The following is a 139,487-nucleotide window of genomic DNA, read 5'->3' as shown; positions in this document are numbered from 1 at the left end:
GAAAAAATTTCGCCAGAGTTTCGTCAACAAAACGGGTACAAAACCAGTAACCAAAGTGACTGCACGCTCAAAATCATGAGCAACCAAAGCGCATCAAACTGCACTCCAAATACATGCACCAATCTCCACACTTTGCATACATCACTGTAAAAAAAAACATGCTCGAGACATACATTGCCGAGCTCAAACTGAAATCACATGAGTCTCTCTGAGCATCAAACCACATGAGACATACATCGTATCCTCCCACCTGTGAGAGCAAACTTGCAGCCAATACCACTCTCACATCCGAGAGCAAACCATGTGTGGAATCCTCGACACACAATAAACATGTGCTGCAACAAAAATTTTAGAGGTCAAAATCAGTCCAAATGGACATCACTATTGCGTCCGGAGCATGCCAAAATCCCAGGTTACACCCTAACCTTGCATAAATGGCATTCGGTATGCAAAAGTTATGCAAAAAACACTGTTTTGGAGCTCGAAAAATAACCTGCGAAAATGAAAATTTGCATTCTTCCTGCAAGTATGGCTGCAAAAAAGCCTACACACTTGCAATACACCCTTCTCTCAAGCTTGAGAATGTCCCTCAAGCTTCCATAAGCACAGATCTGGTGGTTGCTCACCGATCTCAAGCTTCCACCGAAAGCGAGCTCACCATAGTCAAAAGCTCACTTCTCTGTAGCACTCCATCTGTCGCGAAGCCAAAGCTCTGATACCAATTATGAGTGCACGAATGCGGTGCATGTGTGGAGATTGAGAAGGGGAGAGAGAGAGAGAGAGTACAGAGGATGTGGGTGGAGCTCCCAAATCGCATTGTATGAACGCAATGTGAGAATGAGTGAGAACTCCTTATTCTTTGTATGTATAAAGAATAAGGATATAAATGTGAGCAGTCGGACACTGGTCGGCGGACACGGGCAAATCACGGTGAGGCACACCACCTTTACCTAACAGGAAATAGCATAACAAAATTATTGCATCACTATTTCACATCATGGATAGAACTCCTATGCATACTCTTTAATCTCTTCAACACTTTTGAAGCTTTCTTGAGGGACACTTGTCAAACATGGAAAATTGAACAACCTTCATCCATATGGATACTAAGGCCTTTAGGAGGCCAACAAAAACACATAGAGGGGCCTTTAAGCTACTTTATTCCAAGGATATATCAATAGCAATTGAATAAGAAGAGTCTTGAGGTGTTTTACCTTTTGAAAAAAAAGCATAGAGTTAAAAATTGTCATTCAGCCTATCAATTTATGTAACTTGATCTATAAATTAACTTAGTAAAATTAAGCTATAAGTTTTAAATATAGTTTAAACATTTATGACATAGTCAATTTATTTGTGCAACTATTGAGTTTTGTTACCAAAAAAGTAAGAAGATTTAAATGATTAATTTTACGAGCATGATATAGAATATATAAACACACACAGTAAGTCATCAAGTTATGCCTCAAGAGTTCACAAAAATGAAGACATAGCGAGTTTTCTATTGTTTTTAAAACCTTCATTCTATTATTTTAATTTTTTGTAAGGTTAGTATAGCTTTTTGCTAATGTCAAAATGGTATATGTTTGATTATAGACCTTTGAAAATTCTAAATAAACAAAATTTTCTTTATATAAGTAAAAATACATTAATAAACTGTTAAATCTTCTTATTTAAAAAGAGGTTCTTGAATTAAAAGTATATTCTTGTACCACTTATGGTGAAGATCATAACACAATTTTTCACAAAGGTTTTTTTTGCAAGCATTGTGATTTTATTACTTGTTTTCAATCATTATTGTTTATTTTTTGGAATATTGTCTATGTAGTTCATTCTTACACTCTTTTTCAAGTGATATTTTATTGTGACAACAAATGTTTTAAAATGTTGGTGTCACTTTCTAGTTTTCTCTCTTACAAAAAAGGGTGAAAGAATCACGGTGGCTTTCTAAAATAATTAGAACGTGATAAAATCATTAGGTTGAGTTTAAGTAGAATCAGTGTTCAAGAAAGGATTACCTCAGCTTAGCCTTGAGCCGGTTTAAAATGGAGACTAGTTGGTTGTAAACCATGGTAAAGGGAAGAAAAACTGGTGAAATACATAAGAAAATAGTTCAAAAATCTTGCAAATTTTAAATTTATGCTAGTATTTTTGGTTCGCTTCTTTGTGGGAAGGAAACTCGGCCGACGACCGCTTAATAAAAGAAATTTTTCTAAATATTTACTGGAATTAAGTTATAGAATGTAAGAAAAGTCAAGCCATGTGAGGTTGTGAAATGAAATGTGAAATTAAAAAACTCATAAATATATATGCGGTGTGTATCCATAGGATTTACTAGTGAAGTTTCACTTTAACATTATAAAGCAATAGAATGCAAGAAAAGTAAAGACATATGAAATGAATGTGAAATAAAAAGATGCATTTACTATTTTAAAATTGAAATAACATTTAATGCAAGTCTCAATCATCACTTAAAACAATGAAAGGATGCCTAACCCAACTCAACTATAAGCCTTCTTTTAGAAAGCCAAAAAAGAGAACTTTCACTTTTGTTGGCACTGCCTTACAAAGGAAGAGTGTAGAAAGAGTGTAGAGAGAGTTTAGTGTTGAGTTGGGTTAGGTATACTTTCATTGTTTTCAGTGCCATGATGGAGACTCACCTTAAATGTTATTTCTATTTTAAAATATTAAATGAATCTTCATCTTACACGGCTTGACTTCACTTGCATACTATTCTTTTAGAATGCTAAAGTGAAGCTTCACCTTGCATAATTCTAGTAAATTCTATACATATACATATATACACATATATATATATATATATTTATTTTATACACACACACCCTAAATGAGCAAATCATGGGAAAGAGAAAAAAAAATGGCGAAATATGTGAGAACTTTATTTCAAAATTCTTGCAAATTCAAAATTTTGACTATTATTTCCGGTTTACTTCTTTGTAAGGCGGAAACCCAGTCCCTTAATAAAAGAGATATTCCTGAATAATGATTTACCTTATATAATTCTAGTTAAACTCAACCTAATGATTTTATCATTTTCTTGTTATTTTAGAAAGCCACCGTGACCCTTTCACTTGTTATAAGTACATTTTATTTTTCTCCCTCCCTCTCTCTCTCTCTCTCTCTCTCTCATCCATAAGGAGTGTGAGAGTGCCAGTGTACGCTTTATTTATATTTGTTGGCACTGCCAGAGGCATGTGTTAATGCATCGTTTTGACTTTTTATGGAGAATGTGGCAGGAGATCTTGGGAGGCTTTTGAAAATTTCTTTTATTAAGAGTTCAAAGAAGGGAAAATTTGATTCGTGCTATGATTCCAAAAGTCCAATGTTGAAGAGCGTGATGATTTTTTTTTTTTTGCACGCTATTGAGCACAAGGTGAAGTGCGCTCCGATCGGTTGGCTCACTAGCTGGCATGGCATACACTTTTTTGTTGGCCGCTTGCCTAGAAAGTCCACAATCTACCTCTTCCAATGAGCCAACGCAAAATTGGCCGAGCCAATGAATGCATTGCAATGTAGTTCCCGTTGGTCGTGATCTAGTTCTCTCGCCAACAATGGTGTGTTTTCTCCCTCATGTTGTCCAGCTGGGCTATCCATGTGCTTAATCACCTCGAGTTCAGCTAACCAGCAGGTGGCTTCATCAGCTTGCGAATCCAATGAACTTCCTCTCCATGTACCAAGAGGGCATCCACATACGCCTGATAAGTTGGAGGCGTTTGTGTGGCACACTACATTCAAAGCGGGCCTGATATGAGTGTCACAGTCATATAGGCTTCACAATAGCCGATTTGCTGCTTTAGTGTTCTCCAAATGATCGTTGTTGATTGTACATTGGGCCCACGATAAGTTGGAACAACAAGCGTGAAACTGGGAGCTGTCCATGAAGGAGGTGCATCATAGCCGCCTCCTCCTTTCACCACGAGGTGGTTTTATCAAGCCTATGTGAAGGCCGTCTAGTCATTAATGTGCTCTCTCTCTCTCTCTCTCTCTCTCTCTCTCTCTCTCTCTCTCTCTTAGTTCACTCGTCCTGTGGAAGTCTTTGGGAAAGAAATTTTAGAGTGGAAGTCTTTGGGAAAGTCTCGAGAGTGCACTCGTCCTCGTCTGAGCCTCTCTCTCTCTCTCTCTCTCCTCGTCCAGTGGAAGTCTTTAGAGTGCACTCGTCCAGTGGCTCAAAGAAATTCACGGGCCACCTTGCAGAGTCAGTGCAAGACACGAAGCTTACTGTCGAGCCTTCGTGGCACTAGCTCGAGAAACACTCCAGCCTGTGTTACTGAGCTTCAGCGCAAGTACTCCTCCCACAGTGCACGCAACCTATTTTGTCTGTAACCCTAGATCCCTCCATTCTCTTCGTGCTCACCCACCTGCAACTTAATGCCAAAGACAACTTGTTGCCCGCGCGCACCATCCTAGACTGCCGTTCTAAAGTCCAATTCTTGCTCCTCGCGCCTCTTACAAGTTCACATGCCATTCGCTGCCCCTTTCTCTTCCATGCAAGCAGACCCCCCAGTCTCTCCTATTTGTCATGGCGGACTGCATCCCCTCCGATGGTGACTTGATTCTGGCCGGACGTGACGACCGTTATGGTGGCTTCATCGTTGACTCTACCAGCTTGCCCTCCGATCCCTCCACCTTTCTTGAGAACCTCCGCCACTCTCTTTTGCAATGGAAATCTCAGGTGCAGAGAGAGAGAGAGAGAGGGAGAGAGAGAGTCCCTGACGTTCATCACAACTTAACAGAGTCTTTGGGAGAAAAATTGAACATTTATTGCTATACTAGAAACTAAATGAATTGGATTATCTGTCAGCAAAGAGGTTTTGTTACGGCTCCATTCCTCTCATAGAGATTGCAAGGACAACCTTAATTATGGTTTGAGTGCTGATTGCTTGACTCAATGTGTCAGTATGCTGTGTCATACATTGGCTGTTACAATTTTTCGTTTTTTCAGTGACAAGTACAAGTAGGAATGCCCTTAGCACAAGTAGGAATGCCCTGAGGATCATGGGGTCTAGCACTGCCGCTCCGGGTGCATGGAAAAGATTGCAGCGGGTGTTGAAGGGCCATCGTGTGCCTGACTGGCTGCCCGTCCTGCCGCACACCTCCCCATCCTCTGCTCGCGGCTGGCTGCCAAAAATGCTGGACTCGGAAGCTGCCAAAAAACGCTAGGCTGCCTTCCCTTCTGCCTATTGGCTGCCGGCTGCACCCTAGGGAGGGTGCCCCCTACTGGGGCTAATCTGCACACCCCTCCCCCCAATGCCCATATAGAGAAGACTCCTCCCCCCCACCCCAATGTCCATATAGAGGGCCGAACCCAGCCCTCCAGCTCCACGACCCTACAATAAAGGGGGGAAAATAGGAGGGGAATGGGAAAAGGGTGGCACCAGATGCCAAGGGGAAAAATGGGGAGATTGGGATAAAATATCCTAGGCCTCCAGAAGCCTATATGGCCATAGAACAAAGCCAAAACCCGAGCTAAACATGGCTAGGCACAACCCGACGTGAGAAAACAACCTCACACTAGCGGGGTACAGCCACAACACAGCCCTCACTTCCTAACCCCTGTCCGTGGGAGAAACTGGGACCGGCTGTATGAATCCAGACAGATGCCCGAACTGTAACAAACCAGGTATTGAAGAAAGAGAATGGAGTTTGTAGGGACGATATTGCGACCTGCATGTCAACCTTACATCGTTCACAGATGTCAATTGGAAGAGGAGAGCACCCCAATTTTCCATTCAAGATTAGGTCTGAAGTGTCCTCATTGTGAATGGGTATATAGAATCTAGACTTATTACCGACATAGATATGTCTGGGACGCCTCTTGAGCACTGCACAGGAGTCTTGTTAGTCACCTCCCAAGTGAACAAAGGCCAGAGCTCTATCGAGGACACACTAGCTGCTTAGAACTCTTCGCAATAGTGGCCTTTCTCGCCACAATTGTTGCAGCGTCAACAAGCCTTCAAGACCTTTCTTTTGGCTTCTGCTGTTCATTTGAGGGTCTAGTATTATGACAAAAGCCTTCCCGTGTCAGCTTCTTGTTTCTCTATGGCTTTTTGTTAGTGGCCATTGCGGCCAAAGCCTTGGTGTTGCTCAAGTCAATGGCTCCATAGGTTGTCCAAAACCATAGGTGCAATCCTTCCAACCGATGTTGTTAAGGAGTAATAGGATGAAGGGTATGTGGTCATGGTCTCGAAGCTAATGAACTTCCAAGGTCTCAAAGCTAATGAACTTCCAATCAAAGTGCTTGCATCTTGTCAATATGTTCCCACAGTGATAAGGGTTTTGTGGGATTTAGGTTCTTTGATTGCACCTCAAGAAGAGATTCTCGTCATGGATGATACATGCTCGTAGACGCCAAGTGGTCTCTAGTCTTCTTTGCATTGGCTGCATCTTCACATGTTTGAGCACTTGTGGTGTATAGTTTAAAGTGATGTACTGAACAAGGACATGATTGCTCCCATAGAGCACCCTTGTCATTCGTATCTGGATTCACTATCTCCTTCATGACAAAATCACTGAGACCATAAGAGTAAAACAGTGCCATCATTATTTTTCTCCACGTGCCTTAGTTGTTTCCAACCAACTGATGGTCTATAGGAATGTCAAAAGACTCGGAATCTTGAAGTTTGCCAATGGTAGCACAAGAGTTATTTATTTATTTTGATTTTTTCACTTCTTTTCTATACATATTTGTAGTTGACGTACTAGAAGTTGTGGGTCATGCCAATGGAGTCTTTGTTGCATGTGTGAGATAGTGGGCTAGTATATGTTATGATGCTTTTTATGTCTTAATGGTATCTCACTTGAATCCAGCATCCCACTCTATTCTGAATATGGATGGATGACATTGAGCTTGAGGGTTTGAACTTTGTGATAAGCTTTTTCACACCATGTGCAAATAGACTCAAAAAAGCACCTGCAAGTGTTGTTAAAAAGCCGGGCGCCCAAAAAGTGGGTGAACAGCTACTCACATCTGCTCGCATGATTTCTAACAAAACGGCATGCATGTGGTTAGATAGACTCGCTTTTTGAGAAACTACATGGGATTTTTTTGGAGAGTCTTTCAATTTTAGGGCCTGAAAAAGGAATGCGCTTCATTGTTTTCTTGTTTTTTTTTCTTTTTCAGTCAAAGAAAGGAATCTGGTTGAAGTTACCGATCGAGAATGTGGATCTTGTTCCCCTTGCTGTTAAGGTACAAGGATAATTTGACCTTAACTTTTAGGTTTACAACTCAGTGTCAGTTTTCTGTGGGTTAAATCTCTCAAGGTTTGGTTTAAACTTTTTGCAAAGCACATGTTCATTTTTAAAAAAATGTATTCACCTATATTCTCCTTTAAGGAAATCACATGCCTGTTATATTCTACGTAGCTGCCAGACTAAGAGTCCAAAGTAGGTGGCAAAACGATTTGACAAAAGTCTTTTGTTTTAATAAGTGAAGCTATAGTTTCTCTTATGGCGGAAAAATAATCATTTGCTAATAGTCAAGATTGTGTGATTAGTTGCAGTGTCTGAAGAAACATATTTTAGAAGATCATCGGAAGGAGAATCAAATGTTATGATAGTAGATTGCATTTACTCCTTGTTTTCATATAATGTGTGGCATGCATCAGACTCTACGTTACATGACTTGTATTTTTGAATCCAATATTCCTGCATAGTCGTTGAAAGCAGTACAATACAGGTTCTCCTTATAATGTGGTATTTACAGTATGCATGGCTGAATAGTCATATTTCCAGTGAATTTTAGCACCTCAGTCCTAGCAATCACTCAAAAACTACAAAAGCCATTGAAGGACCTCAACTTGCAGTCTGCTAACAAATTTGTGCTTCTGTTATCTCTGTGGGGGTGGAGCAGGGCATAACATAGGGTGGCTGGTTGAACTTGAGCTCTCATGTTGCTTGCTGAAGGCCGGCTTGAAAATGGTCTCTTTACCAAAGTTTTTTTCCAATTGAAGGGGCCTGATGGATCTACTCATTTGCCATTAGACACCTGGAGCATGTGAGTATTGCTGTGGTTGTAGCGTTTTGCTTGCCAAGCTTAGAAGGTGATTGTTTGTGGGTACAAGTGGCATGGACGAAACTACGGAGAGTGTTCCTAGCTAGGACTTAGGTGGTGAACTTGACCTATGTATACATTTGTGAAAATTTTGAAACTTCTGAAGGACATGAAAATCTGAAGAGGGAGAGTAATTGATTTTTTATCACATCCGAAATGCATTTGGCACGAGGGTTTATGATTGGTGTGACATGTTTTAGGAGGGCTTCTGCTATCACCATGCTGAGAAAGATTATCTAATGCTGACCCTTTGGATTGCTGAAACCCCTTCTACTCTTCCTTCCAATGCATCTCATCAAGTTGGTGTTGGAGCTATGGTCATAAATGATGAGAACAAGGTATTTGTTTTGTTTTGTTCCATATTGATGCAATGTTTTAAGATGTAACTGTTTTTATGTTGGTAGGTTCTAGTAGTACAAGAACAGACCGGTCCTACTAAAGGCTCTGGTGTTTGGAAGATGCCTACAGGTGCAGTTCTCCAGGTATGAGGTCACCTTAAGGTTGATTATCATTTTTATTTTTATTTTTTTTTGTGAAATTCTCATATTCTAGAAGGGCATTAGCAGGTGTGAAAAGAAGAAAGGTTGCTTTCAAGGGATAGGTAGCACTGATTACCATGAAAGAGCCACATGCATGGGTTCCCTTTTTGTCTTCATGTTGTTTTGTTTCGTACCTCGCACGTCAGGAAGAAACTGAGGACAAGGGAGAGCTAGGTCAGTATGCAACTCAAGCCCAAAAGAACAGGCAGCTAGAGCTAGTCCAATATATTGTAGAATGCTGCGAGCATAACAGTTTGTAATTTCTAGGTTTTCCTTTGTGGAAATGTGTTTGTCTATGAGCCTTGTGCCTTGTGGGATTCAGGCTTGATTTGTATGTCCTTCAAGTGGCTACAATTCTAGAGCCACCTTGTGGGGTTTATGCTTGATACAATGTGCCGAGCTACGTTTGTGGGTTTAGGCCCAGTGTATTGGTGCCTTAGTAGCCTTGTCAAAACTAAAGGGAACTCTTTTATTTCGGATTAACAGGGCAATATTTCTTTAAACTGCAGGGAGAAGATATTAAAGATGCAGTGCAACGTGAGGTCAAAGAGGAGACTGGGGTAAGAGTTTACTCTTTTGCTTCGTACGGTCCTGTTTTTCTTTGAACAGTTTACAGCTGACCCAAGCAAACAAATTGGTACTAATCCATCAAGCGGTTTTAAAGAGGCCTTAATACCTTGGCTCTAACTTTCTATTGGGTCAGTGTCTAGAGTCTTAAGACATCTGTTTTTACTATCAGTATAGCAAAATATCCCTCTTTAAATTTCATGGGTTGTCTTGACATGAGACACGTGCCTTTTCAAGTTGTTATTTGGCTTTTTCCAGAGTAATTTCAGTACGATGTAGAGCTTCATTAGAAATACTAGAGAAAGTAGGTGAAAATGCCTATGAGTGTGAAATGGTGATTTACCCATGGGTGAATGAGGAGTGTTACTGCATGCAAAAAAAGCTAGCCATAAGAGAGGCTACACGAGAATTGAATTCGTTCTGTGCCTTCATGCTTCTGCAGGTCGATGCAGAGCTCGTTGAAATTCTTGGAGTGAGGTGCTTGTCTTGACCTTCTTTTTTCCTTTCTCATGGTTGCATCTGTATTAAATTGCCCCAGGCAGCTGAAACTCATTAGCTTGTTCGAGTAGGCAAGCACATGATGTCTCGTTTGGGAAGTCGGATCTTTTCTTTCTATGTTTGCTGCGTCCGCTACCATCCGATATCAGTGTTGAAGAAAGTGAGATAGCGGCTGCTGAGGTATTTGGTTGTACTTGTTTTCTTGAGAAAAGGCATTGGTTTATCATGGAAATTGCATGCTATTTTTGGTGGTATGTTAATTTTCAGTGGATATCTTTGGATGACTATCGATCGCAAGAGTTTAACACCAAGAGTAGCCTTCTTACAAGGATTGCAGACATGGTAGCTGCCTCATTGAAAGGAGAATACAAAGGGTTTGGTGCAGAAGCTCTGAGTTTTGGTTTCAGGAACAGTGGATCGTACTTCTATCATAACATCAATGACATTAACAGCTACTTGGAGCAAAAAAAAAGCACCAGTTGAGTATACAAGACTTCGATGGACATGGAAACAGCTTATTATTGACATATTTTGGTATGAAGACTTATGTTCATTTTGTGAATATTTTGTACTAGGAATTCTGTGTGTGTTAGAGCATGGAAGCAAATGAGTCGTAAGCTTGTGAGGTTTGTCTGGTTCTGGGTGGGCATATGGCCTCCCATTAACCGGAAACCAGCCAATACTAGTTCATGGCATGTGACTCTCCTGTTTTCTTGTTTGATCAACACAATTTGCTGTAAACTTTTTCTCCTACCCAAGAAAACAGCAGTTACAAGTTACAAGTTTGACATGGGTTCACTAATTGGAGCGTTTGTAGGGCGACAATCTTTGGGAGTGCTCTTAGCGCTTGGTATCGTTAGAATTTTGATTTGGGCTCATTTTGACTCAGGTCCTCCGTTTCCTCCGCTAGTACTATTGTGGAGGCAATTGCGCTTTTGTGCAGTTTTTTTGAGAGCGGAAATGGCTGTAAAGCATGCACTTTTTCGCCTTTTGTAGGTTGTGCTAAAGAGGAACCAGTTTAGTATTTCATTTCTACATAGATCCACTTGGTTCTCCATTTTGGAAAATGTACATTAGGGAAATAGCAAACGTTTTCCATGTACACACAGGTTGAAAATTCTTTACTATACACCCTCTTTTGCGTGTCAACAAAAGGTGTTTAATACCTCCCAGTAAGATACAACACTTGGAGCAACATGATTACAAAAGCCTGAAGTGAAGGGTGATGCATGATTACAATCAATAATGAAACTTGAAGAGAGTTAGAGACGATCATTGCCACTTGTTCCTCTACTTGGGCAGTATCGAAATTGAGACCATTACTCATAAGGAGAGGTGTAGTATTTAAACACCAGAGAGCTCTTATGGATGAGAATTTAGGCAGTAAGGAGGTATGCTTGCCCAAAAACCACCCCATGGCTATTTAGCAATCAAGGCAATAAGCCAAACCCAAGGTAGCAACCAAGTTAACAAGGAAGGCAATAAGCAGGTATGTTTACCTAAAAATAGAAAGTATCATTTTTTTTCGAAACTAATAAAGAGCATTGTATGCATCGCATGTTCATAGAGTCAAGTCTCGAAATCAGTGTCATCAATTTTATATGCATAGTATTCAGATCTTATATTTGGAAACTTCAAATGCTACCAGTAATTGACAATGAGCTGAAAAACACCCTGCAACTTTTTGCATGTGATGACCACCATTGACAGCAACCAAACTTGAATGTACCGGACACAACAATTTCACTCATTAATGCTCTGCTAACCAATATATTAATAGAAGATTTTTAAGCAAATTGTAATAAAGCCCTACTCTAGGGGGTGAGCTTACCAACTCCAGAGTACAATTTTGCTATTAGTGCTCTTATCCAGTGGGTATACAAGTACACCTAGTATTTGTGTATATGAGTGAGCCAGAAGTCACCTAGTATAACTAGAAAGTTATGTGATTATTGCATTAAAAGGATCAAATCAAAGCCATAGAGTACATGTTTAAGCAACAATTATAAAATTCACCAGAAGGGTAGTAATTAAAGCCATAAAGTACATGTTAGAACAATTGCTGGTTACAACATCATGGAAGAGTAGGTCACAAGAAATTTTGACTGAGTTCATAGGCTCACTCATGTAATTGTTTATTTGAATGAAGCAAAACAAATTTGTTCTTTAGGGATAAAAATATCAAGTCAGTTTCTAGGGCAAGCATGTGCTTGTTCCAATGTACACTTTTCTGTGTAAAGCATTCCCAATCATAGCCTACTTATGAGGGGTAGGATACTTAAACAATATAGAGAGCTCTTATGGATCATAGTTAGGCAATAAGTAGGTAGACTTGCCCAAAGGTATGTTTTCCAATCAAGGCAATAAGAAAAAATTAAGTAACCAAGTTAACTATCAAGGCAACAAGCAGATATGCCTACCACAAAAAGTGTTCTGCCGAATAGTAAAGAGGATTGAACGCATCGAATGTTCATACAATCAACCCTACAAACCATTGCCACTAACTTAATATGTACAGTATTGTGATCTTGGGTTTCAAAATTTGAAATGCTACTAGTAAGTGTTAATAAACTATCCACCAAAACACGATGTAATCAACTATCACGCCATTAATTGTCACAAAATTAGTTTTGGTCCTACTACACTATAATGAGTTGAAAGATTGACGCAACATGCTACACTTCATGCCCACAACATTGCAAATTGACTTGATTAAGCGCAAGAGAACATCGTCAATGTTAAAAAGGTGTCAATTGTTGAATATTTTACCAATACATTGCAGTAAACAAGAAGCATATGCAATAAACATAAATTAAAAAGCATAGAAGTTTTTCTACCTAAAGAAGCTTATCATTATAGAAATCCCATTTTATTTTTTATTAATTGACATGTTGTCAAGGTAACGACGTACACTTCGCAAACAAGTTTTCCTCGATTGGTTCCTAACAAAAGAAAGGAATCTTTGTTCTTTTTATGGTCATTGTTGCATTGTTGTGTGAAACATTAGAACAATTTTACAAGCTCTCCATAATACAAGGCTAGATAAAACATTGTCAAAATTTCAAATAGTGCATCATAAGCTAAGATAACTAGAAACAATATAGTATGATACAAGAAAGCTTAAAATCCTTACAACTAAGTAAAGCAATATTTGACAAATGAAAAACGCCAAAAATTGAAGCAAAATTCCAAAAAATGAAGTAGCAACTAATGACTTCAAAGGAATAGAGGGGTCTAGCTCCATAGAGCAATTACATAATAAAACCAAAAGGTAAAAATTACCATTACAATCACAAAAGTTGTTCTACTTATTTTAAAGAGAAAGATGATCAATCACGAAATAAACTAGTTTCCTTTTTGAAACAAGGTGAAGGGTCAAGTTGGCATTATAAAATAGCTAAGATGAAAAGGACCCAATTTTCAAACTAAAAAATTCCAATCATACATACTATGCTTCCCATGCAAATTCCAAATGCATGGCTAACTCTTTTCTTCACTAGACCGCCTGCTACACTTGCTGAGATTTGGAAATTTGAGAGTGTTAATGTCAAATCCTTTGTCTTCTTCATCATGCTCCTCTTGTTTCTCTTGTTAGGGATCTTGTTTGTGGCATCAAAGATGTTACCATCCATGTCCTTGTAAGTAATGTTGTATTCAAAGGTTATGGAGAGTCATGTCTACTCTTGGTCTTGAGAATCCTTGCATACTTTGCACGATTGAATATGATACATCCAAAAAGCGTCCTTCTGCCTTTCGAGATTTCACTAGTCTCTTTTGCTTTTGCTTTTTCTTTTTGCATAAAAAGGTTGCATTTATAAGGAAAAATGTTGATTGTAAAAGCTAAAAATTTAAATGTCTCTCCTTTTCATTAGTTATTTGAAGTATATTATAGAGAACCAATGAGTATTAGAATGTAAAACATAAAAGATTGGTAAAAGTCAAAATTATTTGCTTATACCGATAAAAATTTAAGATTTGATATGTCAACAAAATGTCAAAACCTAAAATATGCAAAACTCTCTCTCTCTCTCTCTCTCTCTCTCTCTCTCTCTCTCTCTCTCTCTCTCTCTCTCTCCCTCTCTCCCCGTCTCTGGGAGTAGTTTCGTACGACATTAAAATTCTCTTTCTTCTTCTCTCTCTTTCTCTCTCCCCCCCCCCCCCCCCCCACCCACCCACACACAGAGCTTAAAACACACCACGAGATATAAATGATGAGAAAAAAGAGGGTGTATATCAGTAAAAGTGTAGGAATTTGACCTTTATCCTATATGAAACACTGAAATTATAATAATCATCAATGAAATTGGGCATGACATAGAATTAAACCAAATCCACAATACATGGAGAAATAGCATGAAAGAGGAAACCAAATTCACAATATATTGACAAATCCCATCATAAAGAAACAAGAGGTGATACATCAAATTAATCATTCTTCTTTTAACTCACATTAGCAACTCATCATGATTTTTCTCTTAGCTAAATAAATTTACCCCTCTACATAGTGCCTTCTGTGGGGGGACCAAAAAGAATATTTGATATTAGTATATGAAGTCTATTACAATGCATTTTTGTGGTTTGTGGTAAGCTAGAAAACTCAATTTTTGTACTCTAAATTATGTAAAGTGTCAACCTCTTGGTCTATTATCAAAACTAAGGTGGCGGAGAATATCTAGGCATTTACAAAGTCCAAGCCAATATCCCACACATGTGAGATCACGACTAGAGTATAATTTTTGTAATTTTTATAAAAAGATTCTTTTGGGGAGAGAGAGAGAGAGGCTTCAGGAATTTTTCCTTTTGCTGTGGATGATTGCTCACCGATTGCCTAGTTGGGACTCGGGTGGGCAATGCTTTACATGATTAGACGGTTTGGCAAGCATTATCGAATCTCCCCCCTTTATCAGGTGGACGACGTGGATCTTCTTTTTGAGGGAGCTTGGATACAAGCAAGCAACCTTGGATATGCTACCAAACACTAGTCATGCTTTTGTGTTGCATCAACTCTAAAGATTGTTTTTGCCAAGGTGTGTGCTATTTCTCCATGATGATATACAAGGCTTATAAATGTACGTGTGTTCCTAATGGAGAGCCTTCCTCATCAATAGATAGGATGAATTGAAAATGGTCAAAGAACATACTCTTGGTAGCCAATGGGACACATTAGCAAGCTCCTCCAAGATGGTGAACAAGCTCCATCAATCTTTTTTTGCAGTGGTAGCCCTGCACTACCACGTTTTTCACCTTGGCAGAGGGATACCGTGATATACTCTATTTGCATGGCTCATCTTACACAAGTCCTATTGTGGCCATCGTTATCTTTGTATCTTTGTGCGTTCTTGTAAGCTTTTGTACCACTCCCTGAGAGGAGGCTCCATTAAGCATCGTCACATTGTTCCTATGTGGCCATCGTTATCTTTGTATCTTTGTGCGTTCTTGTAAGCTTTTGTACCACTCCCTGAGAGGAGGCTCCATTAAGCATCGTCACATTGTTCCTATGTGGGTAATGAGACAATTTTTTTCTTTGTGTGTGTGTGTGTGTGTGTGTGTGTGTGTGTGTGTGTGTGTGTGTGTGAGAGAGAGAGAGAGAGAGAGAGAGAGAACCCATCACTTGTTTTTCTTTGAATTCCTTCACTTCCTCAAGAGGGTTACTTGTGAGATATATTAGTAGGAGGTGAGGCCATCTTGTTAGGTTGGTTAATCATTTCAATGGGAACCTATATAATTTTATGGGTTACATAACACAATATTCATGTTATGATGGATAACAAGATTAAGATTTTAAAGAAGAGGTATGGGCCCTATGCCTAGTAGGGTTGACTTCCAAAACCTCATTGCAACACGAGGCATGAAAGTTAAGAGTAATGAAATCTTCTAGTTGAAGGAAGCTATTCAGGCTACTGCTGTTTGGAAAATTGATAGTATAAATGTTTTCGAGGAAAAATTTACAAAAAATCAATATGTCTTGTTTTTAGAGTACAAAAGCACGCTAAGTGGCAATGAAGGAAAGGTGTTGAAACATTTTTCTCCTTGTGGTGGCAAGTTTGTGAGACACACATACAGTACCAAACACACACAAATATGTGGAGGGGGGGAGAGTTTTCTTAGATTTTTTTCTTAAATCTCATCATGGCCGATTTTCTTTTCTATGTCAACTGCTACAATGAAACCAAGGTTTTCCGCATATGTATATAAAATGTTTTGTAGATAAATAATTTAATGGTTTCTTAAACATGTTGGTACTTGAAATGCACATAGAGAAATGCCCTCTTGCTCCAATTTCAAGCAACATATATTCCTTACACAAGTTGAAGTAGTGCATACCAAATGGTCTTCCCGGCCTCTCAACTACAACCCCTAGTCTCATCATCATGTGCTCTTGCCATGGGTCCACCTGCCCCACAAAGGTTAAAATGGTGAAATCGTCTCTTGCTGACATACCTCCCATGATATTACCAAAATACTTTATTGTCTGGTCTCAAAGGGTTAGTACTCATAGAATTTAGCAACAAATGGCACAGCCTGCCATAGCAATTGCTACAATGGCTATACCTATACAGATGCACCATGGCTAAGGTGGACTATTACAATGTTGCACACTCAAAATTTATAGGTTTAGTCTCGAAAGAAGCATTCTGAAAGTGCGTGCGATGGACGAATAATTCCAATTATATGGGATGGAAAGAAGATGGTTTTTCAAAAACAAATAAGCACTTAGCAGGTAGTATTTTGGGTGCATGTAGACCTCAATATAAACTTGAGATTTTTTTATTGAGCATTTTCTTAGATCAAATGCACACTAAGAGATCACAACATTGTGAACAGAAACCTTCCCTATCAAATTGTTCATGCCACCTTTTGCCTCACATATATCATAAATGAATTACCGAGCATTATATCAAGCTCCAAGAGACTTAGCCAAGGTTATCTCCTTAAGGTCATTGCATCTGGAGAAATGCCCTCGTGTTGCATATCTTTGTTTCTAAAGACACTTTGGCGTACCACTTTTGGGCATATGTTCAAATGAAAGCTTTCTAGGAGACACCATCGTTAGAAAAGGCCTTTCTAAGGAAGTCATGCCTTCTAAACAGCACCATAACTGTACTCATAAATCATACTTGATGAAAATATGAGATCATGGGTATACTACCCATCTCAATGGATATAATCATATAGTCTTTGAGGATGCACATTACATTATAAGGAGGAACAACCTCACAATGCAATCTCAAATATTTAGAGCATGTTAGTCTTTCACATTTCAGCATGTTATGCACAAAGCCAAAAGAGAAGAGAAGAGAGAGAGAGAGAGAGAGCAGAAGAAGAAGAAGAGAATTATCGTAGGAAACTATCCCAAGAGACCTTAAAGATTTATCCGACGAGGAGAGTTGGTCCTATTATTCAAGTGGGAAATGGCATAATCAATCTGGGTGATAGAAAGGTTATACCATTTTCCTCCTCTTATTAGCACACACCCACACACCCGAGAAGAAGAGAATTCTAAAAGAGAGAGAGAGAGAGAGATTGCAGACTACATATTCAAGAAAATTTGAACATTTGTTTGGGGTATGGTCCTTTGACTAAACCTTATAAATACGATGTCCTTTGACTAAATCTTATAAATAGCAAGCAAGTGGATACGGTCAATAGAGTAAGGAACAATGTGACTCGAGAGGAAGATGAAGAGGAGACAGTGGATTGATTCACCAGCATCTAAATTCAACACGTAGCTCGAAGAGATTGTGTGTGTGTGTTTTGTGGGGGGGGGGGGGGGGGGGGGGGGGGGGGGGGGGCTAATGTTACGATTGGCTTGGAATATGCAAAATACACCCAACAAGATGTGCTTGTTATGCAAGTTGATATTTATAAGGCTTTTGACACTGTGCAGATGAGTTGTCTAGGGTTCGGTCCTAAATTGGCCAATGTAGTTTACTTCTTGTATGCTGGCACTACGACTTCAAGAATCCTAGAAGGTGAGGAATCTTGGCCTCTTGGCCTCTTGGCTATTCGGTTAGGCAAGGCGAGGAATCTTCTCTTCTTAGCCTCTAGGGTTCGGTCCTAAATTGGCCAATGTAGTTTATTTCTTGTATGCTCGCACTACGTCTTCAGAGATCCTAGAAGGTGAGGAATCTTGGTCTCTTGGCTATTCGGTTAGGCAAGATTGCCCCCTTATTGCTTTGTTTTATGATATTGCCACTCACCCCCTATTGATATATCTAAATCATTTGATCTCTGATGATCATATTCATGGTTTGTATCTACCCTCAAGTCGTACATTTGTTGGGCAGGTTTATGCGGATGACTAATTGTTTATGCCTTGCAACTAGCAAGTTGATGTCCAAGTGATTATGGAAGTTGGTCACATCATCGCACAGATACATCAGCTTTTAGACATCTTGTACAGCCAAACATGCAAATGTACTCCATAACAGCCCATTGAATTGAGCAACAAGGCCTTTTCATATTGTTGTTTGTGCTTCCGAACTCCCATGATAACTACCCTCATCTCATGTTCTCAATTTGGCCATTGACTCTGATGCTTTTGTTAAGTTTGCATTTGCGGGCCAGAAGAATGTTACATCCGCAGACATCACGATGGGCGCTTGAGCAGTGTCCAGCAAGTGTAAACCAGGCCCTTAGATTAGGGGGGCTATGAAGTACTATAAATAGGACTTCCCAGTAATCAAGGTTATGGAATCTATCCAATGTAACAATTATGCTCAATTGCCTCACTACCAAAAAAAACTACCACAAGATCTGACAGGGGCGCGTTACTCAGGCCTGCACTCCACAGAGTTTCAATTAAGTTTAGTATCTACTACCTCAGACTTGCATACAGACCGATCATCGGGTAAAAATTACACCTTGTAGTGAACGACAAAATAGTTATGGCTCAAAAAAAGATGCACTGAGTTCCTCTTCTCCCTTTCATGCGATACAAGCACGCCTCTGCTTCAGCTGGGATGCGAAAACGATAACGGGAAATTTAAAACTGTTCTACCTGCAAAACTGTGGTCAGCTCAAGACCGCCAGAACCCAAAAAAGCTCTTTTTCTTGTCTTCTTTCTTCAAGTGTGCTTCCAAAGAAGGGAAAACAATTGCATTGATAGCAGTATCAAGAACAATAGGCTTGCACGCAACAGCTTGAAATGCTGGAGGAAGCTGTAGGATGCGTGGAGGCTCCTTGTAACCAGGCAAAGCTACCATTGCCTCATAGTTATCTGCTCGATCTATAAGAAAACCAGTCTTCTGGAAATACCAAAGAGTATTCTAATCAGAAAAAACATATCAATGGCCAAGCAATTCAACAAATATTTCTGCTGGGAAAATACAAACCTTAGTTTTTAGATCATCGAAAGAAATCTTTGAAATGCCATTCTGCAAACTCCGTTCCGTTTTTGATGCCTCGGAAATCCCCAAAGCATGCACAAGACAACTTTGAATTTTGGACTCCCGCGAGAGTCTTTCTAACTCCTCCATGGCATCCTGGTGTTCAAATAATGCCTTCCCATTCACCCCACAAATTGTCACAATACAGTAACAAAAAAATTTAACATTTAGGCTGCAGTAAGCATCTTCTCATCATGAGGTTGAAGACATATCAAAACTTCAAAGAATGCTTATGCCAGAACAAAGATGAAAGAAGATTATGAAAACGATGCTCTTTAAAGTTCTCCAGGAAGACCAAATTGATATGTCCAAAGCATCTTGAGCTCAACGCGCGCGTGAGAGAGAGAGAGAGAGAGAGAGAGAGCTAGGTCTATCAGCGTGACAAAGATCTGCTGCACTCTCTGCCTCTCCTTCATGCGCTGCTGGCCACTGCCCTCGTCTATCTTCTTCGCCGCCAGCGCCCTCTTGGGTCGGATCTGCTGCTGCACGTGGACCAGGTTCAACTGTATACAATATATATATATATAAATATATATATAGCTAGATGAATCCACAAATAGCCCAAATTCACCTATGAAGGAAAGTGCAGGCTCCAGATGGCTCTCAAAATGCTGGATGTAGGGGAGGACGATGAGCCCAGAATGTGGGCACATCAAGCCTTCCACATGGTCCAAAGTGTGATGTTGAATATCGTGGTGAAAACTGTCTTGTTGGCAGAAATTCAACTAATGACCTGCATCGGGGGTCATCTGTAGAGTGCCCGGTCTATATCCCAAGGGAGTTATCAAGATGACCAGATTTGTTGGCAAGCCCTGAACAAGGTGTGTAGCCCTGGAAATTGCAAAAGCCATGCAACTGCCCCCCACGTCATGAACCCATCATGGATGCCCACTCTAATCAAAAAACAACAAACTGCCATCCACACTGGCTGCGCATATGGACAAACCTAGAAACAGTGCCTCAAAGACTCAGGCTTTGAAGTACATCTCTGACAAGTCAGATCATGACCAATGATTGCCGACAAAGTACCAATAAGCAATCCTGCCTGTGGTATCGACCAATGATTGCCGACCAAGTACCAATAAGCAATCCTGCCTGTGGTATCATCCACACGAAAAAACATATCCTGAGGCTGATCCAAAGGATCCAGATGCATGACTGAAACTGTCTCTGGAAAGCGTGAAGGATACGCTGGTCCTACCATACCTCTGACTGGCGTGGACGGTGAGGCGGCTGTCGCCTCCCAAGGGAGATAGAGTACTCAAAAAAGGATAGCCGGCTCCATCGTCGCTCAACAAAGGCCACTGCCACTCACCAGAACCCCAATCCAATTGAACACTTAAGTGGCTTTCCCTGCCAAATCCACTCTCCAAAGTGGTGCCTCCTCAGAAATCAAAACACTGTCTAACACATGACCTCCTCTAGAAAGAGCCTACCACTCTTAACACGCTGCCAATGGACAGTCAACTCCTCATCAGGCGGAACCTCATCCTGAAACTCTGATGTGACGTCCACGATGGCCAGTTTCAGCAATGCTAGAGACGAGAGCCCCCCTGCTGACAACAATTTGAGGATCGAAGTACGCTCACCATCCGTGATGCAAAGGTAAAAGAGTGTCCTCCAATGATGGCGAGCCTATCGGGTGGAATAGCCTCATCAATTTCTCTCATATCGGTAGCAACCCCTATGCCGATTCCGTAGGTTGCTCCAATCACCTGTGCACCAACCAAGGAAGCAGCTGACCAATGGTGTAAAGAGCGTGTTGGCAAATCATTCCATACAGCTAAGTCAATGTGTGTCCTCTCGCCTAGCTGACGGCCTTCTGAATCTATCACGTATGCATTCCATACTAGTGGCTACCTCGCCACCTCCTCATGGTGGGTGGCAAATCAAAGCAAGATGTAATTCCTTCCAAATTCGCAGCAAGCAACGCATAAATGATGACAAATGGGATGCATCCAAAAGTGCATCTATGAAGATGAATCTGATGATCGGGTGCCAAACACCATTAGTATCTAGAGGTCCAAAATGAGGAGCAGAATGTGACAAAGCATGGTGCAGGAACTGTTTCCAAGGCTCTCGCCCCGGAAACAATCCGCGTACTATGAACTTCGCAAGCAATGCCTTGCTCTGCATCTCTAATCAATAATCCCCAATTCCCCCTCCTCTCTAGGCAAAGTGACTGTGTCCCAATGGACTCGTGGTCAAGTGTGAGTAGGGCCACTGGCTAGTAAAAGGTACCAAGAGCATCCTGTAGATTGTCCAAGGTGGGTGTGTCATATTGTACAAAGAGCATAGTGTCATCTGCATATTCCTGATCCAACAAATCTGGCGAGTCTGCTAAAGGAGTAGTAAGACCTCTCATGTCACGTGCGCACTGCACTTGCACCACGTGGACAAGCGACTGCTACAGTCTAGCAGGACATGCATGTTCACGCAGGTCGTAGTTGCATACCCTCTCTTGCCCAGTACAAGTCATTTCAACATATAGGCGTGTGAACAGTCCCTTAAGCTCCTATTATTAATGACTTTTTCTAGCATTATTTGGAGATCGTGGAGGCTAAAAGCATTCTGCTCGACCCAGCATCAAGTGGCTATATAAGTGACCCTAGGGGTTTCACTCATAAGGCAAGTCACTACCCAGTAGTAGAAGACCAAGCACCATCAGCCTTCAGAATTTTCAAGCTCCAGCCTAGCGTTTCCTTCACCATTTTTAGTACCAAGTACCAGCGTTTTCAGCCATCTTCATCAGCGTTTTCGGCACCACACTACCAACGTTTCAGCCTTATCGCATCCAGTTGCAGATTTCAGCACGCATGCATTAGCGTTTTCAGAATTCAGCTCTTAGCCTCTCAAGTACCAATTATCCACCGTAGTACACCTCAGCATCTACAGCAGTACCCATCAATAACTCAGCAGTACCAAGCATCTCTAGCAAGTACTCATCAACATCTCAGCATCTAGGATCATTGTATAAGCATTGTGCAAGTAATAAAGCAAGTACTTGCTCTGGCAATAGAGCAAGGGGGGCCTCTCCAAGAGACTTACAAGGGATGCTAAAAGCAGAGCCCCAAAAGCTTCAAAATCAAACGCAATAGTTCCCAAAAGCAGTTATTCCCAAAAGCTTCAAAATCAGCCAGTGCAGTTTACGAAAATCCGTACAATTGCCACGTGTCATGTCAGCGCTTTTTCTGCGGCAAATCCCGGAAATCCGTACGGATGGCCACGTCAGCCTGTCAACGTATTATGCGGGGATCTCTGTATTGTCTGCCATGTGTCACTGTCTAGGGACCAGCCACGTCATCAGTTTGTGACATACCCCCCTCTTGAAAGAATTGTAATCGTGCTCGATTATGCCTGCACAAACAGACAAAGGCCATAAACTGTCTTAGTAGACACTGACTGTTAGTACCACCGCACTAGGCACAACACATCTAGCACATGTACCAATCGACAGTCACATCATCGGACATCTCTTGACATCACACGACATCACATGACAAATCACATTCAAATTCATTCCAAATCTCAGACCATGATTAATCGGCAACATATTTAGTAATCGCATCTAGATCTAATCGGGACCTCACAGATGCCCGATTAACCAATCCTTATTGCAATCATGTCTATAGAGATTTATGAGACCGAAATGTTGTTGTCATTTTGTCTTTCAGTTCCTGCACTCAAACAAGTCAAGTACAAATCAATCAGTATCATTTTCGGGAATTCCACTTTATAAAATCATACAGCAGAATACTGTCAGCCGAGCAATATCCCTGAAACCCAAAGGGACACCAGTGACTCTATATCAAAAATCCGGGCAATCTATTGGCAACCTGTGCTTTATGCCTGTCAAACTTGACCTTTAGGCATACCAAGCAACTGTGTACAAAATCGTCCACATCCTTCTTGAGTCTCGGCCAAAAGAAGTATCGCTCCACACCTTTCAAGGAGCTATCAACGCCGCGGTGACCCGTAAATGGTGGACAGTGGCATTCCGTTAGAACCTTTTCCCTCAACGGCTGTGTAATACACAACATCGTTTTCTTCATCAAGTAGCCATCCCGTATGGAATATCCCGCTACTACCTCCCCATTCTGTATTCGATTGAATACAGTAGAAAAATCTGGATCTATGGCGTACTGATCGACCATGTCCTCGAAGCTTCTATGATGAATCGCGGAAATAGCCAAGACCAACTGCTTCCGGGACAAAGCATCTACCACCAAGTTCTTTTGTCCCTGTACTTGGACAATCTGGAAGTGAAACTATGGCAAAATGTTAGCCCACCGCATCTGCTTTTCCGAAAGCTGCTTCTGTGACAAGTAGTAGTGTAAACTCTGATGATCAGTAAAGACCGTAAAATCGGCTCCGAGTAGGTAATGTCGCCACTAAGTAAGAGCATGGATAACCACCAAAAGCTCTTTCTCATAAATCGGTGCTGTCAATTCCGGCCTTGAAAACAATTTGCTCTCATAGGCAATGACATGGCCTTCTTGCATTAAGACCACACTCAGACTACGACCACAAGCATCACAATATATTTCGAATGACTTTTGCAAATCCGGCAAAGTCAAAACTGGTCCCGTAGTCAATTTCTCTTTAAAGTGTGAAAGGAAGTCACCTCTGTGGGTCCCCACGAGAAAGGACTCCTTTTTGTGTCCAAGATATGCAAAGGGGAAGCAACCTCTGCAAACTTTCTAATGAACCGCCGATAGTAAGAACATAAGCCCAAAAAGCTTCTAATTTCATGGACATTCTTCAAATCGGGCCAATCACGTATAGTCTCAATCTTGGCCGGGTCCATCTGTACTCCTGCTGCTGAGACGATGTGTCCCAAAGAGTATCTACGGTAAGAAAAATTCTTGGCATTGATTACTAACTTGTGATCTCGCAATGCCTGAAAGACCTGTAGTAGATGGTGTCTATGTTCTGCCTCATCCTTGGTGAAGACTATAATGTCATCAAAGAAAGTGCCAACAAAAGATATGTACTCTCTGAAAATCCTATCCATCATTCGGTTAAAAGTCGTTGGAGCATTGGTAAGGCCAAAAGGCATCACCAAAAATTCATATAAATCGAAGCTCGTCCGAAAAGCTGTCTTGTAGACATCTCCCGGCGTGATTTGGATCTGATGATATCCGCTTTTCAAATCGATCCTATTGAAACAAGAGGATCCCTGTAATCTGTCAAGAATATCATCGATCCTCGGAATCGGAAACCTGTTCTTGATGGTGATTTTATTGAGAGCTCTATAATTAATGCACATTCTCCAAGATACGTCTTTCTTTAAAACCAACAACACCGGAGAGCAGTAGGGTGAAGTAGTCAGCCGGATAAGACCCTTTTCCAAGAGGTCTTTCACTTGGTTCATGATCTCTTCATTCTAAGCTCCACTCACTCGGTAAGGTGGCCGGTTCGGTGGTGTGCTTCCATGTATCATATCAATAGTATGATCCTCAGGACGAGATGGTGGCAACTTGCTGGCAGGCCCTCAAAAAAGCAATTGGCATGAGCATGGAGAAAATCTTGGCGCTCTTTATCTAGGTCAAATCATATTCAACCTTCAATCATCATTTAGTTCTCTCCAAAAATATTGAGTAAATAAACTGAATTTCATCAAGTACAATATCTTTGCCCTTCATTTTGTCAAAGTCGCTTTCTCAGCCCAATAGTCGACCACGGCGTTGTTCTTGTGGTACCAAAAGATTTCTCGGAGGACATCACAACCTTCCTAAGTGCATTACGTAGAAGTCCTCGTGCCCTAAATACCCCTAACGTTGCAAACGAAGTTTGCCAATGATCGGTGTAATGGCAACATCCCGTCTGGGTACCGCTAGAACTGCCTCCACCTGCGGCCTCAGCCTGTTGGGCGTAATTCCAAGTCGAGCCACCAATTCAAGTGAAAAAAGTTGGCCTTGGCTCCTCCATCAAAGAAAATGAGGGCTTCCTAATCTTTCCCTTTGCCCTAAGTGCGGCAAAGTTTTGTACTTTCGTTCATCTAATTTGGTTCGGGCCCCACGCAATGTGGTACCAGTTCTATTTTCATCTGCCTTTTCTGCCACGTTCCTCTACTGCTCTAGAACTGGCCTGTCTTCAATCTGTTCTTGCTGTGCCTTTTTGGGGCACTTTGCGGAGATGTGTCCAAATTCCCCGCAACCAAAACACTTCCACTCTTTGAGATAGATAGCCCTTTCTATAGGAGTCAATTGGGGACATGTATCTTTCTTTTCTTTGTCCTGGGAACTCTCTCTCCTTCGACTTTCATTGTGAAAGGTCTGTTGGGTTCTCTGAGTCAAGATCTCATCAGTGGGGTCAGTCAAATTGCCCCAATGTATCGCAAAACCCCGTTTTGCATGACCCATCACTTCTTGAATAGAATTTGACTTTTGTTCCAAGCAGTAGTCTTGGATCTCTGTAGGAAGTCCGCAGCAAAACCGCTCAATCTGTTCTTTAAACGAGACCTTCTTAAATGAAGAGGCTGGTAGAAAAGAGCTCCAAAATCTCTCGCAATAAGCATCCAGAGAATCTCCCTTGGTCATTCGAAGATGATTCCAAGTTGTTCGTATATCTCATTCGTACTCCCGAGTCAGCCAAGAAGAAAATCAAGAGCCTTTGAATTTCAACCATGTAACTGGAGCTTCCTTCCTTAGAAAAAGAGTGGACCACTATATTCGAGCATCTCGGAACCCAAAAAAGGATTCAAATTTAATCGACTCTCCACCTTCGTTAAATTCTTTTGTTTTCTTGCTCTTGTCTTCGAGGAAGTCATATTGGTTGGCTCTGTAGAAGTGCTTCTTTTCAAAAGTGCTAGTCCATGTCTTTCTACGAGTACAGGTTCCGCTTTTCTGCACTCGTCTATCTTTTCGGCTTTCCTCCCTACCTGAGAGGAGAAGCGATGGCCACACGCCGTAAATCTTATCAATCGGGTAATTCTTCAGATGTTTCGCCAATCTCGGGTCCCTGGAGTACTTAATCAATCTGTTCACACCTATGTCAATCTGCAGTTGACGTTTGTACTCCTTTCTGGCAAACTTGTCCAAAAAAATTTGCCCAAATCTTCATTCTTTTCTTCAATTCCCGCGCCGGATTTTCAACTTTTCTTTGCCTTCCCACTGAGAGGTGTCATCTCTGTCAGATTCTTCACGAAAACCCATGTGTAATCTGGGATTCTTTATGGCTTTATGCCCTGTAAGACAGAGCGATGAAGACGGGAGCGCGCCTGATGCGCGATGTATCAAGGGTGGGAGTGGCTAATAAGTCCGGGGTTGGGACACAAAGATTCTTTCCCAACAGCTGTGTGCGCTGCAAAAAGGATCGGATCCTCCGTAGAAGAAGAATCTTTCTGTCCTCTGCTACCACTGTAACAAACTTGGACACCCCAAGTCAAGATTCTACCGCGACACAGCAGAGATTCACTTTAAAACAGTTCACAATGGCCTAGCGTAGTTCCGTGCCAAGAGGTATTGGCCCCAAAGACTCGCGCCCCTTTCGGTATTTCTTTTTATATTAATCTTTGAGCAAAGTACAACTCCCGAGGGTGCTCGCTCTGAGACTCTACGTCCAAATGCTCTACAGAGTGAGCCCTCCTTGGGTTCATTATAAAGGTTACTAGGGATGCTAAAAGCAGAGCCCCAAAAGCTTCAAAATCAAAAGCAATAGTTCCCAAAAGTAGTTATTCCCAAAAGCTTCAAAATTAGTCAGCGCAGTTTATGGAAATCCGTACAACTGCCACGTGTCATGTTAGTGCTTTTTCGCCGCAAATCTCGGAAATCCGTACAGTTAGGCACGTCAGTCTGTCAGCGTATTATGCGGGGATCTCTGTACTGTCTACCACGTGTCACTGTCCAGGGACCAGCCACGTCATCAGTTTGTGACATTGATTGCTAATATATGTTACAATGATCATAATCTGTATCTCGGACCCTCCACGGAAATATAATTGATCAATGACTAATGTCTTTGTGCAAGTGTTGGATGTGGGCAGTCTACTGCATGGGTGCATAGAGTCAGTGTCTACCAAGCTAGTTTTTGGCCTTTGTCTGTTTTGCAAACATAATCGAGGGCGATTACAGTTCTTTTAAGAGGAGGTTAACTGTTACAAGCTTGGACACTCCAAGCATATCAGCACACAATCAAAAGCTGCAAATAGCTTGAACAAAGAGAGAGAGAGAGAGAGTCGCACCAAACAGCAGAGTTTCGTTCCTAGATGCACTTGCCCCAAAGACTGGCGCCCCTTTTAGTATTTCTTTATTGATTACCGATCACAAAAGTACAACTCCCGAGGGCACAACACTCCAAGACTCTGCGTTCGGATGGGCCCCAAGGATCCTTATAAACAGTACAAGGGTTGCCCAAAAGCAGAGCCCCAAAAGCATCAGGTTTCAAAAGAACTCGTACCCAAAAGCTGGCACCTAACTTGCCTTCAGTACGCAGCTACCACATCATCACACTTCCGCAATTTGTGGCCAATCTGCCACATCATCAAGATTTGCGCAAATTTCACTACAGATTGCCACCTCAACATCCTACGCAATTTTAGGGGGATCTCTAAGTTAAAGGATTTTAGGCCCCTCGGCCACAATCCTGTAAGTTGGTAGGGGTTAGGTTTTTAAAACCCTAACCCCCCTAGGCCCTTCGTCTCTATGTACTGCCACGTCACAAACTTGTGACAAAATTCCTTAAAACGAAATGATTTATGTACTCTTGCAAATGCGTGTTTGTTTGTTTGAGTAAATGTGAGTCTAAATGTCTACAGTATTTTACCTTGATTCACCAATAAGGTCATATGAATCTTGAGTGACGGGATTTAGTGCATCAAGACAACCAGTAGAGATCAATGCGCTCTGGATGTGATTGCTAAATAAGTTATAATAATCGCAATTCGTGTCTAAGATCTCGATAGGGATAGTATGTGGATGTGCTTGTTCAATGACCGGGGTTCTTTGTGCTAGTGCATGGTTTGAGTAGTCAAATTGCATGTATGCATAGAGTCAATGTCTACTGAGCTGCTTTGTTGTTTACTGTCCGTTTTGTAGACATAATCGAAACCGAAGGGGGAGGTATGTCACAAAGTCATGATGTGGCTTATCTACGAACTAACAGAGAGACATGGTGTGAGGAAGCCACCAAACAATAATGATGTGGTGTTCGGACAGTAGGCCTATAAATGTTGTCACAAAACACCTCATGTTTTTCGAGCGTTGAGGTGGTGGTTGACTTTTTGGAAGTGTTGACACGCCGATTTTTTTGGGTTTTATGTTTAGTTAAAAAGCTTTTTGGGCGCCAACTTTTGTATCAGTTGCTTTTGGGTCCCACTGCCTTTACAAGTGATCCTTGGGAGCCGCCCACACTCATAGATCAGTGCATGGTTTCACAGTTGCAGTGTGGACTCCCTGGCAACTGTACCCTGTCACTTATTTATATAAAAATGAAGTAGCAAAAGGGGCCCCGAACTTAGGGGCCAATGCATCTGAATAGAGAACTCCACTCTGATTCGACTTGTCTTGAAGTTAAAGTGCTATCAGTTTTCAGGTTCCAATGTGTAAATGCTATCGATTCATCATGTTGCCAGTGCCTTGCCGGTTACAGTTGTCCCGCTAGATTGAAGATGCTTATGCAAGGTTTCTTGTTCCTTGTCCTAGATGGTTAAAGATGCTTAAGTAAGGTTCTCTCTAGGACATTTCGAAAGATCTTTGGTACAAGCTGCTCTGCATAGTGTGCATGAAAGATTCCGATTTATGCTATCCCTATGGTTACCCTCCTATTAGTTAAAGAGCCTTAGCAGGTCGCCTTCTTCAAAGTGTTGCATTGCTTGGGAGAAGTTTCCACGCAGATTTATGTGGTTCCCCTCTGAATCTTCGACTCCTCGTTAGCTATTTTGGCCCCATTTACGTATATCTTGCCCCTTGTCCGCAATCTTGGTTCTGTTCCTCAGCTTTGTTTCCCCTAAAGATCTTGAGGGGCTTTTTCACCTATGGTTGCATCTTGTGCTTGGCTTTGGTCATATTTTGTAATTGGAAATTGCCTTTATGTAATACGAAGGGTACAAGCCCGAGAGAGAGAGAGAGAGAGAGAGAGAGAGAGAAGAAGAAGAAGAAGAAGAAGAAGAGAGTTTTACGTCGTAGGAAACTATCCCAAGAGACCTTAAAGATCTAGCCGACAAGGAGAGTTGAACTCAAGACCTGTTATTCAAGAGGGAAATGGCATAACCAATCTACCACACTTGGGTGATAGAAAGGTTGTACCATTTTCCTCTTTTTATTTGCACGCACACACACCCCCACAGAGATGAAATGAAATGATATATTAACGTCTGCAAGAGGCAAAAATGACCTATGAGACCAATCCGTTACAAACTGGTGAATCTCATACCATGTCTGGGTACAAAAAAGAGAGATACAAAAAAGATATACTAAGATGAATTTAGCAGTGCTACTAGCTGGAAAGGTGGGGGGGTATGTGTGATCATTGATACCATGGGTGCCCAAAATAAAAGGGTGATAAAATGGGTGATGAATCCATCCTCATTTGCACTCTGGATGTCCAGACAATAAGGCTCGAATCCTTTGCTCTAGTCTCCATCGATGTTGTGAAGCTCCTCTCTTAAGTCGTGGGCGTCTCGATCTCCCTAGCTCCAATGCTCGATCAATGAGAGTACCCGCAGGGGTGAGCATGAGTTGAGCTTTGCAGTGGTGGCTGCTCCTCTATCTGTCTGGTGTCTGGTGTGAAGAAACCAATAATCTGTCTCTAGGATTGTCTCTCTCCAGATCTCCTCAGTAAATTGTCTCTCTGTCCGTGTAACTCAAGTAGATATAGTCCAAGACATCTCTCGTCCTGATAGCTCATGACTCTGGAGAAAGGTCCGAAGCCTTCTCTAAATAGAGAGTGGAAACGACCCCATATCTCGTAATACACTGTGCACTCACATATATAATTCATCTCCGCCTCTAGCTCTGTATGGCATAGGCGGTGTATCCTATTGGCTGCTGGTATCCCTCTGCACCTACAAGTCTCGAGCTCAAGCTAGTGTGAAGATGTCCGCATCTGACCAATGGCACACAATAACACATGAGAAAGATGTATATCCATATAGCTGGGTCGAATCACAAACCCATCCCCTATGAGTTGGAGAAGATGCTCTCTATAGAAAGCCATCTTCGTGCCCAACTCCTGTGTCGCCTCTATCCATGTCCTCCTGGTGTCCACCTAGGTCAGGTCCTGGCAAATGAGTCTAGTAATTTCCAGCCGTGTAAGAGACAGCTATGGTGCATCAAGAATGTACTGGAAGGGAGGTAATTCGTCCATGCTAAATCCATGTATCTAGAACCATGATGACATTTGCATAGTTACCCGGAATGAGAATGGGGAACGGGAACGGGAATGGGAGGGTCCGGAACGGGACGGGAATGGGGAGGAGGAGGGGGGGGTGGGAACGGGAACGGGGCCGGAAAGGTCGACTAGAGTAAGGCTTGAATTACCTCCATTCAGCTTAGTCCCAAATAAACTCCAAAAAAACCCCAAAACTGCCCCCGAATCTGCCCTCAAACTGCACCAAATATGTCCTCCGAACAACCCCAAATCTGCCCCCAAATGCCTACTTTCACCCGTTCCACCTCGCTCCCCCCGTTCCGGAACACCGTTCCAGTTACACTGTCACAAACAGGAGCGCATAACAATATAAAATACATTCGGATAAATAGGATTTATCACTTATTACTGAAGCTAGAGGATATAGAGAGAAATAGACTAGGATTTATCACTTATTACTGAAGCCAGAGGATATAGAGAGATAGAGAGTGAGAGGATCGACTCAGTACTTAGGACCAAAAGATGGGCTGGTCCCTCCCCCGTAATAGTATCTTTATTACTGAGGAGAAGTCTATACAAGCACTTGAACCGAACGTATTACCACGTTCGTTGTAGAATAAGACTTGATGGTTCCCGGAAGCCTCGGCTTCCTATTCCTAGGGCAAAACCCTATTCCAAGGAACTTCCATTCCTTATTCCAAATCCTCGAGAATCAAGGTTCTCGCCTCTGGATCTCACCTTCCAGACTCAGAGCATGGCATCCCTGCAACTCTTTTCCGACTCCTCTTCTTGCAGAACAACTCTGCTTTCCCGGACGCAAAGTCCTTACTTGGGAATCTCAACTCCCGGATCACAACTCGAGAGACTACGTCTCTCCAATCCGTGGATCTACTTCCCAAACTCCGGTACGAAACCACTGGGCTAATCTGGCTCTAGTTCCTTAGAGCGCTTTTCTCCTGCAGAGGCTCATGCCTTCCTTCGCTCCTACTCCCTCACTAAGAGGAAGTACACCTGCAAACAAATACTTAAAGATCATAACATGAAAATCGTTACCTTCAAAGTCTCGATACTCGAAACGCAACTCGGTTCTCGAAAAGCAATTCCCCGAAAGAGATCTCTACATAAATCCTCTCTTCCAATCCTACACACAAAAGAGGTGTGTACTCGGGTTCCTTCTCGTAAATCAGCCCTGTCTACAACGTTTATGGGCTGAAAACAGAGAAAAACAACAGCTTGTCGCGATGGAAACACGCTCCGTAGGCACTTCTTCGCGAGGGAACTCGCACACTAGGTCCTGGCGACATCGGGTACACTTGGGACAGTAATGGGCATCACCGGCAAACGTCTTCTTTGCGGGTGAACTCTGCAACAGCATCTCCTTCTTGCAAAAACTGATCCTCCCCCCTCGGAGTGAGGGCATGTGATGCTTTTATATCTCCTGACCACGGCACGAATAGCAACTCGCGTAGAGATCGCGGACATTTTTTTTTTCCCCTTTGTGCGTTGCTCTGCCAGAAAAAGAGAGAGAGAAAACGCTCGCTGATCTGTTGCCTTATTTATCAGATGGCTGCCCACTTATGAAGTGGGCGGCCGGCATATTTTAAAAATAGTTTGAATCTGCCCAAAAACTCAATAAAACCTTATAAGTTAAAAACAATACTTTCACAGCACTTCCCAAGCATCCCTGGATGCAATCACATGCACAGTTGCAATGCAGACATAGACTTCTTCGCGGGAAAGCATCTGCTTTTTCGAAAAGCAATCCCGCTTTCTCAAAAAACTTTTTCCTCAAAGTTTCCTCTGAATCCATCTTCATTCAAGTGCTTGCTTTTCCTTGTGCACAATTCTAACACAGTTCGGAATTTCCTCTTGACTATGGATATTCCTATTCCGATGCACCCGTCACCCACCTTGTGACGCATCAAGAATACCCATCACCTAGTCCTTTCCTACCGAACTTACGGTACAATCTCCTTCGCGATGCTCTATGTCACCCATCCTATGACGCATCAGAGATGTCCGTTCCCGGATGGTCGGATACTTCTTCCCGATGCACCCTGTCACCCATCCGATGTGACGCATCAGAAGTACCCGTTCCTGGTGGCCTTACAGATATTCCCGTTCTCAGTGCTCCTGTCATTACTCTAAATGACGCACTAGGAATACTCTGTACTCGGATGTCTCGAGTGAGAAAAACCCTCTCATTTAAAATTCCAATAATTCATTTAGAATTATTCTTCTTGGTGTTCCAAGCGAGAAAACCCTCTCACTTATAAATCCAATAATTCATTTAGAATTATTTTCCTGTCAGATAAAGCCAATTTAGCAACATCCCTCTCACTTATAAACAATTGTCCTCAACTATAGAGGTCCAACTGAACTGCCGGGCAGAAACCGAAAAAATCCAAAATCTTGCTCAATGGTGAGTTGAGCTGGTCCTTTCTCAAAAGAGAACTTAAAAATTAAATTAAACAAAAATTTAAGAATTCAATACTTACCTTACCGGTTCATGTCCTTCCTCGAGTACGTCGAGGATATCCTTCACCAATCATCAAACTTACGAGCCATGTAAGAACTCGTCATTCGTGTCTTTCCGAGAATCTGTTAACTCAATTCCACCTTGTCCATCCAGAGAAGAATAATCCTCCTAGAAATCAATCTAGGTCTTTGCCCTTGCGCATAACCTTGCACTATTAGTCCTGAGGATATTAAACCTCTTGTGTCCTCTCGCATAGGGCATGTCGAGAGCATTAAGCTCATGTGAATCTTCCTGTGGCAGACAAAGTGTGCCATCTTACCAAAGTAAGGTCTTATTCCGGAGCCTTTGCTTTGGGTAGGCAAATTGTTTTAATCCAAAGTTTCCTTATCCGAGACTCTGTTAACTTGATTCCGTCTTCTCAAATTCGAGAAGAATAATCTTCCTAGAAATCAATCTAGGTATCTGTCCTTGCGCATAATCCTGCACTGTTAGTTCAGAGGATATTAAACCTCTTGTGTCCTCACACATAGGGAATGCCCAAGTCATAGAGCATTAAGCTCGATGTCTTTCTTTCACAATTTGCGATCACCTTAAAGAAGGTTCTTGTTCAGGGCCATCGCTCAACATAGGCGGACGGTTCCAATTTGAAGATTCCTTGTGCATGGCGGCACTTCCTTCCAATTTTTTTCTCCTGCGAGTTATTGCCACCAGCAGTGTTTTCTAGACGCCCATTAGAGTCTCTTACTTACAAAATCATAAAAAATGATTCACCTTGCGAGCATCAATGACGACTTGCAAAATCTCAAGCAGACAAGATTCTAGCCATAGCATTTTTTGAACGTACATTCAAACCTGGTTCACAATAGAGCAAACCCTCTTTGATTCTCAGGGATGTTCTCCCATATGTAATTCTTACCATTTTGAAACAGCTGGCGAACTATATTCTTACGAACATAATAGTTCGAATTTATTCCAACAGCGTGTAAATGCTACTTGACCTGCTCATGGAGAAACATATACCGCAACCAAAAGTTGCTACTGTAATGGTAAAAGCACATAGCATACTCAATGATCAACGACCATCAGAAAACCTCTTCTCCGTAGAGAAACTCAAATTCCTTCTACCGAACACATCTCAAATAGAGATTCTCGTGTCGGAATATCCTTGCGCACAAAAAGGCGCTCAAGAGAGTATAACAAACTCTCGTCCAGTTCCTTGGCATAGGTCTGCATCTTCGTGTGTTATCCATGTACTCAAAAGTATACATAATTCTTAAGCGGCGTTAGAGTTTCGGTGAACTTACCTTCCCTTCGTAAGATCCTTAGAGCGAAGACGCTCAACTTGACGATCCCTTGGCTCAATCTTAGAGCAAAACCCGCTCATCAAATAATCTAGGATTTCAATCCTTGGATTCCTCGAGCACAGGCCGTGGTCATCGCTTGTTCCTTCCCTCATAAAGAGAGTGTTCATTCACTTGTGCGAAAAGCACTACCATATCTTCCCTTACCGGGTAGGGGGTGTGGGCTTAAAGAGTATTCAAGCTTAATGAAAGCTTTTCTTTGTTGGAAAGCTCAGAATGGTTCCTTCATAATTTCCTACCTGCAATAGAAGGTAATCTGTTCGAGAATTACCAAATACCAGATCAATAGTTGACCTTCCGGCTAGTTAAGCAAACCAATTCATCTCAGAAAACAATGTTTCAATTTGATCCTGCTCTCATAAACACTCGAGAGTGAGTAGTCCCGGTTAGACATAACCATACCTCGTGCAAAAGAGCAAACAAGTATAATGCACTTTATGATTTCCGCAAAGATGTAACTTTGATCGAAAACCTGCCCTCCCACTTAAAGTTCGAGGGTCTTCTATTCAAGAACTCAGGAGTTAGATTGAATTCCCTTACTCCAAACTTTCTGTGTTCAATGGTTCTCGTCCCACTACGGGGATTGGATTCTATGTACACTAAGGTGTACACTTTCAGCTTTTATTGCTGACTCTACCATCTGCTGCAAAGTATTTTGCAGATGCGTCTACAAAATTCGGGCAAAAGTTCTTTGTTGAATTTCTTCATCTTTCCTCCCTCAGAGAGGGTCGAGAGTGGAGCTACCTTGGCAAGAGTGAACCACTACTTGCTTTGACTCACTCGTGTTCCTATTGGGCAAACCGATTCCAATCTTCTTGGATGCCTTACTCAAAGCATAGAGGAAAAAAATTTGTCGAAAAATTCAGCCTTGAATTAAATCCAAGTCTTGTTGTAAGTTCCTTGCAGAGCCTTGGTATACCACCAAGTACTTGCAATCCCCTTGAGGTGTTTGGTCACATGCCTCACCTTCGACGCTTCTCAGAAATTGCTGTTTGCAAAGGCAACTTCATACTGTCGAATGATAGCGATAGCTTTCGGGACATCTTCCCTTCCGTCAAAAGTATCAAACTTGACCGGAGGGTTTTGAGGTCTAAAGACCTTCATATCCTTCCCGAAATGACGGGATTTCTTGGCTATGGTTCTGGATTGATGTTCACGGATATCTTCTGGGTTCTGAAGTATCTCGAGCATTCCGCTCCTCAGATTCTCTAGGTTCTTGAGCATCATGCTCTTGTCACCTTTGCAGAGAATCCCAAGTCTTGTGTCGACTTCTTACAAAGAGAAAAATTTTCACACCTCTGCGAGCTTTTTCCTACAGGGCTTAGGGTTCTGCCTGCTTACTTCTCTCTTGGCTTGTCATGACTTCTTCCCGTATCTTCCCAGAGTCGTCCTCCTTTACACAGAAAGAGAGGAGACCATGCTCTGATACCACTGTCACAAACGGGAGCACATAGCAATATAAAATACATTCGGATAAATAGGATTTATCACTTATTACTGAAGCCAAAGGATATAGAGAGAAATAGATAGATAGATAGAGAGAGAGAGAGAGAGAGAGAGAGAGAGAGAGAGAGAGAGGATCGACACAATACTGGGGACCAGAAGATGGGATGGTCCCCCCCCCCCCGTAATAGTATCTTTATTACGGAGGAGAAGTCTATACAAGCACTTGAACCGAACGTATTACCATGTTCGTTCTAGAATAAGACTTGATGGTTCACGAAAGCCTCGGCTTCCTATTCCTAGGGCAAAACCCTATTCCAAGGAACTTCCGTTCCTTATTCCAAATCCTTGAGAATCAAGGTTCTCGCCTCTGGATCTCACCTTCCAGACTCAAGGCATGGCATCCCTGCAACTCTTTTCTAGCTCTATTTCCAAAGTCCTCTCTATTTCCAGAGTCCTCTTCTCGCAGAACAACTCTGCTTTCCCAGACGCAAAGTCCTTACTTGGGAATCTCAACTCCCGGATCACAACTCGAGAGACTACCTCTCTCCCATCCGTGGATCTACTTCCCAAACTCCGGTACGAAACCCCTGGGGTGATCTGGCTCTAAATCCTCAGAGCGCTTTTCTCCTGCAGAGGCTCATGCCTTCCTCTGCTCCTACTCCCTCACTAAGAGGAAGTACACCTGCAAACAAATACTTAAAGATCATAACATGAAAATCGTTACCTTCAAAGTCTCGACACTCGAAATGCAACTCAGTTCTCGAAAAGCAATTCCCCAGAAGAGATCTCTACATAGAAAATCCTCTCTTCCAATCCTACACACAAAAGAGGTGTGTACTCGGGTTCCTTCTCGTAAATCAGCCCCGTCTACAACGTTTATGGGCTGAAAACAGAGAAAAACAACAGCTTGTCGTGATGGAAACACGCTCCGTAGGCACTTCTTTGCGAGGGAACTCGCGCACTAGGTCCTGGCGACATCGGGTACACTTGGGGCAGTCATGGGCATCACCGGCAAACGTCTTCTTTGCAGGTGAACTCTGCAACAGCATCTCCTTCTTGCAGAAACTGATCCTCCCCCCTGGGAGTGAGGGCATGTGACGCTTTTATATCTCCTGACCACGGCACGAATAGCAGCTCGCGTAGAGATCGCGATCGTTTTTTTTTTTTCCTTTGTGCGCTGCTCTGCCAGAAAAAGAGAGAGAAATGCTGGCTGATCTGTTGCCTTATTTATCAGATGGCTGCCCACTTATTAAGTGGACGGTCGGCATATTTTAAAAATAGTCTGAATCTGCCCAAAAACTCAATAAAACCTTATAAGTTAGAAACAATGTTTTCACAGCAGTTCCCAGGCATCCCTGGATGCAATCACATGCACAGTTGCAATGCAGACATAGACTTCCTCGCGGGAAAGCATCTGCTTTCCCGAAAAGCAATCCCGCTTTCTCAAAAAAGCATCTGTTTTTCCTCAAAGTTTCCTTTGAATCCATCTTCATTCAAGTGCTTGCTTTTCCTTGTGCACAATTCTAACACAGTTCGGAATTTCCTCCTGACTATGGATATTCCCTTTCCGATGCACCCGTCACCCACCTTGTGACGCATCAAGAATACCCATCACCTAGTCCTTTCCTACCGAACCTTACGGTACAATCTCCTTCGCGATGCTCTATGTCACCCATCCTATGACGCATCAGAGATGTCCATTCCCGGATGGTCGGATACTTCTTCCCAATGCACCCTGTCACCCATCCGATGTGACGCATCAAAAGTACCCGTTCCTGGTGGCCTTATAGATATTCCCGTTCTCAGTGCTCCTGTCATTACTCTGAATGACGCACTAGGAATACTCTGAACTCGGATGTCTCCAGTGAGAAAAACCCTCTCATTTAAAATTCCAATAATTCATTTAGAATTATTTTTCTTGGTGTTCCAAGCGAGAAAACCCTCTCACTTATAAATCCAATAATTCATTTGGAATTATTTTCCTGACAGATAAAGCCAATTTAGCAACATACACCCCATTTGGGAACGGTGTTCCGTTCTTGACTCCGTTTTGGGAACGAGACTCATCCGTAACGCCGTTTCGAAACGTTCCGAGGTGCGTTCCGCCCGTTCCGTGTTACACTGGACATTTATGCATACGAGTATGATGTGTCCACCTGTAAAGCTAAATGTCTAGAGGACTCAAGGGGCAGTCTGGAATATTTCTCTTTGGTAGTATCCCATAAGCCAGAGAGAGAATGTTATAAATGAAATATTATATTAACGTCTTCTAAGGCCATATTGACCTATGAAACCACACACACAGAGAGAGAGAGAGAGAGAGAGAGAGAGAGAGAGAGAGAGAGAGAGAGAGAGAGAGAGAGAATGAAATGAAATGAGATGTCATATTATCGTCTTCAAAAGGCCAAAATGACCTATAGACCAAAAAGTTACAACGCAGTGAATCTGATACGATGTCTGAGTACCAAACATAAAAAGGTACTGAAAAAAGGGGTACTATAGAATCCTAAACTGCTAGATGTGAACTAAGCAGCTAGCTCGAACTGTGTAGGATGGAACTGTGTAGGATATGAGTAGGGGGGTGAAAATAGTGAATGAGGGATAATACAACATAATGTGAGAGCTGATACAAAGGTTGGTACAAGATGAGCAGGGTGTACAATCCTCAAAAGAGATAAATCACAAGAGATCCATCATCGGTTGCTGAAGCCGAAGCCTGGCAGATCTCATCAATCTCCTCCATGGTCAATAGTCTGACCGGCGGGCGTTGTGCATGTCCGGCCAAAGTGATACAAATCCTCTGATGAGATGAGCAGGGTGTACAATCCTCAAAAGAGATAAATCACAAGAGATCCATCATCGGTTGCTGAAGCCGAAGCTTGGCAGATCTCATCAATCTCCTCCATGGTCAGTAGTCTGACCGGCGGGCGTTGTGCATGTCCGGCCAAAGTGATACAAATCCTCTGATGCAGTCTCCATCAATGCTGTGTAGTACATGGGCGTCTGGAACTCCCTAGTTCGATCGCGTGCACGCATGTGAGAGAGAGAGAGAGAGAGAGAGAGAGAGAGAGAGAGAGAGAGAGAGAGAGAGGAGGGGGGTATTAACATCTAGAGGCCAAAATCAACCTATGAGACAAACGGAAGTACATGAGCAGCACTCATAAACTACTCTCGCAGCCCTCTTGTAAACAAGGACATGCTGAGCCTGCCTGTCTCTATTTTATTGTCTCTGTCTCTGCCGCTGTTGTCCACCACTCCTAGTAGACTCCCCCTCTCCATCTGGTGCTAAACTGAACAATGCTGAGAGTGGCGAGGATATGAGAACTGAGCTCTACTCTGACAAAATTGTTTCTATGCCCAAACCTTAGGACAATCTTTGACAAGATGTCCCATCATATGACATTTAAGGCACTGGTTTGGTCAACCGGTGACCATCATCCTCGGAGAATGGATAACCCCCTCCCACTAAAAATCTAGACTCTGGAAACTCCATGGAGTGGGGCCATCGCCACCTTGTGATAGATGCCCTCAGCTAAAAGGGAGTGCCAAAAGAAGAAGCCATCTGCTTGATGACACTCAACACTCTAAACTGTGTCAAGAGCTCTAGAAAAGCCACTTTCACTGGATACCTGGGAATCTGATACAACGCTTATAAAAACCCACCTTATAGTGTATTTGTGCCAGCCACGGTTTGAAAAAACCCGCTCAGGAATTCGAGCTTGAGCTCGCTGCTGCTGCCTTCGCCCCATCCCCTGTGCACGCTCCTGCACCCCCCCTCCCTCCCCCCCCCGCCCCGCCACCCACCCCTTTTCTTAGCTCGCAGGAGTCCGCCCTTGCAGCCTTCTGGGAGCTTCGCGTCACTTTCGTCTTCCTCGACTCAGCAGCAAGACACAGAATGGCGGCTTCTGCTCCACCTCAGAGGGACTCCACTAAAGCCCCCTCGCTCGACACCGCGGAGCCGACCCTTCGACTTGCTCTTTCGCCAGAAGTGCAAGCGAGCTTGATGGCCGAAGTGGAGCGCTTGCAAGCCACTTTGGTTATTTGTAAGATCATTGGCACTCGACCCAGTCGGGGCGAGGTTCGGGAATTACTACACGCCCGTCTTCTCTCCGATGTGGGCAAGATCACCGATGTCCAAATCTCGAGAGAGGGTACCACCAGGTAGAGTTCGAGTCTGCAGATATGACGGCCAAGGTGATTTCGATGAGCCCACTCGGCATCCTAGCAGCTCGAGCTTACTTCCGACGTTGGACTCACGGTTTTGACCCTACTACAGATGTGCTCGAGGAGGAGGCAGACTTGCCGATTTCAGTCTGTTTCCCAGGCTTGAGGCGAGAGTACCTCCCCCTCCTACCCAGGATTGGTTCCAAGTTCGGGACAGTTTTGGAGTCTCCACGCACTGCAGCTTCAGTTGTGGCCAAGGCCACAGGTTTACCTACTGTGCGGGTTCTTGTTCATGTACGCACTCCCTCCCCAAGGTGGTACTGCTGCCTAGGGTGAGTGGGAGATGGATCAGACAGAGTGTGGAGTATTCGGTCTCCCAAACCAGTGTTTCATTTGCAGACAGATGGCCATTTGGCAAAGGCCTGTCCTCGCAAGAGACCCCGACCCACAGCGCATGCGCAGCCTCCCAAGGCTGAGCATGCCAAGCAGCCAAATACACAGGACGCACAAGCTGGTACATCGACAAAGACCAGTGATCAGACAGCTGACGATTGGCAGCAGGTGCCTGGCCGCCGCCGACAGGGGAGGGCTCACCCCACTGCTCCCCTTGGTGGCCGACCTTCTGCAGCTCAACAACACTGGGCTCCTCCTCCACCACCGCCTCCTCCTCTCTCAGACGCCCTCGCTCCGCCGCCCCCCCCCCCCCCCCCCCCCCCCCCCCCCCCAACACACTACAGCTTCACTCGGTTTCTGGGTGACTCTTCTCCTGACTTGGAGGAGGCCAGCTTTCGAGTCAACATCCTCTTTCTTGCAGCTAGAGGAATTGACGCCCTGGACACAGCGGTGGGTTTCTCCTTTCCGCTGTGTGGTAGGGATCACACACAGTGGACCCAGCACACAGTTCTTGACTGGCTCCAGATTTAGGCTACTGAGTTCTCACACCACACAAGGGACTTAGTGGTTACAGATCTGGTGCAGACACTTTGGCCTCTTGCCAAGTTCAGTGTGACGCCTCCAGATGCAGCGGGTTAGAGGCACATTGTGGTGCATTTGTTTGCTGACACTCAGTGCCCTCCTTGTTATGTATTTGTGCATGAGGATTCTTGGACAGAGGATGTAGCCCTTCGGGCTGCACGCTCGGCTTGGACTTGGGCGGGACAGTCACTTCTTGCACGCTTGTCTAGAGGTCGTTCGGATGCGGATTACTCCCCATCCAAACCGGCCTCAAAGATAGCGAGGTTGGCTGTTGCGACAGCATTTGTTTTCTCTCACCGACTCCATGAGGATCGTCTCATGGAATGTGCAGGGATTAGGAGGGCCCCAGTTTCAGTGTCAGAGGGGTCGGCTGCGTTAGGAGCTGCAGAGATGCCTTGTGGGTGGTGAGATTGACATTCTTATGCTACAGGAGCATCATCTTTGTGAGAGCCGCATTCGGCGATGTGGTCAGATTTTGCGTGGTCGCTATGAGACGTTTTGATCAGCTGCTTTTGGACCTGGAGGCATCCACGGTGGGGTATGTATGACCATTGCGTACTCTTTGCAGCAACACGCCATTGTGGGTAGAGAGATTATTGTGTCAGGCAGGGCTCAGTGGATTACTATGCAGGTTCAGGGTTGGCTCATGGGCTTCCTGAACATCTACGCGCCTAATGTGGCGAGCGCACGTGCAGAGTTTTGGGCTCACATTGTAGAGTCTCTGCATGGTGCATTGGGGGAGACTTCAACATGTTGGAGGACCCAGCTGAAAGGATTGGAGGTAGCCATACTACTGTGCATGGAGATGAGTTGGCAGCTTGGGAGAGGTTATGTATGACTCTGCGGGTTTCAGATGTGTGGCAGCATTCTAGCTTTGTGAGGCCACCCGACAACCTGGCCTTCTCTCGTTCGGACCGTAGAGTAGGAGGAGTGAATCTGTTTCGGATAGATCGCTTCTACACTAGTGATCACTTCTATGACTTGGGTGGGACTGTTGGCATTTTGGCTGGGACTTCCTTTTCGAACCATGCACCAGTGATCCTCACAGTGACTGATAGGCAAGAGGAGGGGAAGCACGATGCTATGCATCCCTGAGAGGGTCTTGCTGGACTCTGCGCTCAAAGAGCGAGTGGAGGCTCTTCGGACAAAGAGCTTAGACATGCAGGATTCTCCTGCTGACTGAGTGGCCTCAGGACTTGTTCAGCTTAGTCAACTCTTTCTTCAGGAGTCTTCGGCTCGCCTGGCCGCAGTGAGAGAGGAGGAGCGGCGTCTCCGACGGGGCGTTGCTTCCCTGCAGAGGATGCAGGAGCAGCATCTAGACAGTCCTTGGTTGGAGGAGCAGTTGGAGTAGGCTCGCCAGAAGCTCGTCAACACAGAGAAGAGGTGCCATGAGTTTGCTTTCCATCGACAGGCATCTCAGTGGATCCACGTGGGTGACAGAGTGACAGGCGCTTTCTTTGAGGTAGTGGGACCCCGGCATACGCATGCCAAGGGCAGTCAGTTGAGGAGGCGGGTCTGTTGCGTTAGAGCCAGAGGATATGCGTGCAATTGCTACTAACTGAGCGCCAAGAGAGCAAGTGTGGGCACAGATGCCTTGTCTTGTGACTGAGGAGATGCGCCAGAGACTTGAGCTTTCTCTTCAGCTAGAGGAGCTACACGCGGCTCTTAGCACACTCCCCCTTGGTAGCTTACCTGGTGAGGATGGTTTGACTCCTAGCTTTTTCTTGGAGTTTTGGGACTTGCTTGGCTCAGATCTCTGCAGCGCTTTTCAGTACATCCTGCACACAAGAGAGATGCCTGACAGCATGAGTGAGGGCCTGATTTACCTCATTCCCAAGAAGGGTGGCTCCTTGGATGAGATTCGACAGTGGCGACCCATCACCATCCTCAACTCATCCTACAGAATTCTTGCCAAGGCTCTGAGTTTGAGGATTCAGCCACTTCTAGAGAGCATTATACACATACAGGTTTTGTCAAGGAGCGTAGTATCCTTGACAACATCTTTACTTTTTGGGAGGCCTCTGCCCTCGCGCGGCTCCGTGGTGAGGATCTGGTGATACTTCTGCTCGATTTTGAGAAGGCCTACGATAGAGTTGAGTGGGATTTTTTGGAGGGCATTCTACGCAGGATGAGCTTCTAAGATGCTTGGATCAGAGGTGTGTCAGCTCTGTATAGACGGGCCCACAGTCAGGTTCTTTATCAGGAGGTAGAAGTAATCGTTTCATGCTTACAGATTCGGTCAGATAGTGTTGCCCTCTTGCCCCCCTCTTCCTATTCTATGCTGAGGCAATGAGCAGGTTTTTGATTTCACAACAGGTTGGCTTACGTGGCTTAGCGCTCCCTATTCGGAGAGATGAGCTACTGGATGCTGAGTTTGCAGATGACTCAGCCTTGTACTTAGATGGCCAGGAGACCAACCTTCACATGTGTGAGAAGTCTCTTGAGACCTTTTGTTGTGCATCAGGCGCACTGATCAACTGGAGAAAGACAGTGGCTTTCTCGGTTGGTAGTGCTCCCACGCCTGATTGGATGCCAGGTGAGGGTTTCAGATGGATTCCCCCAGGGACTACAGTTCGATACTTGGGCTGTCAGGTTGGCTTGGACTTGTCTCCCGAGCAGCAGATTGCTCCCCTCCTCCTGTCCATCAGGAGGAAGTTGTTACATTGGAGATCTGCACGACTTTCTCTGACAGGCAGAGTTGTAGTGGCCAACCAGGTGTTGTTGGCTACTATGTGGTACATCACTTCTTGTTGGATCTTTTCGAGTTCTTGCATCAGCCAGGTAGAGAGGCTGATCAAGAACTTCCTTTGGTCAAGGTGTGACACTCAGATAGCCCGGGCCAAAGTGGCAGGGCAGGTCATCATTCTTCCTTGTTCTCAGGGAGGGTTAGGGATCATAGACCCAGCACAGCAGAGCAAAGCCCTTCTAGAGAAGTTCATCGTCAGAGGACTTCTTCCAGGAGAGGAGCCCTGGAAGGAGTTCTTGCTTCAGCGGCTTAAGTGCTAGAGTGCCTCAGGCTGGAGGCCCCTGGCAACCTTCGACCAGATGGATTTTCACAGAGATGCGCAGAGTTGGCTTGAGCAGGAGACTGGAGGACTACTTCGCTGTGAGTCTGCTCCGATCCTAGGAGTAGCTGCGAAGAGGCTTGGAGCAGCATCAACCTACTTGCACAGAGGAGCACTTGAGACAGCCCCTTGTTTGGAACCCCATGGTTAGCACTCAGAGAGGCCACTTGGTTGGTAGTAGGCCTCATGTTTCCTGGGGTTCCATGGCAAAGGGTCCAGCACACACTCTAGGTGATTGGCTACAGTTTTCAGGCTTGTCAAAGGAGCTTCAAGGCATCCAGCTACAGGGCATGAGAGGGGTGCAGAGCATGTGTCGGGACATCTTTGAGGTAGTACCAGCTGAGTGGCTCACACCTCTCAAGTCAGCAACGCCCAGATGGATGGGGGCCTTCACACGAATGGAGGTTCTCATCTCAATTCGGGCTTGCTCAGAGACTGTACCCTCCCTGCTTTTCGAGCTACAGGGTGGGAGACGCTTACACCGAGTTGCAACAGAGGCCCCACAAGTGGCAGAGTGCTGTTTTCAGAGGATCCGAGTGGTGAGCATCTGCGGGAGGACTTGCATCATAAATCCTGACCCAGCAGCTCTTGCGACTGGCCACTGGAGACTGTGGGCTTGGGAGAGTTGTCCACTGGCACGAGTACAGTGGGATCCTAGAGAGTGGTTTTGGAGGGACCCTTTCTCCTCAGCAGACCATCCAGGTGTCCCTTTCTTTCAGTTTACTGTTCGACTGGGATGACACATATTGGCAGCGCAGAGAGAGGCTCGTCCTGCTACAACACGTCATTGGCAGGAGGAGGGTCTCACAGTTGAGTTCTTGGCAGCTTTTTGGGAGAGGTTGTGGGACTCCAGACAGCCGAGGCGAGTCACTTTGTTCCAGTGGCTGGTTGCACACCGAGCTACAGCAGTTGGGAGCTGGCTTGTACATAGTGGTCTCTCGGCAGCATGTGCAGCTTGTGACCATCTTGTGGAGAGTCAACATCACTGTCGTTGGGACTGTCCTTTGGCACAACAGGTTTGGCTTTGTGTTCTTCAGCTGATGCCAGCTCTTTCCACTGCTCGGCAGTACACTTGGGGGGCAGCTACTTGGTCCACTCTCACGGGCCCGGCACTTCAGTTTGAGCTATCCTCCACCAGCGGGATGATAGTGATGCAGGGGGGCCAACCTACACTCCAGCCTGCTACAGAGCTTACGCTACAGGAGTGGTGCAGTGAGAAAGAGGAGTGTTGGGAGCTCATCTGTGGCCTAACGCTCTGGTTCATCTGGCGGGCCCGCTGCTTCCGCATCTTCGAGGCTCGCCTTGTACCACCAACAGAGACTATTCGGAATCTTTGGCTAGAGCTGATCCATACTCTCAGAGGACAGTTCGAGAGACTCCAGGGCAGCTCCGATCGCATGCGGGAGCGCAGAGAGGCTTTCCTTCAACTCTGGCGCCCTCGGCCTTTCTTCACCATGTTCCAGGGTGTGCTCAGATGGCACTACTGACCACCTATGTGGCTTTTCCCTCCTCCCATCTCTTGATTTAGCCTCATTGTACATATGTTGTTTTTCCATTGGGAGAGTCTCCCCGTCATGATTGTTGTAGCCCTCTCTTGTAGAGGTGGTTGTAGCCCTATGGGTAGTTTCATTAACTAATAGAAGGATCTTTTGTTAGGAAATAAGACGTAGCTAAATAGATAATTGAGTAGATTACTTAATGGAGAGAGACAGATTTACATACACGAGATTATAGAGTAAAGAGAGAGAGAGAGAGAGAGTACACACGATATACGTGGTTCACCCAATGTGAGCTACGTCCACGGGAAAGCGGCCACTCAATGGCTTTAGTACTTCAAAACAAGTAGTTTACAAAGGGATTATACCCTTAATGGAGCTCCCGCCTTGCTTCACTCTCACCACCTCACACTCACCTTGTTGCATCAACTTCACACTATAAAATGTGTGTAGAAATGGCCTCCTTTTATAGGCCAAAAGGGCTGCCCTCTCTCATGAGAGGCAGCCATGTGTAGCCGCCCTTGTGTAGATAAGTCCAAATCGGACCCTCCAATCCGCCCATGTGTGGCCGCCCTTGAGAAGACAAGTCCGCTTTTGAATTCGGCCACCGGCCATTGACTTCTGACCACCGGCCACCGGCCATTGACTATCGGCCACCGGCCAACCGACGGTTGTTTTCCGACCACTTTCCGGCCGCCGGCTGGCCATAATATTCCGGTGAAAAGGAATATTCCGGAGAGAGGGGAAAAAAAGTCTCGAGGACGGAAGCCCCCGAGGCCCCTAAAGTTGCCCCTGATTTTTTGCCATGAAAATTTTGGTTTCCGGCAAGTGATTTTCCTTCACGCACGATGGCTTCTCCTCATAATGGGGGCCTTACAAATGTGCGCTTTTACCATAGAAAATTACAAGGGTAAATCAGGCTCTATACTTAACAATCTCCCACTTGGAGACTGATCTCCAAACCAAACCTGTGACTGCTTTCCATTCTGGCTTCTTATTCTTGAATGCCGATTGAAGATGAGCAAAAGCTCAACTTCTCCTTGTTGACCACCTTTGTAAACATGTCTGCAGGATTTTCACTTGTATGCACCTTTCCTAGCTTTAGCTGTCCCTCTTCCAAAAGAGTGCGTATGAAGTGATATCTCACCTCAATGTGCTTTGTCCTTGAATGAAAGGTTGAGTTCTTCGCAAAATGGATAGCGCTTTGGCTATCATTGTACAAGACACAATTGTCTTGTTTGAATCCAAGCTCTTCTAAGAATCTGTGAAGCCACAGAATTTCTTTGCTTGCCTCCCTCATTGCTACATACTCTGCTTCCGTGGTAGAAAGTGAAACCACTTTCTGTAGCTTTGAAGCCCAGCTTACTGTTGTGCCTCCAACCGTGAACACATAGCCAGTAGTGCTCCTTCGAGTATCTTTGTCACCTACCATATCTGCAACAACATACCCTTCTAGAAAAATATCAGTTCCTCCAAAACACACAGCATTTGTTGTTGTCCCTTTTAGATACCTACGTATCCACTTCACAGCTTGCCAATGCTCTTTACCTGGGTTGTCCATGAACCTACTCACAACTCCCACTGCATGTGCAATGTCTGGCATTGTCCAGACCATAGCATACATTAGAGAACCTACCGCTGCAGCATATGGAACTTTAGACATATAGGCCATCTCCTATTGTGTCTTTGGACACATATCCTTCGTTAGTTTAAAATGACCAGCCAAAGGTGTAGAAACTGGTTTTGCATTTGGCATTGCAAACCTTTCTAGTATCTTCTTGATGTAATCTGCTTGAGATAGCTTTATTGTCTTCTTCGTCCTGTCCCTTGATATTTTCATACCAAGTATCCTCTTTGCAGTACCTAAATCTTTCATTGAAATAGCTCCTCTTTTAGGTCTTTGATGTCCTGCATGTTAGCACTTGCAATCAACATGTCATCAACATACAACATTAGGATGATGAATTTCCCATCTCCCAAATTCTTCGTATAGACGCAGTGATCCGAGTTGCATCTTATGAATCCATGATCCGACATCCATCGATCAAACTTCAAGTACCATTGTCTTGATGCTTGCTTTAAACCATACAAGCTCTTTTTTAATCTGCAAACCATTTTCTCCTTACCTTTTACTTCATACCCCTTTGGTTGAAGCATGTAGATTTCCTCCTCTAAGTCACCGTGAGGGAATGCCATATTTACATCCATTTGCTCGAGATTTAGATCATGAGCAACCACAAAGCTTAAGACAAGCCTAATTGAGTTCATTTTTACAACAGGAGAAAATATCTCATTGAAGTCAATACCTTTCTTTTGAGAAAAACCTTTTACCACAAGCCTAGACTTGTACCTTTTCTTCCCACCTTCTTCTTCCTTCAGCTTGTACACCCATTTGTTTTGAAGTGCCCGCTTATCTTTAGGCAACTATACCAACTCCCATGTTTGGTTGCGATGTAGTGAGTCCATCTCCACTTGCATGCTCTTCGTCCATTCTTCTTTGGATTCATCTTGCATAGCTTCTTCGTATGATTCTGGCTCTCCAGAATCTGAGATCAAGAGATGGTTGAAGGAAGGAACAAACCTTTCTGGAGGTCTACTTGCTCTTGTAGATCTTCGGGGAATAGGTTGAGGCTCCTCATTTGGTTGACGTTGTTGCACATTGTCACCGTTTGCAGTCCTTGAGTCTTCACCGTCCTCAAGCTCCATCTACTCATCACCTGTTTCTTTTGTTTGTTTTCTTTCCAAGTAATCTTTGTATATATTTTGTTCGTTAAAAATTGCATCCCTACTCCTTAAGATTTTACCATCTTCAGGATTCCATAGGCGATACCCAAAGTCACCTTCTCCATAGCCAATGAAGAAACACTTTTTGGACTTTGCATCTAACTTTGATCTTAGGCTTCTATCTATGTGCATGAAAGCCTCACACTCAAACACTTTGAGAAATGCATAATTCACTGGTTTACCTGTCCATGCCTCTTCTCGAACTCCCCCATCCAATGCCGTTGAGAGTGACCGATTGATTAAGTACACAGACGTCTTACAGCTTTTGCCCAAAGCTCAAGCGGTAGGCCTGCATGTAGCCGCATGCTTCGTGCTCGCTCCATGATTGTCTTGTTCATCCTTTCCGAAATCCCATTTTGTTGAGGTGTCCTTGGGGTTGTCCTTTGCCTCCGAATGCCATTGCTAGCACAAAAGCTTTCAAAAGCTTGGCTGCAATATTCGCCTCCATTGTCGGATCTGAGGCATTTAACCTTGGTACCTGTTTCATTCTCCACAAAGGCTTTCCACCTTTGAAATATGGAAAATACATCGGATTTATTCTTCATGACATAAACCCATGTTTTTCTAGTCGCATCGTCTATGAATGTTACATAGTACAATGAGCCACCAAGTGATGGTATACTTACAGGACCCCAAACATGAGAATGAACCAACTCAAGTTTTTTTTTTTTTCTTTCATTTCCTGATTTTTGAAATTTTACCCTCTTTTGTTTACCATAAACACAATCTTCACAGAATTCTAAGTCCACTTCTTTCAAACCTGGTAGAAGCTTCTTTGTTTGAAGGATTTGCATTCCTTTGGCACTCATATGCCCAAGCCGGTGGTGCCACACTGCACTGTCAACTTCTGTAGTTGCTGCACAAGCTGAAGGTTACGTGTTAACAGTACACAAGTAAAGTGTACCGACCTTTTCTCCCTTGGCAACCACCAAAGATCCCTTTGAGATCTTCCACCGTTTGTTTCCGAATGCAATGTTGTGACCTTCATCGTCCAATTGTCCTGTAGAGATTAAATTTTTGCGAAAAGAAGGAACATACCTAACATCTTTAAGCTTCCATTCATTTCTGTTAGCAGTTTTGACAGAAACTGTACCTTTGCCGACAATCTCACAAGCTTCATCATCTCCAAAGTATACATACTCAAAATTACCTTTGGTGTAGTCTTGGAAATGTTGCTTGTGTGGTGTCGCATGGAATGAAGCCCTGGAATCTACTATCCAAGAATTAGACACATTGTCTAATGAGAGAATTAGAGCATCTTGCTCTACTTTACCTGCCACATTGGCCTCCGATGTTGGCTATTGTCTTGAGACTCTGTCTCCTTCTTCTTGGACCAGCAATCCTTCTTGACGTGGCCCTTCTTGCCGCAGTTCCAACATTCAAGAACTGACTTTGTGAGTGACTTGCTCCGCCTTGAGCGATCACGACCCTTTTGGTTTTTGAACCTCTCCTTAGGCCTTCCTCTTGTTTCCACTGACAGTGCAGCACTTGATGATTCTCCTGTGCTTCTCCTTCGTATTTCCTCGCTTAGGAGAACACCCACAACATCATCAAACTTAAGAGTATTTGTACCAGAAATAGAATTACTTACAGCCATCACAAGGTTGTCCCAACTATCCGGTAGAGATGATAGTATAAGGAGAGCTCGCACTTCGTCATCGAAATTGATTTTCACCGATCGAAGTTGACTTATGTTTGTGTTAAAGTCATTTAGGTGTTCTGCAACTGAACCATTCTCTGCCATCTTTAGATTGAACAAGCGCTTCATAAGAAATACCTTATTGGATGCCGATGGTTTCTCGTAGAAGTCGTCAAGTGACTTCATCAAGTCCTCTGTGGTCTTCATCTCCGAAACATTGAAGGCCACCGTTGACGCCAAGCTTAACCGGATTGTTCCCAGTGCCTTTCGATCAAGGACAATCTATGCTTCATCTGCCATTGTTGCGGGCTTCTTCGCAAGACCGCCTAGTGGCAAATAGAGGTCCTTCTGATAGAGATAGCCTTCAATCTGCATCTTCCAATGTTGGTAGTTTTTACCGTTGAACTTCTCAATCTTGAGCTTCTCTTCCTCCGCCATAACTCCCACTCAATTCAAGGAAACCTTTCCTTGAGATAATTTATCTACGAGCAAACCTTGCTCTGATACCAGTTGTTAGGAAATAAGACGTAGCTAAATAGATAATTGAGTAGATTACTTAATGGAGATTGACAAATTTACATACACGAGATTATAGAGTAGAGAGAGAGAAAGAGAGAGAGAGTACACACGATATACGTGGTTCATCCAATGTGGGCTACGTCCACGGAAAAGCGGCCACTCAATGGCTTTAGTACTTCAAAACAAGAAGTAGTTTACAAAGGGATTATACCCTTAATGGAGCTCCCGCCTTGCTTCACTCTCACCACCTCACACTCACCTTGTTGCATCAACTTCACACTATAAAATGTGTGTAGAAATGGCCTCCTTTTATAGGCCAAAAGGGCTGCCCTGTAGCCGCCCTTGTGTAGATGAGTCCAAATCGGACCCTCCAATCCGCCCATGTGTGGCCACCCTTGAGAAGACAAGTCCGCTTTTGAATGCGGCCACCGGCCACCGGCCATTGACTTCCGACCACCGGCCACCGGCCAACCGACAGTTGTTTTCCGACCACTTTCCGGCCGCCGTCCGGCCATAATATTCCGGCGAAAAGGAATATTCCGACGAGGGGAAAAAAAAAGTTCCGCCCCCGAGGCCCCTAAAGTTGCCCCTGATTTTTTGCCATGAAAATTTTGGTTTCCGGCAAGTGATTTTCCTTCACGCACGATGGCTTCTCCTCATAATGGGGGCCTTACAAATGTGCGCTTTTACCATAGAAAATTACAAGGGTAAATCAGGCTCCATACTTAACATCTTTTTCTCGGGGGAAAAAAAAACCGGCTCAGGTAAAACCTTCCCCATATACAATACCAAGGGAGATCCTTTAAAAAGACGGCTTTATTCCAGAGGTGATTCGAATTACTATAGGAGATTATTGTATACTTCATGTTTTTGGAAAACACATTGTGCATGTTTATTTTGAAACCTATGCCTCTAAGAATGGGTCTGTAAGCACCCATCTAAACACACATCACTACCCCTATGAGGTTACATGTTATAAAGAAGCTAAGTTTTGTACTAATGTCAAGATAATTTTTTATCAATAAAAGAATTATTTCTTCTTTGTAAATAAGAAAACCAGAGACTGATTTGTTGTCCTTATAAACCAGTTGAAAAAGCTTAAACTGGCCATCTCCCAGGGCAGCAGGTATTTTGATTGGATAGAAAAAAAGGTTTTTTGTGAGCATTAATCTGACATCTGTCCTTAAAGCCATCAGCTTTGTTTCTATACTAATCGCTTCATACACACCCATTGCAAGCTAAGTTTTGTACTAATTTCAAGTAACTTTTTATCAATAGAAGAATTTTTTCTTCTTTCTAAATAAGAAAACCGGGGACTGATTTGTTGTCCTTATAAACCGGTTGAAAAAGCTTAAACTGACCATCTCCCAGGGCAGCAGGTATTTTGATTGGATAGAAACAAAAAAAATTCGTGAGCACTAAACTGACATCAGTCCTTGAAGCCAGTAGCTTTGTTTCTATACTAATTGCTTCATACACACCCATTGCAAGCAACTCAGACATTGCTTCATTTCCATATCAAGCAATTCTAGTAGATAAAGGCAACACAATGTGTACAGAGCACAGTACACTACTTTTCCGTTACAGGAAAGTGCAAGTCATAGAAACAAAGGGTAAGAATATAACCATCTACTCCATAGCGATAAGATACTACAAAATCCCACCACGTCTGTAGTGCCCAGTTACGAGTATAGACACTACTAAAGACAAAAAAAAAACATACCAAGTAGTCGCAACTCTGTTGAAAACTACATATGTGAAACTGCACGTCCACTAACATGATTTGAAGGAATACCTGGATAAATCCAGGAAAAAACCCACACGATACATACGCAACTCATCAACTCATGGTAGTCATCCAGAAGACAATGTCACCAACAGCTCCCATCATGCATATTATTTCCTCTTGGAAGTGCTTGAGACTCTCTTGAGCTATTTCAGAGCTTTAGTCATGGGTTTGTTGACTGAATTCTTTTGAGATGTGGTCCTAAATAGAGGTTGATTTTATGAGGATTGTGCTGTTCTTGGTGGGTTGGTTGACTTGGTTTCTATAGGCACTCTATTTCTCCCTGTCTCCTTGATGGCTTCTTCTCCCTCATCTTCACAGTGGCACAGACATGTATCCCTTGCTACGGTTCATTTTGCCAATCTCTTGGGAGCTGCTTAATAAATGCATGTGGATGTTGGATATACAGGCATGTGTGTTGTGTGTATGTACATGAGGGTTTCATATACATGTATACTACTTCTCTCTACAATTGTTCCAGATCAGTTACTTTTACCCCTCCCTCTTGAGCCATGCTTTACACACTCTCCCTTCTGCACCCAGGTGGCAAAGGCCATACCATTGCTTAAGAGGGGGAAAGGTAGATCATACAGGCATTGAGCCGAATGTAAGAGCTGAATCCTGAGTGAAGAATTTCAACATTTCAAAACTAAAATGCCAAGGTCAATAAGTACCTGTTGTTGAGTTTTCTGCTGCTGATAGTCCTTCAAGCCGATTTCTGCATACTCACAAGCTCTTCTATACAGTAGGTATGACTGGGCATACTTTGCAGCAGCCAAGTGAACATGTGCAAGATAGAAACACCTGAATGTGTTTAAGAAAACCAATCAAGAACAATCACAATTCAACAGGTGATTGAATAGCAAAACATTCAGCTTAACCATACAGCAAACAATACTAGTGGGGACTAAAAGGTCATTACTCGGGCATTTTCTTAGGTCTCATCAATTGCATCTTGTATCTAGCCATGCCCATGAAAGCAAAGAGTGGTTTATGCAAACAGTAACCAATGGAATAGAAACACATTGACTGCTGCTAAAGCAAGAATAGCTTATGTCTGTATGTCTGAAATTGCTCTATGCATTCTCATACTTCAGCCTAAGCAAGAAGAGAAATGAGCTCATTCCAAAAAGCATCGTGTAAAGCACGGAAATGACTTGCTCATTATTTCCTTAATCAATTGTGCAGCTTTTGATGCTAATATTAAAATTTGAAACAGCTTGCGTGAATAACTTTTTTCATTCCTGAATACAAAAGGCCAACCTTTCAGCTTGAAAAACAAACTTTCTGGCAGCGAGTTCCATTGCAAACATAGTTTCCTCAACATTCTGCTCTCGTCCAGAAGTCACAAGATCCGATAGGTCTGTCGAATTCTGCGAGATAATTAAAACAAACAGAGGCCTTTGTGAGTTGTCTTGATGAACACCGACAAAGGTTATCCCCTCTTTCTTCAACTAACCCCATACCACCTTTCCCACATATGCATATTGGCACCCTCTCAGTTGCTACATGCAGGGGCACTGCATGTCCAATCCTGAGAAATCCTGTGAGTGTAAAAAGCCTCCCCCTTTATCCTCCCTCTCACAGACACACGGGGGCACGCACGCACGTGCACACACACGGGTCGATACTAGATAATTAAAAAAACATGCCCAACTTCATCTCCAAAACAAGAGACCAACAAATCATGCATAGCATCAGATGCTTTTAGATATTGCTTTTGATAATTTGCTTTCTGGCAAACAGGAACTATGAAAGTGGGACCAGTGTGCCAATTAGTGGTTTCTCCACGAAGAGAGCCTTGTACAGTTTTCCAACACTACACTACACACACAAATACATATATACAAAGACACACATATATTTACATGTGTGTGTATGTATGCACGAACATGTACGTATGTGTATCTCCATATGTGTGTCTCAGTGTGTGATATGTATCTGCATGTGTGCATGAAAAAAGAAATTCTTGATACTTCAAGGATCTGGAAAGTACTTGAATAAGTAGATCATACAGGCGAACAAGTTCTTGTGGCTTAGTTAATTTATCATTTTTTTCTTCCTTTGGAAGGTGCTGTTGTTGTTTGCTGAAGCGATTCTTAGACATGGCAACCAGCAACTGATTTCGATTCATGGTTTGCTGAAGCAGTATGCAGCTTACAGCCTTGTCAAGGCCGTTTAAATTATCCTTTACACCATCTGCACTTCCAGCAGCTGCCTGAAAAGAATCTTTTATCATCCTTTAAAACTAATGTTAAAAGTTTCAAGAGGGGTACTATAACCATGCATGACCTACCAAGTCTTCACGAATGTGTCTTCTTGCATCCTGATATGAACTAAATATCTTATCAAAAACACTCAGCTTCTTCTCTGCAGACAAGGTGGTAATTGAGGCTCCTAATTCTTTCTCCAGCTGTTGACCTGTTAAATTTCTCAAGAAATTTAGTCCATACACAGAGAGAGAAATGAAATGAAATGAAATGTTATATTAACGTCTTCAAAAGGCCAAAATGACCTATTAGACCAATCTGTTACAAAATGGTGAATCTAATACCATGTCTGGGTACAAAAGAACTAGATACTACTACTAGAATCCATCCTCGTCTGCACTCTGGATATTGAGAGAGTATGGCTCGAATCCTCTGCTGTAGTCTCTGCCAATGCTGTGTAGCCCCTCTCCTCAATCGTGGCCGTCTAGATCTCCGTAGCTCCAGTGCTCGGTCGATGAGAGTGCCGGTAGTGGTCGAATGAGTGTGGGCCGAGCTCTGCAATGATGACTGCTCCTCTGGCTGTCCCATATCTAGTGAAAAGAAATCTGTAATCTGTCTCTGGGACTGTCTCTCTCTATCTCTCCCCAGTAAAGTGTCTCTATATCTGTGTAACTCAAGTAGATATAGCCCAAGACATCTCTGATCCTCATAACTCATGACCCTAGAGAAAGGACCGAAACCCTCTCTGAATAAGCAGTGGAAACGGCCCCAGTAGCTCTGTCTCTGGCTCTAACTGGCATAAGCGGCATATCCTGATTTCTGCCGGTATCCCTCTAAATCTACCAGTCTCAATCTCCCGCTGATGTGAGGATGTGCGTATCTGACCAATGGCACACCATAAACCATGACATATGTGTGTCCATGTAGCTAGGTCGAATCACAAACCCATCTCTTGTGAGGTGGAGAAGATGCTCTCTATAGAAAGCCATCTTCGTGCCCAACTCCTGTGGGGGCTCTATCCATGTCCTCTTGGTATCCAGCTGGATCAGGTCCTGACGAATGAGTCTAGTAATCTCCACCCATGTAAGAGACATCGAGGGTGCCTGAAGAGAGTACTGGAAAGGGGGCAGCCTGTCCACGGTGAAACCATGCGTCTGAAACCATGATGTCATCTGTGCATACCAGCATGAAGTGTCCCCCTGAAGAGCTAACTGTCTGGAAGACTCAAGGGCCAGTCTAGCATATTTGTCTCTAATAGTATCCCACAAGCTGTGCACAAAGGAGACTGATCTGGTAAGCGCCTCAATCTCGATAGGAGGGGCAGCTAGCTCTGCTCGAATGATAGCGTGGGGTACAGAAGCCTTGACTCTGATCAGTCAAGAGATCATAGATACGAAGGGCCTCTCCATACGTCTCCAACCATCCTGGCCTACAGAAGGTCCCCATGTCTGCACCCCATACAACATAGTTGAGGCTACTAAGGTATCAAAGAGCCATAACTTTGTCCGAGGTTCCTGGAACTGAACCTGCGAACACATCCTCTCCAAGCCTCCCAAGGCCGCAAAAGCTCTAGTCAGTCTAGTCTCAATTGCTCTCCCCAAAGAAAACCTCGGCCCAGTGAAGACAACCCCAAGGTAAGTGTATGCATCTGTATACTCTACAATCTCTTGACCATACGTGAAAGTCGCTACTGATCTCTTGATTCACTGTGGTGTGGTGTTAAGCACCATAGCCTTGGTTTTACCAAGGTTTACAAACAATCCACTATCCTCTGCAAATTTGTGTAATGCATCCAATTGTCGCTGCATACCCTCTGGTGAGTCAGAGATCAACACAATATCATTAGCATATAACAATGGGATCCACGTCTCTGCCAGCTAGGCACCTCTATCACCCTCTCTCTCAATGTAATCAGACACCTCATCAACATACATACCAAAGAGTAGGAGACAATGGGCAACCCTGTTTCACCCCAATGGTGGAGTGAACTAAATCAGATATCCCCTCCGGAGTGCAAACATGTCCCATCACTGATCAGTATAGAGCCATAATCCCCCAAATCAACACTATGGGCACCCCCATCTCCTGCAATTTGCGTGAGCTCTCGGTACCATGTCAAATGCTTTGCGGAAATCCACAAAGCTACAATAAATCCGTCTCCCATGTGACCTGCCCTCCTCAATGATGGCTCTGAGTGTTAGAATATGATCAAGAGTGGAGAAACCCCTCCTGAAACCGGCCTAGCCCTTTGCTCGTACACCCTCACCCTCTGCCCAATTACTCAATTGCTGCTCAAGAATGGATGCATACAACCGTGCCAATGTGTGCCCAACCATAATAGTGCGGTAATTCCCAGGCTCTGTAGGATCACCTGCTTTGAAGATAGGCACAATAGTAGACAACCTCCAAGTCTCAGGTAACCCCTCACACATAGCACGATTGAACAACACTGCAAGAACCTCTACCAGCATATCTCTAGCATGTGTAAAGTGGTCTACTACTAGACCATCATGATCATATGCCCTGCTAGTCCTCATCCTATCAATGGCTCTCTTTACCATCTCAGTGGTAAAGAAGGTGCTGGTAGGTGAGCATGGCTCTGTAGGATCTGGAAGGGGGCCCTGTCCAGGAACCGTGTATAACGATGAGGCATATTGGCCCCAATCATTGGGTGAGGGGAGTGCTCATGAAAGAATCGCCATGCCTCTCCTGAGTCTCTACTAAGAACAGCTGATACAAGTCTCGCTCCATCTAGGCCAAGTAAGCTCGTTTCTTCCGTCGCACAAGACGTCCGGAAGCAATCCGAGATTGTCTGTAAGTGATGACTCCTAAAAGAAGATCCCTCTGAAGATGGGCTCTCATCTCTTTGCACTCCTCACCATACCAACTATTATGGGGCATGCTCCCAGAATATCGCCTCTGACCCAGCTCAGTGTGTGGGTATGCCTCTGATGCTGCACCATGCAGTGTCTAAGTCAGTAAAGTGGTGCACTACACCACTGAGAGGCCACGACCAGTTGTGCATAGACGGCTATAGATCTCCTCTGTATAAACTGAGTCAATCTCTGGTGTAAATGTATAACGGGTATGTGACCTACCTCCTGATGTCTGGGCTGTAACAAACTGCTGACGTGTCAAAGCCTAAAGAATGGAGCCAACTTACAGATGCCGGCCGAGGGGCCTAAACCCTAAGAAGCAGTAGAAGAAGTGTCACAGAGTGAGGACGTGGTTGCCCGAGTGCAGAAAACCCTAACCCTAATTTCTGCCAGAAACCCTAATTCTGAAAATCCTAATTGCAGAAACCCTAACCCTAAAACCTGCAAACCCTAATTTCTGCCAGAAACCCTAACTGCTGAAACCCTAATTCTGGAAACCCTAACCCTAAAACCTGCAAACCCTAATTTCTGCCAAAAACCCTAACTGCTGAAACCCTAATTCTGGAAACCCTAACCCTAAAACCTGCAACCCTAATTTCTGCCAAAAACCCTAACCGTAACCCTAAGGCAGCAAACAAATTCCGAAAATTGCGTTGACATGATGACGTGGCAGGCTGTACGGATATCCGTAAATTGCGCTGGCAGCTTTTGGCATTGCTTTTTGGACCAGAAGCTTTTGAGTTTGAAAGTTTTTCATGTAAACTGCTTTTTGTACCAGAAGCTTTTGAGTTTGAAAGCTTTCCATGTAAACTGCTTTTCAGGCCAAGGGCCTTTAAATATGAGGCTAGGGCTCATTCTCTGGCTTGCTTCAGTACGAAGGTGCAGAGTTTGGAGTACCGGCTTGTACTGTGTTGATGCAATATAAAGAAATACCGAAAGGGGCGCCAAGGTTTGGGGCCAATACTCTCTGGGGTGGAATTCCGCCACTCCGTGTCGCGTGTCGTCTCTCTCTCCATTTCAGTTCAGTTGTTATTTGAAGTGCTTAAAGTTGTTCAGTCTGTTCTTTTCTATTGGCACGTGGTGCCCGCATTTGTGACAGTGGTATCAGAGCATCACGCGTGTGCTTTTCTGAAAGCATACCGGTCCTACAAAAGAGCAGACAGAGCTATTGGAATTGAATTATATTTGAGGTATCAGCCACTCCCACCCTTACTTCATCGTGCATCGGGCGCGCTCCCGTCTTCACCGCAGTGTCTTACAGGGCATAAGCCAATTAAGATCACTTGCAAGAGAAGGATCCAGATTTGTTTCAAGTCACTGTATTTTTTCTCAGAAGCAGTGTCATGCAGATGTTGATGTCTACAGCTACCAAGCAGCATACTCCAAGTACTTGGCAAGCTTTCAAGAAAATATTTGCCCGAAGTTATATGGTTTCTGACATCTTCCTTCGGAGTGCAACTTCTGGCAGAGTGGGGTATCCTGAAATGCTTGCCATGGAAACCCTAGCAGATTATAAATTGAAATTTCTCGACATCTCTCAGTAGATGTCTCTTCACGAGCAGATGACCTTGGAGGTTCAGTGTGATTGCTATCTCTTGGGACTACCATCGCCGCCAAAGAAACACTGTCTGTCCAAGAGCTGATGGACCATGTTGTGCTCGGCTACGACCTCATGGAAGGAACCTAACCCTAATTTTTGGTGCAGGTTTCAAGATGGAAAGTCAGTCGACTTTTCGAGCTCGATTGATGTCGAGATTGCTTTCTAAGTTTAAGTTCTGTTTGATCTTGTTTGGAATTTGTTTGAAATGGATGATATCTGTTTTGAACCTGTCTTGGTGCCGATTTGAAATGTTTGACTTTGGTTTCAATGCCGGTTTCATTGATTGGTGATTTTTTACTCCCGAGTGGAGGAGTGAGAAATACTGTCTTGATATTGTTTGAACCTCGGAACGACGTAGGCCGATGCCTGGGGAGCGTTTCGTTGTATGCTTGAACCTCCGAGCGACGCAGACTGCGGTCTGGGGAGCGTTTGGTTGTACAGTCCTCTGAGCCCATGGCCCGGACCTTCTTAGGTTATTTACGGGGGGAGTGACGAGGTAGTCGTTGAGTAGCTTCATACCGCAGACCGTTTGTCTCGGAGGAGTGCTCAGCGGCGCTGTTTGTTGTGTCTTGTAACATGCATATGTGAGCATTTGTGTTGCATTGTGATGTGTCAATTACTGAATATTCCTAATTGGATGAGATTGCCTGGGTATGTAATTTTAGTGCATCAAGACACCCGTGGAAGATCAGTACGGTCTGGGTGTGATGGCTAATTTTACTACGCCGGAATATCAAGAGTTCCAATCTGGACGAAAGGAGAAGCTAACTCCTTGATCAAAGCAGCCGAAGGAGAAGCTAACTCCTTGATCAAAACAGCCGAAAGGAGAAGCTAACTCCTTGATCAAAACAGCCGAAAGGAGAAGCTAACTCCTTAATAAAAAGAGCAAATTGATTGTCCCTCGGAATGTCCCTCGGAAATTTTTGAGCTAACTTGAGTTGTTTTGCAGATATGCTGTAATCGCGGACGATTACTCTCTTTCAAGAAGGGGAGATGTAACAAACTGCTGACGTGTCAAAGCCTAAAGAATGGAGCCAACTTACAGATGCCGGCCGAGGGGCCTAAACCCTAAGAAGCAGTAGAAGAAGTGTCACAGAGTGAGGACGTGGTTGCCCGAGTGCAGAAAACCCTAACCCTAATTTCTGCCAGAAACCCTAATTCTGAAAATCCTAATTGCAGAAACCCTAACCCTAAAACCTGCAAACCCTAATTTCTGCCAGAAACCCTAACTGCTGAAACCCTAATTCTGGAAACCCTAACCCTAAAACCTGCAAACCCTAATTTCTGCCAAAAACCCTAACTGCTGAAACCCTAATTCTGGAAACCCTAACCCTAAAACCTGCAACCCTAATTTCTGCCAAAAACCCTAACCGTAACCCTAAGGCAGCAAACAAATTCCGAAAATTGCGTTGACATGATGACGTGGCAGGCTGTACGGATATCCGTAAATTGCGCTGGCAGCTTTTGGCATTGCTTTTTGGACCAGAAGCTTTTGAGTTTGAAAGTTTTTCATGTAAACTGCTTTTTGTACCAGAAGCTTTTGAGTTTGAAAGCTTTTCATGTAAACTGCTTTTCAGGCCAAGGGCCTTTAAATATGAGGCTAGGGCTCATTCTCTGGCATGCTTCAGTACGAAGGTGCAGAGTTTGGAGTACCGGCTTGTACTGTGTTGATGCAATATAAAGAAATACCGAAAGGGGCGCCAAGGTTTGGGGCCAATACTCTCTGGGGTGGAATTCCGCCACTCCGTGTCGCGTGTCGTCTCTCTCTCCATTTCAGTTCAGTTGTTATTTGAAGTGCTTAAAGTTGTTCAGTCTGTTCTTTTCTATTGGCACGTGGTGCCCGCATTTGTGACAGTGGTATCAGAGCATCACGCGTGTGCTTTTCTGAAAGCATACCGGTCCTACAAAAGAGCAGACAGAGCTATTGGAATTGAATTATATTTGAGGTATCAGCCACTCCCACCCTTACTTCATCGTGCATCGGGCGCGCTCCCGTCTTCACCGCAGTGTCTTACAGGGCATAAGCCAATTAAGATCACTTGCAAGAGAAGGATCCAGATTTGTTTCAAGTCACTGTATTTTTTCTCAGAAGCAGTGTCATGCAGATGTTGATGTCTACAGCTACCAAGCAGCATACTCCAAGTACTTGGCAAGCTTTCAAGAAAATATTTGCCCGAAGTTATATGGTTTCTGACATCTTCCTTCGGAGTGCAACTTCTGGCAGAGTGGGGTATCCTGAAATGCTTGCCATGGAAACCCTAGCAAATTAAAAATTGAAATTTCTCGACATCTCTCAATAGATGTCTCTTCACGAGCAGATGACCTTGGAGGTTCAGTGTGATTGCTATCTCTTGGGACTACCATCGCCGCCAAAGAAACACTGTCTGTCCAAGAGCTGATGGACCATGTTGTGCTCGGCTACGACCTCATGGAAGGAACCTAATCCTAATTTTTGGTGCAGGTTTCAAGATGGAAAGTCAGTCGACTTTTCGAGCTCGATTGATGTCGAGATTGCTTTCTAAGTTTAAGTTCTGTTTGATCTTGTTTGGAATTTGTTTGAAATGGATGATATCTGTTTTGAACCTGTCTTGGTGCCGATTTGAAATGTTTGACTTTGGTTTCAATGCCGGTTTCATTGATTGGTGATTTTTTACTCCCGAGTGGAGGAGTGAGAAATACTGTCTTGATATTGTTTGAACCTCGGAACGACGTAGGCCGATGCCTGGGGAGCGTTTCGTTGTATGCTTGAACCTCCGAGCGACGCAGACTGCGGTCTGGGGAGCGTTTGGTTGTACAGTCCTCTGAGCCCATGGCCCGGACCTTCTTAGGTTATTTACGGGGGGAGTGACGAGGTAGTCGTTGAGTAGCTTCATACCGCAGACCGTTTGTCTCGGAGGAGTGCTCAGCAGCGCTGTTTGTTGTGTCTTGTAACATGCATATGTGAGCATTTGTGTTGCATTGTGATGTGTCAATTACTGAATATTCCTAATTGGATGAGATTGCCTGGGTATGTAATTTTAGTGCATCAAGACACCCGTGGAAGATCAGTACGGTCTGGGTGTGATGGCTAATTTTACTACGCCGGAATATCAAGAGTTCCAATCTGGACGAAAGGAGAAGCTAACTCCTTGATCAAAGCAGCCGAAGGAGAAGCTAACTCCTTGATCAAAAGAGCGGAAAGGAGAAGCTAACTCCTTGATCAAAACAGCGGAAAGGAGAAGCTAACTCCTTAATAGAAAGAGCAAATTGATTGTCCCTCGGAATGTCCCTCGGAAATTTTTGAGCTAACTTGAGTTGTTTTGCAGATATGCTGTAATCGCGGACGATTACTCTCTTTCAAGAAGGGGAGATGTAACAAACTGCTGACGTGTCAAAGCCTAAAGAATGGAGCCAACTTACAGATGCCGGCCGAGGGGCCTAAACCCTAAGAAGCAGTAGAAGAAGTGTCACAGAGTGAGGACGTGGTTGCCCGAGTGCAGAAAACCCTAACCCTAATTTCTGCCAGAAACCCTAATTCTGAAAATCCTAATTGCAGAAACCCTAACCCTAAAACCTGCAAACCCTAATTTCTGCCAGAAACCCTAACTGCTGAAACCCTAATTCTGGAAACCCTAACCCTAAAACCTGCAAACCCTAATTTCTGCCAAAAACCCTAACTGCTGAAACCCTAATTCTGGAAACCCTAACCCTAAAACCTGCAACCCTAATTTCTGCCAAAAACCCTAACCGTAACCCTAAGGCAGCAAACAAATTCCGAAAATTGCGTTGACATGATGACGTGACAGGCTGTACGGATATCCGTAAATTGCGCTGGCAGCTTTTGGCATTGCTTTTTGGACCAGAAGCTTTTGAGTTTGAAAGTTTTTCATGTAAACTGCTTTTTGTACCAGAAGCTTTTGAGTTTGAAAGCTTTTCATGTAAACTGCTTTTCAGGCCAAGGGCCTTTAAATATGAGGCTAGGGCTCATTCTCTGGCATGCTTCAGTACGAAGGTGCAGAGTTTGGAGTACCGGCTTGTACTGTGTTGATGCAATATAAAGAAATACCGAAAGGGGCGCCAAGGTTTGGGGCCAATACTCTCTGGGGTGGAATTCCGCCACTCCGTGTCGCGTGTCGTCTCTCTCTCCATTTCAGTTCAGTTGTTATTTGAAGTGCTTAAAGTTGTTCAGTCTGTTCTTTTCTATTGGCACGTGGTGCCCGCATTTGTGACAGTGGTATCAGAGCATCACGCGTGTGCTTTTCTGAAAGCATACCGGTCCTACAAAAGAGCAGACAGAGCTATTGGAATTGAATTATATTTGAGGTATCAGCCACTCCCACCCTTACTTCATCGTGCATCGGGCGCGCTCCCGTCTTCACCGCAGTGTCTTACAGGGCATAAGCCAATTAAGATCACTTGCAAGAGAAGGATCCAGATTTGTTTCAAGTCACTGTATTTTTTCTCAGAAGCAGTTTCATGCAGATGTTGATGTCTACAGCTACCAAGCAGCATACTCCAAGTACTTGGCAAGCTTTCAAGAAAATATTTGCCCGAAGTTATATGGTTTCTGACATCTTCCTTCGGAGTGCAACTTCTGGCAGAGTGGGGTATCCTGAAATGCTTGCCATGGAAACCCTAGCAGATTATAAATTGAAATTTCTCGACATCTCTCAGTAGATGTCTCTTCACGAGCAGATGACCTTGGAGGTTCAGTGTGATTGCTATCTCTTGGGACTACCATCGCCGCCAAAGAAACACTGTCTGTCCAAGAGCTGATGGACCATGTTGTGCTCGGCTACGACCTCATGGAAGGAACCTAACCCTAATTTTTGGTGCAGGTTTCAAGATGGAAAGTCAGTCGACTTTTCGAGCTCGATTGATGTCGAGATTGCTTTCTAAGTTTAAGTTCTGTTTGATCTTGTTTGGAATTTGTTTGAAATGGATGATATCTGTTTTGAACCCGTCTTGGTGCCGATTTGAAATGTTTGACTTTGGTTTCAATGCCGGTTTCATTGATTGGTGATTTTTTACTCCCGAGTGGAGGAGTGAGAAATACTGTCTTGATATTGTTTGAACCTCGGAACGACGTAGGCCGATGCCTGGGGAGCGTTTCGTTGTATGCTTGAACCTCCGAGCGACGCAGACTGCGGTCTGGGGAGCGTTTGGTTGTACAGTCCTCTGAGCCCATGGCCCGGACCTTCTTAGGTTATTTACGGGGGGAGTGACGAGGTAGTCGTTGAGTAGCTTCATACCGCAGACCGTTTGTCTCGGAGGAGTGCTCAGCGGCGCTGTTTGTTGTGTCTTGTAACATGCATATGTGAGCATTTGTGTTGCATTGTGATGTGTCAATTACTGAATATTCCTAATTGGATGAGATTGCCTGGGTATGTAATTTTAGTGCATCAAGACACCCGTGGAAGATCAGTACGGTCTGGGTGTGATGGCTAATTTTACTACGCCGGAATATCAAGAGTTCCAATCTGGACGAAAGGAGAAGCTAACTCCTTGATCAAAGCAGCCGAAGGAGAAGCTAACTCCTTGATCAAAACAGCCGAAAGGAGAAGCTAACTCCTTGATCAAAACAGCCGAAAGGAGAAGCTAACTCCTTAATAAAAAGAGCAAATTGATTGTCCCTCGGAATGTCCCTCGGAAATTTTTGAGCTAACTTGAGTTGTTTTGCAGATATGCTGTAATCGCGGACGATTACTCTCTTTCAAAAAGGGGAGATGTAACAAACTGCTGACGTGTCAAAGCCTAAAGAATGGAGCCAACTTACAGATGCCGGCCGAGGGGCCTAAACCCTAAGAAGCAGTAGAAGAAGTGTCACAGAGTGAGGACGTGGTTGCCCGAGTGCAGAAAACCCTAACCCTAATTTCTGCCAGAAACCCTAATTCTGAAAATCCTAATTGCAGAAACCCTAACCCTAAAACCTGCAAACCCTAATTTCTGCCAGAAACCCTAACTGCTGAAACCCTAATTCTGGAAACCCTAACCCTAAAACCTGCAAACCCTAATTTCTGCCAAAAACCCTAACTGCTGAAACCCTAATTCTGGAAACCCTAACCCTAAAACCTGCAACCCTAATTTCTGCCAAAAACCCTAACCGTAACCCTAAGGCAGCAAACAAATTCCGAAAATTGCGTTGACATGATGACGTGGCAGGCTGTACGGATATCCGTAAATTGCGCTGGCAGCTTTTGGCATTGCTTTTTGGACCAGAAGCTTTTGAGTTTGAAAGTTTTTCATGTAAACTGCTTTTTGTACCAGAAGCTTTTGAGTTTGAAAGCTTTTCATGTAAACTGCTTTTCAGGCCAAGGGCCTTTAAATATGAGGCTAGGGCTCATTCTCTGGCATGCTTCAGTACGAAGGTGCAGAGTTTGGAGTACCGGCTTGTACTGTGTTGATGCAATATAAAGAAATACCGAAAGGGGCGCCAAGGTTTGGGGCCAATACTCTCTGGGGTGGAATTCCGCCACTCCGTGTCGCGTGTCGTCTCTCTCTCCATTTCAGTTCAGTTGTTATTTGAAGTGCTTAAAGTTGTTCAGTCTGTTCTTTTCTATTGGCACGTGGTGCCCGCATTTGTGACAGTGGTATCAGAGCATCACGCGTGTGCTTTTCTGAAAGCATACCGGTCCTACAAAAGAGCAGACAGAGCTATTGGAATTGAATTATATTTGAGGTATCAGCCACTCCCACCCTTACTTCATCGTGCATCGGGCGCGCTCCCGTCTTCACCGCAGTGTCTTACAGGGCATAAGCCAATTAAGATCACTTGCAAGAGAAGGATCCAGATTTGTTTCAAGTCACTGTATTTTTTCTCAGAAGCAGTGTCATGCAGATGTTGATGTCTACAGCTACCAAGCAGCATACTCCAAGTACTTGGCAAGCTTTCAAGAAAATATTTGCCCGAAGTTATATGGTTTCTGACATCTTCCTTCGGAGTGCAACTTCTGGCAGAGTGGGGTATCCTGAAATGCTTGCCATGGAAACCCTAGCAGATTATAAATTGAAATTTCTCGACATCTCTCAGTAGATGTCTCTTCACGAGCAGATGACCTTGGAGGTTCAGTGTGATTGCTATCTCTTGGGACTACCATCGCCGCCAAAGAAACACTGTCTGTCCAAGAGCTGATGGACCATGTTGTGCTCGGCTACGACCTCATGGAAGGAACCTAACCCTAATTTTTGGTGCAGGTTTCAAGATGGAAAGTCAGTCGACTTTTCGAGCTCGATTGATGTCGAGATTGCTTTCTAAGTTTAAGTTCTGTTTGATCTTGTTTGGAATTTGTTTGAAATGGATGATATCTGTTTTGAACCCGTCTTGGTGCCGATTTGAAATGTTTGACTTTGGTTTCAATGCCGGTTTCATTGATTGGTGATTTTTTACTCCCGAGTGGAGGAGTGAGAAATACTGTCTTGATATTGTTTGAACCTCGGAACGACGTAGGCCGATGCCTGGGGAGCGTTTCGTTGTATGCTTGAACCTCCGAGCGACGCAGACTGCGGTCTGGGGAGCGTTTGGTTGTACAGTCCTCTGAGCCCATGGCCCGGACCTTCTTAGGTTATTTACGGGGGGAGTGACGAGGTAGTCGTTGAGTAGCTTCATACCGCAGACCGTTTGTCTCGGAGGAGTGCTCAGCGGCGCTGTTTGTTGTGTCTTGTAACATGCATATGTGAGCATTTGTGTTGCATTGTGATGTGTCAATTACTGAATATTCCTAATTGGATGAGATTGCCTGGGTATGTAATTTTAGTGCATCAAGACACCCGTGGAAGATCAGTACGGTCTGGGTGTGATGGCTAATTTTACTACGCCGGAATATCAAGAGTTCCAATCTGGACGAAAGGAGAAGCTAACTCCTTGATCAAAGCAGCCGAAGGAGAAGCTAACTCCTTGATCAAAACAGCCGAAAGGAGAAGCTAACTCCTTGATCAAAACAGCCGAAAGGAGAAGCTAACTCCTTAATAAAAAGAGCAAATTGATTGTCCCTCGGAATGTCCCTCGGAAATTTTTGAGCTAACTTGAGTTGTTTTGCAGATATGCTGTAATCGCGGACGATTACTCTCTTTCAAGAAGGGGAGATGTAACAAACTGCTGACGTGTCAAAGCCTAAAGAATGGAGCCAACTTACAGATGCCGGCCGAGGGGCCTAAACCCTAAGAAGCAGTAGAAGAAGTGTCACAGAGTGAGGACGTGGTTGCCCGAGTGCAGAAAACCCTAACCCTAATTTCTGCCAGAAACCCTAATTCTGAAAATCCTAATTGCAGAAACCCTAACCCTAAAACCTGCAAACCCTAATTTCTGCCAGAAACCCTAACTGCTGAAACCCTAATTCTGGAAACCCTAACCCTAAAACCTGCAAACCCTAATTTCTGCCAAAAACCCTAACTGCTGAAACCCTAATTCTGGAAACCCTAACCCTAAAACCTGCAACCCTAATTTCTGCCAAAAACCCTAACCGTAACCCTAAGGCAGCAAACAAATTCCGAAAATTGCGTTGACATGATGACGTGGCAGGCTGTACGGATATCCGTAAATTGCGCTGGCAGCTTTTGGCATTGCTTTTTGGACCAGAAGCTTTTGAGTTTGAAAGTTTTTCATGTAAACTGCTTTTTGTACCAGAAGCTTTTGAGTTTGAAAGCTTTTCATGTAAACTGCTTTTCAGGCCAAGGGCCTTTAAATATGAGGCTAGGGCTCATTCTCTGGCATGCTTCAGTACGAAGGTGCAGAGTTTGGAGTACCGGCTTGTACTGTGTTGATGCAATATAAAGAAATACCGAAAGGGGCGCCAAGGTTTGGGGCCAATACTCTCTGGGGTGGAATTCCGCCACTCCGTGTCGCGTGTCGTCTCTCTCTCCATTTCAGTTCAGTTGTTATTTGAAGTGCTTAAAGTTGTTCAGTCTGTTCTTTTCTATTGGCACGTGGTGCCCGCATTTGTGACAGTGGTATCAGAGCATCACGCGTGTGCTTTTCTGAAAGCATACCGGTCCTACAAAAGAGCAGACAGAGCTATTGGAATTGAATTATATTTGAGGTATCAGCCACTCCCACCCTTACTTCATCGTGCATCGGGCGCGCTCCCGTCTTCACCGCAGTGTCTTACAGGGCATAAGCCAATTAAGATCACTTGCAAGAGAAGGATCCAGATTTGTTTCAAGTCACTGTATTTTTTCTCAGAAGCAGTGTCATGCAGATGTTGATGTCTACAGCTACCAAGCAGCATACTCCAAGTACTTGGCAAGCTTTCAAGAAAATATTTGCCCGAAGTTATATGGTTTCTGACATCTTCCTTCGGAGTGCAACTTCTGGCAGAGTGGGGTATCCTGAAATGCTTGCCATGGAAACCCTAGCAGATTATAAATTGAAATTTCTCGACATCTCTCAGTAGATGTCTCTTCACGAGCAGATGACCTTGGAGGTTCAGTGTGATTGCTATCTCTTGGGACTACCATCGCCGCCAAAGAAACACTGTCTGTCCAAGAGCTGATGGACCATGTTGTGCTCGGCTACGACCTCATGGAAGGAACCTAACCCTAATTTTTGGTGCAGGTTTCAAGATGGAAAGTCAGTCGACTTTTCGAGCTCGATTGATGTCGAGATTGCTTTCTAAGTTTAAGTTCTGTTTGATCTTGTTTGGAATTTGTTTGAAATGGATGATATCTGTTTTGAACCTGTCTTGGTGCCGATTTGAAATGTTTGACTTTGGTTTCAATGCCGGTTTCATTGATTGGTGATTTTTTACTCCCGAGTGGAGGAGTGAGAAATACTGTCTTGATATTGTTTGAACCTCGGAACGACGTAGGCCGATGCCTGGGGAGCGTTTCGTTGTATGCTTGAACCTCCGAGCGACGCAGACTGCGGTCTGGGGAGCGTTTGGTTGTACAGTCCTCTGAGCCCATGGCCCGGACCTTCTTAGGTTATTTACGGGGGGAGTGACGAGGTAGTCGTTGAGTAGCTTCATACCGCAGACCGTTTGTCTCGGAGGAGTGCTCAGCGGCGCTGTTTGTTGTGTCTTGTAACATGCATATGTGAGCATTTGTGTTGCATTGTGATGTGTCAATTACTGAATATTCCTAATTGGATGAGATTGCCTGGGTATGTAATTTTAGTGCATCAAGACACCCGTGGAAGATCAGTACGGTCTGGGTGTGATGGCTAATTTTACTACGCCGGAATATCAAGAGTTCCAATCTGGACGAAAGGAGAAGCTAACTCCTTGATCAAAGCAGCCGAAGGAGAAGCTAACTCCTTGATCAAAACAGCCGAAAGGAGAAGCTAACTCCTTGATCAAAACAGCCGAAAGGAGAAGCTAACTCCTTAATAAAAAGAGCAAATTGATTGTCCCTCGGAATGTCCCTCGGAAATTTTTGAGCTAACTTGAGTTGTTTTGCAGATATGCTGTAATCGCGGACGATTACTCTCTTTCAAGAAGGGGAGATGTAACAAACTGCTGACGTGTCAAAGCCTAAAGAATGGAGCCAACTTACAGATGCCGGCCGAGGGGCCTAAACCCTAAGAAGCAGTAGAAGAAGTGTCACAGAGTGAGGACGTGGTTGCCCGAGTGCAGAAAACCCTAACCCTAATTTCTGCCAGAAACCCTAATTCTGAAAATCCTAATTGCAGAAACCCTAACCCTAAAACCTGCAAACCCTAATTTCTGCCAGAAACCCTAACTGCTGAAACCCTAATTCTGGAAACCCTAACCCTAAAACCTGCAAACCCTAATTTCTGCCAAAAACCCTAACTGCTGAAACCCTAATTCTGGAAACCCTAACCCTAAAACCTGCAACCCTAATTTCTGCCAAAAACCCTAACCGTAACCCTAAGGCAGCAAACAAATTCCGAAAATTGCGTTGACATGATGACGTGGCAGGCTGTACGGATATCCGTAAATTGCGCTGGCAGCTTTTGGCATTGCTTTTTGGACCAGAAGCTTTTGAGTTTGAAAGTTTTTCATGTAAACTGCTTTTTGTACCAGAAGCTTTTGAGTTTGAAAGCTTTTCATGTAAACTGCTTTTCAGGCCAAGGGCCTTTAAATATGAGGCTAGGGCTCATTCTCTGGCATGCTTCAGTACGAAGGTGCAGAGTTTGGAGTACCGGCTTGTACTGTGTTGATGCAATATAAAGAAATACCGAAAGGGGCGCCAAGGTTTGGGGCCAATACTCTCTGGGGTGGAATTCCGCCACTCCGTGTCGCGTGTCGTCTCTCTCTCCATTTCAGTTCAGTTGTTATTTGAAGTGCTTAAAGTTGTTCAGTCTGTTCTTTTCTATTGGCACGTGGTGCCCGCATTTGTGACAGTGGTATCAGAGCATCACGCGTGTGCTTTTCTGAAAGCATACCGGTCCTACAAAAGAGCAGACAGAGCTATTGGAATTGAATTATATTTGAGGTATCAGCCACTCCCACCCTTACTTCATCGTGCATCGGGCGCGCTCCCGTCTTCACCGCAGTGTCTTACAGGGCATAAGCCAATTAAGATCACTTGCAAGAGAAGGATCCAGATTTGTTTCAAGTCACTGTATTTTTTCTCAGAAGCAGTGTCATGCAGATGTTGATGTCTACAGCTACCAAGCAGCATACTCCAAGTACTTGGCAAGCTTTCAAGAAAATATTTGCCCGAAGTTATATGGTTTCTGACATCTTCCTTCGGAGTGCAACTTCTGGCAGAGTGGGGTATCCTGAAATGCTTGCCATGGAAACCCTAGCAGATTATAAATTGAAATTTCTCGACATCTCTCAGTAGATGTCTCTTCACGAGCAGATGACCTTGGAGGTTCAGTGTGATTGCTATCTCTTGGGACTACCATCGCCGCCAAAGAAACACTGTCTGTCCAAGAGCTGATGGACCATGTTGTGCTCGGCTACGACCTCATGGAAGGAACCTAACCCTAATTTTTGGTGCAGGTTTCAAGATGGAAAGTCAGTCGACTTTTCGAGCTCGATTGATGTCGAGATTGCTTTCTAAGTTTAAGTTCTGTTTGATCTTGTTTGGAATTTGTTTGAAATGGATGATATCTGTTTTGAACCTGTCTTGGTGCCGATTTGAAATGTTTGACTTTGGTTTCAATGCCGGTTTCATTGATTGGTGATTTTTTACTCCCGAGTGGAGGAGTGAGAAATACTGTCTTGATATTGTTTGAACCTCGGAACGACGTAGGCCGATGCCTGGGGAGCGTTTCGTTGTATGCTTGAACCTCCGAGCGACGCAGACTGCGGTCTGGGGAGCGTTTGGTTGTACAGTCCTCTGAGCCCATGGCCCGGACCTTCTTAGGTTATTTACGGGGGGAGTGACGAGGTAGTCGTTGAGTAGCTTCATACCGCAGACCGTTTGTCTCGGAGGAGTGCTCAGCGGCGCTGTTTGTTGTGTCTTGTAACATGCATATGTGAGCATTTGTGTTGCATTGTGATGTGTCAATTACTGAATATTCCTAATTGGATGAGATTGCCTGGGTATGTAATTTTAGTGCATCAAGACACCCGTGGAAGATCAGTACGGTCTGGGTGTGATGGCTAATTTTACTACGCCGGAATATCAAGAGTTCCAATCTGGACGAAAGGAGAAGCTAACTCCTTGATCAAAGCAGCCGAAGGAGAAGCTAACTCCTTGATCAAAACAGCCGAAAGGAGAAGCTAACTCCTTGATCAAAACAGCCGAAAGGAGAAGCTAACTCCTTAATAAAAAGAGCAAATTGATTGTCCCTCGGAATGTCCCTCGGAAATTTTTGAGCTAACTTGAGTTGTTTTGCAGATATGCTGTAATCGCGGACGATTACTCTCTTTCAAGAAGGGGAGATGTAACAAACTGCTGACGTGTCAAAGCCTAAAGAATGGAGCCAACTTACAGATGCCGGCCGAGGGGCCTAAACCCTAAGAAGCAGTAGAAGAAGTGTCACAGAGTGAGGACGTGGTTGCCCGAGTGCAGAAAACCCTAACCCTAATTTCTGCCAGAAACCCTAATTCTGAAAATCCTAATTGCAGAAACCCTAACCCTAAAACCTGCAAACCCTAATTTCTGCCAGAAACCCTAACTGCTGAAACCCTAATTCTGGAAACCCTAACCCTAAAACCTGCAAACCCTAATTTCTGCCAAAAACCCTAACTGCTGAAACCCTAATTCTGGAAACCCTAACCCTAAAACCTGCAACCCTAATTTCTGCCAAAAACCCTAACCGTAACCCTAAGGCAGCAAACAAATTCCGAAAATTGCGTTGACATGATGACGTGGCAGGCTGTACGGATATCCGTAAATTGCGCTGGCAGCTTTTGGCATTGCTTTTTGGACCAGAAGCTTTTGAGTTTGAAAGTTTTTCATGTAAACTGCTTTTTGTACCAGAAGCTTTTGAGTTTGAAAGCTTTTCATGTAAACTGCTTTTCAGGCCAAGGGCCTTTAAATATGAGGCTAGGGCTCATTCTCTGGCATGCTTCAGTACGAAGGTGCAGAGTTTGGAGTACCGGCTTGTACTGTGTTGATGCAATATAAAGAAATACCGAAAGGGGCGCCAAGGTTTGGGGCCAATACTCTCTGGGGTGGAATTCCGCCACTCCGTGTCGCGTGTCGTCTCTCTCTCCATTTCAGTTCAGTTGTTATTTGAAGTGCTTAAAGTTGTTCAGTCTGTTCTTTTCTATTGGCACGTGGTGCCCGCATTTGTGACAGTGGTATCAGAGCATCACGCGTGTGCTTTTCTGAAAGCATACCGGTCCTACAAAAGAGCAGACAGAGCTATTGGAATTGAATTATATTTGAGGTATCAGCCACTCCCACCCTTACTTCATCGTGCATCGGGCGCGCTCCCGTCTTCACCGCAGTGTCTTACAGGGCATAAGCCAATTAAGATCACTTGCAAGAGAAGGATCCAGATTTGTTTCAAGTCACTGTATTTTTTCTCAGAAGCAGTGTCATGCAGATGTTGATGTCTACAGCTACCAAGCAGCATACTCCAAGTACTTGGCAAGCTTTCAAGAAAATATTTGCCCGAAGTTATATGGTTTCTGACATCTTCCTTCGGAGTGCAACTTCTGGCAGAGTGGGGTATCCTGAAATGCTTGCCATGGAAACCCTAGCAAATTAAAAATTGAAATTTCTCGACATCTCTCAATAGATGTCTCTTCACGAGCAGATGACCTTGGAGGTTCAGTGTGATTGCTATCTCTTGGGACTACCATCGCCGCCAAAGAAACACTGTCTGTCCAAGAGCTGATGGACCATGTTGTGCTCGGCTACGACCTCATGGAAGGAACCTAATCCTAATTTTTGGTGCAGGTTTCAAGATGGAAAGTCAGTCGACTTTTCGAGCTCGATTGATGTCGAGATTGCTTTCTAAGTTTAAGTTCTGTTTGATCTTGTTTGGAATTTGTTTGAAATGGATGATATCTGTTTTGAACCTGTCTTGGTGCCGATTTGAAATGTTTGACTTTGGTTTCAATGCCGGTTTCATTGATTGGTGATTTTTTACTCCCGAGTGGAGGAGTGAGAAATACTGTCTTGATATTGTTTGAACCTCGGAACGACGTAGGCCGATGCCTGGGGAGCGTTTCGTTGTATGCTTGAACCTCCGAGCGACGCAGACTGCGGTCTGGGGAGCGTTTGGTTGTACAGTCCTCTGAGCCCATGGCCCGGACCTTCTTAGGTTATTTACGGGGGGAGTGACGAGGTAGTCGTTGAGTAGCTTCATACCGCAGACCGTTTGTCTCGGAGGAGTGCTCAGCAGCGCTGTTTGTTGTGTCTTGTAACATGCATATGTGAGCATTTGTGTTGCATTGTGATGTGTCAATTACTGAATATTCCTAATTGGATGAGATTGCCTGGGTATGTAATTTTAGTGCATCAAGACACCCGTGGAAGATCAGTACGGTCTGGGTGTGATGGCTAATTTTACTACGCCGGAATATCAAGAGTTCCAATCTGGACGAAAGGAGAAGCTAACTCCTTGATCAAAGCAGCCGAAGGAGAAGCTAACTCCTTGATCAAAAGAGCGGAAAGGAGAAGCTAACTCCTTGATCAAAACAGCGGAAAGGAGAAGCTAACTCCTTAATAGAAAGAGCAAATTGATTGTCCCTCGGAATGTCCCTCGGAAATTTTTGAGCTAACTTGAGTTGTTTTGCAGATATGCTGTAATCGCGGACGATTACTCTCTTTCAAGAAGGGGAGATGTAACAAACTGCTGACGTGTCAAAGCCTAAAGAATGGAGCCAACTTACAGATGCCGGCCGAGGGGCCTAAACCCTAAGAAGCAGTAGAAGAAGTGTCACAGAGTGAGGACGTGGTTGCCCGAGTGCAGAAAACCCTAACCCTAATTTCTGCCAGAAACCCTAATTCTGAAAATCCTAATTGCAGAAACCCTAACCCTAAAACCTGCAAACCCTAATTTCTGCCAGAAACCCTAACTGCTGAAACCCTAATTCTGGAAACCCTAACCCTAAAACCTGCAAACCCTAATTTCTGCCAAAAACCCTAACTGCTGAAACCCTAATTCTGGAAACCCTAACCCTAAAACCTGCAACCCTAATTTCTGCCAAAAACCCTAACCGTAACCCTAAGGCAGCAAACAAATTCCGAAAATTGCGTTGACATGATGACGTGGCAGGCTGTACGGATATCCGTAAATTGCGCTGGCAGCTTTTGGCATTGCTTTTTGGACCAGAAGCTTTTGAGTTTGAAAGTTTTTCATGTAAACTGCTTTTTGTACCAGAAGCTTTTGAGTTTGAAAGCTTTTCATGTAAACTGCTTTTCAGGCCAAGGGCCTTTAAATATGAGGCTAGGGCTCATTCTCTGGCATGCTTCAGTACGAAGGTGCAGAGTTTGGAGTACCGGCTTGTACTGTGTTGATGCAATATAAAGAAATACCGAAAGGGGCGCCAAGGTTTGGGGCCAATACTCTCTGGGGTGGAATTCCGCCACTCCGTGTCGCGTGTCGTCTCTCTCTCCATTTCAGTTCAGTTGTTATTTGAAGTGCTTAAAGTTGTTCAGTCTGTTCTTTTCTATTGGCACGTGGTGCCCGCATTTGTGACAGTGGTATCAGAGCATCACGCGTGTGCTTTTCGGAAAGCATACCGGTCCTACAAAAGAGCAAACAGAGCTATTGGAATTGAATTATATTTGAGGTATCAGCCACTCCCACCCTTACTTCATCGTGCATCGGGCGCGCTCCCGTCTTCACCGCAGTGTCTTACAGGGCATAAGCCAATTAAGATCACTTGCAAGAGAAGGATCCAGATTTGTTTCAAGTCACTGTATTTTTTCTCAGAAGCAGTGTCATGCAGATGTTGATGTCTACAGCTACCAAGCAGCATACTCCAAGTACTTGGCAAGCTTTCAAGAAAATATTTGCCCGAAGTTATATGGTTTCTGACATCTTCCTTCGGAGTGCAACTTCTGGCAGAGTGGGGTATCCTGAAATGCTTGCCATGGAAACCCTAGCAGATTATAAATTGAAATTTCTCGACATCTCTCAGTAGATGTCTCTTCACGAGCAGATGACCTTGGAGGTTCAGTGTGATTGCTATCTCTTGGGACTACCATCGCCGCCAAAGAAACACTGTCTGTCCAAGAGCTGATGGACCATGTTGTGCTCGGCTACGACCTCATGGAAGGAACCTAACCCTAATTTTTGGTGCAGGTTTCAAGATGGAAAGTCAGTCGAGCCTTGTTACGTTCCCTTGCACTTTTACACTGTTTGTAACGCCTTGTTACGTTGGATAAAGTGTTTGTAACGCCTTGTTACGTTCCCTTGCACTTTTACACTGTTTTCTGAGCCTGTAAGAGGCTAAAATTACAACTTGCAGCCTGCTGTTATAAAATTACAGCAGTGAATTTTTTGTCTATTTTGCACCGAAATGGCTTCCAATGCATCTATCAGTAGCAGTGAGTCAAATTCTTTGATGGAAATCAAAAGATTTGATGGCACACGTTTTGATTTGTGGAAGGAAAGAATGCAAGGCATTCTATTCCTTAAAGATTGCGAAAATGCATTGCTCGCAGCTAAACCTGAAAATTTATCAGATGCAGATTGGGCAAAGCTGAATAAAAAGGCTATTGCTTATATCAAAATGGTTGTGTCACATGATGTGCTTACTGATATTAAGCGTCTTGACACTGCACATGCTATCTGGCAGAAGTTGACTAGTTCGTATGAGAATAAAACTCCTGTGAATCAAGTTCATCTCATGCAAAAACTTGTAAACATGGAATTAGATGAGGCAAAGCCTACATCTAAGCATTTGAATGCGTTTGCAGGTGTTTTGAGTCTGCTTCAAGATTCAGGGCTGCAACCATTTGATGATAAGTTGAAAGCTATCTTTCTTTTGATGACTTTGCCTGACAGTTGGGAAGCGTTTGTTGTGTCATTGTCAAACAATGCTGCTTTAACCTATGATGGTGTAAGAGGCTCCATTCTCAATGAGGAGATTAGGAGGAAAGCAAGTGGTGAAGACAGTGGCACAGCTTATCATGTAAGGGGCAGGTCAGAGAAAAGGAACCATGTGGCCAATAGGGGCAAGAGCAGGAGTAAGAGCAAGGGAAAATCTCAAGACATAACATGCTATCAATGTGGACGCAAAGGGCATAAAAAGCCCGATTGCAGGTTTTACAAGCAAGAGCTTGAGAGGAAGAAGCAGCAAGGGTAAGAAGAAGAAGGATGCAAAAGATGCTAAAGGTAATGATGACACCTCTTCTTCTTCTAAGGATGTTGGCAAGGCCAATGTGGCCTCCAATGTGGTCATAGAGGAAATTGCTGATGTGGACGAAGCACTTGTCGTAGCTTCGAGTACTTTTGATGAGGTTGTGGCTATGGCAAGTGATATGTACATCACGAAGCCAGATCTTATTGACGCTTTGCTTTCAGCAATGATGGGCTGTCTCAGTCTTGGATAGTAGACAGTGGTGACTCATTTCATGTAACTCCGTCTTTGGAGTCTTTTGCCACATACACTGCAGGTAGCCTGGGTAAAGTTTACTTGGGTAACAACTATGCATGTGACATTGAGGGTGTTGGCACCATTCACTTGGCTCTTGAAAACGGCAAAGAACTTGTTTTGCATGATGTTAGGTATGTGCCTGGCATTAAGAAAAGTTTGCTATCAGTTGGGCAGCTTGATGTAAAAGGCTACTTCACTGCTTTTGGTTGTGTCTTTTGGAAAATACAAAAGGGTTCTATGCTGATTGTAAAGGGTAGTAAAAAGGGAACTTTATACTATTTGCATTGCAAGGCCTTACCTGGCAAGTTTATTGCTACGGCTGAAGTTCATTGTCCAATGGAACTTTGGCATAAGAGACTTGGCCATATGAGTGATAAAGGACTACAGGTTCTCTCCTCTCTTGGGAGATTTGATGTAAAAGGTCCTGGCCTTGAACTTTGTAAAGATTGGATCTATGGAAAACAAGTGAAGTTCTCTTATTCGTTTGGTGTCTCTAAAAAGTTGCATGCTCTTGATTTAGTACATTCAGATGTTTGCACTATACCTGTGAGTTCACATGGTGGTGCACGTTATTTTGTATCTTTCATTAATGATTTCAGCAGAAAGACTTGGGTGTATGTACTTAAAAACAAGAGTCATGTTCTTGATGCTTTTAAAAGATTTCATGCTTTTGTGACCACACAGAAGGGTCTTAAGTTAAAGGCCATAAGAACAGATAATGGAGGAGAGTATGTATCACGTGAGTTTAATGTTTTTTGTGAGGTGCATGGTATTAAAAGGGAATTAATAGCCCCTTATAATCCATCATCTAATGGTGTGGCTGAGAGGTATAACCGCACAATTTGTGAGAGGATATGTTGCATGTTGTCCACAGCTAATCTTCCACAAGAATTTTGGGGAGAGGCTTTGAAAACTGTAGCTCATGTATGCAACCGTTCTCCAAATCGTGCTTTGGACAATGGCATCCCTGAAGAGGTTCGGTCTCGCAAACCTGCTTCATATGACCATTTGCGTGTTTTTGGCTACGAGGCGTTTGTGCATGTGCCTATAGATCAGAGGACTAAGCTAGACATGAAATCCATCAGAGGCATCTTCATGGGCTATGGAGATGAGGGTGAGATGGGTTATAGAGTATGGCTATCTGATTACAGGAAAGTAGTACGCAACCAAGATGTAGTATTTAATGAGACTAAATTGCTACAAAATGCTACACATGTAGACCATGACAAAAAGAGGGTCAAATTTCATAATGACCAGCCAGCCATAAAGCCATCTTTGGCTGAAAATACGGTGCCTATTGATGCTGCAAATGAGCAACAACCATTTATGCAACAGCCAAAAGAGAATGGACAGCAAATAGATGCACAAAATGGGGTAGAGCACAATGACCAGCAGGCTGAAAATGATTTACAGCAGGATATTAATGCTGAAAATCAGCCGCTAAACGATAACGGAATCATTCCTGAGGATGTAGACACTTTACCTGCTAATGTAGATCATTGGGTGAGGAGATCTACGCGTCAGAGACGTCAACCAGAGAGGTTTCAGCCATCTTTGGATTGTATTTTGTTGACTCATGAGGGAGAGCCTCTTACATACAAAGAAGCCCAGTCTTGTGAAGACAAAAGTAAGTGGGAACTTGCTATGAAATCTGAGATGCAATCATTGTATGCAAATAATACATGGGAGCTTATGCATTTGCCCAAAGGTAGGAAAGCTATTCCTAACAAGTAGGTTTATAAGATCAAGTGTGTTGATGATAAACCCAAATACAAAGCGCGTTTAGTTGCTAAGGGTTATGCTCAGAAGGAAGGCATCGACTTCCAGGAAATCTTCTCACCTGTAGTGAAGGTGTCTACTCTCCGTGTGTTGTTTGCTCTATGTGCTATCTTGGATTTGGAGCTTGATCAAATGGATGTGATCACTGCTTTCTTACATGGTGACTTGGATGAGGAGTTGTATATGCTGTAGCCTGAGGGCTTTGTCATTCCAGGGAAAGAGCATTTGGTATGCAAACTAAAACGCAACTTGTATGGGCTGAAACAAGCCCCTAGACAGTGGTACAAGAAGTTTGACACTTTTATGCTCAATCATGGTTTCAAATGCAGTCAAGCAGATCACTGTCTTTACACTAAAAAGGCTCTTGATGGTAGTCTTATTGTGCTAGTCCTATATGTGGATGACATGTTGATTGTTGGCAAGCATAAGGAGACTTTGAATGCTTTGAAAAAGGAGCTGAATTCAACTTTCTCAATGAAAGATTTGGGTGCAGCTGAACATATTTTGGGTATGCGTATTATGAGGGATAGAAAGAAGCTCTTTTATTCCTTTCTCAAGACAAGTACATCAAGAAAGTGCTTGAGAGATTTAGTATGGCTGATGCTAAGCCTCTTGGTGTGCCTTTACCACCGCACACAAAGCTTAGCAAGCTTGATTGCCCAAAAGATGATGTAGCTGCTCATGCTATGAAAAGCATTCCTTATGCTTCAGCTTGTGGTTCATTGATGTATGCCATGGTTGCTACACGACCAGACATTGCTTGTGCAGTGGGAGTTGTTAGCAGGTTTATGTCTAATCTTGGCAAACCACATTGGGAAGCAGTGAAGAGCATATTCAAGTACTTAAAAGGTACACTGGACACATGTATATGTTACGGCAAGGGTACACTATCATTGCGGGGATTCTGTGATTCGGACATGGCAGGTGATCTTGACACTAGAAAGTCTACCAGTGGGTATGTATTCACACTTGCAGGAGGTGCTATTTCATGGTGTTCAAGGTTACAGAAGATTGTGGCACTGAGCACTACAGAGGCTGAATATATTTCAGCCACAGAGGATTCTAAGGAAGCTATTTGGCTTGGCAAGTTGGTCAGAGACTTTGGTCTTCCTGCATATGCTCCAGTGCTTGGTTGTGATAGTCAGAGTGTTGTATGCCTGGCTAAGAATGCCATGTTCCATGCTCGTACCAAACACATTGATGTACCAAACACATTGATGTGCGGTACCATTTATTCGACAGGTATTGAATGATGGCCTTGTCACACTGACAAAGGTCAAGACACATGATAACCCTGCAGATGTTCTCACTAAGTGTCTTGCTAAGACACAATATCAACATTGCTTACACTTAGTGGGAGTTGCTTTAAGGTACCACATCGGGCCTTTAAGTGGGAGGTTGTTGGGTCTAAAGGCCCTTTTGGACACCTCTCGTATGTATTTCTTCATTCTTTTATACCTTGGGTGTGAACCACCCCTAGGGTCACTTAAGTGACCCTCAAAATGTACCCACATAATAAAACCCAAGGCTTTTGAGTGTGTGTCTTATCAAACACACGAAACCAACGTACAATCTACTCTCTCTCTCTCTCTCTCTCTCTCTCTCTCTCTCTCTCTCTCTCTCTCTCTAACAGCGCTCACGCTCGCGCTCTCTCTGCTCGTGGGCTTGTTTGCATCCATCGCCAGCCCCCCTCTTCCTTCAGTCATCTCCGTGACGTATCTCCCATACTCCGCCTGCTCTCTGTCAAGTGAGCATATGTCAAGCCCCAACTCACCCACATCCAGCTCTCTAAGCATCTCATCTGAAGTGTCGTAGAAGACTGTCTGAGAGTTGCCCGTTCGGGCATTGAAGTCCCCTAGGAGGATGATATCACCATCCCTAGAAAACTCCCATATATCATCATCTAGTATAGAGAAAGGCGACTGTCCTCTGAATGCAGCATATACTGACGTACTGGGGAGGAAGTAACATATGGCAATGTATAGACATCGACTTGTGTCAGCTCTCAGCCTCACCCACATGTATCTAGCATGATCATCTCTTCATACACAATATGTAGTAGTGGTTGTAACTCCTCCCTAAATAGCACTGCTACTCCTCCTGAACCTCTACTCCCATGCTCAGATCTCGAGACTGTCCTGTGGGCTGTCTCCCATTTGTATCCCACCACATAGGGCATAAGCTGTCCAGGGGCCTGATGCGTCTCTGAGAAGAAAACAATGTCCCTGTCTCTGAAACTGTCCTCAAAGGCACCAACGTCCAACCTCATAGATCCATTACAATTCCAAGTAGCCATCTTCAGTGTGGTCCCATAGGTCTCACACCGCCATGTAGAGCGCCGCTCTACAATCACCACCTGACCATCTCTGTAAAAGGCCATCTTTCCCTTCTCCCTTGCCGCCGTAATCTTTGGCATTACCTCTCTCATATGTGCAAGCTGTGCGAGAGTGAGATCATCATCGAGAAAAATACCTGTCTTCTTGAGAGTAGGCCTCTTTCTCAAGAATTCCTTCCTCTCTTCCAAGGAGGGGAAGTGTAGTATGAGAGCTCTCCCTTTTGAAGATTCTCTCGGGCCATCACTCTTCTTGCCCACTCACCATGCCTTTGTGTGTGAAGGCTTGTCCACCCCCATCATGGATGTGAGGCTTGTGCCTCTTTTGCCACATTGTTTATGTCCTTGAGGCCGGTTACCCTCACATGTAGAGCCCGCATCCTCCTTTGTTCCTCTTCGAGGGTCATGTTAATAAGAGTAGGTGTACAAGGAGCTTCCTTACCTTTCCCTTTCTTGGCAACCTCAATCCATTTTTCGGCCTCCTCTACTTTCTTTTGTGTTGCAGGAGATGACCGAAGCCCATGACTTCTTCTCCTCACCTTCCTTGATAACCCGTATTTCTTCTCTCATGGTATTCAATTCTTCCATCATGGATGGCTGAATTTCGCATTCTTCGAGCTGCCCACTTTTTGCTTGTAGATTTCGGATGATGGAATCTTGGATGACCACTTTCTCCTCGAGCGAAGCGATCCTCCTACACATGCCATCTCTTTCTTCGGTCCATCTTTGAAGAATAGTGCTCCTCTCCTTCCTCCACTCTTCAACTTCGTTTCTCTATTCTCTCATTTCCTTCTCTATTGCCGACATCCTTTTCCATGTCCGCATGAAAGAGGCTTTGTGGGCGGCCGGCGAGGGATGCGTCTTCTTACACATGGGGGAAGCCGTTGGCACTTCTTCGACGCTTCCCATGATTGAGAGAGAGAGAGAGAGAGAGAGAGAGAGAGAGAGAGAGAGAGTCAAACAACAAAAAATTATAAGAAACCCTAAAAAACAGCAAGAAACGCTTGTGAAACCTTAACAAACAGCAAAACACAGATTTGAAACCCTAAAAACCAACAAAAAACAGTGGCAAAACCCCAAAAAACAGCAAGAATCGATGACGAAACCCTAAAAAACATCAAAAAAACAGTGACGAAACCCTAAAAAACAACAAAACAACAGTTTCGAAATCCTCGGACGTCGTGAGCAGCCAAGCTGGATGGCTCGATCAAGAATGATGCCCCAATGAGGGTGTGATTGGGTAACCTCTGATGAGTCATCCCAAGTAGTCCCTCTTACAAAGTAGTGATTTGCCTTAGTATGGATCCTCTATGTGTAGGCCCTCTACTCCTGTATGTGTCTACGGATCCCCAGCAAGAAGAGACCTAGGCACCTCTAATCAATTATCATAGTAATCCATGATGCAAGATAAGGGGCCAAAGCCTCCTTGAATAAGCAATGAAAACACCCGTGGATCTCATAGTATGATATGCACTAGCAGATAAATAATGCTCCTCCGTCTCTTAACTATCTCTGGCAAACATGGCTTAATGTCTCCTTTGGGGGTAATGAGGCTGATGGGTAACTAGGATACAACCTCAGTGATAAAAATAGGAGTAATGGGAACAAATACAACCCTTTTTCCCTCCCTACAAACAAAGCCTCCTAGTAGTGATTGTACTCAACATTCAAAAAGAGGAGCTTCCTATTAGGTGCAGCGGAAATGAATATGGTGAAGATCTAGTTTTACACTTCCACAAAATCCTTTCCTTCTTTCCTTGCGTTAGTGAATGCTTTGTGCTTCAATGAATGTTCCTTTTATATTCCCCTGAAGAGAGGGGCTGAGAGAATGCAATAGAGATGTGTAGAGGGGGAGAGAGAGAGAGAGAGAGAGAGAGAGAGAGAGAGAGAGAAGAGAAAAGCAACACCCGATGGGGTCCCAACCAACCCTCTCAAGGGCCCCCCACACCGTTACCGATGTGGTATTTGCTTTAGATTGCGTAAATGGAATGTATACACAATGCAATACCTCAATGCAGACACTACTGACTCGATGACGACAAGTCACCGCGGTAACTCCTCAGGAAGAGGCACCTCCAGGGCTGATTTGATGCACCTTGGATCCTTCTCGATGTGGGATTGCGGCTCAATGGGCTGGCGAAGTACCGGATAGCAATGGGAACACGCGTAGGCAGCTTTCCAAGAGATTCCGTCGCGAAGGACGGGCTCATCCAAAACACTTCCCCTCTTTGATGTAGTTGGCTCTCTCCCGAAGAGTGAGCCGGGGTCGTGCATCCTTATCTTTCTGTTCTTGGGGGCTCTTCTTCTTTCTACTTTCATTTTTAGAAGTCTGTTCGGTTCTCTGCGTCATGATCTCATCTGTGGGGTAAGTCAGACTGCCTGAATGAATGGCAAAACCCCGTTTCGCATGACTCATCGGTTTTTGAATAGAATTTGACTTTTGTTCTAAGCAGTGATCTTGAATCTCCGTAGGAAGTTCGCAGCTAAACCACTCAATCTGTTCTTTAAATGAGATCTTCTTAAATGAAGAAGCGGGTAGAAAAGAGCTCCAAATCTCTCGCAATATGCGTTCAAAGTATCTTTCTTGGTCATCCGGAGATGATTCCAAGCAGTTCGTATGTCTCATTCGTACTCTCGAGTCAACCAAGAAGAAGTAAAAAGCCTTTTAAATTTCCACCATTTAATTGGCGCTTTCTTGTTCAATAGAAGAGTGGACCACCATGTTCAAGCATTCCCTTGAAGTAAGAGATAGCCCTCCGAATCTTGGAGTGCTCTTAGTAATGCCCTCCAGAGAAAGCTATATCAAACTGCTGTATGAAGGCCAAAGCCCTCGAAGCATCTCGGAATCCAAAAAAAGTGTCAAATTTAATTGATTGTCCACCTATAAATTCTCGAACTTTCTTGCTTTTATCCTCAAGAGAGTCATACTCGTTGGCTTTGTAGAAGTGTTTCTTCTTTGCATAAAATCTGTGATCATCGGAGTCCGAACTATCTGAAGACGAGTCCTCTATAGAACTGTCAAAAACTGGGCGAAACTTAGGCTTCTTTGCCTTTTTCTTGCCCTTTCCGAAGCTTTGCTTTTTGCTTCGCTTTTTCCCTTTCCTGTCTTCTTCGCTCGAGTCAGAAGAGCTAGAAGAACTGTCAGAAGAAGAACTGGATACTCCTTCAAATCTGACACGCTTCTTCTGCTTTCTTGCCGAGGCAAAGGTAGATTGACAACCCAAATAACCCAGGAAGTCAGTTCCTTTCTTTTGCTTTTTGTCGTGCTTTTTAGCTTGTTGTTCGCGTCAAAAAGCTGAGTAATCTGCGTATCAACCACCTCTTCCAATTCTTGCTCTGTAAACATCCTCAGAGTCGGAGGTTTCTTGAGTGCCGGTTTGAGGGGTGGTTTTGTGGCCTTCCGCCACTGGGAGTGCACTTCGTCGAAGGATGTCTGAGTCAAAAATTTGGTAAATTTCGGATCCTTCGCAAGATTGATCATCATCTTTATCGCATCGTCAACCAATTGTCGACGTTCCATCTCTTCAATCTCCGCCTGAGTAGGCCGAGGCGGGCCGTACTCTTCGTGAGAATCTTCTTCGTGATCTCTTCCCGCATCCCTAGATGCAAAGGAAGTCGATTGTTCGTTGCTGGAATCCATAAGTGTCGCAAGAAAAGGATCGGATTTCCCAGTAGAAGAGAAATCGGCCGCGCTCTAATACCACTGTAACAAACTTGGACACTTCAAGTCAAGATTCTACCGCGACACAACAGAGATTCACTTCAAAACACTTCACAGTTTACAATTGATTCGACACGGCCCGGCGGAGTTCCGTGCCTAGAGATATTGACCCCAAAGACTGGCGCCCCTTTCAGTATTTCTTTTTGTATTAATCTGACAAGGGAGTGTGAGGGTTCTCACTCTCAGACTCTACGTCCAGATGTTCTCCAGAGTGGGAGCCCAACCCACTTATTTAAAGGTTTACAAGGGATGCCAAAAGCAGAGCCCCAAAAACTCACACTCAAAAGCCTTGCAAAAATAATGCAAATAATTCCCAAAAGCTTTTCAGCCTTGCGTAGGAATCAGCCCACGCAAAAAGCTTGAATTCCGTACAGCTTTGCCAGCGCTTTTTGCACCGCAAATTGCGGAAGGTCCGTACGGCATGCCACGTCAGCAGTCCGCCGCGTTTCACGAAATCTACCACGTCAGCCATTCTCAACATTTGACGGGCCCGTTTCCGAGGTGTGTGTGTGGATGCTACCCACTTGATGGTGTGTCTAGGGCTATGCCACGTCACCGTTTTGTGACATTCTGGGAGTACTTCATTAATCTTTTCACACGTGTCAACCTGCAGTTGACGTTTGTACTCCACTCTGGCAAACTTCCCTACCGAAAATTTGCCCAAATCTTCATCAATTCCCGTGCCGAATTTCAACTTTTCTTTGCCTTCCCACCGGGAGGTGTTATCTCTGTCAGATTCTCCACGAGAACCCACGTGTACTCTTGGGTTCTTTATGGCTTATGCCCTTTAAGACAAAGAGATGAAGACGGGAACACGCCCGATGCGCGATGAACGAAGGGTGGGAGTGGCTAATAAGTCCGGGGTTGGGACACGAAGATTATTTAACAAACAAAGCTCTTCACTGCTCTGTCATTCTCACACGAAGATTCTTTAACAAACAAAGCTCTTGACTGCTCTGTCAGATTCTCCTCGAGAATCAATGTGTTGCTGAAGAAATCGGATCCTTTGTAGAAGAAGAATCTTTTTGGGCTCTGATACCATTGTCACAGGATTGGACACTCCAAGCGAGAAATCAATAGCAACACACGAACGGAAACTTCAAAATCATAGAACTTTAATAGAGAAAGAGAGGCGACATGGCACGGCGGAGTTTTGCGCCCAGAAGCGCTGGCCCCAAAGACTGGCGCCCCTTTCGATATTTCTTTATTATTGATCATATCAATAGAACTCCTTAGGGTCCTCTGCTCTCAAACTCTACGTCCAGATGCTCTGCAGAGTGAGGCCCCGGGGGCTCTTATAAACATTACAAGGGATGCCTAAAAGTAGAGCCACAAAAGCACTTTTCTCACGAATCCCCAAAAGCTAGCGCTAAAATTACTAACGCATTTTGCGGAAGTCCATACGGCTTGCCACATCAGCAACGTAAAATGCGAGCGTCCGTTCAACTGCCACGTCATCAACAAGATTCGCGGGCGTCCATACAGCTGACACGTCATCAGCCTTCACGCATTTCTTTTAGCTTTTTGTCCCTTGGGCCCTATCGGATAGGACCCCATAAGTTGGTACAACTTATAAAAATTGGTGTCCTTTCATTTTTGGCCTTTAGGCTTGATTTTGCAAGTTGATACAACTTCTTCTACATCTTTCAGCAAGGTGGAGTCTGTCCTTTAGGTCATGCCACATCATCACTTTGTGACAACAGGGGATGGAGAGCCTCGAGGAGGGCCTAGTAGTTATAGCCATATTTGAAGGTTCATCGCCAAAGTTTCATCTATATATTACAGAGAGTTGCAGTAGTCTAGGTGCTATTTAGAGTGAGGGTGGTGCACCATCCAATGTTTGTATACACCCCCATCCTTAGATTGATTTCTTCAGCCCTCTCGTGAAGAATCCGCCGCACATCATCTCTCTCGCTACTATACATGGAGGTGGAATACAGTATAGAGTATTCTTTATTGGATTACCATGATCCAATTTTGTATGGGGCATAGCAGGGCACATGGCGCAGTACGAGAAGACCTTCGCCCCTCTTGGATTACAGAAAAATGTAATGTTGAAGAATTAAGAGACTTTTTTTGCAAACCAAGAAAAACTCTTCGTCATTTCGCATATTTTATGGACATATTGTGATCACACCCTTGTGGTGATTGGCTTTGGTACATTTATCACAAGGCTCTGCCCTTGAGATTTTTAATTTCATAAGAACATTTTTCCTCGTGTATGAGAGAGAGAGAGAGAGAGAGAGATAAACTATAGATAATATGCACTGAAAAAAATAGCTTTACCTAGAAAGGCCTAATGATAAAAGATGCCATCTACTGAGCACTGTTTATCAAGCAAGCCTTCTTGCACAAGTAGAACCTAATAAAATTTACAGCAACAGAAGTATAGCAATGACCTGATTAGACAAACCGCAGTCATTGTCCTATAATGTCCACTGCAATCCGGGCATGCTCATGACAACAGACAAACATAGTGGGATGGGGGCTATAACACAACATAAAATGATCCAAACCTTTCACTATGCATGAGCGTATCTTTGCATTGTCGATTGCAAATTTCCGACCAAGCCAGCTAAGTTCTGTCATACTTACTGCTTGCTGGGATCGGGCTTCACTCATCACCGCCTATTCAAGACATTACTTTGAATTAGCATCTACAGCAATATCATAACAAGAGTCGAGCAAATCCATTGAATCATCACCTCCAATTTTGCTTTTAGAAGGTCAAATGCAGGTCCTTCCTGTCTGCTTAGCTTTAATAACTCAGTACCATCCATCTTAGACTGACCCATTTTATAAGAGCAGTACCGAATATTAGGATCAATCTCATCCTCTACTCTCTGCCGGCAGAGGACTTGGTTCTCTACAGATCCATACTTTCCAAGTTCCTCATAAATAACCCTTGCCCCATAGAATCAGGAAATAACTCAGTACATATTCAAGTTAGAATTACCAAAACCCACTCAGTAGATATTCAAGTTAGAATTACTAAAACCCACTATCAACTTCTAATAAACAGCAGCATGTCACAAAAGCCAAACCTTGCGCTTTCAAAATTTCTCAAGGCAGTGTCCCAATGTTGCTCCCGTTCTACCAAATATGAACCTTTCATGTATGCTACATAAGCCTAGCACCATTGCAATAAACATAAACCATTCAAATTTTGAAGGTACATTTAGATGCAAGCCCTTCATGAAGTGTTAAAAACTGAAGTGTTACCGTGGCCTCGAGTGAAGTTTTTGGATCAGCTTTTTCAGCACAAGCATGAGAAAAAGCATCAGCCCATTTGACTGCTTTGGACAGCCTCCCAACTAAATGAAATCGTTGTCTCGAGTTTGGTCCATTTGTTGTCTGCTTAATAGCCATTGCATAACTCCAGGCTCTTTCAGCCGAATAGAGAAGTATGTGCAGAAATCTGAGGATAATAACCGACAGGGGTAACCAAAATGCTCATAAAGGTTGCCATTGTTCAAGTGTAGAATCAAGCCTAGCATGTGGCTTGCTATATTTCACACACAGATATTCAACAACTATTAGAAACGAAGGCAGCAAGCCAGGGCAAATATAATATAAACTCAAATCGCTTGGTGCCTATAATATTGGCCATTTGGCACTAGCATACATGACATGTTGAAATATAAAAACTTGAACTACCTCGTTCATGTAAGTTTGGCCACCACTGGACACAAACAATCTGAAAACAAACATCTTGAATCACCTGGTATCTGTCACATTGGCCACTACTATCTGCCTACGTACATACTTTCCACGACCATGGGTAAACTTCAGGGATTTATAAAGTCGCCGAAGTCGGGCTGTACAATACCTCCTGCAAATAATCAGAAACCAAACATGTGAAGACGCCTAAGCCGCGCTATACAATATTTCCTATAAAAGCAAACACATAAAACATAAAACATTCCCCTGTTCCCAAATTTTGGAAAAAAAAAAAACCACCTAGATGTATTAAAAATATAAGAATCTCCCTAGGATGCTACTGAAGGAATGAAGATTGGAAAGAAAGCCATAATAACAAACACACACACACACACACACTCACAAAGAAAAGAAAGAAAGCTTTATTAATGTCTTCTAGAGGCCGGTTTCAGCCTATAAGACATAACGGCATACATGTGTGTCCTCCGGTATCCAACAAAGAGGACAAAGTGCTGAAAAGAAACCTGCTACAAAACAAAATAGACTGACATGGGGGTGTGTATGTGTACATGGGGGATAAATTGGGGGTGTACTATGGCATGCATAGGTGGGTAGGGAGTGAAGAGCCCTTGCAACATAGCAACAAAGTCTGAGAAGGCCCACTTTATCTCCCTCTATGTAATGTGCAGCAGAAGCAATTGATGGTGAATGCTCAGAATGAGTGCTCAGTGCGCACTCAAGGTTCCTTTTTACTTCATGAGAGAAATGTGCAATAGACTAGAGAGGAGAAAACGATACTGTGAGTGAAAATTCTGTGATTGAAAGATAGACAGAAAGGAGACTAACACCAGATGGGTCCCAAACCCCCCACCAAGGGCCCCCCTCTCTATTGCTAGAGAGGTATTTGCGTTGGATTGCACAAATGCTGATACAATGGATCTAGATGCTGGGATGCCGATGGAATCTTGCTACTAATGCTTGAATCTGCGAGGCTAAGGGCTGAAAACTGAAAACGCTAGAGCTGATCTGGTACTTGGGCTGAAACTACAAGGCAGATTGGCTGATGCAAAAACTCTATGGCTGAAATCTGGCCTGAAGGCTGGGAGCTGCAATGGCTGATCTGTATCCAAAACGCTACAGGGGCTGCATGCTGAAGGGCTGGAAAATACGACCATTGGGACATTTGTTGGGGTGTTGATGGATCTGGCGACAAAAGGCTTGGAAATGTTGATAAGGGATACTATTGGTGATGGTGATCATGCTGGAAAACTTAACGGTGCTGCTGGTACTTGTACTGCAGCAACTGACGGTACTAATTGATGCTTCAAGAAGTGACCCCTAAGATCACTTATATAGGGCAAAAGTGATGGGTCGAGCAAGGTCAGATTTATAAAAATGATGCTAATATGTCGCTTATTAATAAGTTGACGAACTACTAATAAGAGGTGCTTCGTCTGCAATTATTGCCTAGGCTTGATACTAATGGTGTTGTATGGGAACACTCCCCAATGCCTACACTGGCTGTGCTCATGTGCAATTGGTATGCAACTAATATAAGTGCCTGGACATGCACGTCCTGCACACGCTCACAAGGATGCCAGAACACTTCCTAGGCTGTCCTAAACCTAGAAATAGGAGTTAAAGCTTGTCCACATGCACATAGGGTTAGATGTGCGTGTGACATCCCCACCTTTTTTATAGTGAGGTACTGGTACCAAGCTGCTTGGCAAAGAAATCTTCATCGGCCCACTCTGTTGCGGTGGTGCCACGATACTTGAACTTCAAAAAGGACTGCAATGCTTGCTTTTTTGAGACGCACTGAAAGCAATAATATGCTCCGACTCCATGTCTTCAACTTTCTCTATGATCTTTGGTTATCTTCTTCAAGAATCTCCTTTGAGGGATCTCCCTGAAACAACGTCAACCAAAAAACAAGGAGAATGGTGTGCATTATCCATGAGTTAGGCAACTGCAAATTAGTAGACACATCTTCTACCCTTTTCAGTAAGATTGACACCCCTTTCGATATTTCTTTATTATTACTTCGCAAAGGGTACAACTCCCGAGGGTCCAGCTCTCTCCAAGACTCGAGAGTCTACGTCAGCTCTCTGAGGAGTGGCCCTAGGGCATTTATAAAGGTACAAGGGATGCCCAAAAGCAGAGCCCCAAGAGCAGAGCCCCAAAAGCATCATGTCCAAAAGCACTTCCACCCGAAGGCATCCAGTACCAAAAGCTTGCGTAAAAAACTGCCCAATCACAACCACGCCAAAACATGGAAATCCATGCAACTGCCACGTCCGCACAATCAGTGCAATTTACGAAAATCTTGCCCAGAGTTGGAAGCTTGATATTGAGGTTTTAGGCCCCTCGGCCAGTGCTCCATAAGTTGACAGGGGTTAGAAAGACCCCTCGGCCCATCTTCTTGGTTCAGTTTCTCGTCCTAGCGGCCAGTTCTTTCCAATTGGGCAAGCCATGTCATCACTTTGTGGTACGCCATCACTATCCATAGACCCAGAGGTGTGCAACAAATTGTCACGTGACACATCCAACCCTATGTGTCCGGGGACAAGCTACTTCATAACAAGGGGTCAGTCAGTCCAATCAGTCTAGATTTAGAAGTGATCTGGCACTTTTGTGAATCTGTTCGCAAACCGTGCATGCCCAGGCACTTAGTGTAGATGCATATCCTCTGGTTGCACACAGCATGATCATAAGCATTCCCATCAGAATCCATCAGAATCCTTCAAGAGAATTTTCCAGTGCATTTAGTCTATTTTACCTATTTTTGACATTTTTCACTTATTATTTTTAAGTGACTTTTGTTGAAAAGTAGATAGGGCAAATTGAGTAAGTTTGTATATAAGCAAACCTAAGCTAGCACTAAATGGCAGAAGAGGCAACAGGAGCCAAGCTCAACAGGCAACTTCTTAAGCAAGAACCTTGGTGGTTTCCCCTCCAAGCAAGATCCCATCCCTAGCGTTTTGCATCAGGAGGTCATCGCCCTCATCAACATCAACCTACCGTTTTCAGCAGGACATCATCGCCTAGTAGACTCCAGACTTGGCGTTTTTTCAGCAGATCTTCACCGCAAGGAACCCTCAGCCCTAGCAATAGTAAAAAGCCCAGATCACCCTCCCTTTTGGCCTAGCGTTTTCAACAGATAAGACCTCAGCCATGCAGCGTTTTTCAGCAATGAAGCAACTGCAGATTCAGCCCTAAAAGACCAGCAGATTCAGCCCAAAGAACATCAGTTTTCAGCCCTAAACTAGATGCAGATTTTCAGCCCTAAAGACCAACAAAATCAGCGTTTTCCATAGCGTTTTTCGCAACAGCAAATTTCAGCCCATAGCGTTTTTGGACAGCAGATAAAAGATTGCAGATTTCAACCCTTAGGTCGGTTTCGCCATCCCCGTCGTCATCACCGACATAGCCTAGACTTGCATCAGTCACATGCATCATCATTGTACCAGTTTGTGCAATCATAAGTAGACCGCTCTCGCCGGCGAGAGTGGGGCCTTCGGAGGAGGGTTTAGGAGGGTTTTACAACGTCTCTGGTGTCGTATCTCTCTTCTCTCTCTATCTCTCAATCTCATACACTTGCACGCACAATATCCACTCACTTTGTTCATGATCATAGCACTCCCTCATTAAGAACGGAAGGCTCTCCCTTCCATAAGAACAAAAAGGAACCTTGAGCACATTATGGAGCACTCATCTTGAGCAAAGTTCAAACATTCATTCCACTGCACCTACACAACTAATATAAAAAAACGTCCAAGGCTCGGCCCCTGGAAACAATCTGCGTACTATGAGCTTGGCAAGCAATGCCTTACTCTGCATCTCTAGATCAATAATACCAAGCCACCCTCCTATCTAGGCAAGAGAACTATGACTGTGTTCCGATGAACTTGTAGCCGTATGTAAACAAACCCGTCTGAACCACTCCACAGAAAGTTTCACAATAGGCGGCACAAACATTGTATGACTAGTGAAGAGTCATACAGGATGTAGTAAACCAAGCCGTCGCAAGAATGACCTTATTTACCACAAGAGCTCTACCAACCAAAGACAAATGCAAGGAAAACCAATGGCAAGGCTTCATCTTGATAGACTATAAAACTCGCTCAAACTGTTGCTCATAAGACCAGCAATGCTAACATGAGAACGCAAATATTTACGAGTCTATCCTCTAGGCAACCAAGCGAAATGGTTATGTACACCCCATTGACAATCCTCATCTGTTCCTACAAGAAAACCAAAAGATTTGTGCTAGTTGATAAGAGCTCATAGCATACAGCAATGCCAACATGAAAACCCGAGTATCTGCAAGTCTGTCCTCTAGGCAACCAAGCAAAATTGTTCTAAACACCTCGATAACAGTACTCATCTACTCCTACAAGAAAACCAAAAGACTGGTGCCAATTGATAAGAGCACCACTGGCCAAGCAAAAGGTAGTGAGAGCATATCTCTCTCTCTCTCTCTCTCTCTCTCTCTCTCTCTCTCTCTCTCTCTCTCTCTCTCTCTCTCTCTCTCTCATATTATGAACTATTACCGGTAGCGTGTATAATCATGATGCCTTACGCCATGCTCATTTTGTGCTGTTTTTATAAGTTGTAACACTGTATGGCAAACAAAGAATCAAATTAGTGTTTGCCTTCTGTAAACAATTGCTTGAAAAAAGAAAAAAACCTCTAGGGTGTGGTACAACCATGGGTCACACACACCTGCAGCCTGCTCCACCTCCCTAAAAAACTCATAATTGGCTTCTTCTTCAAAAAGGCAGGGGGAGGGATAGAGTAGAAAGAGAGGTAGCAATACAATCAAAGGTTAGTGTTACATAGGCGAAAGAGGAAAACAATGTGATAAGGCTGTCAAAAAGAGGTCTTTAGAACCCACTAGAGCCTTGTGCATTGAAGATCCTCCATGGTGACTTCGGTTACTTCGAAGACATCTAAAATTTCATCTTTGGCTGTTCTATGATTGGCATCTTCTACCCAAATTTCTGACCCTTGAGCTTGTCCCACTACTTTGCAGCATACTATATCTTCAAACTTTAAGGCAATGCCATTTTGTAGGTATTTCTCTTATCAACAGTTCCATAAGATTACTGTGCATAAGCATTGCCAACAGCAAGCTTATTCCACGTCAGAAGATGGCACGTTCACCAGAGCAGCTATCATGCTGCTGGCTATCCGGTACGGAAAATTAAATGATTCTTCATCGCACTTGGGTTCGGACAACTAAAGTCTGCTGCGTTTATAAACAATTAAGGCAAGCATGAATAACTGTTTGTGTGTGTGTGTGTGAGAGAGAGAGAGAGAGAGAGAGAGAGAGAGAGAGAAGATCGGTGTTTGCGAAACAGAAAAAAAGACCTCACCGTTGAATGAGAACTTTGTTTCCTTCAGCTCCACATCCATGGGAGAGACAGCAGTTGTGACATTGATTTCGCCCATGGCACCCGATCAAAAACACAGAAAATTCAAGAGACCAAGCACAGCGAATTACTTATTGCATCGCTGAGTTTGATATGAGTAGTGTGTTTTAGAAAGCTAAAGTCGTTTGTTTAATGAGTAAAGGGAGCTCTTTTCTGAAAAATCATATTTGAACATTGTTTTAATCTTCACCTCTTAATTTGTAAATTTTACGATTGGGAAAAATCTGATGGTTGGATTATTTCTAGCATTAAGAAGAGCTCGTGCTCGTTGCAAACTCTTTGGCCCATATGCTCAATTGAATGAACAATTGGAAGTGAGGTGCACCAAAGCTTAAAATCGCCTCTTTTGCCATTACACTTGCTTTATCGATTACTTGAGGGAGTTCATGTAGAATCGGTATGGACATTGAAGAAGAGAACTATTAGAAGTATACACTTATTTCGAGGATGGGGAGTCTACTTAGTTAGCTTTCTACCATGGTAGAGAGAGTTTTGACATTGGGTATCATCAATTCCACATCATATTGAAAGATACTTTGAGATCAATTTTTAGAATAACCTCAAATCATCAAGGAGCTTTGTGGTCTCGATACTAGACCACACAGCTATCATCTTAAGCCCATGAGTTTTATCACCTTTGCTTTGCTAAGCATAGATCATGCCATTCAAGGACTATAAAAAAAGTTCTCAATCGTCATCACACCACTCAAGCAATGTAACAAAAAACAAAGTCAAATATAAGTAAATTGCTATGAAAATGCTTTTGTTAGAAAGCATAAGCAAGGGTTTGTGACATGGTTTTCTCCTAATGGTCTTGGATCCTCCTTAGTGTTGCATGATGTAAATGCTTAAGAGTAGCCGCATGATCCTGGAGCTCTTTCCAACAAAAAGAAGCTTGAGTATACATTGGAATGTGGAGGCTAAGATCTCCATGACCCAAACGACTTAGCGACTTCCTTGATGAATTGAGATAATCCAAGGATTCTAAAAATATGTAATTTGAATAAGAAAATCCATGACTTGTGTAGCTGCCACACACGAGAATAAACTAAGTGGTCTTACTCAAACGATCAACCACGACCAAAACAGAGTCCTTGGATCCTTGGGTTCTTAGTAGTGCACCTATAAAACCCATAGAAATACTTTGCCAATTGTATTCCAAAATCTGTAAAGGATGTAACAAGGTAGGCATCATTTCTCTTTTTGCTTTATTAACTCGACACTAAAAATATTCCATGACATACTTGTGGACTTCTCGCTTAAGATAAGGCCACCAAAATGTCCACTTGACCAATTGTAAGGTCTTATATATGCAAGGATGGCTTGCACAAGGACTATCATGGTTGCCATGCAAAACTTTTGCTCTTAGTTCACGTGCATAAGGAACATAAATCTTTTTCATATAAGAAATACATTCTGCACTGAGAAATTAAAAAATGGACTTGATTAAGAGCTACTTGATGAATTAAACAAAGCTATGTCATCAAGATTATTAAAATTTGTATCAATCCTAGACCTTATTGATGCAAAGTAAGGGTTGTATTGTTGTGCCTCCTTGTTTCTTGAAGCTAAGTACTCTCTAATAGAGTGATGCTTAATCCTCATATTATGCATAATGCTTTAGCGATAACATTATCCTTGCCCCTTTTATACAAAAAAAATTCATGCAAAATTTCTCCATTAGGTCCGTCCATCTGGCTTGATAGCCTCTCAAATCTGGCTGAGTACAAAAATACAACAATCAGTGTCAACTTAAACTCTACAACATAAAGACAATGATGCCAGATCTTAAGTGCATAGATAATAGGATACAATTCTAACTCATGAACATGGCACTTTAGCTATGGGAACAAAATCTTCTTGCTCTCAAAAGCCATTGGCCTTCCATCTTGACTTAGTACCACACCAACTATGATACTACTAGCATTTGTATGTAGATCATAAGGTTTTTTTGGATCTACAACTCTAAGCATTGAGGGTAAATCTAATGCTTGCTTCAACTGTTCAAAAATTCCTTGTTGCGTGCTAAAGGAACACAATCTTGCAACAAATCATTCAGAGAAGCTTCTATGAATGAATACAATGTAATAAACTTACAAAATAAAACCTTGAAAGACAAAGAAAATATCTCAAAGCTTTCACGTTATGTGGCATTAGCCATGCCAAAATCATTGTTACCTTCTTGGATCCATCTTGTTTGCCTTGGCACCAAAGATATGGCCTAAATACTCAATGTTGGCCATACATAGAAAAATCCTATCCACATTAGCATTTAAACCGGCCTCTCTTTAAGCTTGAAAGATTGTAAATAACTATGGTTCACGTTCTTGCAAATTCCTACTATAAATATAAATAAGGAAATCACCAATGAAGCCCAACACAAATAACCCATAAATGGCCTCAACACATCATTCACTAACATCATAAAAGTCATTAGAGAATTGGTAAGACCAAGAGGTATCACTAAATGCTTGTAATGACCAAACTTGGTCCTAAAGGTTGTCTGATATACATCTCTTCCCTTACCCTAATCCGATGGTAGCCACTTGAAATTTATCACAAAAATTTACTTACTTTACAGGTTCAAAGATATTAGATCTATGCACATATATGCAAGCCCAAGGGAAAAAGCCTCATGATGAAGGAATAGAGTGTCTCAAAGTTCCTCCACTGACTACCATATCATGGTAACAAATCTCCTTTAGGACTCATCAGGTACACATGTTGGGACTCATATATAGGTAAGTGAAAAGCCCCATAGAATATGAGAAATCCACAAAGGAGTGTAAGACCAAAACTTTGTGAGAAGCTTCAAACTTGTCTCACAAGACAAGCCTATATGAAAAATCTACAAAGATGGCTTGTGTAGGCACACAAACCAAATTGATCTCTCTTACAAAGAGTTTCTACTAAAGCTTTAATTAGCTTTTCCTTGCTTTAGGCATAAATTTAAATTAGCATTGATTACATTTTTTGTTGCATAACCAAGCATCATTTCCACATACATATTAAAACTAGCATGCTTATAATCAAAATTAAGGAGAAGGTCATTAACAAGATATGTCACAACATTGAGGGCCGACTTTTATAACGCCTAATCCCCCCTCCTGAAAATTATTTTCATTGCTCATGATCTTAGAGCTATTTACAACAAAGAGAAGATTTAGTATACATTGGAATGTGGAGGTGAAAGGGCGATGGTCATGTGTGTTCTAATCTCCACCCAACCGTGCTATCTTATAGCCTCCCCCTATATCCTCTAGCACTTGATTAACTCTTTCGGTTTGACCATCCGTTTCTAGATGATCAGCCGTACTTAAATTAAGTTTAGTTTCCAACTTTTGGAATACAGCTCTCCAAAAGTGATTATCAAACTTTCAATCTTTGTCACTAATGATACTAGCTGGAAGACCGTAGAGTTTATATATATGCTCTATAAATAGCCGTGCTAATTCCGGTGTCTTAACCGTAGTCTTAGTGGGAATGAATCGATCCATCTTTGTGAGACGGTCTAGAATTACCCAAATGGCATCATGGCCACGATTTGTAGTAGGTAGTCCTACTACAAAATCCATAGAGATACTCTCCCACTTACCTTGTGGAATCTCTAAAGGATGTAAAAGGCCACCTACCTTGAGGCGCTCTGCCTTATTAACTTGGCACTGTTGGCACTTTAGTACGTACTCTTGAACATTATGATGTAAGCCCGGCCAATAAAATTATCGTCAAACTAAGGCATACATATTACAAATACCTGGATGACCAGCACTTGGACTATCGTGACACTCAAATAAGATTTGGCGCCTAGTGTATGAGCCATTTGGCACACATACTCTACCTTTGTGGAGTAAGTAGCCATCATCAATGGAAACAATCTTCCAACGCTTAAGCTCTTCCTGAGTAGGGGTGGAGCTCTGTGTGTTGGAGTTTCTATCTGCGCGTGCAGAGACATGTTGATCTGGCTGTTCAGAGACATGTGAGTGTGAGGGATCCCTTTTTAATACTACACTCCACACTTTAGCATATGATTGATCTTGTGCACACCTGCCACGTAATGACTCTAATAAATCCACTCTTTATTTCCGTGAAAGCAAGTGAATTAATTTGAGACATCCGACTTAGTGCATCCGCTACTACATTTTATCGCCCCTTGCGATATCGTAGCTTACAATCATAATCTTGAAGGATTTCGGCCCATCTAGCTTTACGGCCCTTCAAGTCCGTTTGAGTAGTAAACCATTTGATACTCTCATGATCAAAAACTACTTCAAACTCGGCATCATATAAATAGTGTCGCCACTTTCGTAAAGCGTGAATTATGGCATAGAGCTCTCTCTCATAGACAGAATAATTCTGTTGAGCTCTATCTAAATTTTTACTTTCAAAGGCTATAGGTCTTCCCTCCTGGAGAAGTACCGCACCGATTGCTTTATCACTAGCATCAGTCTCTACCACAAACAACTTAAGTGGGTCGACAATTGCTAGGATGGGAGCAGTGGCTATAGCTACCTTGAGTTGTTCGAAACTGTGTTCTTGGGCTTCTTCTCAAGAAAAGGTCTTACCTTTTGCTTTAAGTTGATTCGTCATAAGAACAACAATTTTTTCATAATCACGGATATACTATTGATAAAACCCAGCCATGCCTAAAAATATTTGAAGCTCCCCAACCGTGTCGGGATGTGGCCATCGAAGAATGGCAGCAACCTTGTCAGTGTCCATTTTGATGCCAGAATAAGAGATCACATGACCGAGGTAATCTATCTCTGTTTTAAAGAAATCGCTCTCGCTTTGCTTAGCGTACAGCGCGTGAGCTCGTAGCTGTTCGAACACTAATCGTAAGTGTTCTATGTGTTCATCTTCAATCTTACTGTAAATGAGAATGTCATCAAGGAAAACTACAACAAATTTTCCAAGATAGGGACGTAAGACACTATCCATAAATGTAGCTAGAGAATTGGTTAGACCAAAAGGCATAACCAAAAATTCAAAATGCCCGAACCGTGTTGTAAAGGCAGTTTTGGAGATATCTTGTAGTAGGATACGCACCTGGTGGTATCCTGAACGAAGATCTATCTTTGTATAGTATCTTGCCCCATGGAGTTGATCAAACAACTCATCCACTCGAGGCAGAGGATACTTGTTCTTGATGGTTATCGCATTTAATCCGTGATATCTACGCACATGCGCATAGTACCATCTTTCTTTTTGACCAATAGAATTGGTGACGCCCAAGGCGAAGTGCTAGGTCTAATGAAACCATGAGCAAGGTAGTCAGCCAACTGACTCTCAACCTCCTTGGCTTCTTCAGCACTCATATGATAAGGTGGTTTACTCACCGGTTCAGTGCCTGGCAAGACATCTATGCCATGTTGCACATCACGTGTAGGGGGTAAACCCGGTGGTAAATCACTTGAGAACACATCACTATACTCCGTGAGTAAGTGAGTTAGCTTTTGCCGTGCAAAAGGAGAAAGTAAACTAGAGTTATGCTAGGATAGAGAATCTTGTAATTCCTGTAATGTTTGTTTTACAACAGTTGCACGTTGCTCGATAGAATTGAAATTGAGAGCACTTTGCTCGTTAGATTTGTTAACACTTTGTTTATCAGTAGAATTCATTGCACTTTGCATACCATTACTAGGATTCACCGCACTTTGCTCTTGAGAATTCACAAGACTTGGAGACAAGCGGTAACATAAAAAGACTTCATCTATTAAATGTGCTTTCTGCAAAATAGAAAGCTCGATTGTACATATAAGAGGTGCATATGGTCTCACCAAGCAAAAGCACATGTTTAACATTGGCCATAAAGGATAAGGAGTTGTGTTCATAACTAGTGTGCAATGTGTTTCCTAAACCATGCAGCGACTCCCGTCCTAAAACTACATCAGCACGGTCCATGTTCATAACTTGGAAGTCAAGGGTCATCGTATGATATTGATAAATAAGCTCAACCCTTTGAACTATCGTGTCCCATACTTCTTTATCATTCCCAGACATCTACTCTACCACATACTTGTGAGAGAAGGGAGTCTGTGTAAGCTTCAATTTCTTGACTAGCTTATAGTTCAAGAAGTTATGAGTGCACCATCATCCACTAAAATACGAACACGTTGTCCGTTAATAGTGCCATGCATGCGAATCAAATCATGGGGGCCAAAGGTGGGCTACCACATTGAAGCAAGTACACAACACTTGTGCTTTTCTTCCATATGAAGAACCTCTACAACACAATATTTAGGAGATGAATCTAATGTGAGGCGTTGCACAGTGTGCATGGCCTTTTCTTTGCCTTGCAAAAGAGGACAATCTTTCCTGTTATGTTGGTCCGAAAGACATCTAAAACACAAATTGTGTTTCTTTGCACGCTCAAAATCAGCAGTGCTGAGAGACCCACGTGGAGTATCTCGTGATTGCTTAGGCTTCTTAGCCTCTTGTGGACGTGGAGAGGTAGATTGTCTCTTATTCCTCTTGGAACGTGTGGGATATCTACCTCGCCATTGGCTGTTAGCCACATTGCTCTTAGCAAAAGTATTCTCAGAGTAGGGAACATTTCCTTTCCTCTCTTGGTCATCAATCTTGCTTTGGGCATGACTGATGGCTTCTTCCAAAGTTTTTGGATGTTGGGTCTTGACATGAAGACGATAGTCTTTGTCAAGACCCCTATTAAAACCCCGTATCTTTTGGAATTCATATAGACCTTTTAGTTTTAATATGATTTCCCGATACTTTGAAAGGTACTGTGTGAGAGAGAGGCTAGACATGCGGCATTTATCCCATGATAAACAATTCTTATCTTCTTCATTGGAGTCCAAAAACACTTTGGAGAAAGAATCTTGAAACGCAGCTTAAGACGGAGGACGAGCATCCATTGGCAATTTCATCCACCACTTATAGGCCTTGCCTTTAAGAGATAGACTTATTTCCACAGCCGTCTTTATATCCGGGGTGTGTCTCAATTTATGAATATCACTCCATTTGTGTAAGAATGTATTGACCGCATCCTTGTTGCGATCATGCTCTTCCCCGTGAAACTCAGGAATGGTTATATTCTTAAGTAATGCATTGCTACCTTCTGCATCTTCTGCAGCACTTGTCTCTTGGACTCCTTGAGTCGTCCGAGCTTGGTTCCCTTGAACCGTGCCACTTGTGGCTCCTTGAGTCGTCTGTAATTTCATAAATTTCACAAGTAACTCTGTAAGATTGGTAACATTTGCATTGACCGCAGAGAGGTTACTTTCAAGTACGTTTTGGCGATGTTCCAAAGTCTTGAAAGAAGCCATATCTACAAGCCCATGATCTCCTAGATCATCATCATCATGCATATTAGTGTCAGTAGCACCCGTGGTGCCCTAATTACTTGGTGAGCCAAAGCTCCTTCTCTGAATCTTTGAGCCCACAGCTAGCCACTTGGCATGATCCACTCCGTTGCCTACAACTGAAATCGCATGGCCACGAAAGCAATAAAAATAAAGCTTCACGTAAAAAGCTTGGCGTAAATAAACCCGCTGCATGTACGTCAACTCAATCACTTCGCAGCCATACGTCACGGACCTGCGCAACAACATCAGTGCAGCAGGGACGTCCGCAGCATCGCACCAGACACGTTTGCAGCATCAGTGCGCGTTCGCAGCAAGCATCAGTGCAGCAGGAACGTCCGCAGCATCGCACCAGGCACATTTGCAGCATCAGTGCGCATCCGCAGCATAATCAATCAGGTTTGCAATTATTCAGTAGCACTAAACCACTTTTCCATGGGGGGGGAGAGAGAGAGAGAGAGAGAGAGAGAGAGAGAGAGAGAGAGAGAGAGAGAGAGAGAGATTATGCCTGTCGAGGCACTTGGGATACGCTATGGGATTAGATCTTGGCATTCTTTGCAGGCGAGGATTGCCAATGATAATCATTAATATTATCTTCTGTTTCAGTAGCACTAAACCACTTTTCCATGGGGGGGAGGGGGGAGAGAGAGAGAGAGAGAGAGAGAGAGAGAGAGAGAGAGAGAGAGAGAGAGAGAGAGAGAGAGAGAGAGAGAGATTATGCATGTCGCCATGAAAGAGAGCTTTTGGAGAGACCACAATGCCAACTCTCCACCATACTTTTGTATGGCACTTTTGCATGCCGTGCACTGTTTACTTAACATCTTCAATTTATGGCACTTCACTATAAGATGAAATGTTTAACTATTCACATTCATTTTCTGTAGCTCGAGCCAAATATCGACGTGTAGCTTGGACAATCCGAAAACATTTGTACCACATTTCAGGTCAGTGAAGCACGGCATTTTAAATTGCAATCATTGACGCTTTATCGATTTGCTTTTTCGAATTTTGTAGCTTGGTTCCTTCAGTTTTCTTTACTTGCATACTGCTTTCATAAGTATACAATCGATGTCGACCAACATCTACATATATTAATTATACATACAACTCTTTGACTAGTAAACACATATAGTATATTGCAATCACAAATCCAAGTTTTTGCATCTTTACTTTTCACGTAAACAATTGATGCCATACTATATTTGTCCTCATTTCTCCCATACTAGGTATCAATATGAAGTTCTCAAGGCCTACAAGGTTACAGTCCAAGCGTCATGATGCCAAGAAACGAACTGCAGCCAAGTTGAAAGCAGCTCACCGTCCATATGCTAGGTCATAGTTTGAAATTACTCCATTATATAAAGATTGGATCATGCAATGTGACATCCTCGCTCACAATCTAGAACTATGTGCTTCTTGCGTGGTGACAAACCTCACGTACAACGACAAACGAGGCCGTCAGACAAATGAAATAGACAGTCCTGCTACACTCACTTCAATATTATTGTTGAGCGCTTTGGAACACGCAGAAGTCAAATACTTATGAATGACGTGTACTTCTTGTAAAACAACTAATTCCCATCAAAGATATATTGCCATTCATGCACATGACTACATAGAACGTATTCTCTCTGCTCAACAAATACACACACAACTGCTTAGCATTATAGATGTATCAATCAGTGTGACAAAAACTACAAATGCAATAGCACGAGGATATATAGAGCGGAGATCATTGCTAGATAACCCACTAATATCTTGGTCGAGTGCTGCTAGTCTACACTCTACAAGTCATCAACTATCCTCCTCAAGCATTTCAGATGTCCTGATTTTCAATATCAAGAACAATCCCATATTGGAGAGATATAAGTGCATGGCCGAACGACCACACAAAAGAATAGGGTTGTGCATATTGTCTGAAGAGGTTCTAGGAGAAATAATCCGTCGTCATTCAGAGGTACAACCCTTCGACTTGATGGAGGAAGCCAAGAATGAAAACAGCTTCTCGATTTTGGAAACATTGGTTGAGCCATCAAGATGGCACGCATATACTACATACAACACGCATGAGTTTGGTTCCATACAGCTCCGTAACGGAGATATGTTTCTCAATTGTGTTGCTTCCTTCATGTACAATGGCTTGCCAAGCCGGATATCAGATTTCAAAGACATCACAATAGAGTCAGCTCTTTTTTCGTTCTTCTCTCCTTATGGACATGGCCAGTACAATGGGCAGATTCGATTTAGTGACTATATTCGAATGAGAATTCACACCCTATTCTCTTTGTATACATTGTACAAGCCATACCTCCTGCTAATGTACCAACTGAAACAGGCAATTTTGATCGCGAACAGTACAACAACCACCATTCTGTAGAGAGATATCGACAAGTACAAAAGAGCACACAAGAATGAAAACAACGAGGAAGCCATAAGGAACATATTCCGCTTCAATCTCCTAGCGACAATTGCTAGCAGTCCATCCTGGCATAGACGTTCATTAAAGGATTTGATCACCATGGTTGATGCATGGGGTTTGCCAAACATATTCATTACTTTCACAGCTGATGAAGTGACCACCACAAAATGGAATGAGATCCGTACAATCGAGATGATAGCTCGGACATTCAATGCTGAGTTCTCTTGGAAAGATTGTCCAGTTGAATGTGCATTGCTCTTTCACAATCGATTAAAATAGTTCATGAATCGCTATATCTTACAAGGAAACCAGATCCTGGGCCGAATTCATCACCACCTTGTACGGTACGAGATCCAAAACAGAGGATCCCTTCATGCCCATGTCATCCTATGGGTGGATGAGAACGACATCGAGCAAACAGCAACAGAGATTTCTGCTCATATTCCTATTTCACTTGCTGATGAAATACATGCAAGCACACTTCGTGAGCTCATCCTTAAGAAACAAATGCATGTATGTCGCGATGCATGATACGTCCACAGCCACAACGGCAAATGCAAGTATGGGTTTCCATATGACATTCAACCAAATCCTTGTCCATCTCTAGATTCCCATTCCTTGAAGTGGATGTACTATCGGCCAACTCACGATGATTGGAATGTGGTTCCGTACCATTCAACTGTTCTTCTACTTTGGGGCGCTCATATGAATATCCAACGTGTCACAAATTCATCTTTGTTGTATTATCTACGCAAGTACACAATGAAGACTGAAGATATTGGACCATTGAACATATCTGCAGAAGCAGATATTGGACCATTGAACATATATGCAGAAGCATCCACCAAATTGGGTTTGGAAGGCCTCGACAAGATTAAATTGCAACAACTGATAGCTGCTGCTCTTTTGACTAAGCCAATTTCTGCCACAGAAGCTGCATTGAACTGCTTACAGATTTCAATCATGACAAAAAGCGACACTGTATTCTACATAGATTCATCGCCTCCAGCACTCAGACAACATATCATGTCCAAATCACACAATGTTGTGATGCACCCTGTTGATTGGTATTGTGCTAGACCAACCACCCTTGAAACCTTGACATTCTTTGAGTACCAGAAAAACCACATTATCGAAAAAAGTTGGCAAACTGCACAATCTACACCTTTGCTGGACAACTATGGCAATGCCATTAAACATCAGAAAAGATTGGTCAGGTTCACCGAATACCATCCAGGAAACCACACAGAAGCCTTCTTCTACAACATCTTGCTACGTCATGTATGCTTCCGAAGAGAGACAGAGCTTCTTTCAGCTGATAATACAATGGGCTCTTACTTCGTAGAGTGTCAGACAAGGGATTTGATCCAAAGCAATGAGGACTTGGAGATGTACATTACAGAGTACACACAAAGAAACATGCTAGTCAATGAACAAATCGATCAGCTTGTCCATATGATACTGCAAAAAATTGCATTGCAAAGAGAAAATGAAACAATTACATCTTCAACAGATAATGACCCAGGCATGGACCACCATCGAGTTAAGTCACTAGCCATATTGAAGGAGTTCGCTGCTGTCAATGACTCAGAACTCACAATAGAACAGTTCAATATATACAACAAATTTTTGAATGCCAAGAATGGCTTGCATGTCGTCACAGGGACACCGGGGAGCGGAAAAACACATCTTATCAGATATTTGACATATGAATATGTCAGACGAAACATGAGAGTCATACTTGCTGCATCGGCCGGAGCTGCAGAAACAAGACTAAGCAGCATTACATCTACAATCCATTATCAATTCAAGATACCAACAAGAAATCAACAGTATCCTCTCTCTATTCATGAAACTGATGAACGATATTTGGATATAAAAGAAGCAGATATTATAATCATAGACGAGTTGCCTATGTTAACACGGACCACTTTTGACCTTATCATAAGACAGATTGTCAATGTAAGAAGCGGCACATTGACAGATCCCTTCAGCAACACATGTATTCTCTTGCTTGGTGACCTTGCACAGTTGCCCCCAGTTTGTAACCACGCACGGGACCTTTGTGAAGCATGCCATATCACAAGCTCGGTGCACTGGCTGCATGCAACTTTCTACAAGATGTCATGCTCCGTATGACATGCAACGGACCCTGAACTCCTCCAATTCTTGACCATTATTCGTGAAAGAAGACCAACCACAGATGAGATCAATTGTACCTTGGGAGCATGCATTATAGATGAATCACATGTTCATGACTACATCAACGACTCCACTACAATAATTTGCACTCATAGATCAGACGTCCAACACTACAACAACCTTGCCTTGAATAAGTTGTACAATCAAATTGACATTACAAAAGTTGACCTGAAGACGAACGCAGGTAACATAAATGTACTTCAACAATGGCTCCTAGACCCTAAGTTCAACGAGCTGGACTCGATCGCAATTGGGGCTTGTTGCATGATCACTGAAAACATCGACTTAACAATCGGTGCAGCAAATGGTGCAACATGTACTGTTGACGCCATAATGCATAACAACGAAGGTCAACTTATATGTATCATCGTTCTCATTCATTGCACCGGTAAAAAGATGGCACTTCGTCGAACAAAGCATAAACGAACTGTAGTCAATGGCACATGGTTTCACAAATCCACATTCCCCTTGACACTTGCATACACCATGACTGGACACAAGGCACATGGTGCAAAAATTTCTACCAAAGTTCTTCTTATCTTCAGAGATGCATTTGCACCGGGGCTTACATACGTCATGTTATCGCGAATCACAGATCGTCGAAATCTTCGAATTCTCAATCTACCGACTCATGATATATTTCGCCCTGTTCCACTCCATGTTATACACGGAACTCATTAAAAATGTTTTGGTGCCTAGTAAATCATGTACTCTAATAGTTCATAAAATTTTCATATGCCTTTGTTTTCCAGCATCTGTGCAAAAAATAATCTATAAACATATAACTGATGTCTCCAGAGTTCTTCCATTTTGATCTTTCGAAAACTGTCATTAACTTGCACTGCACTCTCTGTAGCGTTACCTTGCGCTCTACTTTTCTCTCAATTCTTATGAACACTTTCTCATCGCTTCTGCACAATTCTACTATTGGTTTTTCCAGTATGAACTCTAACCATGTCACCATTGCAGGCAACATAAATAACGAAGAGAATAAAATGAGAAATTCAAAGGTATACTGCTCTATAAACCATATCACATTATGATCCTGCAATGCACACAAAATACTGATCGCATTTGTATACCCTTGCAGAGACTTGTTACCCTTTTCAAGCAAAACATTTCCTCAAAGAAAAACCCCCAAATCGAACCACGTCAGTATCCAACAGAGAGACAAATGCATCTGCTTAACCTGGCAGGTTGCCGGCCGGACACTTACGTCAACGGTTTTGCAAACTATGCTAAACTACGATTGTTAATAGACAGATCCGTAAAGCAGCTCGAACAAAACAAGAGCATGGGTATTAAAAGAGCAACAGGTTAGCTCTACACACATACAATTTTCTCTTTTTTTTTTCCTTCCTCTCATTGCTTTAAACATTAAAAAAACATGCTTTTTTACAAGAAATACAAATTTGTTTGTCCCTTCTAATACTCCTTTTTTTTCTAGGTCTAATGAAAGAAAACATTTGCAAACTATCTATAGAGATTGACGTGCCCGAGGATCTCATGACAGTCGAGGATGGTAATCGTTTGCTTCAATTGAAGACACCAATAAAGCCCTACATTCTTGAGATGTTTCACTATGGCTACGATGTCGCGCTCGAGGACCTCTTAGATACAATGAACAATGACGCAAGTGAGATATTCGTAAGCTTCAAGAGATAGTACAACGACGAGCCACCATCAATTACAAAACAAAAGTGACGTGGCAATACAACAAGGATGTTTACAAAGCACGCTTTGGAAGTGACTATCCATACGCTTTCATCAACATCGACAACCCACCCACAAGTGACACCACCATGATAAAAAATTTCAAGAAATACCCCACTCGATTATATAGTCTAATATTCTCAAGCTTCAGGATGCAATCTTACATTAATCCTGTTTCTTTCTTTCTTGCTTTTGCTGTGCAGAACAGGACAACAAGCCTCAAGTTCTGCTTCTCGACCACGACAATCAACCGAGCAAAAAACAACGGACATTGAATACACTGTCTACTCCATCACATGCCGCCAAAACAGACGAAAGTACATAGGTGTCACAAACAATTTTGAAAGACGAAAGGCAGAGTACATTCGACAACCACCTTCCAAAATGTGATCCGACGTTAATCGCTACCAACCATTCAAAGAAAACTTCATTTTTGACATACTTTCCGTCTCCAAGAATTTACATGTAGCACGTACATTAGAAAAAACATTCATCAATACACATAGTAGTACAAGTTCATTTGGATATAATATTCTACGAGCTCATCCCCCTCACTGCAAGAAATACATGTTCTTGACACAAAAAAGAAAGATCTAAATTATCCTTGTTGCTTTCGTGGACGTCTCAATGAAATCTGGTTTTTTTCTGTCTGCTAACACAATATCCTTTTTCTCCCTTTTTCCTCAAATATTCTGCACCAAAAACATTCGCAATATTCATATCAAGTACTATTATTCATTCATTGATAAAAAACTCAAATCAATCTCTATTGTTCCATATTTAAATCAATTTTGGGTCCTCCCATTTACACAAAAAAAAAACCAAGCGCCATATTCTCATCACAAAGAAAAAAAAGTACCATTTCTCAAATCTACATATGCTTTTCACACAGTGCCAGCATTGGCAAAATAGTCATGCTGCTTCTTCCTTCAGATGTTAAATGTCAATTTCTATATGTGCTACTGTATTCTATAGATGTTACATAGCAAGGCCCACCAAGCAAGATTAGTTGTGATCTACGTGCTCAAAATCAAAAGTGTGTGTAGGTGGGATATCCTCACTGGCCATGGTAAACACACACTAATGTAAAGAGAGAAAAAATGTCAACTTGTACCTTGTGAAATTGAAGTCTTTGTGTTTTGTATGCTTCGCGATTTGTGTTGCATGCAAACCTCGCCTTGCCAGAATTGTAGCGCTTCACGTGTCGTTCGTCATAAGAACACCTTTGTTGCCTCTTCACAAAAACTCGTCGTTTTTGTGAAGCTACCTCCTTGAGGGGGGGGAAAAAATTGGAGGAAAACTTGCCTTCCTCCAAGAAGTGAAAGGAAGGGTGAAACTATTTCTTTGAAGTTTGAAGCTTTCCCTTTCCTTCTAGATTTCCTTTCAACACAAGTATGTTATCTTTTCTTGTTATATACAACAAAGGTCAATAGCTTGAGGGTAAAGTGTTGGCCTCGTACCCTCATGGGGTGGGTTCAACCCTCCTTCATGCAAGGGTTAAGCGGCCCTTTCTAAGCGCGCAGCCAACGGAAGCCTTCGGAGCCTCGGTGTTGTCGAGTTTGCCTTGGTTGCCCGCCTTGGTCGTGCGCTATGTGGGGCATCCACAGACGGATGTCGCTGTCTGTCCGCGCGCGCTTCGCACAGGAAACTGTGCATGTCTTCTTTTTGTTGCACAACGGAGACGTCACTGTCTGTGGAATGTGGGAAAGAAGCAGCGCGCCGCACGCACATGCAACCCGCTTTTTGCCTCCTCCCAAAAATAGCTCGGATACCAGTGAAAGGGCGGTGGTAATGCGTGTCCTAGTCTCCACCAACCATGCTATCTTATAGCCTCCCCCTAGCGTACACACTGTCCGGCCGTGCCGGTGGCCTTGCCCATAGGACCCATGTCCTTACAAGAGGCTAAGGTCTCCATGACCTAAGGGACTTAGCAACTTCCTTGATCATCATATGTCATTCTCCTTGTCTTCAAAGAATATTCAATACAAGTATAATTCAAATAAAAGGAGTGGAATCCATAGCGCTTGGTTATGAGTTTGACAAAAAAGAAGCTCTATGGCAACTTCCTTGATCATCATATGTCATTCTCCTTGTCTTCAAAGAATATTCAATACAAGTATAATTCAAATAAAAGGAGTGGAATCCAGATCACTTGGTTATGAGCTTGACAAAAAAGAAGCTCTATGGCATAGTAGTATATGGATACTAGTAGAGATTTTTGAAATTCTAGATAGCCTCTAATCATGCCATCATATGACCTTTGGAATCTTCAAAATAGCTTTTGACTTCTTCTACAAATTAGTAGAGCTTAAAAAGAGATAAATTTCAAAAAAACATTTTGCAATCCAACCTCCTATGAGCGAGTTATGACCAATCTAGTAAAGACTACTTTTTCCCACCTATTTAGAAACAGTAACTTTGATTTTCTAAGAGGAGGTGGAAGAGTCCAAAGTATGGGAGGATGACTGTGGATATTTAGCCTTCTTTGTCATTTTCAATGACACAAATGAATGTTCTCAGCCCTCATGTCCATCCACATGCCCTTCTACCCACTTTGCCTCCCGATCCCACCCATCAGAAGTTATAGTTTGTTGTTTTGAGCCTCATTAAATTCTTGTGAGATCTTAGGAAAATGTTCCATGCTCTTATAAAGTGGCATTCATCTTACAAAAATTCCTTAGCCATTAGTGAACTTCCTTGCATGCCTCATTGTCCTTCGATAAGTCATTTCTAGAGAGAGAAAGGCCATGGTAAAGCCTACCATACATCAAGATTAAATTTTAATGATAGTTTCTCTCTAACATAATGATTATGCATCTCAATATCTCCCTAACATTATGATTATGCACTTCAATATGCTTAGTGCGAGCATGAGACACTCGGTTCCTCCCAATCATTGATATACTCTATCAATGTCATGATTTTGTTCTTCCACTTCACCCAAAGTGTTACTATCTTACATGTGGCTAGTGTCAACATATGGAGTCATGGATAGATGGACTATTTCTAGAGAGAGAAAGGCCATGGTAAAAGCCTACCATACATCAAGATTGAATTTTAATGATACTTTCTCTCTAACATAATGATTATGCATCTCAATATCTCCCTAACATAATGATTATGCACTTCAATATGCTTAGTGCGAGCATGAGACACTCGGTTCCTCCCAATCATTGATATACTCTATCAATGTCATGATTTTGTTCTTCCACTTCACCCAAAGTGTTACTATCTTACATGTGGCTAGTGTCAACATATGGAGTCATGGATAGATGGACTATTTTCATCTTTACTTGATTGTTATATTGTGTGAGTTGTGCTTCTGAGGTAGCTCTTGTGTGGCTTGGCTCAATCTACATTTTTGTCCTTGTGGCTGTTGAATATTTGCAATAAGATTGTGATTAGGAGTTAATGAGTGTGTGTGTGTGTGTGTGTGTGTTGGTCAAAGGGTGCATACAAAACAGCTTTACAATAGTAGTACTAGAGCTTCCATTCAAAGAATCATTGTGATTTTAAAGGTGTAACTAATGAACAAACTTGGCCTCAATGAAATAAGATATCAATTGCTTGATTATCAAGAATTGAAGGTTGAAGGAACAATTACTTTGTTAAAATCAAAGAAAAGGACAAAGTATCAAAATTGTTGCATGTGAAGAAGCTCCATGAACTTAGAATTTGAGGATGTTAATTAAATTGTGTCAAAAGGAGAAACCCTCCTTAAAATGTATTCAAGGGCATTGGGTTTCACGTTTAAAAAATTGAAGGAAAAGAAGAAGACAACAAAGAGATATATGAGTGTTTATAAATGTGTAGGAGGAAAATATCATTACACCAAACAACTAAATTCAAAATTTATTAAGCATATGCAGCAATTAAGTATCCTTGATTGGAGAGCAGGCTACATATACATCCATGGGTTTGCATACAAGCGAAAATTATGTAATTTGAATGTCCAAAACATAAGGTAATCTTTGTGTATGTTACCAACATCTATTATGAAAAGAAAATACTATCAGTACACTGATCTTGTACGACAAGAATCTTTTACGCAAAGTACCTGCTAACAATGTCAACATAGTGCAAAGCACATGCGAATTAAGCTACCATAAAACACATGAGAGAAAAGCTACGTGGGCTCAATGTGAAAAGCGTATAGGCCAAAGAGAAAGTCTTCTAATTGCCAAGTGTCTTCATCGACCACAATAGCTCTTAAGTAGAAGTGTAGGAGGGGCAACATGGTTTTCCAATCGGCTACCTTGCAGTTTTTTTTTGCAGAGGAGTGCGGAGAGATGGGGGATCGGGAGAAAAGGTACGTCCATGAAAATCCATCACTAATTCTTACCAGGTTCAGTGAACATCCACAAAGAATGGAATGAGTGTTTATCATATAGGTCTAAAGAAAAAAAGATGGCTCCCAAGAAAGACTTGATTGAGTCAATATCGACAAAGCCATTTCTATAGCATGTAGAGTAAAAGGATTAAGCTATGTCGCTCAGTTTCTTAGAAAAAAAAAGCCAACGAGCAATATTGTCAGTCATCCCCTGCAAGCCATTAGTTATACAACAAGGATTTAGTGCTTGAAGCACAATCTAGATTTTAGGCATGGCATGTTCTAATCTTAGGGTCCAAACAGCTAGAGGATGTGGTGTCCAGTTAGGTGGTCGAGGTTGTCTACCTCCATTGGAGTGGTTGATTGAGGACTAAGAGGGGGATACATGGGAACCCAAGAACTATGGTGAGATGAATATCCTAGGGTGGGTGTCTTATCCTATTTCTATCCCTTAGCAACTTAGCTCCGCTTCTTTTGTGTCCCCTATTACCTTGATTATCTTTGGCTCCAATCACATTTAATATATGAATCGCAATTTTTTTGTTTGTTAGACACGTATGCTCTTAACATATTTTTTTAAAATTGATTCACCTTTTAAGACATAACATTCAACTTTAGCAAACACTTACCACCAAAAATGTCCTATAAACTTTTGATATTTGTTAAAATTTTTGGATGAGATAATATAAGGAGTCTAACAAATCCAGGACTTGTGGAGTCCCCCCCCACACGAGAATAAACCGATCCGTCTTACTCAAACAATCAACCACGACCAAAATAGAGGCCTTGGATTCTTAGTAGTACCCCTATAAAACCCATAGAAATACTTTGCCAATTGTATTTTAGAATCTGTAAAGGATGTAGCAAACCAGGCACCTTTACTCTTTTTGCTTTATTAACTTGACATTGAAAACATTGTTTGACATACTTGTGGACTTCTTGCTTAAGATTAGGCCACCAAAGTGTCCACTTGACCAATTGTAAGCTCTTATCTATGTGAGGATGGCCCGCACAAGGACTATCATGGTAGCCATACAAAACTTTTGCTCTTTGTTCCCGTGCATAAGGAACAAAAATCTTTTTGGCATAAGAAATACATTCTTCACTTAGAAATTAAAAAATGGACTTGATTGAGAGCTACTTGATGAATTAAATAGAGCTATATCATCAATATTATTAAAATTTGGATCAATCCTAGACCCTATTGATTGCAAAATAAGGGTCATCTTATTGTGCTTCCCATGTTTCTTGAAGCTAAGTACTCTCTAACAAAGTGATGCTTAATGCTTCAGCGATAACATTATCCTTGCCCCTTTTATACAAAAAAAAGTTCATGCAAATTTTTTCCATTAGGTCCCTTCATCTAGCTTGATAGCCTCTCAAATGTGGCTGAGTACAAGAAGACAACAATTAGTGTCAACTTTAAACTCTACAGCATAAATATAATATGCCAGATCTTTAAGTGCATAGATAATAACATACAATTCTAAATCATGAACATGTCATTTTAGCTATGGGGACAAAAGCTTCTTGCTCTCAAAATCCATTGGTCTTCCATCTTGACTTAGTACCACCAACTATGATACTACTCGCATTTGTATGTAGATCATAAGGTTTTTTGGATCTACAAGTTTAAGCTACTGCTTGCTTCAACTGTTCAAAACTTTCTTGGTGTGTGTTAAAGGAACGTTATCTTACAACAAATCAGTCATAGAAGCTACTATGAACGAATAGAATTCAATAAACTTACAATAAAACCTTGAAAGACCAAGAAAAGATCTCAAAGTTTTCACGTGTGTTATATAGCATTGGCAACGCCAAAATCATTGCTACCTTCTTGCGATCCATCTTGATTCCCTCGACAAGAATGATATGACCTAAATACTTAATCTCAGCCATACACAGAAATTTTTTATTCACATTAGCATATAAACGTACCTCTCTTGAAGCTTGAGAGACTACATATAAATGTGTTTATGTTCTTGAAAATTTATATTATGAACAAACCCAACACACACAAATAACCCATAAATGGCCTCAACACATCATTCACTAACATCATAAAAGTGATTGGAGCATTATTAAGACCGAAAGACATCACTAAATGCTCATAATGATCACACTTGGTCCTAAAAGCTATCTTATATACATCTTCTTCTCTTCCTCTAATCTGATGGTAGCCACTAAAAATTTGTTGCAAAGCAGTCGAGCAAAATTTGCTTTTGGCTTCGATGACCATAACACAAAAATTAGACAACTAAAGATAATGACTCTATGTAGGGCATATAAGAGATTAATTATCCTAGGCATAGGATATTTGTGCTTTATAGTAATCTTATTAAAAGCCTTATGATTGATACACATTCCAAATGATTCATCTTCCTTTTTCACAAGTAATATTGGTGAAGCAAATGGAGAAAAATTGGGGCAGATCAAGCCCTTCTCCGAGTATCATTGATCACTTTTTGGACTTCTATCTCCTTCTCTAGACTCATCCGATATGGTGGCTTGTTGACTATAGATGCTCATGGCACAAGCTCGATCTTGTGCTCCACATTTCTGTGCAAAGCCAAACGAGAAGAAGGCAAGCCATTTTTAAACATATCACAAATTCTGCTCGTATCTTTTTCGAAAGAGCTTGGGGAAATGTTATCCCTACCTCCACTTTGTATCATGTCCAGCTTGGGAGGCACATAATAAATATTTGAAATATAACAAAGATAAATATACTTACACTCTATTTTGAGTGACTTGGGGCCTTGGATAGATTCGTCTATGGAGATTTTGGTTCCCCATAAATGGTCATCTGCTTACCATCATCTTGAAATGGGTACACATGAGTCAAAAATTCTATAGGTGGCTTCCACCTAGCATGCCATTGCTTGCCAACACAATATCAAATCATGCTAATTGTGCAATCTCAAAATATGGATTCTCCTCATAGGACTAAATTTTGAGAGGTAGATCAACCACTTCTTGATTCCAAATCTCAGTCCCTTTGCCATTTTCTAGCTCCATAGTGTTTTTATACTTTGATGATCGTGTTCGGAACTTCAAATTTTTAGCGAGCTTGAAACCGATAAATTTATGAGAGTGGAACTTGTGTTAAAGAAGAAGACCTTAACTTGCTTCCTTTCACACTTCCCTTCATGCTAGTAAGTGTAGTATTTGGGAATTGATACCCCTTGTGTACATGTGGAGATAAGTAAATATTTGGCATAGTTAGCACTTTCTTTATGACAGACATTGCCAAATTCTTTGAGGAGAGTCAAATTTGTCAAGAAAATCTTCTTCTTCCTCACCCAAAGGATTTCACACCATGTTCATTTCCATTCTTGATTTCTAAGCACGATCTCTAAATTTATGTTTTCCCAAACATCCATAGCATAAATTTCTTTATAGATCTTTCCTTTTGCTACGGGGTCAGCATCAAATGATTAAATGCTCTCTCATGGGAGAAAATTTCCTTTTAATACTTGAGATAGTGGTGATCATATGCGGATATTTGGCTTCCTTCCCCCATATCTGACTAGTTTGCTGCATCATAGGCATACTAGGGGTTGGAGGATGTGGAAACTTGCTCCATGAGGATCTCTAGCTAGGCTTGACCAGCCCCTTTTTTCCATCATCTAGCACAAGAGAAATTTCAATGGCATCATTCAATCTACTACATTTTTCTTTTCACACAAGAGGCCTCAAAATCTCCTTCAATCCTAGTGTGAATTTGTGCACCTGTAAGAAGTCAGGATATGCTCTGGCACTTTTAGAATAACGTCATGATAGCTATTTGCATACTCATGTAAAGTCATGTTCTTTCGAGACAAAAAGAATCATACATAAAGTGCATGACTACGCTCATGAGCAGGGCACAAAATTTCCAGTGAACATCACTTTGAAATCATAGTTGATGGGATGCTTAGACAAAGTCTCCACAACCACAGTCCTACACAACACCCTGATATAGAACTCTCTCACTGCTACATAGTTGTAGTGATATTTCTTATAGGGCCCTTTCTTTTTCGGCTATAACCTCCCAAGACTGACCTCTACTCATAGTTAGTGTCTATAGTGACCTAGCGCTCGTTAAGAAACATCAATTAGATCCAAACATGAATAGTGGGAGTACTCAACATGGCTAGATATATTCCTTAAATATTTTGTGAGGTGAGATAGTTCAAAGGGCTAAGAGATGGTTTGCATAGTACATAGAAAAACTCAATCGACGATAGACGAGGGACTTTGAAATATTGTTGGTTGACACATGTCCCTTATTATGTGCATGTATGTATCTACCTAACCATTGCCTAGAGAACCTTAAACAAAATTACTATCAAGAATATTCCCCAGTGCAAATGAATTATTAGATAAATTGAAAGGCCATAGTGTTTAGAAAGATAGACCTTAAATTAAAATACTATTATGTAAAAATGGCAGAGAAAGTAAATATCAAAATTTCATTTAGGACACAAACATAGCGCTATGAATTTCTTGTCATGCCATTTAGTTAACCAACGCACTTGCTCCTTTTACTTTTATTATAATCCAATTTTTATTGATCATCAAAAAATATTGGTGATTGTCTTTTTTTAATGAAATATTTGTTTTTAGCAAATGTGTGGGGGATAAGCACAAGGAGCGCTTCAAACATGTTTTCGATTTGCTAAAAAAGAATAAGATTTACTTTAATCTTGAGAAAAAGCACATCTTACTAACTACACCTTCATCTTGTTTGTTTAATGCTACTCTTGTTATTGACAATTTTTTCATTAAATCTCATGATATTTATTCTATTGTTTTGAGCTGCTATAAAGCACTCACAAGCATTCTACACCAAGCATGTTAATGAACATAAGAAAGATCATGTTTTTATGGAAGGTCTATCTTGGCTCAATGACTATATACATACACACATAATTGTATAAAATTACACTCAAAACATGAGGAATTACACAGTCCTTGCCTTGTTGACAACCTCTTTCATTATGCATCATAAAGAAGATACACACTCTCTCATACACATCAAAATACACACAGACTTGGCACAAGGCAACCTACTCATCATTCATGAAGTCAAAGATTTAGTTAAATTCATGATCCAGGGACCTTGACATCTCGTAATTCCTACCTGTGACACCTAGTATAGCCCAGTCTCAAAAATCAAACTTTGGCCCGATGATCCTTGGTCAATTTGGTAAGTTAGCTGCAAGAGTTTGAAACATCAAAGTTCCCTTTCCTTATAACTCAACCTTTAACTCAATCACTTGTAAATTCAAATCTTTATGCTTGTTTATCAGCTTCTAAACAAGATTGTCCAACTTCTCATTCTCTTTCAAAATCTCAAATTTCTATGTGGGGAAAAATCTTTCTCTTAGAGTTGCAAAGGGTTTGGCAATTACACTTTCTAACTATCCCTTCAGAATCTTCCACACTGTACTGACAATCTAATCCTTTATTACTCCCACCTCTACATCAACAAATGCGTTATAAATCAATTCTCCATTTTTTGATTCATGCTTCTCCATTAATTCAAGAGTCTCAATCCTTTTCTTCAACACTTGGTTTCTGGCCATTGAAACACTGTTTTCTTCTCCCACTCAGTCAGCTTTGTCTCCATTGCACTCTACAATTCACCAATCCATTCCTCAAATTTCTTTATACATGTTTTGGTCTTCAATTGTTACTTCTTCTCTTCCTTAATCTTGTCTTGAAGCTCAAAAACCTCCAACTCATGGGCAACCTCCATTTGCACTACCTCCCAAGCACTTTCCCCGAGTCCAAAAATTCTAAATGTAGTTTCTAAAGTAGACCTCTCCGATCCACAATGTGAACTCACAAGTACAAGAGATATTCCATAATAGCATCAAAAAACATCATTGATGTTGAAACTTCCCACCTTTGTTTTCTCCTGCACTCTTCATTCCTCGTCATGATTTCTTGTTTTTCCTTCAAAGGAATATTTTGAACATGCTTTGCAAGCTTATCTCTCCATTGAAAAATTGCTTTTTTCTACTAAGAAATCTGACACCTAGATTTGGGGAATCTTCAACTAGGCCTTTGGATAGAGATGCACTAAAGACATCTTCTTCTCTAACTTCAACACGTGGCATTTTCCCTCTTTTAGCCTCTGTCGAATCATCACCACCTTGCATCATTTCAGAGAATGCATTTTTTTTACTGACAAAACCCCGTTTAGGAGCTAGTGATCTTGGTACATGTTTCTCAACCTTCAACCTAAAAGAGTAAGGGTGCTAAAGAAGGGGTGAACAGAACTTGTAAGTAAGGTCCAATTTTGCTCCTATTGATTGACTTCCTCTTATCCTTCAATTCAATATCTACAATCGATTTCCCTTACAATATCTTGCCAGATTCACTTGGATACCCTTTTCTGCTACTCTCAACGATGCACAAGCTTCTTTAAACATGTAATTAACCTTTATTGATACACACATCCTCTCCATATACCAAGTTGTCCGTGCTTGAACATGTCAACACCCCTTAGCTAATACTATTATGTACTAGCGGTTGGGGTTCCAAAATCTTTCATCTTTGCATCAAAAACTCCCTCCACCTTGTATGTACTTAGTTAGGGTTTAAAACCTACTGCAACCAAGAGGCTTGTGATGACTTTTGCTCATTAATGGTTCAACCTTTTGTGTTTTTGATTACTAAAGCTGACCATTAGTGTTAGGATTCATGCTGCATGCATCCCAAGGCAGGTTTGCAAATTCCCCATAATCTAATTAGCTAAAGCCAAACCTAGTTTTCTTCTTGTGCTAAATATATAGCATGCTTAAACTCATGTTTACATTTTGAGCACTCACCACATTTTGTTGTTGGTAATTTCTCCAAAAATCTGCATTTCAAGCTTGCTGCCTACCTCTCTAGTTTGCTGATTTGCGATTTGGACCATAGCACTTACTACAGTAGCCAAACGAGGTGAACTTCTCCTGCTAAGCACACACAGACATATCATCATCTTAACACTAGTTCTATAATTGGACACTCAAGTGTCTTGTTTATCCAACACCTTTTCATAATTATTTGGTGACACGAAAAACAAGATTTATAGGTCATGTTGATGCCTTAGATCAGTTATGAGGTGAGGAACATAGCCAAATTTTCAATTTTGTCAAAATATTACCATATTAATTTTATGGTGTGATAAGTGTGAAGATGGAAAAATCATAAAAATCTAGTGCAATAACTTCTCATCAAAATAAGATTTTGCATAGATTTCCTCAAAAACAACAAAAATGATGCGCTAGTCTATAACACGTAGCAACTGGCAATGACGAAGAACGTAGATTTGCAATAGTATTAGTGTTACCATATACATGTGGTAGTGATGTGTGTGAACACACTAGGACCGCCGGGGCATTTTTTCCCTCTTTAGGAGGTTTTTTTCCCCGAGCATTGTATATACGCCCATCACTCTAGGGCTATCTATCTTTCCATTGCACACTAAGTAACACACTCTCTATTGTGTGCCTTGAGCTTCCTTCGTCTTCTCCAAGCTGTGTGCATTTCTCTGCAACCCTAATTCCAACAATTGGTACCAGAGCAGGTTACATCCTCCCGGGCTTAGTCGCCAGCTGCTCTAGCACACTCCTACTCACTTTCTCTGATTACAGTGAGGTTTGGCAAGCGTTTGTAGGTCAGGCTCATTTCGGCCTCCGTTTCCACCACAGTCAGGTCTGCATAGGCTATTTCGTCATTTTGTGCAAAATTTCTGTTAGTGTCATTTTCTGCATAACAGGTGCCTTACAGTCCTCTACGGTTTGTGCTATATAGCACACGTTGTTCCCGCTTTGTTTCTCCTTTTTTCAGGGAGTTTTCACATTAGGTGCAGCATTTACCATGGCTGACAACAACACAAATCTGTTCAAGATGTTTGCTGTTGAGGACAGGTTGGATGGGGACAATTATCCTATGTGGGCTTACATGATGCAACATGTTCTTGTGTCAAAGGGCGTCTGGAATATTATGCAGGGCATTGATGTACGTCCTGGTTCTGAGGATGCAGGTGATGTTGAGGATGTTGCAGGTCTTGCTGCAAGGATTGTTGCTATTAAGTCGTTTTGCCTACGACAGAACAATCTTGTTGGGATGTAAAGGATGCACAGGCTCATGCATTGTTTGCATTGTCTGGAAAGCGCACCATTGTTCCTCACATTCGTTCATCAAAATCTACAAAACAGTCTTGGGATATATTGGCTGGTCTTTATGCAAGTCGCAATGAGGCCCTAATTGCATTGCTGCGTAATGAGCTGGAGTCGAAGATTATGCGTGAGGAAGATGATATGGACACTTTCCTTGCTACTGTCAAGGATATCAATGAGCAACTTATTTTTGCTGGTGAAGTCATTTCAGACAGTTCCCTTGTGCAGACTATTCTTGATGCCTTACCAGATTCATACCAGACTTTTGCTAGTACTTGGAGACTGATGACCCAAGGAAATCCTGAAGTTGTCAAGTTTGATGCATTATGCACATTGTTGTTGCAAGAGTCACTTTCAGAAAAAACGGGACTAGGAAGCGTGTAGTTGAACAGGCTTTTATTACTTCTCAAAGAAAGGGTGGTAACAACAATGCAGCCACTTCTTATGGTTTTGCTGCGAGTGGCAAAACTTCTGTTCCTAATGCTTCTGCTGGCAGCAATTCGTCTGGAAATTCTTGTGATAAGGGCAAAAAGAAGATACGTTGCCATTATTGTAAAGCTAATGATTACTTGATCAACCAGTGTCCTAAGTTGAAGGCTAAAGAGGCTAAGAAGAAAGAGGATGGCTCTACTACAAATGCTGGTTCCACTACAAATGCAACCATTGTTGAGTCTTCTGTAAAAGGAGACTGTAATGCAGATGTTGATGCAAAATGGGCTTTTAGCGCAGAGTGCACTTACAATCTTGCTGTCCATGATGCACGCTTGTCAGTTGCTGCAGATTCACATGTGTGGTATTTCGATAATGGTGCTACAAAGCCCATTACCTCACATCGTGAATTGTTCACATCTCTCAAGTCTGTCCCTCATGGGAATTCAGTCACTTGTGCCAACAATGCCTCTTATCCGGTTTAGGGAGTTGGAAAGATTGTGCTTACTGCTGCAAATGGTAGTTCTTTCACACTTGTTGATGCACTTTATGTACCTGGGATCAAGAAGAATCTTTTATCTCCATCTGCACTAGACCTGGACTTGTAGTCAAATTTGTGGATGACAAATGTACAGTTCATGATCTCAGTTTTGGTGATAAAATTGTTACATCTGGGCTTTTGTGCCATGGGTTGTATAAGCTCACTTTGTATGACAAGTGTGGACAAAATTTTGCAAATGCAGTTGAAGATTCAAGGGCTATTTCAGATGCAAAACTTTGGCATGCACGTTTTGGTCATCTGAATTTTGCCAGTTTGCTACGTTTGCAGAAATCTAATATGGTTGCTTATTTGCCACCTCTTGAAGCACCTGTCAAACGTATTTGTGAAGGCTCTATTTTGGGTAAGATGCAACAATCTAAGTTTCCAAAGCATGGTTCAGTTCGGGCCACATGCAGGTTGTAGCTTGTGCATAGTGATGTTTGTGGGCCCATGCAAACTCTGTCCTTGGGCAATTACCTTTACTTCGTGACTTTCATTGATGATTACTCCCAGCATGCATGGGTATTTCCGCTTAAAGCAAAGTCCGAAGTTTTTATGTGCTTCAAACATTTTCTGGCTATGGCTGAAAATGTCTCGAAATGTACTATGGGCACCTGTCGTTTCGATCGAGGAGGGGAGTATATGTCTCATGAATTCAATGCATTTTTGGCTAGTGGTGGGATAAAACACCAATGTACATTGCCTTATACACCTCAACAAAATGGTGTTGCTGAGAGGAAAAATAGGTCACTTACGGAAATGGCACGATGTATGGTCAAAAGTCAAGCTTTGTCGCATTCTTTTTGGCTTGAGGCCATCATGTATGCCACTTATGTACTAAACAGGTGTCCTACAAAAGCTTTGCAGTCTATTACTCCATATGAAGCATGGCATGATAGAAAGCCTTCTATTGAGCACATGCGTGTTTTTGGTTGTTTGGCATATGCTTTGGTGCCACAAACTCAGTGCAGAAAATTGAATGATAAGGCTGTCAAATGTATTTTTGTTGGTTATAGTGCTGAAAGAAAAGGTTACAGGTTGTATCATCCGCAAACAAAATGAATTCTGGTTTCACGGGATGTAGTGTTATTGGAAAATTCTGTTCAGCCCTTGTTGTCATGTACTAGAGACAGTAATGTAAGCTCACAAGACATTTATGACACTTTGTTGCCTCTTTTCAGTGGTGGAAATACAAATGTAAGTTCCAATGAGGCAAATGTACAGCCTATGGGGGTTTCTAAAAATGTTACAGATAAGCCTATTACTGATGCAGATGTACATGATGTACTTGATGAGGAAAGGGCTGAAAATGAGCAGGCTAGAGGTATGCCAAAATGGCTGGTGCACACTTTGCGTGACAGTAAATTAGATGCACCTTTGTCTAGTCGTACTTGTTCTGGCTCTCACCATGCATCTTATGCATCAGATTGTTATGCTTTGGCTGTGTCTAGCTTACATGATGTTGAGGAGCCTCTGTCTTTTGATAAAGCACAGAATTCAGAAAAGGATGGCTGCCATGCAATCAGAATATGATGCACTTATAGAAAATGACACATGGAATTTATGTGATTTGCCTCCTCGCAAAAAGGCCATTGGTACAAAGTGGGTTTACAAGTTGAAATGCAAGACAGATGGTGAGATCGATCGCCATAAGGCTCGACTTGTTGCAAAGGGTTATGCACAGCAAAAAGGCATAGATTATGAAGAGACCTTTGCTCCCACTTGTCGTATGACTACTGTGCGTTTTCTATGTGCATTGCCAGCTCATTTTGGTTGGGATGTACATCAATCAGACATTGTTATTGCTTTCTTGAATGGTAACATATTTGAGGAAGTTTATGTAATGCAGCCTCGCGATTTTGTCAAGAAAGGACAAGAGGACAAAGTGTGCAAATGTAACAAGGCTTTGTATGGGTTGAAGCAATCTCCTCGTGCTTGGTATGAGAAAGCTAACACTCATTTGGTCAAACAAGGCTTTCGTAAAAGTCCAATAGAAAGCACATTGTATGTAAAGCGTGAGGGTGATGTACGTCTCATTGTGGTTCTTTATGTAGATGATTTGTTGATCACTGGACCAAATAAGAGACATATTTCTGAATTTAAGGCTGATTTGAATGCTACTTTCAAGATGAAAGATTTGGGGTTGTTGCATCATTATTGAAGCATACAGTTTAAGCAGTGTGATGGTGGTATTGCCTTTTGTGAGAAAAGTTACATAGAGACATTGATATGTAAGTTTGGACTTGAGGATTGCAAACCTATTGCCACTCCCATGGAAACAGGTTTGAAGTTGACTCTACATGATGCTGGCGATCCTGCTGATGTCACTCTTTATCAAACTGTTGTTGGCTGCCTCATTTATGTATGCAACACGAGGCCGGATATTCAATTTGTAATCTCACACGTTAGCAGATTTATGCATAGCCCAGGGTCTAAGCATTGGCAGACTATCAAGAGGATTTTCCGCTACCTTAGTGGCACTTTACATCTTGGCTTGTTTTATCCCAAGGGGGGATTATTGCCGCCAGACTTACATGCTTTTTGGGACTCAGATGGGGCTGGTTGTTTTGACACACGAGTGTCCACAAGTGGTTTTTGTTTCATGCTTGGTAGTTCATGTATATCATGGTTGAGCAAGAAGCAACCTACTGTGGCCACTTCGAGTTGTGAGGCTGAGTACAGGGCAGTCTTCACAGCTACGGTTGAGTGTGTATGGCTCAGACGTCTTATGGCTGATTTGGGTGTTGGACAGGACACTGCCAACACTATCTACACTGACAGTCAGAGTGCATTGGCAGTTGCGAGGAACCCAGTTTTTCATGCTCGCACAAAGCACATTGAGGTGCATTACCACTATGTCAGGGAGAGGCTCTCAGCAGGAGAGATCAACTTGGCTTATGTGCCAACACAGGACAACCTTGCAGATCTGTTCACAAAGGCATTGTCTCTTAAGAAGCTTGAAGCTTTCCACAAAGCTTTGGGCTTACTCCCCTTTGTGGACTGATCATGTCCTCAGGACATAGCACTTCCCTTTACTCATGTGCCAGCTCTCGTTCACGCATCACTCCAGGGGGGATTTGTTACCATATACATGTGGTAGTGATTTGTGTGTACACACTAGGACCGCCAAGGCATTTTTTCCCTCTTTAGGAGGTTTTTCCCTCCGAGCATTGTATATACACCCACTCTAGGGCTATCTATATTTCCATTACACACCAAGTAACACACTCTCTATTGTGTGCCTTGAGCTTCCTTCGTCTTCTCCAAGCTGTGTGCGTTTCTCTGCAACCCTAATTTCAATAATTAGCTGGGAAGGATGGATACAACATTGAGAGAGAGAGAGAGAGAGAGAGAGAGAGAGAGAGAGAGAGAGAGAGAGAGGACACTTTGAAGAGAAGAAAACGCTAAAGGGAAAACAAAGTAGAAGAGAAACACCTCTTGATATGGACACAAAAGGTCTTTTGGCTTTCCACCTTAATATGTCTTTTGACTTTCCACTTTCATCTTTCTTTTCATTTCTTAAATTGATATGTTTTGAAAGAATTTTTATTTTTCTAAGATTGGGGAGACCTAATGGATAGGAAAAAATTATTGTAACAAGGACTTGAGTTTCATAACTTAGTTCTTAAACCATATTTTTTCTATAATACAAAAATCCAAACCTTGTAAACACTACAAAGAGGAAAATTTTGGTCTCTTAAGGTCTATAATGTATTTGCTGGTCAACACCCATTAACTAAGCATATTTCAAGGTTTCAAATGCATATTTGACCCACACAAGTTTTAATATTCATTCCAGAGGAAAAAACGTTTCACATGAGAATTACAAAAAATGTCAAGCACATATATAAGTAGTCACCATGGATTATTGCATGCACCCTACTCATTTTTTTCTTAGATTAGGGTGAAACATCAACTACTATTTTGTGAAGGTGCTTTTCATGAGTGTAGTTACTATTGAAGTACTTGTGTACAAAATTGAAGAACTATAATTTTTATGAGTACTTTGGCTAACATCTTTTAAGTTTGAAAAGGCATTTCTTGAGTTTTCTTTTAAATTTATGTACCATTTTATTTTAATTCATAAAAAAAGGACATTAAGTGTCCTTTTTGGTACCACAATAATGTTAAGAACTTGACTTCAAGCTATGCACCCTGTGTACACACACATATATACATTTTCCCCTCAAGGTATGCAAATTATTAGCTTGCATGGACCTAAGGGCTAAGTGGACACCCACCAATCTAGAAGATTCACCTCAAAAATGTGGTTTATTAAAATTCTAATCTTTTTTGAATTCTTGAACTGAAAAATTCCTCATTTGATGTGGAATATGCTCACAATAATGGCAATTCCCTTGACTACAAAGTCTCTAACTACGATTCTTTTAATTGTTGATTCTATGACTCCAATTCCCTCAATTTCTTACTTCTTGATGACAATTCCTGTTATCATTGGCCATTTGATGGAAATTCCTCTAACTATCGACTTTTTGAATTTCCATTCTCTTACTCCTCCTTCTCTAAACTAGATTTACACAATTTAACACGGATGAATAATCATTAGGAACAGGAGAGTTGTGTAGCAATTTCTACACACTTAGACTACAATGGGATGAAAATACGTGTTGTTGATACTCTACATGAAGCCAAGCACATATACCAATACATAACAAAATTGGATGCAATAAAGATGTCAAGTGAAGTGAAGACACTTGTGAACATGCGATAGAGAAGCAAATTTTCTCACTTTAAATAATCCATTGTAACTTTCTACAATTGTGGGTATCTAAAATAAATGTATTGGGCTCCAAATGAGTTCCAAATTGTATGCTCATTGTAGATTAGTTGTCTAATGATTAATCCTTGATTAGAGATACTCCATTAATTTTTGGAACTCGAACACTTTTACCAACCCTAAGAATACATATGGAAATGCTACAATGTATGCACATTTTTTAATAATGAGAGCTTGGCTATGGCTTGAGGGGGTCACCTATAATATATATATCTATCATGTGGGTTAAATAGAAGGCCATATTTAAGTACAAATATTGTCACATTTTTTCAAAAGTAAAATTTTCAAATTGAATAGAAAAAGGATGTGTTATAATCATGAAAAAATCATGGATAAGGGATTTTTATAATACTCCTTGAACACACTTGATATAGTAGTTTCATATAGAATGAACCCCCCAAGGGCTATGACCAATGTAATGAAAATGGCCTATGAACATTGACGATAGTGGAATTAAGGAAATTGTAGTGAGTGTTTTTATGGGACTACTTTGAGAAATAGAGGGTGAACTTGATTAGAGGTAGCAACATAACAATTACACTTAATTAACTTGGCATGAACAATACTTTGCAAGAGAGAGAATTACAGAACTTGACAACAGTTGAGGACCGGATTTATGTGGAGCCAATCCCCCCTCCAAAAGGCTTTTGTATTATAATTATCCCATAAAGAGAGACTTGGTACAATACAAGCTTTGTGTTCCTTGAAACCTTGATGGTGCAATGAAGATAGAGAGATTCATGCACCAGAATTGCCCATAACTTAGCTAAATGAAAGCTTTAACTTGTCCCCGGCCTCAGTCCCAAGACCTCAAACACCTTTAAAGGTGGAGATAGCTAGTAGGGAATGAGGATAGGGAAGAGGAAGAAGAAATATTCTTACGAGAAAGAAATAGTTCCTCACATATCATCACTCTTGTTGCATATCATAGCATAATAGCATAATAATGATGATGAAGAAGATGGTAAGCTTAAGCATTGAAGCATGGCTCTTGGTTGGATTTGCATTCCATAGCCAAGAGTGTTAGTGTAGGCTCTCAACTTCTAAACGAGCTTGGAGAAGGAGATGAAGCTCTTGCACTTAGCATTTCACACGATGAGAGAGTGTGTGTGTGTGTGTGGAGAGAGTATATGTTGCAAGCTAGTCCCCCTCCTTGCTTGGGTCGATCCCCTCTTCTAGCTCATGCATCAAGCTCATTGGCTCTCTCAAGCCTAGCCAATCATAAGCCTAGGTCAAATAAAGCAGTAGAGGTAGCCTTTGGACAAGTGTCCTCTTTTTCCCTTTGAGAGAGAGGGCTTGATAAATGTCTAAACAATTAATTTAATTAGCTAAATTATCATTGGACCTCTCTAAGGGTCAACCAATAGGCTTTAGACACACTATGGGGGCATCTTAGCTGGGGCATTGACATGTGTCCTAGTTGCCTCTTTGAGCAAGGGGTGCCCCTTGGGTGAGGGTTGGGTCATTCTCTCTCATCCCCTACTTGTGTGGCTCGCTCCCTCCTTTATAGGCATGCATGTTGACTTTTAACCCTTCAAGAACCTTTCCCCCCAGGTAGCTTAAGCACCTTAGTCATCATGCATGGAATTAGCAAAAGCATGGGCTCTCTCTCTCTCTCTCTCTCTCTCTCTCTCTCTCTCTCTCTCTCTCTCTCATGCCCCTAGCTTCAAGGGCTTGCCCCCTCCTTGTAAGGATTTGATTTGATCTTCAAGCACAAGCCTAGCTTTAATCATGCACCTTAGTTATCAAGCATCTCATACACTTTAATAATCAAGCACCTCAAGCATAGGTCTAGCTTATCCTAAGGTCTCAGGACTTTTACACTAACCTTTGGTCCTGTGCTGAGATAGATCCATAAGCACATGTCTACATTCTAACTCTTGTTCCCATTTATTCTCCCACATTAAATGATCAATTCAATATGAGAAAATAATTTGGGTTAGTCAGATATTATATTTTATGACATTACCCCTCTCTTGAAATCATAGTCGTCCTCGACTACGAGGTAGAGAAGATAAAGTTTTATTCATTAGTCGGAGTTTCTTAGCTAGTAGAGGATCCCTTTTTACCTTACAACATCATTCCAAGATGAATGACTAATCCATTTGGGGCTTGGGAGACTTAGCTACCGCAAGCATGTCTGCTCTTTAGTCCATATCATAGTTCCAAAGTCGAGTGACAATTTCTACTTGGTGTTTGAGAGACATCGTCAAAACAAACATGATTCTAAGCATGCATACTACTTAAATTTGTGCACAATAAAAAGAGAAATAGTTTTATAAGACAAAGAGGTTGGTCATTTAAAAAAAACATTTACATTTGCTTACTCTAATGCAATATTGTAAGCATTTTGACAAGGTTCATACTATTCTTAAGTTGTATTCCTTCCATCCATCTAGCATATTCAAAAAGATAATTTTTGAACTTAATAAGATATCGTCGAATAATCTTACCATGCCATAGCAACTTGTCCTCATGTTGAAGGATAGCTTCGGGTACTAGCACCTCTTCTTGATCTTTGATGTTTGAGAGGCCTTCAATAATTGGGTATGTTGGTGGCTCTCCTTTGTAAGGCTTGAGTAGGCTCACAAGAAAAGCATTGTGTAGGAGCCAATGGTTGGGAAACTTGAGTTGATAAGCCATGTCATTGATTGGCCTCAAGATTTGAAAGGGACCATAGTATCTTATTGCTAGTTTAGCATAATAGTTTTGATGCCCCGTAGGATTTTTGCCCGTTGTTTGCCTCAATCGAGCCTTGGGAAACTTGAGTATAACCCAATCATTTTCTTTGAATGTTAAGGCCCTTCTATGGTTATCAGCAATAGATTTTTTTCTTTGTTGAGAGATGGATATAGCCTCCTTAATCTTTTGGAAAGATTCTTGTAGGTCACGGCTATGCTCACCGACAACGAAGATCTTCCCATGTACTTTAAGTAGCAAGGGACTTTTTGGTCTTCCCTCTTTGATCTCAAAAGGTGCATTTCCCACAGTAGTATGGACATTATTATTGTACTCATACTCTACAAGGGTAAGTACTTCTCCCATTGTGAGCGTTGATCTACTTTTGTAACATAAGTCCTTAGTAGATCAAGAATTGTAAGATTGGCTACCTCACTTTGGCCATTCGTTTGTGGGTGATAGGTCAAAGAGAAATTCAATTTTGTTCCTAGATTTTCAAAGAGACCCTTCCAGAAGCTACTGGTCATTTTAGGATCTTTATCTGACACGATGGATGTTGGAAATCCATGGTGTTTGAAAATATGTGATATGAAGAGGGTGGCCATTTGGTGTGCATTAATAGTCTTTTTGACAGGAATAATGTGTGCTTGCTTGCTAAACCTGTCGACTGTCGTCCATGTTCCCATATTCCCATGGATAGACTTGGGTAATCCAAAGATAAAATCCATGGATATACTTTCCCATGGCAAATTAGGGATGGGCAATGACTGGAGTAATCCACGTTGCTTCCCTCTATCATACTTGTTCTTTTGGCATACCACACATTTTAAAACATACTCTTGTATTTCCACTTTCATGGTAGGCCAATAAAAGTACGTTTCTACTCCTTGAAGATTAGGTTGAATCCCTCGATGCCTTGCTTAAGGAGGATCATGGGATTGATACATGACTTTCTCACGAAGGGAGTGAGTAACACATAATCTGTTGCCATGGAGAAGATAACCATCTTGCAAGGTGAATGGCTCCTCTTTCTTCCCGAAGCCAAGGGCTAACATTATGTCTTTAAAATCAGGGTCAGCGGCGTACTCATGTATCATGGAAGATATATCATTTTGAGTTGCTATAGACACTGCATTTACCCTCGGTTGTCATGATAGTGCATCGACCACTTGATTATGCTTACCAGCAATGTGAGCAATATTGCGAAAGAAAATTTTCCCACCTCATTTGTTTGTCGAAGAGCTTGGTTTGCATCATGAAGTATTTGAGACTTTGGTGGTCCGTTCACAAAATAAATGGAGTCCCCAATAGATAGTGCTTCCATGTTTCTAGGGCATGTAGAACAGCTAAAAGCTCTTTTTCATATATGCCCAAGACCCATCCCTCGATATTGAGCCTTCGGCTCTCATATGCTATGGCATGCCCTTCTTGAAGTAAAACTGCTCCAAGGCAATCACCACAAGCATCACATTGGACCTCAAATGGCTTTGAGAGATCTGGAAGCATAAGCACTGGTTGGGAGGTAAGCTTCTCTTTGAGCTTGTCAAAATCATTTTTCTCTTTAGCAGTCCATGAGTACTTAACATTCTTCTTGGTTAAGTCATGTAATGTTCCTGCTATTTGAGAGAATTTTGCTATGAAGCGTCTATAGTATGCACACATGCCAATAAAGCTTCATAGCTCATGCAGATTCCTTGGATTAAGGCCATGCTTTTATCACCTCCAACTTTGATGGATCCATACAGATACCATCTTGAAAGATAATATTACCTAAGTATTGAATCTCTTGAGGGAAAAATTCACTCTTCTTTTGATTGATTAAAAGCTTGTTCTCCCTCAAAGCCTGAAAATTTACCTGGAGGTGTTGTTTGTGCTCTTCCAATGACTTGGAGTAGATGATGATAAGATGATGATATCATAGGCATGACAAGATATTCATCAAGACCAAACGTTGTACAAAACACGATCTTTACGATATCTTCATTCACTATCATTATTTGATGATAGTCACTTTTAAGGTCAATCCTACTGAAGTAGGTCGAACCTTGTAGCTTATCAAACAAATCTTCTACTTGCGGTATGGGAAATCTGTTTTTGATAGTGATACAGTTTAGTGCTCGATATTCCACACACATATGGTTATTACCATCTTTCTTTTCCAATAAAAGGATTGGAGAACAAAAGGGAGAGGAGCTAGGCCTTACCATCCCCTTGTATACCAGCTCATGCACTTGCCTCATAATCTCCTCTTTTTGAGCTTGAGAAACTCTATAAGGAGGTTTATTAGGCGGTGAGCTCCAGGGTAGAAGCTCCATCATATGGTCATCATCCCCTTGTTTTGGAGGTAACTCCTAGGGATGTCATCGATAAATACATCTTGGAATCTATTTAGAAAATTAGACAAGTCTAATTCTTCTTGATTCCTACCACTTTGTTTTGTTAAAAAATTAGCATCATTTAGAGACTCTTTGACAAAAGTCATGTACGAGCAAACTGAGCTTTTTATCGACTTATTAAAAGTAGGTGAATTTACAAGTGGTATAGTACGACCGAACTCATTAGCATCTATATACATGCTCTTTTCCCTGTAGGTGAAGTAGATTCTCCTTTCAGAGAACTTCATGTTGGCAGCCATGCGGTTGAACCATGGTGCCCCTAGGATAACATCCTTGTGTTGGAGAGGAGAGATGAAAAAGTCTTTTTTGTCGACGTAGCTTTGGACATGAAGCCTCAACTTTCCAATCAAGGGAGTAACAGAGGCTTGCTATCCCTTGAAAGCCACATTAGCAGTTACAGTATCTCCCATCTCGAAAGCTTGAATGCCCAACTTAGTGGCCAACTCTATTGATATGAAGTTGTGAGTAGAGCCAGGGTCAAAATGGATGAAGGCATCATCTCCTTTCCCCAAGCATAGGAAAGGGATGATCCTTTGCAATGAGCATCCTCTTTTGTAGCTTCTAACCTGGAAGCTCTAGGAGTCTCATTGTGGGCATTTCTTTTGGGGCAAGAATGATAGCCATGTACTTGCTTCCCACACTTAAAAGAATTGTGATCTTTGCAAAAAGCCTCTAGTCCTTCAGGAGAGTTTGTTTTTACCTTTGTAAACTCCTTTCTCCTTACTATCCTTAAGTTGTGTTCCTTGCATCCATCTAGCATCTTCAAAAGGATAATTTTTGAACTTAATAAGATATCGTCAGATAATCTTACCATGTCGTAGTACCTTGTCTTCATGCCGAAGGATAGCTTCGGGTTGTAGCACCTCTTCTTGGTCTTCGATTTTGGGAGGGTCTTCAGTAATTGGTTCACTTGGTGGCTCTCCTTTGTAGGGCTTAAGTAGGCTCACATGAAAAGCATTGTGTATAAGCCAATGGTTCGGCAACTTGAGTTGATAAACCACCTCATTGATTGGCTTCAAAATTTGAAAAGGACCATAGTATCTTTTTGCTAGTTTTGCATAATACTTTTGATGGCCCGTAGGATTTTTGCCCATCGTTCGCCTCAATCGAGCCTTGGGAAACTTGAGTAAGACCCAATCATTTTCTTTAAATGTTAAGGCCCTTCTATGCTTGTCAGCAACAGCTTTTTGCCTTTGTTGAGAGATGGATATAGCCTCCTTAATCTTTTAAAAAGATTCTTGTAGGTTATGATTATACTCATCGGCAGTGAAGATCTTTCCATGTACTTTAAGTAGCAAGGGACTTTGAGGTCTTCCCTCAATGATTTCAAAAGGTGCTTTTCCCATAGAAGTATGTACGGTATTATTGTACGCATACCCTACAAGAGGTAAGTGTTTTTCCCATTGTGAGCGTTGATCTACTTCAGTAACATAAGTCTTTAGTAGATCAAGATTGGCTATCTCACGTTGGCCATCCATTGGTGGGTGATAGGCTGAAGAGAAATTCAATCTTGTCCCTAGATTTTCAAAGAGACCTTTCCAAAAGATACTGGTCATTCTAGGATCTTTATCTGACACGATGGATGTTGGCAATCCATGGTGTTTGAAAATCAGTGTTATGAAGAGAGTTACCATTTGGTGTGCCTTAATAGTCTTTTTAACAGGAATAAAGTGTGCTTGCTTGCTAATCCTGTCGACTATTGTCCATATTCTTGTATTCCCATGGATAGACTTGGGTAATCCAAAGATAAAATCCATGGATATACTCTCCCATGGTGAATAAGGGATTGGCAATGGCTGGAGTAATCCAGGTTAATTCTCTCTATCATACTTAGTCTTTTGGCATAACACACATTTTGGAACATACTCTTGTATGTCCACTTTCATGGTAGGCCAATAGAAGTACGTCTCTACTCCTCAAACAGTAGGTTGAATGCCTCTATGCCTCGCATAGGGAGGAGCATGGGATTCATACATGACTATCTCACGAAGGGAGTGGGTAACACATAGCCTATTTCCATGGAGAAGATAACCATCTTGCAAGGTAAATGGTTCCTCCTTCTTCCGCAAAGCAAGGGCTGACATTATGTCTTTAAAGTTAGAATCAATAGCATACTCATCTATCATAGAAGATAGATCATTGTGAGTTGCTATAGACACCGCATTAACTTTTGGTTGTCGTGAAAGTGCATTGGCCACTTGAATGTGCTTACCAGCAATGTGAGCAATATGAAAATTAAATTGCAAAAGAAAATTTGCCCACCTCATTTGTTTGTCGGAAAGCTTTGTTTCCGTCATGAAGTACTTGAGACTTTGATGGTTTGTTCGTAAAATGAATGGAGTCCCCAACAGATAGTGCTTCCATGTGTCTAGGATATGTAGAATAGCTAAAAGCTCTTTCTCATTAATACCCAAGACCCATTCCTTCGTATTGAGCCTTCAGATCTTATATGCTATGGCATGCCCTTCTTGAAGCAAGACTGCTCCAAGGCAATCACCACAACCATCACATTGGACCTCAAATGTCTTTGAGAGATCCGAAAGCATAAAGACTGGTTGGGAGGTAAGCTTCTCTTTGAGCTTGTCAAACGAAATTTGCTCCTTAGCAGTCCATGAATATTTAATGTTCTTCTTTGTAAAGTCATGTAATGGTCCTACTATTTGAGAGAATTTTGCTATGAAGCATCTGTAGTATGCACACATACCAATAAATCTTCTTAGCTCATGTAGATTCTTTGGATTAGGCCATGATTTTATTACCTCCAACTTTGTGGATCCATACCGATACCATCTTGAGAGATAATATTACCTAAGTATTGAATCTCTTGAAGGAAAATTTTTCTTTTCTTTTGATTGAGAAAATGCTTGTTCTCCCTCAATGCTTGAAAAATCGCTTTAAGATGTTGCTTTTGTTTCTCCAATGACTTGGAGTAGATGATGATATTATCAAAGAACACTTCAGTGAATTTGCGAGAGGGTCTAAAAATATTCTCCATTAATCGATTGAACGTGGCTAGTGCATTAGTCAAGCCAAAAGGCATGACTAGATATTCATAAAGACCAAACGTTGTACAAAACGAGGTCTTTAGGATATCTTCATCCACTATCCTTATTTGATGATAGCCACTTTTAAGGTCAATCCTACTAGAGTAGGTAGAGCCTTGTAGGTAGGAGAAAGTTTGTTTTTACCTTTGTAAACTTCCTTGTCCTTGGACCGATTTTTGTTGTTATTGTTGCAATTGTCTTGGGAAAAATTTTGGGCATTGGTTTTTCCCTTTGTATCACTTTTGTCTTTGCTTTCCATGGGTTTGACATTCTGTCTAGCCCCTTGTTGGAAATTGATGCGCGAAGTAACCATAGTGTGGTGGATTACTTCGGTGATAGAACTAGGCCGTTGGAAGTTAACGTACTTGGCCATCTCTTCAGGTAATCCCGCACAGAATTGTTGCTTTTTCTCGAAGAAGTCTATCTTTTGAAAGACAGTAGCCTTGAAATGTAAATCCCAAAACTTGTCCACATATTTGTGGATAGACTCATGAGAGAGAAGCTTTAAACTCCGCCATTCGGTAAGCACTTTGTCCTTTGTATCGCTTGCAAGGAATTGCTTCATGATGGAAACTCGTAGAGTTTTCCATGTCTTTGGGGCTTCGCTGTTGCCATGAAGGCTAGCCCACCATTGACGAGCCGATTTTTGGAAGTGCATAGCTACATGGCGTAGCTTGGAGGACTCTATGAAGCCCTCGTCTCCAAAGGCCGCATCAAATTGTTGGATGAAGGCCAATACTTTGTCTCGGTAGCACCAAACGTGTCATCATAGGTGAGAAAAGAGATACTCTTTCCTCCCTCTTTGAACTTTTTGAGGTTTTGTGACCTTCGCCATGCATGGTAAGATTGCGATGTCCTCCCCTCTTGTATTCTCTAGGAGAATAGCCATAGCTTTCGTCGGAAGAGGAGGAAGGTGAAGAAGAAGGAGAAGAGAGGGTGACCTCTTTCTTGCACTTTTCTTCCTTTGTTTCCTCTCTTCCCTTTCGAAGTGACGGGGAGAAGGACTATGGGTTGACCGTTTCCTCCTGGGAGGAGTTGGCGATCGTCTAGATCACCGTCTTCATGGAGCCACATCTTCAGAGGAACTTAGGGATTCATTACTTTCTCATTCTTTGGATTCCTCCTCTCATATGGGAGAGAGTCTTCTTTTGGGAGTCTAATCAAGAGGCCTCCTAAGCTCTTTCTCGAGGAAGGGAATTCCCATAAGCACGAAGTTGTTGAGTAACTTTGATTTGCAAAGCAGGGTTGCCCATAACTTACTGCAAACTAATAACAAGATAATTGACAAACAGGGGGGCATCATCCTTAGCATCTTCATGTGCAAAATCAAAGTTATCAATGTTCATTCTACTCTCTTGGTTATTGTCAGCCATGCTAATTATACTTATGTGTTTACTTAGTGTATTCTTTGGCAATTCAAAATCTTAGTTGCTACTCCTCTTAGTCTTTGAAAATAAGCACTTAAGTATCTACACCCACGGCTTGAATTGGTTAATTATAGAGAGTAGTGGAGTGGGTCTAGCATAGCAAAATTGCCGAGGGATAGATCCTTTTGGACTTCTTATGGCTCAATAATGGTAAAGCCGTAGGCAAGTCTAAAAAGACCCCATTATTAAGACCAAACCTCCCGAGGTGTGCACCATATCCCACATAGTGGGCTCAATAAAACCGATAATAGATCCCAAGTCCCACATACCCTAATATAATTAACAAAATCAACCATTAATAGGCTACTTAAGGACCTCTCTTCTTAAGCAAGAAAAGAGAAACCAAATGCTCTGATACCAATGTAATGGAAATGGCCTATGACTTTGAGAGTAGCGGAATTAGGAAAATTAAAGAAAGCACTTTTGTGAGATTACTTTGAGAGCATAGAGGGTGAACTTAATTGATGGTAGCAACATAAACATAGTAATTGATTAACTTGGCATGAACAATACTTTTGCAAGAGAGAGAGTTTAGAGAACTTGACAACAGTTGAGGACCAGATTTATGTGGAGCCGGTCCCCCCTGCAATAGGCTTTTGTATTATAGATTCTCCCATCAAGAGAGACTTGGTATAATACAATCTTTGCGTTCCTTGTGACTTAGGTGATGCAATGAAGATGGAAAGCTTCATGCATCACGAGCATAACATAGACTTTGTAGAAAGCATTAACTATCCCAAGGTCTCAAATGTGGAGAGAGCTAGTGGGGAATGAGGGTAGGGAAAAGGAAGAAGAAACATTCCCTAGGAGAACGAAGTAGTTCCTCACTTATTATCACTCTTCTTGCTAGCATACATAATAGCATAGTAATGAAGATGGAGAAGATGGAAAGCTTAAGCGTTGAAGCATGGCTCTTGGTTGAATTTTCATTTCATAGCCAAGAGTGTTGGTGTAAGCTCTCAACTTCTCAACAAGCTTGGAGAAGGAGATGGAGTTCTTCCACTTTCACCGAGTGAGAATGAATGAAAAAAAAGAGTGTGGGAGAGGTGTATACCCCCCAAGCATACCCCTTGCTTGATTTGGGAGAGCCCTCCTTTTTCCTCAAGCCTGAAGCTCATTGGACCCCTCTCCCCCTAGTCAATCACATGCACAATGCATTTCAAGTACATGGGTAGTCCTTGGACAAGTGTCCTCCTTACCCCTTTGAGAGAGAGAGCTTGAAAATATCTAGATATTTATTTAATTGAACTAGAATCTCATTGGACCCCTCTTTAGCCTAGCCAATAGGATTTAAGCACACCCATAGGGAGAGTGTGACATGTGTCCATGTACCCCTTGAGAAAGGGTTGCCCACTAGGTGAGTGGGAGGTTAAGTCAAAGATTCCCCTAACTTTGGGGTTTTCCCCCTCCTTTGTAGGGTCTCTTTTTGACTCAACCACCTTACCCCCATGCATGGGAAGCTTCTCAAGCACCTTCCTCATCAAGCATGACAAGCACCTTAGTTATCAAGCACGACAAGCACCTTAGTCAGCAAGCACAACAAACACCTAAGTCAGCAAGCACAACAAACACCTCAAGCTTAGGTCGGGTTTCCACCTCAAGCTCATCCCGAGCTCTACCTAAGGTCAAAGGACTTTTAACACTAACCATTGGAGGTCTTTAATGAAGCTAACCCTAAGGCCGGACGACGGACAAAAAAGGCAACCTCAACATCAAAAGCCACTGAATAATTGGTTTAGAACCCACATCTTGCACAGCATGGTGTTACCCAATGCATCTATTCTTTAACCATAATAGGGCCAAGTTACACGACCGTGTATAGACACGATGTTTTTGACCATGCACATTGCACAAACCTTCCTTCGAGATGACTCACGATGGGAAGGGGGGAATAACGACAACACTTACAGTAACTGATGCAGCACATTGCAAGCAAAATATTGAGAGATCATGTGTACAATGTATAAAGTTTGTTTGATGTTTTTAATTTTTAATTTTTTTGGCAGTTTTTGGCAAATTTCTACTCTTATCTGGCAAGTATTGATCCATATCAACAAATTTTGACGAACCAGATATTTAGAGCAAGAGTATGTACATATGAGTGTGAGGAATAAATTTGACAAAAAATTTGGCCAAATAATAATACTTTTTTAAATTTTTTTTCATTTTCACCTAAAATGATCAAATTTAATAATTTCAAGCTCCATTAGCTAGCCTTGCTCTTTGACAAACCATCTCTCATTTGGACCCCTTTTACCATTGGCCCCGTGTTGAGATAGATCCGCAAGCATATGTCTATATTCTAACCCTTGTTCCCGTTTATTATCCCACATTAAATGATTAGTTTAATATGAGAAAATCATCTAGGTTGGTTAAATATTAGATATTATGACACTGTTGATTGCAAAGAATAGTGGAGAGAGTCTAACATTGCTCAATTGATTATGGTTCCTGTTGAGCTTGCTAGTAGCTCAATAATGGTTAAGCCAAAGGCAAGCCCGAGAGACTTTAGAATTAGGTCTATAGTTTCCAATGGTGTACCTCGAACTAAGTCCTTTTCAACCAAGATAATAGATCCCTGTCCCACTTACCCTCTTGCAATAATAAGGTCCAACATTTCATGGACAACTTAAGGACCTCTCTTCTTAAGCAAGAAAAGAGAAACCAATAGCTCTGATACCAATGTAATGGAAATGGCCTATGAACATTGAGAATAGTGCAATTCAAGAAACTGTAGTGAGCATTTTATGGGACTACTTTGAGAAATAGAGGGTGAACTTGATTAGAGGTAGCAACGTAACCATTGTACTTAATTAACTTGGCATGAACAGAGAGAGAATCAGAGAACTTGACAACAATTGAGGACCGGATTTATGTGGAGCCGGTCCCCTCTCCAAAAGGGTTTTGTATTATAGTTTCACCCATAAAGAGAGACTTAGTACAATACAATCTTTGTGTTCCTTGAAACCTTGATGATGCAATGAAGATAGAGAGCTTCATGCACCCCGGCCTCAGTCCCAAGACCTCAAACACCTTGAAAGGTGGAGATAGCTAGCAGGGAATGAGGGCAGGGAAGAGGAAGAAGAAACATTCTTACGAGAAAGAAATAGTTCCTCGCTTATCATCACTCTTGTTGCATATCATAGCATAATAGCATAATAATGATGATGAAGAAGATGGCAAGCTTAAGCATTGAAGCATGGCTCTTGGTTGGATTTGCATTCCATAGCCAAGAGTGTTGGTGTAGGCTCTCAACTTCTCAACGAGCTTGGAGAAGGAGATGAAGCTCTTGCACTTAGCATTTTACACGATGAGAGAGAGTGTGTGTGTGGGAGAGAGTATATGTTGCAAGCTAGCCCTCTCCTTGCTTGGGTCGACCCCCTCTTCTAGCTCATGCATCAAGCTCATTGGCTCTCTCAAGCCTAGCCAATCATAAGCCTAGGTCAAATAAAGCAGTAGAGGTAGCCTCTGGACAAGTGTCCTCTTTTCCCCTTTGAGAGAGAGGGCTTGATAAAGTCCTAAACAATATCTAAGGGTCAACCAATAGGCTTTAGGCACACTATGGGGGCATCTTAGCTAGGGCCTTGACATGTGTCCTATTTGCCTCTTTGAGCAAGGGGTGCCCCTTGGGTGAGGGTTGGGTCATTCTCTCTCATCTCCTACTTGTGTGGCTCGCCGTCTCCTTTATAGGCATGCATGTTGACTTTCAACCCTTCAAGCACCTTGGCCCCCAAGTAGCTTAAGCACCTTAGTCATCATGCATGGGATTAGCAAGAGCATGCTCTCTCTCTCTCTCTCTCTCTCTCTCTCTCTCTCTCTCTCTCTCTCTCTCTCACACACACACACACATCATGCCCCTAGCTTCAAGGGCTCGCCCCCTCCTTGTAAGGATTTGATTTGACCTTCAAGCACAAGCCTAGCTTTAAGCATGCACCTTAGTTATCAAGCATCTCATGCACTTTAATCATCAAGCACCTCAAGCATAGGTCTAACTTATCCTAAGGTCTAAGGACTTTTACACTAACCTTTGGAGGTATATAATGAAGCTAACCCTAAGGTCTTTCAAGCTCCATTAGCTAGCATTGCTCTTTGACAGACCATCACCCATTTGGACCCATTGACTTTGGTCCCATGCTGAGATAGATTCATAAGCACATGTCTATATTCTAACTCTTGTTCCCATTTATTCTCCCACATTAAACGATCAGTTCAATATGAGAAAACCATTTGGGTTAGCTAGATATTAGATTTTATGACATCGCCCATCTCCTTCTTCATCACTAATTGTTTCTTTACTTACTAGACTCTTAATTTTCTTGCCATGCATTCAAAGGCTATCCTTTCCCTTATGCATGTGTGTGTAAAGTAATTAAAGGCATGTGCATTACTCCTCTCCTATACACTACAATTTCTTCATTTCATGTGTGTGTGTGGAGAGA

At 42.4% G+C, this 139,487-nt stretch overlaps 2 protein-coding genes and 1 pseudogene across 3 annotated transcripts; 2 read left to right on the top strand and 1 right to left on the bottom strand.

Annotated features, from left to right (window-relative positions):
• The first annotated feature begins 4,138 nt into the window (after nt 1-4,138).
• On the top strand, nt 4,139-10,457 carry LOC147449814 (nudix hydrolase 2-like). Its single transcript, XM_086522177.1, has 8 exons — nt 4,139-4,690; nt 7,139-7,204; nt 8,269-8,406; nt 8,473-8,550; nt 9,117-9,167; nt 9,617-9,651; nt 9,744-9,852; nt 9,940-10,457. The coding sequence occupies exons 1-8, from the start codon at nt 4,538-4,540 to the stop codon at nt 10,153-10,155; spliced, it is 846 nt and encodes a 281-aa protein (XP_086378303.1). The 5' UTR covers nt 4,139-4,537; the 3' UTR covers nt 10,156-10,457.
• Nucleotides 10,458-18,285: 7,828 nt separating this feature from the next.
• On the bottom strand, nt 18,286-93,716 carry LOC147449813 (signal recognition particle-related / SRP-like protein). Of its 2 annotated transcripts, none has more exons than XM_086522175.1 (13): nt 93,536-93,716; nt 92,711-92,777; nt 88,219-88,329; nt 87,720-87,915; nt 87,542-87,627; nt 87,203-87,401; nt 87,014-87,125; nt 54,382-54,506; nt 54,082-54,303; nt 53,349-53,458; nt 52,760-52,889; nt 19,008-19,175; nt 18,286-18,920 (listed from the first exon to the last, which is right to left on the bottom strand). In XM_086522175.1, exons 1-13 carry the CDS (start codon nt 93,609-93,611, stop codon nt 18,693-18,695), a joined length of 1,830 nt encoding a protein of 609 aa, XP_086378301.1. In that variant the 5' UTR covers nt 93,612-93,716; the 3' UTR covers nt 18,286-18,692. The 2 variants fall into 2 exon arrangements, with proteins under 2 accessions (XP_086378301.1, XP_086378302.1); XM_086522176.1 differs by having other exon boundaries at nt 19,008-19,157.
• A 13,268-nt stretch (nt 93,717-106,984) lies between these two features.
• On the top strand, nt 106,985-107,570 carry LOC147449812 (uncharacterized; annotated as a pseudogene).
• The last annotated feature ends 31,917 nt before the right edge of the window (nt 107,571-139,487 follow it).

The sequence above is a fragment of the Adiantum capillus-veneris genome, chromosome 10 (assembly GCF_014529385.1).
Source record: "Adiantum capillus-veneris isolate H3 chromosome 10, ASM1452938v2, whole genome shotgun sequence".
Lineage (NCBI taxonomy): Eukaryota > Viridiplantae > Streptophyta > Polypodiopsida > Polypodiales > Pteridaceae > Adiantum > Adiantum capillus-veneris.
This window is presented reverse-complemented; position numbering and strand designations above follow the sequence as displayed.

What these genes read in the sequence shown, in the direction of transcription:
- LOC147449814 (XM_086522177.1), top strand. Translation starts at nt 4,538, where the DNA reads ATGGCGGACTGCATCCCCTCCGATGGTGACTTGATTCTGGCCGGACGT. An exon ending in TTTTGCAATGGAAATCTCAG is followed by an intron (nt 4,691 to 7,138) that starts GTGCAGAGAGAG and finishes TTTCTTTTTCAG; the next exon opens with TCAAAGAAAGGAATCTGGTT. An exon ending in CTACAGGTGCAGTTCTCCAG is followed by an intron (nt 8,551 to 9,116) that starts GTATGAGGTCAC and finishes TTTAAACTGCAG; the next exon opens with GGAGAAGATATTAAAGATGC.
- LOC147449813 (XM_086522175.1), bottom strand. Translation starts at nt 93,611, where the DNA reads ATGGGCGAAATCAATGTCACAACTGCTGTCTCTCCCATGGATGTGGAG. An exon ending in ACGCTCATGCATAGTGAAAG is followed by an intron (nt 54,507 to 87,013) that starts GTTTGGATCATT and finishes GAAATTTAACAG; the next exon opens with GTCAACAGCTGGAGAAAGAA. An exon ending in TCGATGATCTAAAAACTAAG is followed by an intron (nt 18,921 to 19,007) that starts GTTTGTATTTTC and finishes TGGTATTTCCAG; the next exon opens with AAGACTGGTTTTCTTATAGA.